Source organism: Oryctolagus cuniculus, chromosome 8 (genome assembly GCF_964237555.1).
Source record: "Oryctolagus cuniculus chromosome 8, mOryCun1.1, whole genome shotgun sequence".
NCBI classification, from domain to species: Eukaryota; Metazoa; Chordata; class Mammalia; order Lagomorpha; family Leporidae; genus Oryctolagus; species Oryctolagus cuniculus.
In genome coordinates this window covers 37,917,927-38,062,105 of record NC_091439.1, presented here as the reverse complement: position 1 = coordinate 38,062,105, position 144,179 = coordinate 37,917,927, and the positions used below count along the sequence as shown (strand labels likewise).

Below are 144,179 nucleotides of genomic sequence, written 5' to 3'. Positions count from 1 at the left end.
TGCAGCTCCAGCGGGTCCAGCGGGTCCAGCGGCTCGGCTTCCACGCGGTGGGTGACCTTGCTCTCCCCGTAGGTCCTCCGAGTCACAGCCACTTAGATCCGGAAGAGTTTCCTCTGCAATTTTTCCCTGATCCTTTTCCTGAGGCTACCGTAACTCCACTTTTATTAAACTATCTTTTTCCAGACTATCGGCGCACACCCTCACTATTCTGCCATCTTGGCTCTGCCCCAGTTTTCCAATTTATTGAGAACATGATTTTTACTTCCATACTCTAATCTCCTATATATATATATATATGTACACACACATATATATATTTGCACTATTACTGCTAACACATAATCTACCTTCATGTGACATTTTTAACAGAACATATATTAGTACATGCAATATTAGCGGTTTTAACTTCAGTAGAATCATCTTCTAAAAGTGAATGTTAGTTATATCACTTGGAAAACAAGACATTTAATTGTTAGTCTTCATTAACTGATTTTGCATTGGAAGAATTTGATACAGTTATAAAGCTGTATTTGCACATTCTTCTGTCAATGGTTTTGCAGCTCCTATACCAATTTCAGTACTTTCACAAAAAACAAAGGCTTCAAAACAGAATGAGTAAAGTTAACTTAGAAAAACAGTCATTTGCTATACACCAAAAATTATGCAGACAGAATGCTATATTTGCATGCCTTCTGCTATAGAAGCAATTCATTAAATTATTGCTGTTTTCAAAAAGCTAGTTTAATGATACTCGCTGATATTTCTTCATCAGGATCTTAATTTTTATGTTGTAAATGCAGCCTTTACATTACCTTATTTAAAAGACAAAATGTTTATTTCACTGAAAGTCAGAATGACAGAGAAAGAGAGAAAGAGAGAGAGAGAGAGAGATCATCCATCATCCATCCATTAGTTCACTCCCCAAATGGCTACAACAGCTAAGTCTAGTCTATGCCAAAGCCCAGAGCCTGGAATTCCATCCTGGTCTCCCACACGGTTGGTAGAGGTCCAACTATATGGGTAAAGTTTCTTTCCTTTCTCAGGCACATATATATGAAGCTAAATGAGAGATTGAGCAGTGAGGTCTCAAAGCAGCCCTCCAACATAGAATGCTGGTGTTGCAAGGAGTAGCTTATTTGGATGTAAAACAACTTAGACCCCAACATTAGTTGATTAATATAACATACAGGTACTTAAATTTGTATTGAAAATGGAGTTATGGGTTAAGGAATTTTTGAAATGCATAAATATTATTCTCATATTATGTAATTTCTATTAACTTTTTAAAGACCCCTTGTATTTTGTCAAGTTATACAAGTCTTAAACTTTCTTAGAAAACTGAAATCCTGCCCTTAGTTTTTTCATTAAACATGCATTTTATTTTTGTTTGGGGAACTTGATTGGTGAACTCATTCATAATAACATTTAAACTTATTAAGAAATCAAATGAAGGGACTGGCACTGTGGTGTAGTGGGTAAGACCACCACCTGCAGTGTCAGCATCCCATATGGGCACCAGTTCAAGTCCTGGCTGCTCCACTTCCAATCCAGCTCTCTGTTGTGGCCTGGGAAAGCAGTAGAAGGTGACCCAAGTCCTTGGACCCCTGTGCTCATGTGGGAGATCTGGATGAAGCTCCTGTCTTTTGGCTCCTGGTTTTGGATCCATGTAGCTCCGGCCATTGCAAACGTTTGAGGAGTGAGTCAATGGACGGAAGATTCTCTCTAATTCTGCTTTCCAATAAAATAACTATTTAAAAATATAAATTATTTAAAATACATATGTTAATATAGGTCTACTTTATACAATATTTAACTGAATGTCTATAATAGGACTGCTAAAATGACTCTTGTACGTTCTACAAAACTGCTCGACTCTTATTTATTCTGCATATTTCACACACACTTAACTTATAATTTCCCATGTTCTCCAATCATTCTGATTACCAGGGCAAGCTGACAACTCTGTGATCTCTTAGACACACCCTTGTACTCTCAGGGAAAGCCCTTAGCCTGCATTCTTTAAAAATTGAAAACTGACTGTCTTGGCAGCTCAAATCCTTTATGTTGGATCCTTGGTTACCAGAAATGTGCTGACCTCTTCCCAGGACAGAACAGGCTGTTCTCCCAGCTTGCTTTCTTCCCCTTCCCTCACAACACACACATGATCCTCAGCCTCAAGGCTACAAATTGTTTAAGTGACAATTAGGACCTCACCATGTCTTTGGCCTATGCTCAGAGGGCATAGAGAGGTGTGAGAGTGTCCAAGATTTCTCTTGCTCACCTTGAGTCACACTAGACCAAAGAGCTGCTCTGTCAGCTTCCAGCCTGGTTTCCAAACATCCTCTAACAGTACCTATCCCAAGCTGTATTCACTTGAATTGCTTCTCCTTCTCCTCAACCGACTGATGGACTTCTTAGGGCGTACATACCTCCCTCCATTCTACCAACCCAGTGGACATGGTCTGTGTGGATATTGGTCAAATCTTCCAGGATCACTCATTGTAAAGTGATGGCACCCTTTTTACATTATTCACACTTGTCCCTCCAACATCATACCTTGCTTCTTATAAATGCTCCATTATAGAAAATCCTCTCTCCCTGTATTTTTGGGGGATTCTTTTAATGGCAAGGAACTTAAGGTTCTGTGCATTTGTGTATGAAAGTACGATTTAACAATATTTCTTACTTAGGTGTCATCATACAATTCAGTTTTGACAATGGTATGCCAAAAAATTAATTTTTGATATCAAAATGGAAACAATTTACATAGCAGGTGAGTTGACTCTAATAACTGGATTTCAGTATTTTCCCCCACCAGGAGTGACAGACAGGTGCCCAATATCCTCAGTTCTTTTCCTTTTTAATAAAACTAAAACTCAATACCAAACAAAACTAGCAACAACTAAAATCCTCTCACCACCACTGGGGAGCAAAAGTAGTTAGTTTTCCATAGATATTTATCATATAAAATATAGAACATATCATTATTAGGCATTCTACATTCCCTATGAAGGATTTAGTCATCCCGAATCTCTAAGTGCATGAGAGGGAGCAGTATGGGGAACAGAGTGGCTAATATTTTATCATTTCTGATTCACTTAACTAATCTCATTTAAGAACTCTTCTTACTGCCCAGGCATCTCATGCAGGACCAGTTGAAACCATATGATTCCAAGTGCAATGTCAGAGTTACCAATTATATCCAGGATTATTTAAATACAAATTAAAATTTTCTTAAGTTATTAACCTTTGACAAATGATAAACTAAAGAATATAAGGATTGCTGGGAAGGTAGATATTACTAGGGAAAAGTCATGTTACCATACCTGTAGGGCATCTAGCATTTGCCTGGAAAAAGCACTCACTTGTAAGATGTACATTCGGCACAGAAGATGCCACTTGGGATGCCTGTATATCATCTCAGAGTTCTTGGTTCAACAGCCAACTTCCCTGCTTCTGATCCACCTTGAGGGAGACAGCAGTAACAACTAAAGTACTGGGTTCCTAATTACCATGTGGGAGATGTGGACTGTGTTTGGGGCTCTTGGATTCAGGCTGGACTGACTGTTGCAGAGACTTCTCTATGCTTTTAAATTAAACATTAACTTTTTAAAGAAGATTTGTTTATTTGGCAGGTAGAGTTATAGACAGTGAAGAGAGAGAGAAAGGTCTTCCTTCTGTTGGTTCACTCCCCAAATGGCCACAATGGCCTGAGCTGTGCCGATCTGAAGCCAGGAGCTTCTTCCTGGTGTCCCATGTGGGTGCAGAGGCCCAGGGACCTGGGCCATCCTCCACTGCTATGCCAGGCTATAGCAGAGAGCTGGATGAGAAGAGGAGCAGCTGAGACTAGTGTTGGCATCCCATATGGGTGCTGGTTCCGCAGGCAGAGGATTAACCTAGTGTGCCACAGCGCTGGCCCCAGACATTAACTTTTAAAAGTTCTCTTTCTATAGGTACATAAAATAGCACTCATTAATTACAACAAATTTTGACATCCTTATGCACCATGGGAGAATAGATCAACACACATCATAACTTATCTATAAAGAAGTTAAATGCATCTTATGGTAAATAAGAAGTAAAAACAAGCCTGAATGTCCATTTGTTTTCTAACCACTATAATGGATGGAGAGAGAAATGGATGCATGGATGGGTGATCTGAGAAGATTAGAAACTAATGATAAAGAGCTTGTTGCTCAATTTCAAATTGACCCAGATATAGAACATAAACTTTCCAGAACGATGAGGTCTATGAAGAGTAGAGGTAGAATGATATCTGGGAATTTTCAACATTAGCAAGGATCACATAACCCCCTTCTGTTGAACATAGCCATAAAGCAAAGTCTGCCATTTGCCAGAAATTACACCCGTTAAGAATATCACTTTGAATGTTCCAATGTAGCAAGGAATTGGATGTATTTAAAAAAAAAAGTTATTTTGAACTAATCCTTCAGCTGGTCTTGAGATCTGTGATGCATCAGAACTGCCCCATCACAGACAGCTCTGAGTCTTTGGCAGCAGCCTGTGTGTCTTTGCCGAAGGGGATTGTTTAAAAAGTTGCTTTCTTTATTTTTGTTGTTGTTTCTCCAAATACTCAGTTTGCAGCAGCATCTGCTATCTCAGCTCAGACGGTCCAAACAGATGTGCCATTACCTCATATGATGAGCAAGCCCCTGAGCAAAGCGTCTGCTCCTCCTTGGCAGGTAGTCCCAGACACTTTGTTCAAACCCAGATTGTAAAAATAACCCAGATCCACTAGGGGATGGGAACTAACGAGAGGCAATTTTTCTGTAAACTTGGTGAAGAGGATAATGGACTCCTCCTGGGTTCCCAGTTTTATTAGGATTTCCATTTCAGCAAAATGTGCTTTTGACACAGCTTACAAATTATCACTGAATTTATCAAGCCCATTCTACTTGATGCTGATGGTTTTGGTGAAGCAGAATAGAAAATGACTTCAATGTTCTAAATACAGAGTGAGTGTGAAACATGAATAGTGAAATTGTGGTGTCTTCAGTATTTGTGTCCTGTTGATTATGGGTAACCAGTGACCCAGATATACACTTTTTTTTTTTGACAGGCAGAGTGGACAGTGAGAGAGAGAGACAGAGATAAAGGTCTTCCTTCCATTGGTTCACTCCCCAAATGGCCACCACAGCTGGCGCTGCCCAATCCGAAGCCAGGAGCCAGGTGCTTCTCCTGGTCTCCCATGGGGTGCAGGGTCCAAGGACTTAGGCCATCCTCCACTGCACTCCCAGGCCACAGCAGAGAGCTGGCCTGGAAGAGGGGCAACCGGGACAGAATCCGGCGCCCTGACTGGGACTAGAACCTGGTGTGCCGGCGCCGCTAGGTGGAGGATTAGCCTATTGAGCCACAGCACCAGCCCCAGATATACACTCTGATCGCAAGAAGCAGCTCTGCACTGGAGATGCTATGTTATTACAGAATTCTGCTTCTTCTCCAGGCAAAGGGCACGGTAATTAGCAAGATGGTAATTACTCAAACTGATTGCTCAGAAAATAATTACCAACACTGTTGTGTATATGGCTTTACAGCTGTCTCATGATATTTCTTAATGTACAAGAATGATAAAGGCAATTTGATCTTTATTTCGGAAGTAAACTTGGAAAATATGGGGAAAATATTTAATCTGTAAAAGTATCCTACGATTTTGCCTACCTTATCTAATTCAGATTTTATGCAACATTAAGTTACATATTACTATCAATTTTATTAAGGCAGTAAGTAATGTTAGAGGGCATGTGTAAGTTCACACCAAATGGCAAACAAAATATTCAAATACATCTAAATCCTAATTAGGTTTTCTCTTTACTGTAACATCAGCCAGGCAAATGACTTTTGGTCACAAGTTTTTCTCCACAAAATGAGATAATTTAATAAAACACAAACATACATATGTACCCCCAAGTGCAAACACACATGCACACACGCACATACACACACAGGTACAAACTCATGACTATTCTCATATACCTTTTTGGCAGAATTGGATACACAGTGAATGATCAGTTTTATGGTAGCTTACTTGGTTTTTGCAGCGTTTTAAAGTATAACTATTAGCTGCTTAGCACTTCTCCCCCTAAGAATTATCTCAGCTTCAAACAGGTGGTTTATAGAGAGTGTTATTTACCTTACTAAGTAAAATTTTAGTGACAGTTATTCTGGCCAGTTGGCTATCAAGTACATAAACTCTTGAGTATAGTTTTTCCCTCTAGACACAACATCATGATGACCTTCAAACTGAGATACTACCAATAATGGCTTTCACTTTGGCACAGGACTACCATGATGGCCTTCATACGACACAGGCACGATGGCTTTCAGTGCTCAGGCTCATCCCGGACATGGTATGAGTGGTTGTTGGTATGAGTAGCATATTTTATTTTCTGCTTCATATCTCTTTAGCCTGGTGCTTTTGAACATGGCACTTCAACAATTTAGCAGCTATATAATCTTGAACATTTAACCATGCCAACTATAGCTCCTCTTTATATTAATCGCCTAAAAAGTTATGTGATACATTTTATAGAGGAAAGTAACTCAAGAACAATCAGTATTAGAGGTCTTTAAAAAGTCCAAGGGAAATGTGTATCATGAAAAAGATTGGCATAAAATTGAGATCCATGCATATAAATCTTTTAATTCCATTTTTCATGACTATTTTGAGGTGTTCATTTGATAACAAAAACTGTTGATGTTTCTACTAAGAAAACTATTTTAAATGGTATTTGGGTATTTTTTCTTATAGCTTTGAGAATTTTATAGTAGGATGAAATAATTAACTAAAATTGCCTTTAAAAGGACAAAGGGAGTGAAATTATAGACAAAAATGAGACACATTTATGTTTTAAAATTATATATCTTAATAGCAGAAGGCAGAGTCAAAGGCCTAACAGAAAAATCATGTATCACAATATTAAATGATGTAATTTTTAAGAAATTAGAATTGCTTGATGTAGGGATTTTTCCCTTCATTTATACAGTGAAAAAGTCCTAGAGGCAAAATAGGAAAAGCAAAGTAGGGAAAGGGGAATGATGAAGGAAAGAGGGAAGATGGATAATGAACCTACAAATAAACTTCGTTTGTGTTTCTTTGATGTCAGCCTGACAGTGCTTTTATGATTTGCAGCTGCATCTTCTAGAACTTCAGACATGGAAGATGTCTCGAGTGGGAGTTCAGCTTCAGGCAGTCCTTTTATGAAATAGGACAAAACTAATTGATTTACCAAAGGTTTGTATTTAGGGAAGAGGAAAGGCAAAGCACATTTGGTAGGGTGAGGAGATGGAGGGTGGGTCTAATTTGTACATTACTGTCAAGGTCATAGACTATGTTTGGGTTACCAGTATCAGAGCAAGCAATGACACATTAACAGTTTACAGTTAAACTGTCTTTAATAGACACTGCTGAGACTCATGGAGTTAAATTGAGAAAAATGCATTTTTCCCTCAGAATAAGAATATTTATTGACCCCTAATGACTCCAGTAAAGACAGTGTGTTTGAGTTTTGCTTTGGAATGTCTCTGGAGCATGTTTCTTCTATATGATAATTAGAACCATTATAAAAATTTGTGAATGACCACCAGGCAATTTTATACTTTAGTCTAAGATTTCTTTTAATTAAAAAAATAAAAAAAAAAAAACTAGATAGCATCATCCATATCAAATCCACTTATCCCTTTTTGAGACATGGTGTTATGTCAAGTTATGGACATGGAGCACAATCAATGTTTAAAAACTGACTTGGGCCAGCACCGTGGCTCATTAGACTAATCTTCTACCTGGGCCGCTGGCACTCTGGGTTCTGTCCCAGTTGCCCCTCTTCCAGGCCAGCTCACTGCTGTGGCCCAGGAAGGCAGTGGAGGATGGCCCAAGTGCTTGGGCCCTGCACCCGCATGGGAGACCAGGAGGAAGCACCTGGCTCCTGGCTTCAGATCAGCGCAGCGCGCCGGCCACAACACGCTGGCCACTTGGGGGTGAACCAACAGAAAAGGAAGACCTTTCTCTCTAACTCTGTCAAAAAAAAAAAAAAAGAAAAGAAAGAAAGAAAGAAAGAAAGAAAGAAAGAAAGAAAGAAAGAAAGAAAGAAAGAAAGAAAGAAAAGAAAACTGACATGAAGCAAATCACACAAAGTTTAGTACTTGTTTTTCATCACTGTGGTATGGAAAGGAAAACTCATCTCTACAGAATAAATGAAAGAAATAATGTACTTAGCACGGCTTTATGAAGAATCCTGAGCAAAGAAATGATCACACTAATCTGTTTCATGATGGAAAGGCTCAATTTGACTTTTGCATTTGAATTAGATCAATAATCAGGTAAACTCAGAAAGATGAGGAATTTATCTCAGAAAATAAGATATTTTGCCACTCTGATTTCAGTATGCAGGCTTGACAGCCTCTGCTTTGGCTGATCTTCAGCTTTTTTCGCTTGTAGAGTAAGAAAAACATTTACTTGATGTATGTATTCAGTGTATATGAATACGGCATTCTTCCTCTAAGGACTACAAAGAATTTCTAAACCTAAATAATTCGATCATGGAGTTCATTCCTGATGAGGTAAGCAAGCAGCAAAATAAGCAAAACTTACACTCGATTCAAAACACAACTGTAAAGCATTTAAATATTAAATGGTCTCAGTCGTCTTCTCCAAGAAATGTAGAAGGAAAATGTAGATTAAACAGAAGGACAGACAGTAGGAATGTATGAAAGAACAGGACATTGTCTAGAAAAATTCAGTTTCACAGTCAAAATTAAGAAAGGGAAGAGGCCAGGCTGATACTGCAGAGGCCACTGGGTGGGTCTGGGGCAGTTTCTACATAGGCTGTCATAGGAACGTTAACACTTGAAAGACAAGTAGTTATTGAGATTTTTTTGGTTCCTCAAGTACCCTTCTCCTTGGGGCTTGCTGTTATAGACCTGAAAGGACCTTGTTACCAGTCACCACACAAAGTATTTTCTTTGGGGGAAAAAAATAATGTGTGAGGTTTCCTAGGCCATTTATACCTGCATAGTTAAAATTTTTCCTTTCATTTGTACTCTTTTAACTCTACATGTGGTGAGACTCTGTCCCAATTCCTCTTCTCTGCCATCCATAAATGAGTGTCTTCCTCCAGTGAACAAGGACCCTTGGCTGACAGCCAATAATAAACTTAGAAATTTATCCTTTAAAGTGAGCTGTGGGACTGGCATTGTGGCAAGTGGATTAAGCCACCACTTGGAATTCCAGCATTCTATACCAGAGCGCCAGTTCGAGTACTGGCTTCTCTACTTCCAATCCAGCTTCTTGCTCAGGCACCTGGGAAAGTAGTTTCTTGTTCATACACCTGGGAAAGCAGTAGAAGAGGTCCAATTACCTAGACCCCTGCCACCCAAATGGGAGAGCAAGATGGAGTTCCTGACTCCTGGCTGCAGCCTAACCCAGATCTGGTTATTGTGGCAATTTGTGGAGTGGATCACCAGCTGGAAGACTGATTTCTCTAATTCTTAAATATTTATTTGAAAGATAAACAAAGTCAGCAAATTCCAGTTCCAGAACTAGCCATCTGGTTAAACCATCACTAGTTATATCAAAATTGTCTATAACGTAGTTTCTCAATAAGCAGTAATTGTTATTAATATTGCTGTTAAGATGAAAAAATAAACACCATTAATGAAATTTTCTTGCTCATACATAAAAGTTTATGTAACTGAAAGTATTAAATGATCTAATTTACATGATATACCTTAAGTTATTACTTGCTTGCTCAAGAAATTTTAGTTATGTCTGCTGTTAATATTGTTTCTGAAAAGAAAGCATCCTTCTCAAATGAAAACTCCATTTTGGAGTAAAGATGCAGGCAAAATTCTTTGATGCATCTTCCATCTAACATCTGATACCAGTGTCCCTTACTTGCCCTACTTCACTAAATAACTATACTCATACTTCACTATTCCACAATGACATTCACATGCATTATCACTAAGAGAACATCAACAACTTTGTGTTGTAGACAGGTGCATTATTTACTGAGACTATCTTAACAAGTTACAACAAGCTTGTTGGCATAAAACGACGGAAATTTACACTCCCAGTTGTGGAAACCAGAAATTGGACATCAAGTTTGCCAAGCCACGCTCCCTCTAGAGGTTGTAGGGAAGAATCCTCCCTTTCCTTCTTCAATTATTACTGACTTCAGGAATTCATTAGTTTGTTACTTCAATCCCTGTCTTTTTTTTTTTTAACATGAACTCCATGCCTGTGTCTTCATCTCTTATGCAAAGGAACTTCCAAAAGGTCATAGAAAAATTGGAAAAAATGAAATTAAAATTTGTAAAGATAAAATTTTGAAATCCATGCGTATGTGGTATTTTCAAAATGTTCAGGTAAAATACCTATTATGAAAAACAGCTATCCATGTATTTCAAAATCTGTACTCAAACAAGTTTAAACTTTAATTCTTCCACAAATTTCAATCACTTTTGTAAGGCCACTTGTTATTGTGATCCACCAGTGTTATTTAGGATGATCATACCTCATAATGTATAATGTAATTACATTTGAAAATTCAAAATAAGGTCACATTCACCAATTCTGGGAATTACATGTATTTGGAGAAGAAGATCACCACTGAATTCAGTATAGCAGGTCAGGTAAAACTACCCATTGTAAATAATTAAGTTGAGAGGCCAAGAGACAGGAGAGAGGCAGAGAGAACAAAATTCCATCTACTAGTTCACTCCCCAAAAGCCCACAAGCTGGGGGTCAGCCATGCTGAAGCAGGAACTCAAACCAGTTCTCCCATGTGAGGAGAAAGAACCAACCACTGGAGACATGACCCACTGCTTCCCAGGGCACACATTGTAGCAGGCTGAAATCAGGAGCAAAGCCTGGACTCAAGGGACCAACGCCATGGCTCACTTGATTGATCCTCCACCTGTGGCACCAGCATCCCATATGGGTACCGGTTCTAGTCCTGGTTGCTCCTCTTCCAGGCCAGCTCTCTGCTGTGGCCCGGGAAGGCAGTGGAGGATGGCCCAAATGCTTGGACCCTGCACCCGCATGGGAGACCAGGAGGAAGCACCTGGCTCCTGGCTTTGGATCAGCGCAGTGCTGCCCATGGCGACCATTTGGGGAGTGAACCAACGGAAGGAAGACCTTTCTTTCTGTCTAACTCTGTCAAATAAAAAAAAAGAAAGCCTGGACTCAAACTTAGACAATCTGACATTGGATGTGGGCATCTGAGGCACTTGTTTGCAGTCAGGAAGGAAAGAGACAGGGGAGAACACACCACTAGAGACAATTCAACAAATACCTATTAATCATCTTTACTAAGCAGACTGCTTCAGTCTGAAAACAATTGATATGTTCCCTGCCTTTTTATAACTTACAATGAAGTTATAAAGGAACCACTGCTGGGCACGTAACCCAGCCTAGAGTTGAGGGAATGGCATTTAAGTTGAATACTGACAGAAGGATGGGATCTAACAAGTGGAGGGAAAATTAATCCAGTCCTTAGAAGACAGAATGGGGATTGCCAAGACCAGAAAAGAAAGGCATCTAGAGTTTCTGGCAAGGCTAGGAAGATAGAATGTGTTGTTACTCTTTTGATTTGGGAAATTTTACCAAATCTCAAGATGTTATATTTAGAATTCTGTGTTATTCCAAATAGTAAATGCAAGAATGCCTGCTTCACTCCATCTGAGACATCACTCCTTCCTGACTGCTGAGCTGAAATTCACCCCACCCTTGGATTTAAGGCTGAACTTTCCCACATTCTTCAATCTTGTCTTTTCCACTCCCATTTCTCTGTTACTGAAGTGGGACAGAGTGGTTGAATATAATATTTTAAACAATAAGAATTTGTGTTGTAGTGGACACCCTAAGTTATCACAGTTTGTTGTATGCGTGATTCTTATAAGCAACAGAAAAGGCCTACTTTTCTGAGAGAACACACTTAGTACAGCAATGAGTTTTCTATTGATATACTTTCCTTGGCGGTCGCTAATTTGAAAGAATGATAGTAAGCAATAAAATACAAAAAGAAGAGGTTAAGGATTTACAAATAATTTGAAGGTTGAATTTTCTAAGAATGTCCTTATGACTCAACAATCAGTTCCATTATTAAATACTTGATTTTTAAACTCCAAAATACTCACTATGCCCTCTTTTAACATCACTTCACTGTAGTATTTCATTCTCTCATTGTAGCATTGTTTACTGTATATATTTTCTGCTCCAAGATTCATAGTTACTGCTGCTAAGCAATTTTGACTTTTCTACTTTCAGTATAAGCCAAGAATTTGACATGAATAAGAAAAACTTTGGACCAAAATATTATTCCCTAATGAAAGCGCACACACAGATGATATTTTCCAAAAGTTCTCAGCTTGGAAAACTTAGAGAAATGAGAAGTAATTTATGGAAAGCAGAATCTTTAGGACTTGACATTGAACATTTTAATTAGAAATGCATATGGAACATATGTTAAAACTGTATTTCAATGTCTATCTAGAGAAACCACAGTGTCTACCAGGATATAAGTTGAAAAGAGGGATAAGTTGTCTTTGCATCTTTTAAAAATTCTTTAGAATCTCTAGGGAGGGCATATATAGTCCAAATAGATTTGGGTTTATTTAGTTGGAATCTTACATCTATATATTATCTCAAGCTTTCATGTTGCAAGCAGGGTACTTCTATTTGTATCTCCAAGAGGTTAACAGAATATATGGAGCAAAATTCTTTCACAGATGAAGCTTTTACAGATAAGCAAAACTATCACATATCAAAATAACATTGAGAAAATGAAGAATCTGTTAATATGTTTGTCAACATAACACAGATATCATTTAAAGTGAAAATGAACCAAGTTACCAAGTTTTTTCATGAACAACATAGTACAACTTCATGAATACAGTCAGGTTATGAAAATGAATTAAGTCAAGTCAGCCTTGTATCTGTCTGACACTGTGCCAGTCAGGAAGTGGTGACAGAACGAGAATGGCTTCAGTTCTGGCAGCAACTTCAAGGTGTGAGATTTTGGTAAAGTCTTTAAACTTTAAAATTATAGTTTATCATCTTCAAAATTGTGAGCTATATAGTCTTGCCAAGGTTCCATTCTCCTAAAAATTTCAACCAGTTCATCAACATAAAAGCTGTATTACAACCCTCTAAGTGATCACTGACTAATACTTACATCAGAATTATGTAGAGCAGTTTTTTAAAAACAAGTGAAATCCCGAGTCCCGCTCCAAACCTACTAACCCAAAGTTTTAAGAAGTTTCCATTTTATAAAACCACAAGAAATTGTTCTCTATATTTAAGTTGCTTTTTAAAAATATTTAATTGAAAGGCAGATTTAGAGAGTCAGAGGCACACAGAGAGGTCTTCCATCTGCTGTTTCACTCCCCAAATGGCTGCAAAGACCAGAGCTGAGCTGATCCAAAGCCAGGAGCCAGGAGCTTCCTCTGGGTCTCCCACATGGGTGCAGGGGCCCAAGCACTTGGGCCATCTTCTACTGCTTTCTCAGGCAACAGCAGAACAACCAGGACTAGAACTGTTGGCCATATGGGATGATAGCACTGCAGGCATCAGCTTTACCAGCTACGCCTCAGTGCAGGACCCCTATATTGATGTTTGATCACTGCGGAGTGGATTATCTCGATAGCTATGTAGCATTCCATTATGGGGTTGTTTTACAAATTTAATTAACAAGAAGAGATAGCTTTCCTTTGCATAAACATTTATAAGTAAGGCTTCAAGCTTCCTCTCTTCATGTCAGGGATGTCCTACTTCACACTACAAGAGAAATTTCAAAGAGGAAACAGACTACAGATCCTCCTGGAGTCCATCAGGAATATTTGAATTAGCAAATTAGGAATGAATGTTATTTGGAAAATGGAAATCACGCGAGATTATGTTCTTATGATATGAACTTGGAAGTAGTTATTGTCAGGGAAAATAGTTTTTGCAGTTACTACAATATGCTAACTGTCTCATTCTGGTGCAAATCAATATGGTTTATGGGACAATCTAAGATACAAAAGAATAAGTGCATGTGAAGGAAGTAAATGGATCAAGAAAAAAAAACAGACATCCCACTACTTGATGGCATTTGTTGACAATCTAATAGTGAAGCAATAGCTCTCCAAATATATTTTATATTAATGATAGTATTAAATACATACTATATAAACTAATATATGATAATGCTATATTAATCTGAGATTATGCAACAGTTCCCCCTAGTGTTCCTATATCTTCTCTGAAAAAGCATGCCTATTTTGTGTCCAATAATCTTTAGGGGTATTCTAAACTATCATGAAATACTGGAGATACATAATTCAGGCATCACAGACCTTAATTTTCAAAGTCCCATAAAGTAAACACTGAACGTACAAGTTGAGGTAGAGATTACTTTATACAAAGCACAGTGGAGTCTGTAGGCATCTGGACATATTTGAGAGAAAGTGAAGAGTAGTTTGCAAAGCCAGACCATGTATGAAGCTAAAATGCCAGGAGGCATGGGGATAAGAGAGACTAGTGAGAGCAATTTGACATATTTGGGTAAACTGATGGAAGGTTGAGGCTTTAGTTGTATGAAAAATGAGCTTTAGTTGTATGAAATTTTACACAGCTTGACCCTTAAGAACAAGAAAACAGGCACAGTACACAAGCATGCATTCAATGGAGCTTGTGTGCTCTGGGAATCAAGGTGTTGAGAGAGCCATGGTGAGCAGGAAAGACTTTTGCTTAATGAGGTCCCATCATCTTTTCTATAAACCTTTCCTTTCCAAAACCTGGGACCAGGATATGAAAAGTTATTTCTTTGCTTGATGGAGAAAGGGTCAGGTATATTTCAGACTCAATTCAGAGATTCAACATCCTAAAATATATTGAAAGTGTTGTGATAGCCCAAGACCCATAAACACATATTTTATAAGGAGAAAAAGTGCTCATGAATTAATAGCAGTGAGACTTCCTATTAGAGAGGACGTGCCTGAATAATGGAAAGCATGGGATGCATGCCCAGAGTCTCCACCTCCCCACATCTCCTGCTAGGGTAATCTCCACAGTTGCATGTACCCTAGAAAAGTCCCTATTCCCAAGAGTTCCTCCCCCACAGACCAAGAGCAGAAACCCCAAATGACTACAGACCTTGGAGCAGCAGCTTTAGGGCAGCTGATTCCACCAGGAACAACCATCCTAGATCCAAAAGCTGCTAGCCATCAGGATCCCCTTGTATCTCATTGGCATAAATGTGCAGGAGCAATTCCTTTTGTAGACCTCTCTCAATCCCCTCACTACTGCAGCCCAGTCTGGAATATGGGGTAGCAGGGTACACAGAAGCAATAGTACCTGGTCAGGCACTGATAGGCTTTGCAAGGATTCAACCCTAGCAGAATCCCAAGGGCAGCCAGAGCTTCCTGTTTTTCTGGCTTTAAGAGTAGAACACACCAAATATGTGTTAGTAGTCTTCCAAGTATCCAAGTGAGAAGTGTAACTTGGCTGAGAGGGTTATCTTCCCAACTGCCTATGTCTCCAAAAGACACATCTGCTGGATAAACTACAGCCTCAGCTTCATGCTCAACACAACTCCTGCCAACCACTATCAGAAGCACATAAGGGGCCAGAAAGCTCACCAGCTCCTCTCCTTGCACCTTGAATCACAAGCTGAGTTGGACCATGGAGAAAACAGCTGGTTCTCTGGGCACAGGACAGTTTGTTGGGCATCCTGATCCTCAGGAAACTCAAATGAGAAAGGAATGCTGCCTAGTCCCTGGACCAATACTGGGTACAGCTCTCAACATAGTAGATCACCCAGGAAACCTATTGAAAGATGCAAGAGGGATCCCAGGTCCTGATAGAAATTTACAGAGAAGGGACAAAGCAATAAAGATTCTATGGGGCAATAGGAGAGACGACAGCAATACTGCCGGGGCCAGCCATGCAGCGCAGCCAGCTTTGAGTCGCCATCTTCAAGTCCAAGTAGAAAAAAAAATGCTGCATGCTTTGCTACTCAGTTTTAGCTGAGAGGGAATTCCATAGTCACCCACTGACTTTTACTTCCGCCTGGGGAGATAACTGGGGCTGAACAACTGCCAGGCTTGGAGTAGGGAAGAAGCAGTGGAGCCTTCCCCTCCCTTACCCCTGCAAGAACCAGACACAGCAGCAAAAACTCACATAGTGGGTGTCTGTTCACTCCTACCAGCACCAACCAGAGTGGCCCTGCACCCGCATGAGAGACCAGGCACCTGGCTCCTGGCTTCGGATCAGCACAGCACGCCAGCCATTTGGGGGGTGAACCAACGGAAGGAACACCTTTCTCTCTGTCTCTCCCTCTCTCACTGTCTAACTCTGCCTGTCAAAAAATAAAAATTAAAAAAAAAAATAAACTACATGCTACTAAACAGGAAAGACTCAAAGAAATGGATACATTTTAAGATATAAATAACCTACTGAGATTAAATCAAGAAGATGCAGACAATCTAAACAGACCCATAACAAGCAATGAAATTGAAGCAGTAAAGTCTTCCATTAAGAAACCTTAGAGCTTTACTACTGAATTCTACAAAACATTTAAAGAGAAAGTAACTCCATACTTTTCAATTATTACAAAATTCTGAACAGCATGAAATTGCGACAAACTTTTTTTATGAGGCCAGCATCACTTTGATAGCAAAACTGAAGCAAGACACAACAATTACAGACCTATATCCTTATTGTACCTAGATGCAAATATCCAACAAAAATACTACCAAATAAAATCCAAAAACCACATCAAAAATGTCAAACATCTTGGGCCTCACATTGTGGCACATCAGCAGCCACCTGCGGCATTGGCATTTCATCTGGATGCCAGTTCATGTCCTGGCTGCTCCACTTCCAATCCAGCTCTATGAAAATGGCCTGTGAAAAGCAATGGAAGATGGCCCAAGTGCTTGGGCCCCTGCCACCACTGGAAGGTCCTTGATGAGTTCCTGGCTACTGGCTTTAGCCTGGCCAAGCCTCAACCATCTTAGCCAGCCAGCTGTGGAATGACCCAAAAGATCTGTGGTCTCTCTTTCAGTGTCTCTTCCTCTCTGTAAATCTGATTTTCAAGTATATAAATCTTTAAAAAACTAAAAAAGATCATGCATCAAGATCAAGTGGGAAAGTGAAATATACCCCAGAAATGCAAGTTGGTTCAACATTTACAATAAATACCATAAATCACATCTCCATAGTGAAAAAACAAAGAACACATGGTCATCACAAAAGATGCAGAGAAAGAATTTGGTAAGATTCAACACCACTTCATGATAAAAACTCAAAAAATTATATAGAAGGAACATTCCTCAAAATGCTAAGGGCTGTATTTGACAAATCAACAGCCAAAATCACATTGAATGGTGAAAATCTGACAGCACCCCTCAGACCTGGAACAAGACAAAGACGACCACTTTCACCACTCTTAATATATGCATGTTGTTGTACCTGGAAAAACCTAAACCCTCTACTACCAAAAAGCTGTTAGAATTGATTAGTCAATTCCGTAAAGTTGTAGTTCAAAGTAAACAGAAAAATCAGGTTTTTTTTTTACATGATAATGATCGAACTCATTGAAAGGAAGATTAAAGAAATCTCATTTACAATAGCCACAAGAAAAATCAAATATTTAGGTATAAATTTAACCAAAGAAGTGAAAGATCTCTACAATGAAAATTGTCAAGCATTGATGAAAGAAATTAAGGAAAGAACAAAAAAAAAAATGGAATGATAGTCCTTGTTCATGGATTGTAAGAATCAATATAATTAAAATGTCTATGTTACCAAAAGCAATCTACAGATTCAATGAAATGTCTACCAAAATACCAAGGACATTCCTTGCAGAATTAAAAAACTCTAAAATTCATATGGAATCACTAAAGACCCAGAACAGCCAAGGTGATCCTGAGCAAGGGAAAAAACAAACCGAAGCCATCACAATACTGAATTCCAAGCCTATTACAAAGGTATTGTAATTACAACAGTATTGTACTGACATAAAAAACAGCACATAGATCAATGTAACAGAACAGAAAGCCCAGAAATTAATCCACCTATATATAGCCAACTGATTTTTGACAGAATTGCTCAGACCATTCAGCAGACTAATGACAATCTCTTAACAAATGGTGCCAGAAAAATTGGAGTACATATGTAGAAGAATGGCATTAGATCTATACCTCTCACGTTATACAAAAATCAACTCAAGATGGATCGAAGGCCTAATTTTGAGATGTAAGACTACAAAGTTGCTGGAAGAAAATGTAGAGGACACACTCTAAGACACTGGTGTAGGGGATGACTCCTTAGACAACACGTTCAAAGCACAGACAAGAGGAAAACCAAACAAATGAAATTACATCAAACTCAGACGCTCCTGCACAGCAAAGGAAATGATCCAGAGTGAGGAGATATCCAACAGAATGGAAAAAAATATTTATGAGTTACCTATCTGGCAAAGAATTAGTATCCAGAATATATGAGCAACTTAAACTCAACAATAAAAAACCAACAAATTCAGTTAAGAAATGGCCAACAGAACTCTATAAAAAGTTCTCAAAATAAGAAATACAAATAGCCAAAAATATATGAAAAAATGCTCATCACTAGATATTAGGGAAATGCAAGTCAAAACCACAAGATATTATCTCAACCCCATCAGTGTCTAAAATCCAAAAGGCACTGAGCAACAAATGCTAGCAAGGATGTACAGAAAAGGGGACATTTACACACTGTTAGTGGGAAGATTTATTAAAAACCAGAAATAGACTTGCCACATGACCCAACAATCCCACAACTGGATATATAGCCCAAAGACTTGAACACATTATATCAAAAATATACCTGTACCACCATGTTTATAGTAACACTGTTCATAATAGCCAAAATTTGGAATTAACCAAGCTGTCAATCCTCAGATAAAAGGATAAAGAAAATCTGTCATATATACCCAATGATATTCAGCTATATAAAATAATGAAATTCTACCCTTTTCCTTAAATGGATGCAAGTGGAGAACCTCATGTTGAGTGAAATAAACCAGACACAAATACTACTTGTCCTCCCTTATATGTGGGAACTCAAAGAAAAAAATAACCAGCAAAACGAAAAAAAAAAAAAGGAAAAAAATGCCTGAATCAGTATTATTCTAAATATAGTTTTATAAAACTATGCTTTATACCTTTGTCAAACCAATGATTTCAAAAGTTTTCTACTGGAGTTATAATGATCTGATTACTTGAAAATTTACTGTAAGTGGGTAAAATGATCATTTTTCCAGTCAGTTATTGTTTTTAGTCATTGCCTGTATGCCCACTCTCCTATGGTTCCTTAAAGGCAACACCACACATCATGTCAGGATTAAAACTGTAGATGACAATCAGTGATGACTATGGTATGTTTACCAATGACTCAGGACCTGCAGTAGATGGCTAAAGACCAGGAGGAACTGTGTTTTATTTATTTATTTATTTTTTTGGAGGTGTGGGTGGGGCTATGGTTTGCATTGCCTGTTCATTGAAATGACATATATAGGCATGGAAGGGGGGGAGGGAGCGTGAGTAAATACCTCTGCCCACTCATAAAATACTGTTGTGATGTGGGATATTCAATCATACTTATTTGAATGGATGCTCTTCAGAGCCTCCTATGATGGGGCTAGTGTTATCAGGTATACATCAGTGCTCATGTTTCTTCATAACTCAGTTTCTTTCTCCATGTGTATTAATTTCAATGCCTATCACAAGAAAGCATCTGATAATATAACTTTATCTTGGGTTTGCTTCCCAGAGATCTAAACTTGTGATATTTTGTGCCTAGAGTGGTTCAAGACAGTGAAGACTGTCTTGGAACTAGATCACTCATCATCGGCTTCCATCAGGATCACATAACATCAGATCACATAGTCTGTTAGGTAGCACAGACCATCCCTGACCCAAGTGAACTAGAATAACACACATCTGGAAGGGAAGCACAACTTTTCAGGTGCTTGAAAAATATGAAGGAAATAGTAAATTTAAGTACAATAATGAAGGCTAAACCAGGTCTACTCCCTACAAAAAGATAGCCAAAAGATGGGATCAATCAACAGGTACAGGAGAGTCAAGTGGAATCATCTGCAACTAACCATATTCACTCCATGCCAAGAGGAAAAATAAAACAGCATTGCCTGGGGAAAGGAGTATGAGGGACATTTGTGTAACCACTAAGGGTATAAAAATATGTTCAAGTGTATTTTCCTATTACATCTCAAATTCAATGGTCTATAAATGAGAAAGATGCTGCAGGATAAAAATAGACTGTCAGAAATGTAACCAAAAAGAGACTACTAGAAACGCAACCAAGTTATAGCTCCAATTATAGACACCTTATCAAGAATATTATATTTTCTAGAGTAGATTAGAGTGTTTTCTGGACACAGCCTGCAGAAAATGATTTGGTGAATGTGTTTTTTTTTTTCAATCTATGATTATCATTCAAGTAGTCTCATTAGAAGTTCACAATCACATGAAATACACAATACACTTACAGTTTTACATTAACAAAGTGCTGCAGTAACTCTCCCATGATGTGTCATGAAACAGTCTAAATGAAATCTAAACTACCTGGACATTCAACAGAACATCACAATGACCCACTCCTGTTGGACACAGAAGGCTGTGTTGAGACATGCGCGTTACAGAAGTTACAGTTCAATCCCATGAGAACCTAAAAGTCTGTTACTCCAGTATTAATAAGGGTCCAGTAGACAGAGACAGCTGGAAAAAATATTTCATTTTGCACCTTTCAGTTAAAAAAATTTATTATCTTACCATGTAAAGCAAATGTAATTCAACCCCCTTCCTCAGACTTACCAAAGACCTGTGTGATAGAGGCCTTGCCTTTCCTATTGAACAAGACCTCCTTCCTTCAGAAAATCGTGTTAGTTTTTGACTACTGTGTAACAAACTACTGAACACTCGCTACTTAAAAACATTAGTGTATTACTTCACCTTTTCTGTAGATCAGCAGCTGGGCACAGCAAAGCTGGGTTCATTGTTCAGGACTTCACAAAGCTGAAATCAAGGAGCCGGTTGGAGTTGCGTTCTCTTCTGCAGCCTGGGTCCTCTGTCTACTGCAGTCAGGTTGTCGGCCAAATGTAGACCCTGTGGAATAGGCCTTGCATCTCCATTTCTTGCTGACGGCTCTCAACATCACTCTCAATCCCCAGAAGCCACCTCCGTTCTCATCTACGTGATCGCTGCCGAGCAACTCGCAACATGGCCGCTTGCTTTCTCCTAGAGCTGTAGAAAACTCTGGAAGAACCCTCTGCTGCTTCCAATCTCGCTGGCTTCTTTAAATAGCTTACTTAATTAGGGGAGACCCTTTTAGGATAAGCTCCCTTCTGTAAGTCAATTGATGAGGCAGGGTACAGAAATACCTGGTTTAGTGTTTGACTGAATAACAGAGAAGGTGCGTGAACTCCATGAGGTGGGAGTTTACGGATGCACTTAAGAGTTCTACATTTAACAGAAACCAAGACTAAGCTCGACATCAGCACTTAAATTTCCACATTAGAGGAAGACACTCAGTCCAGCACTGGTTAAATCCTTGTCCTCCAAATCATCTAGCTCAACTCTCAGGGATTTGCCATTAGCCCTTCTACGTAGGATGGAATGTATTGTCCTCTCGTCATTCACATTCCATAGGAAGCATCATCCTCAGAGCTTATAAACTTTTTGAGAAGTGGCAGCAAAAAGGAATACCTGTAATAAATTAGTAAAGCTTGTTCATGTGTTAGAAGTTCTACAAGAAAGAAATGAAATACACTAAGGAGAATGAATGGGAATATTGTCATTCTAAGTTGTTAGAACATATCTTGTTGGGGGTCGGAGCCAAGATGGCAGAATAGTGAGGGCGCGCACCAATAGTCCGGGAAAATTTAGTTTAATAAAAGCGGAGTTACGGTAGCCTCAGAAAAAGGATCAGCAAAAAATTGCAGAGGAAACTCTTCTGGAACTATTTGCTGTGACTCAAAGGACCTACTGGGAGAGCAGGGTCGCCCACTACATGGAAGCCGAACCGAACCGCGGGAGCCACAGAGTCTGAGCGCCAGTGCGGGAAGGGGAGTCTATGTGACAAAGAAACCAGCGGGGAGAGGAGAGACGCCCAGGGCTCAAGTCCACACATCGGCGCTGGAAGCGGAGGTGAGCTTAGTAACCGGAGACATTGGCGGGGAAACAGTGGACAGAATTTTAGAGGGATGCAGGTTTTGAAGTGGGAAAGTCCAACAGACTACAGGAGAGAAGGAAAAATAAATAAATAAATAAATAAATAGGTGGGGGCATACTGGTACAGACAAGTTCCACTCTCCACCAACCTTGCAAAGGCAAGCAAGAGACAAAGAGCTGGGATATACATAATAAAAGGGAAGAGTTAAGACTACAATTCAGTAGCCTAGGCAACCCAGTGGGAGTCCACAGGACTCTTTGGGTAGAAGCCAGGGAAGCTAAATATCATCCATTCTGCTCAGCCTTGCAGTATTACTTACCTCCTGAACAAAAAATAAAATAAAATAAAATAAAATAAAATAAAATAAAATAAAATAAAATAAATAAAGAGAGATTTACCACGCATAACCTGAGGGTGTCACCTTTGCACACCTGTAACCCTGAAGAACCAAGCAGAGCTCTCAGGCCACACCCATCTCAAGCCTCCAAGGCTCCTCCATCAGCAGGCAGTACACTTAACACGGACATAGTATAACAAAAAAAAAAAAAAAAAAAAAAAAAAAAAAACCTCACAGTGAGGGAAACAGAATTAACCATGCCAAGCAATAAACACAGAAATCGAGGGAACAAGATCAACGATGACATTATGATGTCTCCAAATAAACAAAACACCCCAAGCCAAGATTATGAAGATGATGAGATAGAAGAAATGCAAGATATGGATTTCAAAAAATTTATGATAAGAACATTTAGAAGTTTTCAAAAGCAAATCCTTGAACTACAGAAATCCTTATTGGACAGGATTGAGAATCTCTCTCGTGAAAATGAAATTTTAAGGAAGAATCAAAATGAAACGCAGAAACTAGTAGAGCAGGAAAGTGTGATAGTGAAGAGAAATCAAAATGAAATGAAGAGCTCAATAGATCAAATGACAAACACATTAGAGAGCCTTAAAAACAGAATGGGTGAAGCAGAAGAGAGAATATCAGACTTAGAAGACAGAGAACAGGAAAGGATACAGTCAAACCAAAGAAAAGAAGAGGAAATTAGAAATCTAAAACATATTGTTGGGAATCTACAGGATACTATTAAAAAAAAAAAAAACAACATTCAGGTTCTAGGAGTTCCTGAAGGCATGGAGAGAGAAAGGATTAGAAGGCCTTTTTAGTGAGATACTAGCAGAGAACTTTCCAGGTTTGGAGAAGGACAGAGACATCCTAGTACAGGAAGCTCATAGAACCCCCAGTAAACTTGACCAAAAGAGATCCTCACCACGACACGTTGTAATTAAACTCTCCACAGTGAAACATAAAGAAAAGATCCTAAAATGTGCAAGAGAGAAATGTCAGATTACTCTCAGAGGATCTCCAATCAGACTCACAGCAGACTTCTCATCAGAAACACTACAGGCTAGGAGGGAATGGCGAGACATAGCACAGGTGCTAAGAGAGAAAAAATGCCAGCCCAGAATATTATATCCTGCTAAGCTCTCATTTGTGAATGAAGGTGAAATACAGACCTTTCACAACAAACAGAAATTGAAAGAATTTGTGGCCACTCGTCCGGCCCTGCAAAAGATACTTAAAGATGTGCTACACTCAGAAACACAGAAACACGGCCATCAATATGAAAGAAGGGAAAGGAAGAACACGTACCAGTAAAAGAGCATGGGAAGCTCAAAGCATATACTAGAAAATATCTCCGGGAAAATGGCAGGGCAAAGTCACTACGTATCAATAGTCACATTAAACGTGAATGGCCTGAACTGTCCAGTTAAAAGACACAGACTAGCTGACTGGCTTAAGGAACAGCACCCAACTATTTGTTGCCTACAAGAAACACATCTCTCTAACAAAGATGCATGCAGACTGAAAGTGAAAGGTTGGAAAAAGATATTCCATGCCAACAAAAACCAAAAAAAAGTAGGTGTAGCCATATTAATATCAGACAAAATAAACTTTAATACAAAATCTGTTAAGAGAGACAAAGAGGGGCACTATATAATGATTAAGGGTTCAATTCAACAGGAAGATATAACGATTATCAATGTATATGCACCTAATTACAGGGCACCGGACTATTTAAAAGATATGTTAAGGGACTTAAAGGGAGATTTAGATTCCAATACAATAGAACTGGGGGACTTCAATACTCCACTCTCAGAAATAGACAGATCATCCGGACAGAAGATCAACAAGGAAACAGCAGATTTAATTGACACTATTGCCCAAATGGATCTAACAGATATCTACAGAACTTTCAATCCTACATCTAAAGACTTTACATTCTTCTCAGCAGTGCATGGAACCTTCTCTAGGATTGACCACATACTAGGTCATAAAGCAAGTCTCAGCAAATTTAAAAGAACTAGAATCATACCATGCAGCTTCTCAGACCACAGTGGAATGAAGCTGGAAATTAGCAACTCAGGATACCCCAGAAAGTATGCAAACACATGGAGATTGAACAACATGCTCCTGAATGAACACTGGGTCATTCAAGAAATCAAAATAGAAATCAGAAACATTCTGGAAGTAAATGAGGATAACAACACAATATATCAAAACTTATGGGATATGGCAAAAGCAGTATTCAGAGGCAAGTTAATAGCAATAGGGGCCTATATCAAGAAATTGGAAAGGCACCAAATAAATGAGCTTTCAGCACATCTCAAGGACCTAGAAAATTTGCAGCAAACCAGACCCAATCTAGTAGGAGAAGAGAAATAATTAAAATCAGAGAAGAAATCAACAGGATTGAATCAAGAAAAACATTACAAAAAATCAGCCAAACGAAGAGCTGGTTTTTTGAAAAAATAAACAAAATTGACACCCCATTGGCCCAACTAACTAAAAAAAGAAGAGAAAAGACCCAAATCAATAAAATCAGAGATGAAAAAGGAAATGTAACAACAGACACCACAGAAATAAAAAGAATCATCAGAAATTACTACAAGGACTTGTATGCCAGCAAACAGGAAAACCTATCAGAAATGGATAGATTCCTGGACATATGCAACCTACCTAAATTGAACCATGAAGACATAGAAAACCTAAATAGACCCACAACTGAGACAGAAATTGAAACAGTAATAAAGGCCCTCCCAACAAAGAAAAGCCCAGGGCCAGATGGATTCACTGCTGAATTCTACCAGACATTTAAAGAAGAACTAATTCCATTTCTTCTCAAACTATTCAGAACAATCGAAAAAGATGGAATCCTCCCAAATTCTTTCTATGAAGCCAGCATCACCTTAATCCCTAAGCCAGAGAAAGATGCAGCACTGAAAGAAAATTATAGACCAATATCCCTGATGAACATAGACACAAAAATCCTCAATAAAATTCTGGCCAATAGAATACAACAACACATCAAGAAAATCATCCACCCAGACCAAGTGGGATTTATCCCTGGTATGCAGGATGGTTCAACATTTGCAAATCAATCAATGTGATTCACCACATTAACTGACTGCAGAAGAAACACCGTATGATTATCTCAATAGATGCCGAGAAAGCATTTGATAAGATTCAACACACTTTCATGATGAAAACTCTAAGCAAATTGGGTATAGAAGGAACATTCCTCAATATAATCAAAGCAATTTATGAAAAGCCCACAGCCAGCATCCTATTGAATGGGGAAAAGTTGGAAGCATTTCCACTGAGATCTGGCACCAGACAGGGATGCCCACTCTCACCACTTCTATTTAACATAGTTCTGGAAGTTTTAGCCAGAGCCATTAGACAAGAAAAAGAAATTAAAGGAATACAAATTGAGAAGGAAGGAGTCAAACTATCCCTCTTTGCAGACAATATGATTCTTTACTTAGGGGATCCAAAGAACTCTACTAAGAGAACATTGGAACTCATAGAGGAGTTTGGCAAAGTGACAGGATATAAAATCAATGCACAAAAATCAACAGCCTTTGTATACACAAGCAATGCCATGGCTGAGAAAGAACTGCTAAGATCAATCCCATTCACAATAGCTACAAAAACAATCAAATACCTTGAAATAAACTTAACCAAGGACGTTAAAGATCTCTACGATGAAAATTACAAAACCTTAAAGAAATAGAAGAGGATACCAAAAAATGGAAAAATCTTCCATGCTCATGGATTGGAAGCATCAATATCATCAAAATGTCCATTCTCCCAAAAGCAATTTATAGATTCAATGCAATACCAATCAAGATACCAAAGACATTCTTCTCGGATCTAGAAAAAATGATGCTGAAATTCATATGGAGGCACAAGAGACCTCGAATAGCTAAAGCAATCTTGTACAACAAAAACAAAGCCGGAGGCATCACAATACCAGATTTCAGGACATACTACAGGGCAGTTGTAATCAAAACAGCATGGTACTGGCACAGAAACAGATGGATAGACCAATGGAACAGAATTGAAACACCAAAAATCAACCCAAACATCTACAGCCAACTTATATTTGATCAAGGATCTAAAACCAATTCCTGGAGCAAGAACAGTCTATTCTTAAATGGTGCTGGGAAAACTGGATCTCAACGTGCAGAAGCATGAAGCAAGACCCCTACCTTATACCTTACACAAAAATCCACTCAACATGGATTACAGACCTAAATCTACGACCTGACACCATCAAGTTATTAGAGAACATTGGAGAAACCCTTCAAGATGTTGGCACAGGCAAAGAATTTCTGGAAAAGACCCTGGAGGCACAGGCAGTCAAAGCCAAAATCAACTATTGGGATTGCATCAAATTGAGAAGTTTCTGTACTACAAAAGAAACAGTAAGGAGAGTGAAGAGACAACTGACAGAATGGGAAAAAATATTTGCAAACTATGCAACAGATAAAGGGTTAATAACCAGAATCTACAAAGAAATCAAGAAACTCCACAAAAACAAAACCAACAACCCACTTAAGAGATGGGCCAAGGACCTCAATAGACATTTTTCAAAAGAGGAAATCCAAATGGCCAACAGGCACATGAAAAAATGTTCAGGGTCACTAGCAATCAGGGAAATGCAAATCAAAACCACAATGAGGTTTCACCTCACCCCGGTTAGAATGGCTCACATGCAGAAATCTACCAACAACAGATGCTGGCGAGGATGTGGGGAAAAAGGGACACTAACCCACTGTTGGTGGGAATGCAAACTGGTCAAGCCACTATGGAAGTCAGTCTGGAGATTCCTCAGAAACCTGAAGATAACCCTACCGTTCGACCAAGCCATCCCACTCCTTGGAATTTACCCAAAGGAATTTAAATTGGCAAACAAAAAAGCGGTCTGCACCCTAATGTTTATTGCAGCTCAATTCACAATAGCTAAGACCTGGAACCAACCTAAATGCCCATCAACGATAGACTGGATAAAGAAATTGTGGGATATGTACTCTTTAGAATACTATACCGCAGTAAGAAACAACGAAATCCAGTCATTTGCAACAAAATGGAGGAATCTGGAACACATCATGCTGACTGAAGTAAGCCAGTCCCAAAGGGACAAATACCATATGTTCTCCCTGATTGGTGACAACTGACTGAACACCAAAAAGGAAACCTGTTGAAGTGAAATGGACACTATGAGAAATGGTGACTTGATCAGCATAGCCCTGACTGTTAATGAACAACTTAATACATTATCCCTCTTAGTATTTTTTTCTGTCTGTTCTACTTAATATGACTGGTTTAATTCTGTAATTAATACACAGTTATTCTTAAGTGTTGAAATTTAACTGAAATGTGATCCCTGTTGAACAGAAGAGTGGGAATAAGAGAGGGAAGAGATGTACAATTTGGGACATGCTCAGGCCGACTTACCCCAAATGGTAGAGTTAGAAACATACCAGGGGACTCCAATTCAATCCCATCAAGGTGGCATGTACCAATGCCATCTCACTAGTCCAAGTGATCAATTTCAGTTCACAATTGATCATAATGACAGGACTAAGAGTCAAAGGGAGCACATAAACAAGTCTAGTACCTGCTAACACTAACCGATAGAATAAATAAAGGGGAGAGTGATCCAACATGGGAAGCGAGATACTCAGCAGACTCATAGAATGGCGGATGTCCTAAACAGCACTCTGGCCTCAGAATGAGCCCTAAAGGCATTCCAATCTGGCTGAAAAGCCCATGAGAGTATTTCAGGCATGGAAAGCCAAGACACTCTGGCAAAAAAAAAAAAAAAAAAAAAAAAAAACACATAAATGAAAGATCTCTGTGAGTGAGATCCCAGTGGAAAGAACAGGTCTTCAAAGAAGGAGTTACCTTTCTCTGAAGGGAGGAGAGAACCTCCACTTTGACTATGACCTTGTCTAAACAAGATAAGAGTCGGAGAACTCTAGGGGCTTCCATAGCCTTGGAAACTCATGACTGGTGCATAGGGAGATTACTGATGCTATAAACAGGAGTGTCAATTTGTAAAGTCAACAATAGGAGTCACTGTGCACTTACTCCTCATGTAGGATCTCTATCCTTAATGTGCTGTACATTGAGACTTAATATACTATAACGAGTACTCAAACAGTATATTTCACTCTGTGTTTCTATGGGGGTGCAAACTGTTGAAAGCTTTACTTAATGTATACTAAACTGATCTTTTGTAAAAAAAAAAAAAAAAAAGAAGAAGAAGAAATTATCAATTCCCAACTTGACTCTCACTGGGATTAAACATGACAATAGGTCTGATCTGATTTCATCATCATTTAAAAAATCATCTATTATTTTTCACTTTATGTTTCTGTGTGGGAGCAAACTGTTGAAATCTTTACTTAATGTATGCTAAACTGATCTTCTGTATATAAAGAGAATCGAAAATGAATCTTGATGTGAATGGAAAGGGAGAGGGAGTGGGAGAGTTGGAGAGGGGAGGGTTGCGGGTGGGAGGGACGTTATGGGGGGAAGCCATTGTAATCCATAAGCTGTACTTTGGAAATTTATATTCATTAAATAAAAGTTAAAAAAAAGAACATATCTTGTTGAAAATGAGAAGCTGAGCAAATATTTTGAGTCAGCATATTAGTGGATATCTCAGGGGAATATATTCATAGCAGGTGCACAAACTTAAGTTCCAATTCTTTGTAGTGGCAACATGTCTGGTATATTCAAAATGATGCAAAGAAGAAAATGAAGAAAATGCAATGAGGGTGAAGAAAATATACAACATCAGTTGTAGTATCAAAGTCCAAATACTTCTGACCGTCCAAGTAAATGTGTGTATTATGCCAAGGTTAGGGTCTTAGGAGAATGCAGGATCTTGCAATATGAAAAGGAGAGATCTGGATTCATGCACCTGGACGTCAGCTTCAGAGATCTTCCAGATGCCTCTGGGCCCCCACAGGTGGTCCACTTTTCCCTATTAATTATTGAAGCTACTACCATGCTGAAAACATTGCAGAGTGACTCACACACACATGTGCCATGCAATGGATAAATCCCTCAGAAGGTACTCTTATTAGCGTCCCATGGCTTCTTCTAGGGTTGTATCTTTACCTAAGCTGGCTTAAGAGTTTTGAAGCCTTATAAAGTAATTTCAAACACTATTCAACCAAAGAATTGTACGAATTAACAAGTTTAAAAGTAGAATCCTGACAAAAATACTTAGTGCTAGAATTTAAGGGGGAGTTTATTAAAGAAGCTAAAATGGAAGATTGGGCAAGCAAGGATTTGCTCACTAGGGGTCATTTTGCGAAGATGGGGAATTAATATCTTAGTCCTGGAAAAAGGCCCCGGGGGATAGAACAAAATCCATACTAGGGTAGTTTTTTAGCAAACTAAAAAAACAAAGGCCTGTGATCAGTGGAATACAAATGTCTGAATTTCCTTAGCAGATGGCAAAGAAAGAAATTAAAAGGCTGAGGTCAGTGAGTATATTAAAATGAACATATTATGAAAGGCAGATATTTTCACCTAAAAGCTAGTTCCAAAGGTGGGATGCAAGGGTATGCCATGCACCAAGATCATTAAGCTCTGCTGAAGAGGAACCAGTATCATTAAGAAGTTCAGCTGTAGCTGGAATCTGCAGCCCAGGGTTAAGATAGTCGCAGCTGTCATAGAGCTGAGCTAATTAACATCTCTGGGATGATTTCCCCCCACCAATAGAAGCCAGGTGGCACTGTTTAATCACCAGAAGCCAGGAGGATGCAATTATAATAATTAAGGCAAGGTCAGAGGGCCAGCTAAGGGGGCTTTATCCTCAGGGAGTTGTGGAGATGGTTAATAAAGCATTGCCTCCCTAGGGGCAAAACAGATGAACAGTTAAGAAGGTTGCTGCTCAACATCCAAAACCAAAAAAGGGGGAAAAAATAGAAGAGCAGAGGGATGGCAGCAATTGCCTTAATAAAAAGAAATGAGCTCCTGTTCATTTCCTAGATTCGAGCCAGTTTCCAAATCTGGATCCCATTGTCGAACAAAGTGACCTGGTCGCTGGAAGAAATGACCTTATAGCACCAGGCAATTATATACTATAATGAGTCCCCAATTGTTCCTTCATAGGGAGCTTGGGCCATTTACTTTGGTCACTATATACTGAAACAAAAGGAATACTGAAAAAGCTGCAGAACTCACATCTAAGCTGGCATTTTGGCATCATCCTGATTACTAGAGTCGAGGCTTATGGAACCCTATAATAAAGCCTTTGCTGAAGTGTAACACACAGTGGACAATTGCAACTTACCAAGTGTTCATTTATCTGTGCTCAAGTGTAGAACTGGATGTATTACACTGTGCAATGAGTACAATCCCCTGAATACTGGACATGGGAAAGAGGATCTACATTGGCTAAGATCAAGTGGAAACAGAAATTTGCCCTTTCCTGTGGGGAGCAACTGAGACTAGACTGTTACTGGAATTAAGACTTATTCTATGCATCTGCTCTCCCACAATATGGCGCTGGGAGAGGAGTAAACAACTTTTACACAGCTGCCTCCAGTTCGACCAATAAACTGCAGGAGCTGATCCTGATTGGAGCAGAGCAGCATGCTCAGCATGTGGGTAGCAGAGTTGGGATTGGTGGAAGAGGACTATAAAGGAGGAGAGAGACAACATGCACCAGGAACATCTAAGGGGAACATCCAGATAACATCTGAGCAGCCCCCGAGAGAGCCGGCCGGCGGTGTGCCGCTCCCCCTCGGAAGTGGGGAAAGTGGCAGGGGGAGCCGCCCCTCCACGGAGGTGGAGGCGTTGGCAGCCAACCCGGGAAGGACCAGCAGCAAACCCGGGAAGGGCAGAGCAAACAAAAAAACAGCCCAGGGTCTAGTGTCGTTCCTCCGTGAAGAGGGGGAGCGACACTTTCCTATTCAAGAGAGTAAATTTAAAAAGAAATTACATTTCTGCAGTAGAGAGGAGGTGGGGTGATGGAAATAGGCACTCCTTTTAATAATATAAAGAATTCATGGGTTGGGACCAGCATTGTGGCACTGCAGGTGAAGCCACCGCCTTTAACACTGGCATCCCATCTCTGCAACAGTTCCAGTCCTAGCTGCTCTACTTCCAATCCAGCTCCCTGCTAATGTAGCACCCATCTGGGAAGACATGGAACAAAATCCTGGCTCCTGGCTTTGGCCTGGCACAGCCGCATCCCCAGCCCTAGCCCCAGCCATTGAGGTCATTTGAGGAGTGAATAAGCAGATGGAAGATGTGTCTCTGTCTCTCTATAACTCTGCCTCTCAAATAAAAAAATTAAAAATTGAAAAGATAAATAATTCAGGAGTTATAGCCACTATCATATTCCCATTTAATTTACCAGTTGGTGTGGGGAGCAACTCGGACTAGACTGTTACTGGAATTAAGACTTATTCTATGCATCTGCTCTCCCACAATATGGCGCTGGGAGAGGAGTAAACAACTTTTACACAGCTGCCTCCAGTTCAACCAGTAACCTGCAGGAGCTGATCTTGCGCCTGATTGGAGGAGAGCAGCGTACTCGGCATGTGGGTAGTAGAGTTGGGATTGGTGGAAGAGGACTATAAAGGAGGAGAGAGACAACATGCACCAGGAACATCTATCTGAAGGAACACCTGAGCAGCCCCCGAGAGAGCCGGCCGGTGGTGTGCCGCTCCCCCTCGGAAGTGGGGAAAGTGGCAGGGGGAGCCGCCCTTCCACGGAGGTGGAAGGGACGGCAGCCAACCCAGGAAGAACCAGCAGCAAACCCGGGGAGGGCCGAGCAGACAAAAGAACAGCGCAGGGTCTTGTGTCGTTCCTCCATGAAGAGGGGGAGCGACATAATAGTGCCATGACTCGGATAGGAAACCTAGGCAGGGTTCAGTGTCGCTCCTCCATGAAGAGGGGGAGCGACAAGTTGGTGACTGGGAAACCATATATTTTTTAGAATAATTTCAGACTACTATAGGAGCAATCAAGCAGCATCTCCAATCATTGCTATCACGCTAAACAGAGCTTCCTTTCCAGAACAGATTAATAAGGACTCAGTGACATGATATAGGATCATCTATTTCAGGAATGCAAACAGCCCTGCCTTCTGGATAAGATAATTCCGTAGGCCTATTGCATAGAGATATTAAGTGATGGAGAAAAATTCAGTCTGGTCCAATGGCAAATCCTCACAGAAGCATGAGAATCACAATGCAGACCTCTGGACATGTAGATCCAGGTCACACTGTTTGTAGGAGGGAACCGCATGCCTTGTGAGAAAGAACATGCTATGGAACCCTGGCAGAAATGGAAAGCTTGAACAAGAAAAAGACTTCCTGCCAGCTAATATGGTCTGATGGCCTCAGCTGTTCATTATGAAAGGAAAATGGTACATATTTGAGCTCAACCATATTTAATAATGTATTTTTATACAGAAGATCAATTTAGTATATACTAAGTAAAGATTTCAACAGTTTGCACCCACACAGAAACACAAAGTATAAAGTACTGTTTGAAGACTAGTTTTACCATTAATTCAGATAGTACAACTCATTAAGGACAGAGATCCTACATGGGGAGTAAGTGCACAGTGACTCCTGTTGTTGATTTAACAAATTGACTTTGTTTATGGCGTCAATAATCACCCAAGGTTCTCGTCATGAGTTGCCAAGGCTATGGAAGCATTTTGAGTTCACCAACTCCAATCTTATTTAGACAAGGCCATAGTCAAAGTGGAAGTTCTCTCCTCTCTTCAGAGAAAGGTACCTCCTTCTTTGATGACCCATTCTTTCCACTGGGATCTCACTTGCAGAGATCTTTCATTTAGGTCATTTTTTGTATTGTTTTGCCAGAGTGTCTTGGCTTTCCATGCCAATAATACTCTCATGGGCTCTTCAACCAGATCGGAATGCATTAAGGGCTGATTCTGAGGCCAGAATGCTGTTTAGGACATCTGCCATTCTATGAGTCTGCTGTGTATCCTGCTTCCCCTGTTGGATCGTTCTCTCCTTCTTAATTCTATCAGTTAGTATGAGAAGACACTAGTCTTGTTTATGTGATCCATTTGACTCTTAATCATATTATTATGATCAATTGTGAACTGAAATTGATCACTTTGGCTATGAGATGGCATTGGTGCATGACATCTTGATAGGATTGAATTGGAATTCCCTGGCATGTTTCTAACTCTACCATTTGGGGTAAGTGTCGCTCCCCCTCTTCGCGGAGGAACGACACTAGACCCTGCGCTGTTCTTTCGTCTGCTCGGCCCTTCCCGGGTTTGCTGCTGGTTCTTCCCAGGTTGGCTGCCATTGCCTCCACCTCCGTGGAGGGGCGGTTCCCCCTGCCACTTTCCCCACTTCCACGGGGGAGCGGCACACCGCTGGCCAGCTCTCTCGGGGGCTGCTCAGATGTTATCCGGATGTTCCCCTTAGATGTTCCTGGTGCATGTTGTCTCTCTCCTCCTTTATAGTCCTCTTCCACCAATCCCAACTCTGCTACCCACACGCCAAGTATGCTGCTCTCCTCCAATCAGGAGCAGGATCAGCTCCTGCAGGTTATTGGTCGAACTGGAGGCAGCTGTGTAAAAGTTGTTTACTCCTCTCCCAGCGCCATATTGTGGGAGAGCAGATGCATAGAATAAGTCTTAATTCCAGTAACTTAGTCTAGTCCGAGTTGCTCCCCACAGGTAAGTCCAATTGAGCATGTGCCAAACAGTACATCCTTTTTCATTTTCTTCTACTTGGAAAAAATGTTAAAAGAAACATGCTGAGTGAAATAAGCCAATCCCAAAGGGATAAATACCACTTGCTCTCCCTGATAGGTGACAACTAACTGAGCAACAAAAAGGAAACCTGTTAAAGTGAAATGAACACTATGAGAAACAGTGACTTGATCAGCCCTCGCCCTGACTGTTGATGAACAACTTAATACGTTATCCCTCTTAGTATTTTTGTTTGTTTGTTCTACTTAATACTTTTGGTTGAATACTGTAATCAATACACAATTGTTCTTAAGTGCTGAAACTTAACTGAAAAGTGATCGCTGTTAAATATAAGAGTGGGAATAAGAGAGGGAAGAGATATGCAATTTGGGACATGCTCGAGCTGACTTACCTCTAATGGTAGAGTTAGAAACATACCAGGGGATTCCAATTCAATCCCATCAAGGTGGCATGTACCAATGCCATCTCACTAGCCCCAGTGATCAATTTCTGTTCACAATTGATCATAATGATAGGACTAAGAACCAAAGGTATCACATAAACAAGACTAGTGTCTGCAAATACTAGCTGATAGAATCAAAAAGGGAGAGAACGATCCAACATGGGAAGTGAGATACACAGCAGACCCATAGAATGGCAGATGTCCAAAACAGCACTCTGGCCTCAGAATCAGCCCTAAAGGCATTCCGATCTGGCTGAAAAGCCCATGAGAGTATTTTAGGCATGGAAAGCCAAGACACTCTGGGAAAAAAAATAAAAATAAAAATAAAAAAATAAAAAACCTAAATGAAAGATCTCCGTGAGTGAGATCCCAGTGAAAAGAACGGGTCTTCAAAGAAGGAGGTACCTTTCTCTGAAGGGAGGAGAGAACTTCCACTTTGACCATGGCCTTGTCTAAATATGATCAGAGTCGGTGATCTCAGGGGGCTTCCATAGCCTTGGCAGCTCATGACAAGAGCCTAGGGTGATTACTGATGCCATAAACAAGAGTATCAATTTGTTAAGTCAACAACAGGGGTCACTGTGCACTTACTCCTCATGTAGGATCTTTGTCCTTAGTGTGCTGTACATTGAGATATAGTGCTATAACCAGTACTCAAACAGTATTTTTCACTGTGTATTTCTATGTGGGTGCATACTGTTGAAATCTTTACTTAATGTATGCTAAACTGATCTTCTGTATATAAAGAGAATCGGAAATGAATCTTGATGTGAATGGAAGGGGAGAGGGAGTGGGAAAGGGGAGGGTTGCAGGTGGGAGGGATTTTATGGGGGGGAAGCCATTGTAATCCATAAGCTGTACTTTGGAAATTTATATTCATTAAATAAAAGTTTTTTAAAAAAGATTATTTATAATGATATATTTTAGGCGCAGGTATAAAACACAAGCATACCTCAATGAATATGTAAAATACCTTCATAACTTACCCTTATTTTATTAAACAACATCATGAATATTCTGTCATGAAGAGCTTGAAAGATTCCTTTAAGTTTTGAAAATTATTTTTTTTTATTTTTATCACTACCTGTACTTATTTTCACAATAATTTATAATCATATTCAACAAAGAATGATTCTAAATCTATAAGGCATTTGATATTATGCATTGGCAAAATACACTGGAAAATACTGCCAAAGTCTTTGCAACAATAATATGTATAACAGTTATAGTAACTATCTTGTTTTAAATTGATAGATTTATAAATTCAGTAACTTGAATAATCACATCAATTCTGTTAAACATTTATTTTCGAGAGTTATTCTCTATTAAAAAGAAATATTTATATTGAAGATAGATCATAGAATAAAATATGCAACCACTTCAAACATAATTTCAAAATAATTAAATTATATGATAATTCTAAACGGATACCATCAAATCAAAATAATATGAAATAAAACTTATTTAATCTTATTTTGTCTAATGTGTCTTTTTTTTTTTTTTTTTTGACAGGCAGAGTGGACAGTGAGAGAGAGAGACATAGAGAAAGGTCTTCCTTTGCCGTTGGTTCACCCTCCAATGGCCGCCACGGCCGGTGCGCTGGGGCCGGCGCACCGCGCTGATCCAATGGCAGGAGCCAGGTGCTTCTCCTGGTCTCCCGTGGGATGCAGGGCCCAAGCACTTGGGCCATCCTCCACTGCACTCCCTGGCCACAGCAGAGAGCTGGCCTGGAAGAGGGGCAACCGGGACAGAACCAGCGCCTCGACCAGGACTAGAACCTGGTGTGCCAGCGCCGCAAGGCAGAGGATTAGCCTAGTGAGCCACGGTACCGGCCCTAATATGTCTTTCCTATTTAAAATTTTGTTTATTTATTTTTATTTTAAAAGCAGAGAGAAAGATACAGAAATTTCCCATCCATTGTTAAATTTGCCTTGTTTGGTGCTTGATTGCTTTTATTTTCAATATTCTTGAGTTTTATTCTGGAACACAATAAGGTTACTTGGAAACAGTTTGACTCTTTCTGGTATTTAAAATGTGTTAGGTAGAACTAGAGCAGCATATATTCTATGGGCAATTATTCATATTTACTGAGGTGCTATGGGTTTAATTGAGTCTCATGCCAAAAAATATATAATATAGTTTTAACACCCAATACCTCAGAATGTGACCTTATTTGAAAAGAGAGTTTCTGGAGTTTTAACCAAGTTAAGATGAGGTCATCAGACTGGGCTGTAGATTCATTATGACTGGTGCTTTTATAGCAAGGAAAAATCTGGACACACAAGGGTACTTCAAAAATGTCATAGACATGCATTTTATAAGAACAAAACTGAAGGCCTCACAACACCAGATCTCAATACATATTACAGGACAGTGGTAATCAAGACAGCTTGGTACTAGCACAAAAACAGACTTGTAGACCAATGGAACAGAAAAGAAATTCCAGAAATCAACCCACACATCTATAACAAATTTATCTTTGCCAAAGGAGCTAAAATCAATCCCTAGAGCAAGAAAAGTCTCTTCAACAAATAGTTCTGGGAAACCTGGATCTCTGCATGCAGAGGTAATAAGTAAGACCCATACCTTACACCTTATGCAAAAATCAACTTAAAATGGATCAAAGATCCAAGTCTACAGCGCAGTATAATCAAATTACTAGAGAACATGGGGGAAACCTTACAAGATATTGGCATACGGAAAGACTTTTTGGAAAATATCCTAGAGCACAGGCAATCAAAGCCAAAATTGACAAATAGGATGACATCAAACTCAGAAGCTTCTGCACGGCAAAAGAAACACTCTGTAAAGAGAAGAGACAACTGACAGAATGGGAGAAAATATTTGCACACTATGCAGCTGATAAAGGATTAATTTCAAGAAAGTATAAAGAGCTCAAGAAACTCAACAACACCAAACCAAACAATCCAGTTAAGAAATAGTCAAAGGACTTGAATAGGTATTTTTCAGGAGAGGAAATTCAAATGGCCCACAGACACTAAAGAAAATGCGAAGGATCACTAACCATCAGGGAAATGCAAATCAAAACCCAACAGAGGTTTCACCTCACCCCAGCTAGAATGTACCTCATACAGAAATCAACAAACAAAAAATGCTGGCAAGGATGTGGGAAAAAGGGCATCCTAATACACTGTTGATGGGAATGCAAACTGGTACAACCGCTGTGGAAGACAGTATGGAGAAACCCTAGAAATCTGAATACAGACCTATCATATGATCCAGCCATCTCACACCTGGGAATTTATCCAAAGGAAATGAAATCAGCATATGAAAGATTGATCTGTACCCTCATGTTTATTGGCACTCAATTCACAATAGCTGAGTTATGGAATCAATCCAGATGTCCATCAACTGAATACTGGATAAGGCAATTATGATGCATATACACTATAGAATACTACACAGTGATAAAAAAAATGAAATCCCATCATTGTAACAAAATTGTTGCAACTGGAAACAATTATATTTAGTGAAATAAGCCAGTCCCCAAAAAGACAAATACTATGTGGTAAATAACAGAGTATTTAAAAGGTACTCTGGGCTGGCGCCATGGATCACTTGGCTAATACTCCGCCTGTGGCACTGGCACCCAGGATTCTAATTCCTGTTGGGGCGCCGGGTACTAGTCCCTGTGGTTCCTCTTCCAGTCCAGCTCTCTGCTGTGGCCCGGGAGTGCAGTGGAGGATGGCCCAGGTCCTTGGGCACTGCACCCGCATGGGAGACCAGGAGAAGCACCTGGCTCCTGCCTTCAGATCAGCGCAGTGCCAGCCACAGCGGCCATTTGAGGAGTGAACCAACGGAAGGAAGACCTTTATCTGTCTCGCTCTCACTGTCTATAACTCTACCTGTCAAATAAAAATAAAGAAAGGTACTGTGTAGGAGTGAAACTGACACTTTGTGATGTGATAATTTTGAACATCCTTTGTCTTGACTATTGAGGAACAATGTTTTTTTGTTTTTTCTTTATACTATACCTTGAACTCTCTACTTAGTGTGGGATTGCTCTTACGAGTATAAAGTTTGAAAATAAATCTTAGAAAAAATTAGAATGGGAATGGCAGAACGAAATGGAAGAAGGATGGTGGGAGTATGGGCAGGAGGGAGGTAGGGTGGGAAGAATCATTGTTTTTTAAATTTTTATATATGAAATGCATGAAATTTGTATTCAATAAATAAAATTTTAAAATAAAAGAAAAAAAGCACAGATTTCAAAAATTCTCACACCAAAATAAACTTATATGATTATAATTTCCATGAACTATTTGAAGTATCCTCTTATACACAGAATATATAAGGTGGTTTGTGGGGAGCAACTCGGAGTAGACTAAGTTACTGGAATTAAGACTTATTCTATGCATCTGCTCTCCCACAATATGGCGCTGGGAGAGGAGTAAACAACTTTTACACAGCTGCCTCCAGTTCGACCAATAACCTGCAGGAGCTGATCCTGCTCCTGATTGGAGGAGAGCAGCATACTCGGCGTGTGGGTAGCAGAGTTGGGATTGGTGGAAGAGGACTATAAAGGAGGAGAGAGACAACATGCACCAGGAACATCTAAAGGAAACATCCGGATAACATCTGAGCAGCCCCCGAGAGAGCCGGCCAGCGGTGTGCCGCTCCCCCGTGGAAGTGGGGAAAGTGGCAGGGGGAGCCGCCCTTCCACGGAGGTGGGAGGGTCGGCAGCCAACCTGGGAAGGACCAGCAGCAAACCCGGGAAGGGCCAAGCAGACGAAAGAACAGCGCAGGGTCCTGTGTCGTTCCTCTGCAAAGAGGGGGAGCGACAGTGGTTTCCTGAATATGGAGACAGAGTATTGCTATGGTGAACCAAAGACGCCGGGGGCCACCAAAAGTTAGGAGAAAAACGTGGAACTGATTCTCCCTGGTAATGGATTTTCTCTTCCTTCCTCTCTCAAAAAAAAAAACCAAAAAACAAAAAAACAAAAAAAAAACAAAAACAAAAACAAAACAAAACAATGCCAACACCTTAATCTGGGGCTTCTAGCCTTCTGTACTGTGAAACCATGAATTTCTTTTGTTTAACCCACTCAGTTCTGGTAAGGAATACACGAGACAAGACTTCCCAAACACTCTCTTCCATGCCCTGTGAACAGTGAGGTTTTCTAGTCTTAACTGTGGTAATATGTTGTATTCTTAGCTCCCTATAAAACCGACTACTGTTGGCTCAGAGCTTTTGAGGGGATCCTTCTATAGCTTGAATAATCTCTCATTGTCCTGCCAAATACTCCAGAGAATCCTTTGCAGTCCTCCAAAATTTTTTCTTTGTGTAGTCCTTTGCTGTCAAGTACTTTGTTCTGCCAACTATAGCAATCTGGGTCTGCCCACGGCAGTTTCTATCTTAACTAAAGAATCCACTGTTCTCCTCTGGACTGCATCCTGGAAATTCTCTTAAGGCTATGTGCTCAAGGTGAACAAGTATATCGCTGACCCCACTATCTATCAAGAATTACTTCTTTGTCTCACATTCAATTTCTTGAAAACCTTTGTTTCATATATTATAAAAAGTGTTTTCGTTGTTTTATTGTGAGAGTAAATCTAGTCTTTTCAACTCCAACTTAGGCAGAGTGCAGGTCTACTCTCGTAAATGTATTGTTTTTACCACAGGCGTATTTTAGTAAGTGTTGTACTCTAATTTAACACAGAGCATCCTGAATGAAAATTATATTCTTAAAGACTTACTTGCTTATTTGAAAGGCAGACTGACAAACAAGAAGACCTATCTTCCATCCACTGGTTCACTCCCGAAATGCCCATACCAGGTAGGGCCGGGGCTGGCTGAGATCAGGAACCTAGAATCCCATCCATGTCTCTCATGTGGGTTGTAGGGAGTCAAGAGCTTGCGGCAGGCTGGCACCGCGGCTCATTAGGCTAATCCTCCCCCTGCGGTGCCAGCACACCAGGTTCTAGTCCCAGTCGGGGCGCCGGATTCTGTCCCGGTTGCCCCTCTTCCAGGCCAGCTCTCTGCTGTGGCCAGGGAGTGCAGTGGAGGATGGCCCAAGTGCTTGGGCCCTGCACCCCATGGGAGACCAGGAGAAGCACCTGGCTCCTGGCTTCGGATCAGCGCAGTGCACGGGCCGCAGTGTGCTGGCCGCAGCGGCCATTGGGGGTGAAACAACGGTAAAGGAAGACCTTTCTCTCTGTCTCTCTCTCTCACTGTCCACTCTGCCTGTCAAAAAACAAAAAACAAACAAACAAAAAGAGCTTGCAGCAACATCCACTGGCTTTCCAGGATGCGTTAAAAGGAAGCTGGATCAGAAGCAATGTAGCTGGGATTTGAACCAGCAATCCAGTGTGGGATGTGGGCATCCCAACCCGTTGCTTTACCTGCTGAGGCGCAACACCCACAGCCAGAATGAAATCTTAAATATGTATGTCAGCATATACCACAGCTCTAACTGAAGGAACTCAGAATCACACGCAAAATGCACCCTATGCAATGTTAATTCTCGTCTTTGGTCCAGTCTATGCCTATTTATTTGATTGCAAATCTGCTTCAGTCACCATGCATCAGCCTTCTAATGGGCTTTTATTCCCTCTACTGCACAAGGATATTAATCCTCCAAGCATTTACACTTGCTGTTCTCTATGCATGGATGGCTTTAACCAGGGATATTCCTATGGTTGCCTGCCTTTCATAATTCACATGTCAGCCCAAAAATATCCAACCAAGAAAGTTTTTCCCATCCTATCTAAACTAACACACCTGTTCAGTTACCCTGTTTTACTTTATTTATACCATTTTGCTCTATCTGAAGTATTATACTGAATTAGATATTACTATTCATTTAGAATATATGTTCCATTGGAAATATGAATTTTACTTTCTTGTTTGTAGCTATGAATCAGTGTCTTGCACAGAGTCATTAAACACTTTGACACTGGCCAAATAAAGTTAAGAACATAATGTAGGCAGCTAAAGCATAAAACCAACTAAGTTAATCTTCTATTTCCATAAGCTATTCATAACATAGTGCTATATTGCTTTATCCCTTCTTAGTAATTTAGAGAAGTGACTTTCATGCATAAAATGCTTTTGATATTACACACTCTTACACAAACTAACAGATTACTATTATAAAAGAGCCACACTTAGATTATCTATTTTTATTACCGTAAAATGGAAATAAATTAACATGCATATTCTAAAATAACTAAAATATGGCATTTTTTCCACTGCATAAAATATGTCTTTGGTATTAAATGAAACAGTGGGATATCCATAAACTTCAGATTTATATTATAGTAAGTATTTGCTATTCCTATCATCTCTCATTTCCATAGTTGTAATTTCTACTATTGCTCTGAGGACAAATCAGTCTTCAATGTGACACTGGAAGAGGAAATATAGTTACATGCTTTTGTCCATGCTTTAAAAATTATAGTGATTGAGAAATTCCAGGAAAATACTTTATTAAATAAAATATTGGTAATATAAAATTAGCAATAGCTACACAACACCTCTATCTGTCTTAGAAAATATTATTTTTATTTTGTGGAAATAGGAAAGCAAAAAACTAAAAAATGAGAATAAGCTCTGTATGTGAATGTGGGGTTTCAGCAGAGAGTTTGAATTAAAAAATCGCTTCTCGTAGTATGGAGTCATGGTTTTTGTACTGGTGAAGTGGAGAGCCACTGTATTCTTTAATGCAGATCAGACTTCACAGTGTAGACAAATATCTTGGAATAAGTTTTCTTTTAGTCTTTCTGATAAAATATTAATGTGCTATTTTTAAAAATAATAAAATAGTCCAGGGTACAAGAAGATCTCTATTAACACCAGCCAGGCCATTCCTTGTCATCCAGCTTAGCCAATCTGAATTTAGTGTCTGGTGCATAATTCCTATATGTTGAATTTTACATATTCCGTGTTTAACAAATGTATGTGTGTCTTCACTGACAATTTTGCCATACCTATCCATATTTGATTACTTTCTGAAATGAATCTTTTACTTTTCTAGAGATGGAAATACTTCTTGTAGGCAGATAATGATACTCATACTTGATAAAATTGCTATTGGTGTTTTATAAAGGAATAATCCATATACAAACTTACTAGATGGATAAACATGCATAAACTACAAGTCACTATGTATAACCACATTAACACAAACACAAGCCCATTTACTTTTCCAGAGATGGAAATACTTCTTGTAGACAGATAATGATACTCTTGCTGTTTTTGCCTCCCTTAGCTTTTAAGCTTTCCATATTTTGCCATGGGATGACAACAAGAGGACTGTCACCAGGTAGTAGATCCCCGATCTTGGAATTTTCAGCCTTCAGGACTATGAGGAAATAAATTTCTCTTCCTTCTAAACTACCCAGTCTGGGATATTCTGCTACAGCAGTACCAAATGGAATGAAGACAATTGTCTTTATTATTATCCACATCACATTGCCTTCTGTAATTACAAATGACAATGGAAGTTTGACACGTAAAAATGCTGAGCACCATCAAGCTAACCCACTGGATTCCTAGATTCCTCAGTTAGGGACACCAATCACTGTGATAATCAGCATTGTTCTTGGTCTTACCCAGACTAACCTCCCCCTAAACAGGATTAAGAAAGGATGGCTGGGACCAGTGCTGTGGCATAGCAGGTAAAGCCACCACCTGCAGTGCCGGCGTCCCATATGGGTTACTGTCCTAGTTCTGGCTGCTCCTCTTCCAGTCCAGCTCTCTGTTATGGCCTGGGAAAGCAGTAGAGGATGGTCCAAGTCCTTGGGCTCTTGCACCTGCGTGGGAGACCCAGAAGAAGCTCCTAGCTTCTGCCAGTTGGGAAGTGAACCAGCAGATGGAAGACCTCTCTGTCTCTGCTTCTCCTTCTCTCTCTGTGTAGCTCTGACTTTAAAATAAATAAATAAATCTTTTTTTAAAGGATGGCCACTATCAATATTTATATCTGTATCTCTTTTTAATTTTCTCTGCCCAAACCAACCTCTTTTTAATTTTTATTTACTACAAGCCTTTCTTTAAATATGTTAGAAATCTCATCAGATTATGTTCTGTTCTTTCTAATATGGAAACCACTTTTTTTCAAAGTGTTTTAGAGATTCTTTTTATTCTTTCAAAATGGGTTGATCCTTTCACAGTGTCTTTTGCATATGTTAGTATCCCATTGATGTTTCCTAAAAAATGTTGTCTTACTGAATATGCAAATTATATTAAAATGTTCAACAATCAATGAAATATACTAGAGGCCTGCATTATGGAGTTTGTATTAAGCTGCCTGTGACTCTGGCATCCCATATGAATGCCAATTTGGCTTCTGATCCAGCTCCCTGGGTTTGAAAGGCAAAGTTACACAGTGAGAGGCAGAGACTGTCCACTGGTTCACCTCCTGAATGACAGCAATGGCCAGAGGTAGGCCAGGCCAAGCCAAGAGCTTCTTCCAGGTCTCCCTCATGGGTGGCATAGCCCAAGTACTTGGTCCATCTTTGGCTGCTTTCCCAGGTTATTTGTAGGGAGCTGGATCAGAAGTGGAGCAGCCAGGACCTGGACTTGCCCAAAGGGGAGGTTGGCATCACAAGAGTCAGCCTAACCCCTACAACACAATGTAGGCCTGAGGACTATTTCTTTTGAAAAGCAAAAAACAAGAAAACAAAGTCACAATAGCTTTTCCAGGAATTGCCTTGTAACATAGGTGCTCCTGTAGAATTCTGATTATATAACTGAAAGAATTAAAGAGGGGATGGGGAAAACTGGATAAAAATAAAAATTCCCAAGCACTTAAATAAAAATGATAGCACAGCTAGACAACACTGTATTATAATGCTTAATGTTTAAAATATGTCTCGAACACCGATCAAGATGACCTTGCCTCTTAGCAGCAGCAACACTCCTGAAGCAAATCCCTGTTTTTGGCACTGGGCGTGCTTTTCAAGATGTCTGAGCATGACTTCAACATTCTATCAATTGAATTTATAATATAACTCTACAAGTTTTTTGCACTTAATTTTGTAAAGCTACGTATGTCATTTTGGGGATTAAATGTATTTTCTCTGTAAACATCACACAAAACATTATATTGAGAAGTATGTATGCTCTATGAAATACGGGTGTTAAAAATAAAATCTACCAGGGAATGACATTTGGGTCAGACAGGTATTTCTCAGAGCATGGAGATAAGCATAATAATGGTAAAACCATGCTCTTTGATGTGTATCTAATTGATCTTTAATTACTAAAGACTGTAGCCTAGTATCATTTTTTTTTTTTTTTTTTTGACAGGCAGAGTGGACAGTGAGAGAGAGAGACAGAGAGAGAAAGGTCTTCCTTTTGCCGTTGGTTCACCCTCCAATGGCCGCCGCTGCAGCCGGCGCACCGCGCTGATCCTGGCAGGAGCCAGGAGCCAGGTGCTTTTCCTGGTCTCCCATGGGGTGCAGGGCCCAAGCACCTGGGCCATCCTCCACTGCACTCCCTGGCCATAGCAGAGAGCTGGCCTGGAAGAGGGGCAACCGGGACAGAATCCGGCGCCCCAACCGGGACTAGAACCCGGTGTGCCGGCGCCGCAAGGTGGAGGATTAGCCTATTGAGCCACGGCGCCGGCTGCCTAGTATCATTTTATAGTAGATATATGTAAGATTCATATTGTTTTCCTTGCTTTCATTTTCTGCTAAGATCCTGTAATATAGCACGCAATCACTATTTAAGCAGAGAACTCGGAAACACCTATTGCACTGTTTCTCATTATAAAAAGTTCTTAAATAAAATTGAATTATTCAAATGCATTTCAATACAACTGTGCTTTCAAGAGAGCATTGAGTTTATTCTTAATAATAAAGTAAGTTAAAGACATTGGAGTAAGCTCCTTATGAAATTATTAAAATAACATCTGAGTGACAGGGAATGACATTAACTGTTAGGAACTGTTTGTTTTGTTTTGAATTGTGTGTTGGAAGATCATAATACTTGTTCAATTCTCTTTGATTGCCTCTCCAGAAGAATATCATATGTTATATGAAAAATTATGCATGATTTCTACAAAATGCTCTTGAAAATACACACATTTCGAAACAATTTAAAATAGCTTTATTTATTTGGTTTTCATGCTTTTAAAAATCTAACTTTGTTCAAAAGCACTTATCTGTCCAAAAACTGGCATGCTGTGGTATAGTTAGAATCAAACCTAAAGCAGAAGTTCATCAGAAAATCAGGATAAACTCCCAAGAATACACCACAATTATACAGCTAGAGATTCCTGAACACCAATGGCAATATTGTCACTAAAGGTGACTGTGAAACCTTTATTCTAGCCTCCCTGTCTTCCCTGACTCACAACCACGATATTTTCAGAGTGAAATGGTTTGATTTGAATTGCAAATCTTATCACATATATGGTTTTATTCTTTTCCATCTGGATGAGTGACAGTGGTATATAAGAGTTAACAAACCTTATCCAGTTTTAAGTACATTTCTGGTATTGAGAGCCAGCAGAGCTGAAAGTTGAATGGGAGAACACTCGGCTCCTGTATTCATTCTTTTATTTGTGTTCTGAAAGGGCCTTATGGAAGAACCTGATAGAAATGTCATGGCATTACTAAACAGAGTGAAATCCAAGGTAGGAAAATAAAAGGTTGGCTTTGCTGCTTCTTTTGTCATTTTATAAGCAGTGGATAGTGCTTTCAAAATGAGGGCCTGAGGCTATGCATGTCCTTTAATTCCTCGGAGCCTGAGAAGAAGTGAGTCCATCCCTCAATGGTCCACTGAAAGAAGTCTTTAAAGAAAATTCGTGTTCTAAGAACACAGATCCCTTGTAAAGATGACAACAAAATGAGGGGAAAACTCTAAATGGCATATATCCCCACACACAAGAATATCCAGCATCCACATGAGAGCAGATCTGGAGAGATTATCGGCATGACTGCATTGAAGTTTATATTCAGCAGTTGCTGTGCTTGGTTTCTCGGTAATATGGACTTCAATCTTTAAACTGTGTATGAAAAGGGGCGATAATTTAGGTGCCTTGGGAGCTTAACATTGCTAACACATTCACATAAGTGAAAACACCTCATTGTCTTCTAAGAAGTTCCCAGAAAAATTAGCAATTTGTTTCTTATTTGAGGCCACAAAGTATTAAGAAAGGTCTTTGGCGTTACACAGCCTTGAGTTTATAACCTCACTCACTTTATTTCTAACTTTCCACCTTGGGCAGGTTAGTTAACTTCCGGGCTTCACTAACTCTCCTTGGACAGCGGGATGAAATATATTAAGTATTTAAATTTTAAGGAATAATTAGAATAACACAAGTAAAGGATATTAGGCTCTGTAAGACTCAGTTTCTGTTCCCCGTTGAAACTGATGTGCTCTAATTTAGATGGGTGGATTTAATTTGAGGGTTTGTTGTTTCTTAATTGATGGTGATAACTTGGTTACTGTAGTTCTGCCTCCTAAAATAATTACATATGATTAATCATTTATTTTATAGAGTATTAATTGTTAGCAATTATATAAAAATAAAGATTTGGACTATACTCCTAGGCAGAATAAATAGATGTTATGCTCCAACTCATCCTTTCTTTATGCAGTGAAGATTTATGGGTAAAATAGTACAATGTACAAGTAATATAATGTATGAAACTATAGTCTCCTTTCACCATATAATGTAATACTGCCATTGATAATGGTCATGCAATCATAAAATATTTTCTTTGTAAACAGACGTATGTCTTTAAACTAATGTTAAGAAATAAAAATGCAAATGATGAGTTAGTTCCATAGCTTAAGTGAGATAAAATCTAGATAAAAGTAACTATACGTCCTTGTTTTCCTAGGAGAGTCCAGGGTTATCTTTGAAATTCTAGTGACATTATTAACAAGGTGTTTCACTTACAAGAGAAATATTTTTTTCTCTTTTATATTTGATACTGAGCAAGCTTTTCTAAATAGGAGTCAAAATCCAGATGTAGTGTAGGGCACTGGGCCTATGGTCTATTGATTAAGATATCGGTTAAGATGCCAAAGCCACATCCAAGAGTGTCTAGGTTCAACACTGAGCTCTGGTCCTGACTCCAGCTTCCTGCTAATACACATCCTGGGAAGCAGCTGATGACAGCGCCAGTAGTTGGTTAACCACCACCCACATGGGACGCCAGGACTGAATTCTGGCTCCTGGCTTCAACCTGGCCTCTCATTCTTCTAAGTAAATGAAATGCATCTTAACAAAAAAAAAAAAAAAAAAAAAAAAAGAACTGCACAAAATTGAAAGCTTCTTTATAAACCGAAATAAACTTATCTTTTGATTGATTGATTGATTGATTTTCCACCAGCTTTTTGAAATACACTTATCACATAACCAAGAAGAGAAATGAGCTCAAGTGACATTTGGGCAGTTTTCTCACAGTAAGCACTCAGTGGGTACATATTCTAAGGCTTAAAAATACCCACAAATGAATTAGTAATTTTGTAATGTTTGTCCAAGTGTACTTAATCTAAAATTCTTCTTTGTAAAGTAGCCTAGATCACATCACAGTACATATTGATGTTGGCAAGAAGCAGAGGACTTGGTGAAGGAGTGACAAATGTGTAACTTGAAAGGCAAGTGGAAATGTTTGTAGGTGTATATGTGCACTTTCTCATTTCCCCTTCCCAAAGAGCCTAGTAACAATGATAACCCATTAGCTGTATGCATATCTAGAGCTCAGATCTGAATTTTAAAAGCACTTCCCATTAAAGAGAGCCAGGACTCCTTGAAGAAACAGTCATTTCCATCTAGTAGTTAAGTAGTCAGACTCTTTGAGCCTGAGTTTTTAATCTTAGGTCTGCATTTGAAGCTGTGCGACCTTGGCAAGTTTCATAACACACGTGTGCTACAATTCCTTTTATAGTAAAAATGAATCACTGTAATAGCCAACACATAGCCTTTCCTATCTTCCAGGCACTTTTCTAGAACAGTTTTGGTTGAGTATTGGCTTTTTACAAGAAAGCTGGCTGAAATGCAGAAATTATAAATTTTAAAATGACATGTTTCTATTTATATATTTCAATATAATATAAAAAAATAAAGAAAAATATATGGGGCCAGCACAGTGGTGCAGTAGGCTAAGCTGCCAGCTTAGCAGCAATGCTGGTATCCCATATCATCGGAGCTCTGCCTTGAGACTCAGCTGCTCCTCTTCCAATTTAGCTCTCTGCTGATGTGCCTGGGAAGACAGTGGAGGGTGGCTTAAATGCTTAGGCTCACGTCTACCATGTAGGGGGACACGGATGGAGCTATGGGCTCCTGGATTTGCCTGGTCCAGCCCCAGCCATTGCAGCCATTTGGAGAGTGAATTAGAGGTTGGAAAGTTCTCTCTCTCTCTCTCTCTCTCTCTCTGCCCTTCATCACCCTGCCTTTCAAATTAATAATCTTCTTTTAAAAGAAAAATATATAAATTGCATATCAGATATGTTCTTTTTCTGACACATTAAAGAGATTTTGCAAACCAATGAAATGATATTAGCACCACAGAGGGAAACTAGCTGAAGTGCTTGAAAGGAACTGGACATAAATGAAAGAAAAAAGCCTAATAAGAGGAGGGAAACTAAACATGAGTAAAATCAAAGACATCATTATATTCTTACAACTATAACTACAAACAACATGAAATCTGTTCTTTTTATATTAGTAACAATTTAAATAAAATATGAAAGACATACAGTTACCATGAGGTGTAACTTGTGATTTTCAACTATGTATATTAAATAAAAAGAACCAGTCAGTGTTAAAGAGAGTTCATGCTAATGTCATACTAGAGATTTAGTCAGGAACTTTAATTGGTACAAATTTCCAAGTAACTCAAATGGGAGATTCAAATATGTATTTAACTCTCACCAAGTAATTCCTTTTCTAAAAATTTATACCAAGTAAATAATTATTGTTCATGAAAAACTATGACACAATGATATTTTTCTTGGCAGTGTATTGTCAAAAGAATTGTAAAGCACCTATGATACCATGATACCATGGAATCATTTTCAGTTATTTTAAGGGAAACTTTCTTCATTGTACATTTTTACATTTTAAAACAGTACATTATTTTTTTGAAATAATTCCCTTTTTACAATATAAATATAAGAATATAAAATTAATAAAAATCATAGATCAGAAAATCAAAAGTACTTGTCCGCAGATCATTGTGTCTAGACAACTTTTATTCTCTTTTCTGGCTTATGTAGTTTTTTACATTAATTAATTGGCTAATTAATTTGAAAGGCAAAGAGAGAGACAGACAGGCAAGCAGCATATGCCCCATCCACTAGCTCACTCCCCAAATGCCCAAAACAGCTGGGGCTGGACAAGGCCTCAGCCAGGAGCCAGGAACTCAGTCTGGGCCTCACAAATGTGCAATAGGTACCCAAGCACTTGAGTCATTACCTGCTGCTTCCCAAAGCATGCATTGGTAGGAAGCTACAATCAGGAATAGAGCCATGACTTGAACGCATACACTCCAGTATGGGATGCAGGCATCCCAAGCTGCATCTTTTGCTGTGCTAAACACCCTCTACAGTTTGTACCATCTTTAATTTCACACTATTTCTTCTTCACTGTAGTGTATGTAAATTTTGTAATAAAGATTAAAAATTTCAAATTATTGCATGCTATTTTGGAAGAAAGACCAAGACATCAAACACACTGACAATTGCAATACCTTGTCTTTCTCATTATAATACAACACACTTGTTTAGTCAATGTTAAATTGTATTAAAGCTTCCTTTTAGAAAGATGCTCAATTCAGTAAAAGTAACTGAATAACTTGAAACCAACTTTCAGGTATTCTAAAGAGAATTTAAGCTAGTAAGACTATTTTGGGCCAAACACAACTGATCCTAAAGATTAAAGACACAATTCTGGAGCCTTGATGCACTAAATCCTAGAATCATAATATGTCACTATGCTTGCATCATTAGAAATTTCATCTATAATGAAAACATTATGAGCAAACAAATGATGAGTTTTAAAATAACAAGCAAATGAGCATACAAATTCAGTTCACATTAGTAGTTTTCTGAAAAACCACTCTCATGAGTTCTGAAAAACCACTCTCATGAGTATATGAAATAACCTCCACATAATGAAAGTTTACAGAACAGAATAAGGGTTAGTTTCTTTTTTGGCTAAATGTATTTATATTGCACAATCTGCTTAAGGAAATCTTCAAAAGTATTGAAGCATTGGAAAAATATTTTTAAATGTATGATAAATAGCAGTATACCAAACTGGAGGTGGAATAATTACAAGGCCATCTAATATTTTGATGCAGGATTCAATAATGTTTATAATGCCTGCAGGTTTCAAAACACTGTAATAATTAAAACCATGAGTTTCAACAGCATTTGGGGTAAGTTCAACAAATGACTAATGATGATTTTTCAAACTCTATTCATCTAGTAATATTTTTGATGATTAAAGCTAGGGTGGACCTTTACATTATCTCAGAGATACAAAATCACTTCAACTGAAAAACTGACATCTCTTGGCTGTAAGAAAATGAAAACTTCATCAACAAGCATGATGGTGCCAGCCAGAAGGTTCATCTCAGCGTCCACACATGGAGGAGCGACCTCGAGCTGGGCGCTCTGCTCAGTTCCTGCATCACCTTTAATTCACTAACTCTGCTATAGTTTGGGGTTTTAATCCCAACTGGGATATGAATAACTCAAGTGAAGTTCCTGTAATGCATTCAAACATGAAGTGGAGACAGGAATCAAATTTAGCTATGCTTCATTTCAAAGCCCTTATCCTTTTACCATCTCTTTCTGTCTCCAATAAAATGAAGAACCTTACAGGAGCAGTAGTGCTACTTTTAACTTTTTGCAAAATCCACAAAAAGAAAATCATAACTAACACTAAATTATGGAAAACCCATGTATTCAGTCAGATTGGATTCCACTGCATATTTTATGAGTCAGTTAAGAAAAGTGTTGAGTGGTAACCTTGGAAGACAAATCAGTATTCTGGTCTACTATAGGGAAAACACATACAGTTTGATTTAGAACTCTGACTTCAGGAACAACGATTAATCCTTCTCACTTCATTCACATCGTCTTCACTGACTCTTGTATCTCAGTAGTTCAGTGTATATTCCTCTAAACAATGTCTTTGTCCAAAAAATTCTTCTGTATATATCTTATAGCCTCTAATCTTGACTTCATAATAGTTTATGTAGTAAATGATCAATAATTGTAATCAATGAAAATTATATCAAAACATCTCTGTAGTGTTAATTTTACATAAATAAAAATATAGTTTTAATTAAACAGCCTATGGTGACGTATCTTAAATATATGATTTTTCTAGCTCCTTTAGCTCTTGAGTAGCACCATTTTCCAGTTCTATTACCTCCAGAGTGAACATTTCTTTTACATTGTTCTTAGTGTAAAATATCTTACCACATAAAGAATTAATTCTAACTTCATAATACATCTTACTTTTATTTTATCTTCAATGCTAATAAAAATGATAAAGGGGAAAAAGTTGCATTACAAATTTCCTGGTCATTTTATAGACATACTCTAAATTTCTAATTCTTCCAGTTTGCTCCTACTTACAAAATTTACAATAACATAGGCTTATATTTATCTGCTTTTTTTAACTGTTATTTAATGAAAATAAATTTCCAAAGTACAGCTTATGGATTACAATGGCTTCCCCCCCATAACGTCCCTCCCACCCACAACCCTCCCCTTTCCCACTCCCTCTCCCCTTCCATTCACATCAAGATTCATTTTCCATTCTCTTTATATACAGAAGATCAGTTTAGAATACATTGAGTAAAGATTTCAACAGTTTGCTCCCACACAGAAACATAAAATGAAAAATACTGTTTGAGTACTACTTATAGCATTAAATCTCAATGTACAGCACACTAAGGACAAAGATCCTACATGAGGAGTAAGTGCACAGTGACTCCTGTTGTTGACTTAACAAATTGACACTCTTGTTTATGGCCTCAGTAATCACCCGAGGCTCTTGTCATGAGCTGCCAAGGCTATGGAAGCCCCCTGAGTTCACTGACTCTGATCATATTTAGACAAGGCCATGGTCAAAGTGGAAGTTCTCTCCTCCCTTCAGAGAAAGGTACTTTTTAATATTCAAAATGATAAGCAGTTTCGTTTGCTTTGTTCATAGCATGTCTCAGTTTAAAATGATGCTCCTATTCTCCACTGGCTCCAAGGAATAGTCATATAGCAGAATATTAGGCAGCATAATAGGCAGAACAATTGCAACATTTTTAAACAATATTTAAATCCTTAGATTTAATAATAAATTGAAATTTAATAATAAATTGAAATACATCCAAAGTTTCCTTCTCCTTGATATAATTAACATTATAATTTCAATTATCCTGTTTAATTAGAGAAAATAAGAGTAGTCTCTTAGAAATATAGTTCCACAAATGGAACTAGAAAACAAGAAAATATCTTTAAGTTTATGGTAAGATAGACCTGGTAGAAAGTATTCAAAGCATAGAATACTAGCTTGTGACATATTGGAAAAATCATTCTCTTAGTTCACTGAAGTAATGATCAACAGAATTGGAATATTGATGCACAGCAAATTGCCACAAAGTTAAAAAAAGAGAGGACATTTTAATACATGACCTGGAACATAGTAGGCAATGAGTAAACTCAGACAGCTATTCACTGTGTTTTTATTAAGAGTTCTTTTTTTGTTTAGGCAATAAAGAAGTCAAAAAGTATGAGCCAGGCATATATGGTGTTTAAGTATGTAAACAGAAATGCAAGTGTGAGATAGCTTTTCTAAAATAGGAGCTGGGAATTTTTTTTTCTTTTTTCCTAAATGGTCAGATGGTGTAGTAAGCCCTACAGTCTGTTTTGGCCAAACAGTTTTAGTGAAGCTCCTTCATTCTGCTATGGTTATATCATGACAGCAATCTTGGTAAATGCATAAATGAACACAGGTGGCTGTGTTCCAATAACACTTGTTACAGAAACAGGCAGCAAAACTGACTTGTCCCTCAGGTTGTCGCTTGTCCAGCCCTGCTGTTTAAGCGGAGAAAATGGGGGAAGGTCTTCAACAGTCACTGATGTTAACTGTTCTAATCCATCTTTTTAGGAAAGACTATCCCATTGATACATCTTGAACTTCCAATCAATTATCTGAAGCACAAGGGACTTTGTACTTCATGTTTGTATTACAGATAGTTAAGAGAAATCGATTTCCAGGGATTTTCAAAAAGAACATAAGGCCTTTTCTGGCCAGAAATAAATCACTAAATTCTATGTAGGAGATTTTTTTCCTCACCTAGAAGCTTTAGATGAGAAGTTGCTTTATATATATATACATATATATATATATATATTCATTATTGTAACATTCACTGGGGCTGTTTGACATGTAGAGAAGAACACAGATTACACCCAAAGCAGTCTCAAAGCTATGCTGTCAAATTACAATCCCCTTTCCGAAAGTATTTTATGGTTCCCAGGCTACTTTTGCTGATGTGAAGAACAATTCTGTTGGTCATGAAATCTGCTTGGATGATGATGTCTACAATCAAATTCAGTAGTCCGCAATCAAGATACCGTCATCTTATTATATTATTATTTGATTTCTACTATTTAGATTTACAATTTGGTTTCATTAATTTAAAATATTTAGTATTATTTTATCTTTCTTAGTAACTAGTTCAGTAAAGGTAGAGCAGGAATATAAAAAAATGAAGTGAGCATTAAACTTAATTTTATCAGATGTGTGCAATAGTTAAATCTGTGGTTAGAGCACAGCAAAATTGTAACTAAATTCCACTCTGTTACAAATCACTGCAAACAGTGTATTAGTTTGTTATGAAACTAGCTTATTATGAAACATAACAACTGATAGGACATGAAAATCAGTATTCTCCCTTAAGTTATTTCTTTCACGTGCAGTTAATTAGGCAAAGTAAGGAGATTTTCTCCGAATTTGTAGGGGTTTATTCCATATTTAAAATTATGCATACATTGTTGAAGTGTATTTGGAATCATTTTAATCACAAACCTAGCAGATGTTTCTTTGTGTCCTTTATTCTAAAACTGTTCCTCTTACATTGTGCAGCTAGCATACTTCTCTGCAAACCATTTATGAAACAGTCTTGTACCAACCAACACAGGTCTCAAAGAAGGAAGCTGCTTGTTGGCATGGGCTCTCCAAAGCCTCTGACAAAAATGATTGTGGAGCCTAAAAAGCAACCATAGGATGAGGAAGTTGGGAGAAAAAGATCAAAAACTATGTTCACTTTACTCTTCTAGCAAACAAAACATTTTGGATACACTTACAATGGCACTATCAGCAATCAGAAAAGCAAAGAAGACCTAGTCCTGTTATTTTTGTGGTTTGTTTTGTTTTTAAAGCTACAGGCACTACAAAACTTTCTAGGTGTGTTTCTCCTACTATTTTCTCATGCATTCTCTCTAACCCTTCAGGTACATATCCAAAAATCGCTGGGGTACTTTGAAAAGCTATAGGAAGTAACCTCTACAACCCACCAACTTAAAAGGACTGTTATTTCAAAATATTTCTTTTGTTCTAAGCTAAACATAATAAAATAATGAACTGAGCACAGTTTCAAATAAAAATGAACCAGCAGGAGACTGTTGCAACTTAAACAGGAACCCTTCCAAACGTGGCCAGCATGAAGAGCTAAGAGTTCACACACCTCTGTGAGAGTGCTCACACACAACAAACGCTTCTTGTTTACATGCCTATTAAGGGTTCCCAGCAGCTGAAATTATTTCACTCAATTTGATTCCATCCCATTCTCCATGGCTCATTTACCAATTCCTATCCAAGGCTATTCATGTTCCTTGGGAGAAAGCGAAGGTGAATATTGTATTTACAAAGGCAAAACCGAGACAGAAAAAGATTCCAACAATTGCTGTTATAATTCAGATTCCACAGTTCCCTCGTAAGACTATCTTCTCTGTCTGGAACTAAGCATGTGAGTTACTTACTTCAAACTCCCACTGACCAATGTCAAAGCAGGTCAAGGGTAAAGCCTTAAGTGGGCACAAAGAAGCCAGGTTCCCAAGTCTAAGAGTCTGTTCGCAGAAGCGAGGTCTGAAGAATAAGAACAGTACTCTCGGTTATGTGCAAAATATATTTTGCACCACTTGCAACTTCTACCATTTCGTTCTTGCTTCTTTGCTACCTATTTGAAGAAATATGGGCTTTAATTAATAAAGATTTTGCTTTACCTTAAAGCACGCCTTTATTTATCATAATAAGTAAATATGCAGCAGTTAAACAAATAGCTGCTTTTGGCAAACCAGTCTTTAACATTTGAGGTCCGAATAGTTGTGGAAACTTTGGGGCACACTGTCTAGCAAGGAACAACAGGGAGGCTCCTGAGGGGCAGGTGAACAGGTCCTGCTTGGTGAACAGGTTCCTCAGTGTCACAAGTGTTCCCTCAGGAAACAGGTCATTTTGGAAATGAGGATTTGCATGCTTTCTGCATGTATGTTTTGCCTTAATAAAAAATTTTCCTAACAAATTCATACTTATTTTTGACTTCTGTCAGAATAGGTTACATGCTATGCCTGAGCATAAAAGCCATAAGTGTGTGTTCTATCACCTGCAGGCACCTGTTGAACTCTGATGGTGACAGCAGGCCTGACTGATTTCATGAGAGTCTTTCCGATGTTTTCCCTGTAAGTAAGATGCGGGCTTTTGGAGTATGGTAGACTGTTTGACTTCAGAATTACTTCTTTTTTCTTTGTTTGAAAACAGATTAGTTATAGGTTTTTATGATACACACTCCAGATGTTTTATATATAATATGTATCACATTTGTATATAACACATTTCACCACATTTGTAATTGCATATGTAGTGTTACACACACACACACAATTTTCTCAAGCATACACAAGTCCCTGTGACTCTCATTAATCCCATATAGGTACAAAGTTAACTGCATATTCTCATCTGCTCTACTTGTTGACATGATTTCTTAGAAGAAACCATGAACTGAAAAAAAAAAAAAAAAAAACTTACACTGTTCTGATGTTCTATATAAATTTGCCTAAGTTTAAGAAACCCTGCTCAATATTGTTAAAATACTTGTTCTTGATGTTACTAGTCCAGAAAGTCTACTCTTATCCAGAGGAAACAGAATAAACAATACTTAGTACATAGACTAATCATTGTTAACTATTACATTCACACTTCATATTCATATACACTTGATATATTGTGCAATGCCAAATGATGAAATGATGAAGTGTCAACATTGTTTTGTTTACTTATTTTGGATGTCTAAAAAATTTTAGTCAATATAGTACTGTTACCCCAGAGCAGACTCACAAAAGTTTATGACTGTATCTACATTAGTGATATCAACTTTATTCAGAATAAAATAACCCACCTGCCTCAAAGCCAATAAACTTCAATTTTGTTTAACTGAGTCACATAGGTTTAATTATATATTGAGGTATCAAATAAAGCAGAAACAGAATTTGAGTTTTAAATTAGTGACCTGAGGCAGTTATATATGATGGTTCCTGCACAGAATATTTTTGAAATGGATTTCTCTACAAATGGAAGGAAATATATAAAAATATATAAATTTTCTTTCAGAAAAAATGCAGAAATATGTACAAAGAACTTTTAACTCTTAGGTAACAAAAAAGTAGTCATATTGACAATTCTAGTCCTCTGTTTTCCTATTTTCTATTTAATTTCTCTAACACTTTAAATTCCATTTAAAAATGACATAAGGGAGTAGGCATTCTCTTATCAAGCATAATTCCCAAACCCCACCGTTTACTTAAATTTGCTGCTAAGGCATACCCTGGAAGGCAGTGGTGATGGCTTAGGTAACAGGGATCCTGTCACCCACGTGGGAAACTTGGATTAGCTTCCCGGCTCCAGGTTTTGGCCTTTTGTCCCAGCAGTTGCAAGCATCTGGTGAGTGAACCAGGGAAAGAGAATTATTTTTGTAGTTCTGCCTCTCCTTTTTTCTCTCAAAATAATATTTAAAAGATTACATAAATTGTTCTAACCTTAAAATGCATTCCTTTCTGTAATATAATAAATTTTGGAAAATATGCTCTTTGTAATGAAAAAAAATCTGAAAGTGTAAAAAAAACACTGTATTTAATATTAAATTCATATCATTCAATATCAGACATCAAAAGTCACTGTGACAAAAATGTTGAAAATATACTTACTAATTGAAAACATTAATTTAACATGAGATATATAATGAAATCACCATGGAAAATGTGTGAATGAAAAGTGAAATTATAGCTCCAAAGTTTTACAAATTTAATTTGGGAAAGAAAGGGAATCCACATTAATCAGCCTTTAGTTAAGAATACTGTCCTAGCTTAATAAATGTTTTAAAATTGAACTTTTCTTCTGAAATTGTCATCCATTGCTGTTACAGGAAAAATGGGTATTCTCCTAACAGTAAGCTTACATATCCTCTCAGTTCTGCCAATATTTACCTAGAAAACTCCAAGTCTATCCTAAAGAAAACAAGTGGCAGTGCTGTCTTACCTAGGAATGGAAAATCATCTCTGTTTTAGTACAGTTGGTAAAAGAATGCTTGCAGCAATGGTGTTGGAGATAGCATAAATGCTGGCTACCATTGGGTAAATAAAACTCAAAAAATCATGTCTCTAAACTGATCTTTAAAGATGGCACAAATTGCATCATAATATAACAAAAATATTGAAATACATATAAAGTAAAAACATGTTGACAGTTCACAAATTGTTCTATACTTTGTTGATTATTTTACACAGATCAAAAATTGTCCTCATGGGGCTGCCACTGTGGCGTAGCGGGTTAATGCCCTGGCCTGAAGCACCGGCATCCCATAAGGGCACCGGTTCTAGTCCTGGCTGCTCCTCTTCTGATCCAGCTCTCTGCTGTGGCCTGGGAAAGCAGTGGAAGATGGCCCAAGTCTTTGGGCCCCTGCACCCTCGTGGGAGACCCAGAAGAAGCTTCTGGCTCCTGGCTTCAGATTGGTGCAGCTCCGGCCGTTGAGGCCAATTGGAGAGTGAACCATCAGATGGAAGACCTCTCTCTCTTCCTCTCCTCTCTGTGTAACCCTGACTTTCAAATAAATAAATAAATTTTTAAAAAAATAAATAAAATAAATAGAAAAATAAATAAAAATTGTCCTCATGATAAACCATGAGTTTCACACTATTTGGCCAATAATATACCTTAGAATTCTGATGTTTAGATGATTAGATATTTTTCCAGGCTGATGAGCATAGTAATTTCTAGTGTCTGGCTAAGTTCACTTTTTTTTAAAAGAGTTATTCCTTTATTTGAAACTGAGAGTTGCAAAATGAGAGGGGGAAACAAATCTTCCATCCACTTGTTCACTCCCCAAATGGCCACAACAGCCAGGGCTGTGCCAAACAAGAAACATGTCTCCCATGTGGGTACATGGGCCCAAGCACTTAGGCCATCCTCCACTGTTTTTCCCAGGCCATTATCAGGGAGTTTAACCAGAGGTACAGCAGCTGGGGCACAAACCAGTGCCCATATGAGATGCTAATGTTTTAGGTAGTGGCTTTACCCAATACGCCATAATGCCAGCCGCTAAATTTACTTTTAAAATCATATGTGATTTATTTATCTGCGAGGCAGAGAGCCAGAGACAGAAGAGATAGCTCCCGTCCAATGGCCACTCCTTGAAAATGCTCAGCAGAAATGAGGAGTGAGCAACTCAGCACAGGTGTCCGACATGGGCGGCAGAGACCCAACTACTTGAGACATTGCCTCTGCCTTTCAGTTGTGAATTAGCAGGAAGCTGGAATCAAGAGCAGTGCTGGGATTCAAACCCAGGACTCTGAACCTGGATATGAGCACCTGAACTGCTAGGCTTTACTTACAACTCTATCTCAAGATGTACAAAGGCTTTGCTCTAAAAGAAACATCAACCATTCTTTGAAATATCTGATTTCATATAAATATTTAGCATAGAAATTCGGTGGTACAATTTGTCTAATTTTTTATATATGTATATATATACACACACACACACATTATTTATTTATTTATTTTAAAGTCAGAGTCACCGAGAGAGATGCAGAGAGTGAGAAGTCTTCCATCTGCTGATTCACTTCCCAGATGGCTGCAACAGACAGCGCTGGGCCTGGCTGAAGCCAGGAGCCAGGAGTCTTATCCAGTTCTCCCCTGAGGGTGTGCCATCTTCTACTACTTTTCCCAGGCCATTAGCAGGGAGCTGAATTGGAAGTGGAGCATGCAGGAGGTGAACAGGGGTCCTCATGAGATGTCTTGTTTTTTTTTGTTTGTTTGTTTTTGGGTTTTTTTTAAAAGATTTATTCATTTTACTTGAACGTTAGAGTTACACATAGAGAAGAGAGGCAGAGAGAGAGGTCTTCCATCTGATGGTTCACTCCCCAGTAGGCCGCAACGGCCGGAGCTGCACCAATCTGAAGGCAGGAGCCAGGAGCTTCCTCTGGGCCTCCCATGCGGGTGCAGGGGCCCAAGGACTTGGGCCATCTTCTACTGCTTCCCCAGGCCACAGCAGAGAGAGCTGGATCGGAAGTAGAGCAGGCAGGACATGAACCAATGCACACATGGGATGCCGGCGCTTCAGGCCAGAGCGTTAACCCGCTGTGCCACAGCGCCGGCCCCGAGATGTCTTGTTTCAAAGCTACATCACAGGCAGCAACTTTACTGACTTTGCCACAATGCCTGCCCCTAATTTTATATTTTTGATAAAGAAATCTAGAGATGCAGAGCAGCAGCTTCCTTGTTGAAACTGTGCAAAATAACCCAATAAAAGATTATATTTATATATCTATTTTATGTTTATGTTTGTTTGCCTTTTTTTTTTTTTTGACAGGCAGAGTGGACAGTGAGAGAAAGAGACAGAGAGAAAGGTCTTCCTTTGCCGTTAGTTCACCTTCCAATGGCCACCGCGGCCGGCGCGCTGAGGCTGGTGTGACACGCTGATCCGATGGCAGGAGCCAGGTGATTCTCCTGGTCTCCCATGGGGTGCAGGACCCAAGCACTTGGGCCATCCTCCACTGCACTCCCTGGCTACAGCAGAGAGCTGGTCTGGAAGAGGGACAACCAGGACAGAATCTGGTGCCCCAACCGGGAGTAGAACCCGGTGTGCTGTCGCCGCTAGGTGGAGGATTAGCCTAGTGAGCTGCGGCGCCGGCCTATTTTATGTTTTTACAAATAATGTCTTAGAAATGAGAAAACAATTGAATATAAATGATTTCTGATTTCTAAGGTAAATAGTTTCTTAAATCAGTAGAGAGAAATAAAGAATTTAAAGTCCATGTTTTTTTTTTTTTTTAAATACAATTCAGTGAAAACTAAATTAAGGAATTCAACAACAGATACATGGAAATGACTTCTAACAAAAGAAATAGATTGAAAAGATCTACTTAAAAGCAGTGGAAAACATCAACTAATATTTCAAACAGTGAAAACTGATGTGTTAAGAAGGGAAAAAAAATCAACAAAACTTTGGCATAATATTGATTTTCCAATTACTATCTTTCAACTACTTCTGTTTGATGCCTTATCCATGCATCTTGGATGGAATGTAAGCCAAAAAAAGGAAAACAGCAAGGTGAAGACAAAGACGTTTGAGATTTTAGCCCATTCAGCACCATTTCACCATTGTTTTGCCTCATTTGGTAAAACACATGTGCTTTTATTTACAAGCTATAGATTTTTCTGCATTTATTTTTCTATTCCAGAACAAATTCTCCCTAAACAGGCCTGATGTTTCTCCTTACATAAAACCCATAAAAACTGAATATAGTTCTGTTTCAAGCTGCAATGAACTGACTAAACAAAGTGAAATAGCAATCCTGATAACATAGATACAAGCAAGTTGAATTTGATCTAAATAAAATTCAGCATTCAGGCAATGATTTTTATTCCTTAAAACTCCCTAGCAATTTCCAACATTAAAACATTGTGAAAGGGCAAAAAATGTCTTGCTTCATAACTAAGTATAGAAGCCAGCATCTAGATCATCACCAACAGTTCCCAGATTATGTAGTTGGCATGTGGCAGGGGTGGTGGACTTAATAGTAATTGTACAATGAGATACAAAACAAGGATTTTTTTGTCATATGCTAGACACAGATGTGCCTGATTTAGTTTAATTAAAAAATAATGACTTATAAATGTTAACATATTAGAAAACTCCATGGGCAACCTCATTAACAGATAATTCTAAAAAATTGATTAATATGCTTGCCATACTTGTTACGCTCATTTTCCATTGTGTAAGGTAAAGTTAAGAACTTTTTCAAATAATTAGGCAATTTCTTACCTACTTTGGGAATACTCAAAAGTCCTATTCTACTTTACTAGGAATTATATAAAAGTTTCTCTCAGCTATTTATTGCATCCTGAGAATAATCTACAGCTGACTTATGTGACTGCTTTAATTTTCTCTACTATCTGAACAGCAGTTTCTTCTCATCTAATGCTATTTACACCTTTCCAGTTCATTCTTAAATTTTAAGAGTTTCAAGGACAAATGAAAACTTAGACAATTTATTTGAGTAGTAACAGTAAAATTTAGCTTCCACTTGTAATGCATAGACTATATAAATGCTTTTGCTTATGTCAGTCCATTATATCTTCAAATTTGAGAAATCCTTGAAAAATTCTGAAACATATTTTGTCCTTTCCAGGATTAAATAATAAAACAGTTATTCTATTCTAATCAGGAATGATTTCCACCAAGCCAGATGAAAAGTATCACAGTTATCATTACTTTTCTTGTCTTAATTGGCAAATAAATGTGAGGTTGTGGTTGTTTGATATTTTACAACCTTCTCTCCTCTGTTCTGAAATGTTCTTGGATAGAGTTGAAAGCAAATGGCAACATATGGTCCGTTAGTTTAAATGAAGTGGGGGAAGAATGGGACAGATTATTAATGATAATAATTTATACTTCCCTTTGTATCTATACGCTCTTGTCTTGATGAGAATTTGGCAGGCCTCACAGTTAAATTCAAGGTTAAGGGTTGAAATGTGACAAAGGAATTTTGGGGACAAAAAAGAAACACAAAAGAAAACTATCCTCATGGATTTTTATGGACTTCTTATCTGTACTTCTGCAGTACAATCGGGCTGCTAATAAGTAACATTTCTTGTACAACTTTACAAATGTTGAAATAAAACTATTTTTGGAATGTCTTTACTGAGCCTTATTGTAATTTGGTGGCTTCAAGTATTTTAGTAATTTAACATGGAAATCTTATTATTCTGGGTATCTGGAGGCTAATAATCTTTCAGCTGCAAAGAGAACAGTCAGAGAAGATTTGCTGTCTAGGAGTCTGTACCTTTTGGATGACTTTTTAAATTAGTGACTAATTGAGCGTGTACAGACTGCCTTGAAGAAAAGAAATCCAAATCTTATACCCTCACTTATCTGAAACACAAAATAATCTCTTCCTTGTGTGAACTCTCGGTCCTAACTTTTTCTACTATATTTTATGCCCTAGAAAAAGTTCTAAGTTTACAATGAAGCTATCACTCTTATTTTTCTCACTGTTTCCTGACATAGCACATCTCAGTATCAGCTCTTTAAAAAAGTTGTACTAAGTACTCTTTTCCTCTGCAAAAGAACTGGTGGCATTCATATGTGTGTTGTTACTGCAGCAGCAAACCCCTTCATGTGCTAATGACCAAGTGAAATCTCACAAAGAAGTCCAACTTGGGGTCAGGTAGGAGTAGAAATCCCATAATTCTGCCATTCTTTCATCAGCCACTATTCCCTTCCTGCACCCTGTGGCAACCCTGTTTCTCTTTCGAACTGCCCCAGGGAATCTGGAATATTCTATTTAACAAAGTGTGAGAATGCACCGGCCAGCGCCACGGCTCACTAGGCTAATCCTCCGCCTACGGTGCCAGCACCCCGGGTTCTAGTCCCTGTTGGGGCACCAGATTCTGTCCCGGTTGCTCCTCTTCCAGTCCAGCTCTCTGCCGTGGCCCAGGAGGGCAATGGAGGATGGCCCAGGTCCTTGGGCCCTGTACCCGCAGGGGCAACCAGGAGGAAGCACCTGGCTCCTGCCTTTGGATCGGTGTAGCGCACTGGCCTTAGTGGCCACTTGCAGGGTGAAGCAACGGAAAAAGGAAGACTTTTCTCTCTGTCTCTTTCTCTCTCACTGTCTAACTCTGCCTGTCCAAAAAAAAAAAAAAAAAAAAAAAAAAAGAGAGAGAGAATGCACCCATCCTTTAGATAAGTAAAGGTTGTTCGCAACCATAAATTTATAGTTAATGCTATAACCAGTACTCAAACAGTATTTTACACTTTATGTTCTGTGTGGGTGCAAACTGTTGAAATCTTTACTTAATATATGCTAAACTGATCTTCTGTATATAAAGATAATTGAAAATGAATCTTGATGTGAATCGAATGGGGGAGGGAGTGGGAAAGGGGAGGGTTGTGAGTGGGAGGGAAGTTATGGGGGAGAAAAAGCCACTGCAATCCATAGTTGTACTTTGGAAATTTATATTCATTAAATAAAAGTTAAAAAATATATTTTAAAATGATAAACACTACTACCAGACGTAAGGAGACTTTTTTTAATCTCATACATTTTCATTCTGAATGGAAAGAAAAGGAAATATTTTGTCAGTGCAAAAAAAAAAGATTTGGCCAACAGCCTGATAGCAGTTTATTTCATCTGTTTACAGAGCCATACAACAATCACTATTTGTGTACCCGAAAATTCAATGTATGCATTTCCTACAGCTGGGGAAACGAGTGTGTGTTCTTCAGAGGAGCTGGCAGCAGAACTGAGCATTTTGCCTATTAAAATAATTAATTTCTCTCTTCCCAGCTTTGTATTTAGGTGAGATGGAGAAGCCAAATCTATCAAAGTAAGTGAGAATGCCCAATCACTAGAAAGCCAAAGCACATGAGCCATCTTAACTAAGTGTGACATCTGGAGGATACACTACAAATTTGTCAGCTCCTTTCAAGTGGAATAGAGGAATTACCAGTTTGATAGAATTAAAGCAAAAATACAGGCCCTATTTTCTTCTTGGCTTGCAGAGTTAGTTAAGCGTTACTGTTCCTCTCAGATCAAGAACAAGCTCTCATGGAGCAGAAGATTAATTTTCTATTCAGAGTCAATTAGTAATTTAAATTTGAGTAGCACACTTTTCTGCACTTAAAAATATGAGGTAGTGTCAATTACAAAAATGGATTGTGAAGCAGCTGGGCCCTGTGGCATAATAGGCTAAGCCTCCACTTGCAGCACCAGCATCCCATAGGGGGCTGGTTAGTGTCCTGGCTGCTCCTCTTCTGATCCTGCTCTCTGCATATGTCTTGGGAAAGCAGAAGGGGTCGGCCCAAGTGCTTGGGCCCTAGCACCCATGTTGGAGACCCAGAAGAAGCTCCTGGCTCCTGGCTTTGGATCAGCTCAGCTCCAGGCATTTGGGGAGTGAACTAGCGGATCGAAAACCCTTCTCTGTCTCTTCCTATCTCTGTCTGTAACTCTGCCTCTCAAATAAGCAAATAAACCTTTTAAAAATACATTGTGAAGTTTAAAATTAAGTTAATGAAATAAGTGGGTCATGGGTCTTTCTATAATTTAACAACCTTTTCCTTATGCCATGTTGGACATCAAAAATAGCTGCCTGCTTTATTGTACATTGATAATAAATGTTGCAAACTATTACATAGCAAATACAGACACAAAATGTATATTATAGACATTTTTGAGAAAACATACACCTAGAAAATAAGCTGTAACCAAAGCAACATATACCTAGAAACTAAGCTATAATAAAGCATCACAGCCATGATTGTTACAGTGTCACATTTATAGAATATTGACTGACTTAGTGTTGCATGTTCAAATTTAAAATGAAGTGAGACTTGGGATATTCATGTGGTAATTCAGTATTCTTCAAAGTCACCCTGAATGTCATAGGTATTGGAAACAAAAATGCTGGTTAGACTTATGTTTTCCATATAATTGTTATTACTTTGTAACTGCTTAGAATTCGGAGGAGATTAAAATTTTTTATTAATATAAGGAGAACAGATTAGATTTCATAGACAAAATTCTAAGAAAATAATCATACTTTCCTCCATCCCTTCCTTCCTTCTTTATTTTCATTTTTATAGTAACATAATTTAAATTTACTTTATAATCACAGGATTAATGCAGTACTAACCATAATGTTCAACAAGTAAAAAGTAGAAAAACCACAATTACATAGGCGTATAAGCAAGTACAAAAACAGTATTCAAATCAAAAGATGTCAGTTTCATTGTTATACATTTTTTTTCAATATTAACCATCAAAAACAAGAGAAAAATATATTTGCTTTTTGGGGATTGGCTTATTTCACTAAGCATAATAATCTCCAGTTGCATCCATTTTGTTGCAAGAGAAGGTTCAATTTTTTTATGATTGAGTAGTATTATGATTGTGTGTGTGTGTGTGTGTGTATCACAATTTTTTTACCCAGTCATCAGTTGATGGACATCTGGGTGGATTCCATATCATACCTATTGTGAATTCAGCTGCTGTAAATATGGGGTACAGATAACTCTTTCATATGCTATTTCATTTCCTTTGATTAATTTCCCAGAAGTGGAATGGCTGGGTCATATTGTGGATTATTTACAGGTTTTGGAGGAATCTCTATACTATCTTCCACAATGGTTGTACTAGTTTACATTTCCATCAGCACAATATTAAGACACGTTTTTCTCCAAATTCTCACCAGCACTTGTTATTTTTATTTAGTTTTGGATGACACTCATTCTAACTGGTGTGAGGTGAATCCTCATTGTGGTTTTAACTTGCATTTCCCTGATAGTCTGTGATCCTGAATATTTTTCATGAGTCTGTTAGCCATTTGTATCTCATTTTTTGAAAAACGTCTGTTTATGTCCATTGCCATTTCTTAACTGGATTGTTTGCTATGCTGTTGTTGAGTTTCTTGAGCTCTTTATAGTACCTGGATAGTGATCCTTTATCAGTTGCAGAGTTTGCAAATATTTTCTCCCTTTCGGTCAGTTGCCTCTTCACTTTTTTGAGTGTTTCCTTTTTCAGTGCACAAACTTCTTAGCTTGACATAATCCCATTTGTCTATTTTTGCTTTTATTGCCTATGCTACTGGAGTCTTATCCAAGAGGTCTTTGCCTTTGCCAGTGCCTTGCAGACTTCTCCTGATGTAGTCCTCTTGTAATTGGAAGACATCAGGTGATTGATGTAGATCCTTGAACCATTCTGAGTTTATTTTTGTATAAGGTGTAAGATAGGAGTTTTGGGATTGGCATTATGGTCTAGCAGGTTAAGCTTCTGCCTGCAATGCCAGAATCCAATATGAGCACTTGTTCATGACCTGCTAATGTGCCTAGGAAAGCAGCAGAAGGTGGCCCAAGTTCTTAGGACCCTGCACCCATGAGGGAGACCTGGAAGAAGCTCCAGGTTCCTAGCTTTGGCATGGTGAAGCCCCAGCTATTGCAGACATTTGGGGAGTGAGCCATCAGATAGAGGATCTCTCTCTTGCTCTGTCTCTCCTTCTCTTTGTAATTCTGATTTCAAATCATTAAAAAATCTTTAAAATCTTTAAAAATAAAAATACTTTTACATGCAGAGATCCACTTTTCCCAACAGCATTAGTTGAAGAGACTGCTTTCTCCAAGGAGTGATTTCAGCTCATTTGTCAAATATTAGTGCAATTCAGCAGGAAAAACAAAAAATCATTGACCCACAGGTTGGCATGAAGAGTGTAACATTAGCAGGTGAAAGGAATAAAACTTTTAGTTCGTATTTTCATTGTGCTTTCTCAAAGAAAATGAGAGACCAATTAGGCTGCAAATTAATATAGTCAAAACTTCATTAGTGTCTGCTCAGGCAGTGTGGAATGTGGAACAGCAGTGAGAAAGCATGCAACTAAATTGTGGCTCAGCCGCTCACTGATGGAATTAGCAAGACACTGAAGTCCTTGTAAAATCAGAATGACAACTTGTGACCAATCTCTCTCAGAGAATTATGATCACCAACATTTAATAAGACAGTGATAGACATCAATAGTATGGTCCTAAAAACTGTTGGAGATCTTAAAAATCAAGGTATTATTCACTGATTATTCAAAGTGAATTACTGGAACAAGATACCAACAGAAATATATTATTATAAATGTTTCATACATTTGCCAGTTATTAATCTCTTACTTTCCTTATTTATAAATTAAAATTTATCATATGTATGCCTATATAGGAAATTGCATAGTATATGATTCCATACTATGCATGGTTTCTGGCATCCGCAGGGGTCTTGAAACAATAGATTTTTTCCCCCTGTTGATAAGAGGGGGGCTATAATTAGGTAGGTCAAAAGTTAACAGGTAAAACAAAACCAAGAACACTGGAGGCATCTGTACCTTACCATTTATACCCAGGACACACATGTTCTTTTTTTTTTTTTTTTCATTTTATCTCTTTATATACAGAAGATCAGTTTAGCATATATTAAGTAAAGATTTCAACAGTTTGCTCCCACACAGAACATAAAGTGTAAAATACTGTTTGAGTACTAGTTATAGCATTAAATCTCAATGTACAGCACACTAAGGACAAAGATCCTACATGAGGAGTAAGTGCACAGTGACTCCTGTTGTTGACTTAACAAATTGACACTCTCGTTTATGGCCTCAGTAATCACCCTAGGCTCTTGTCATGAGCTGCCAAGGCTATGGAAGCCCCCTGAGTTCACTGACTCTGATCATTTTTAGACAAGGCCATGGTCAAAGTGGAAGTTCTCACCTCCCTTCAGAGAAAGGTACCTCCTTCTTTGATGAGCCATTCTTTCCACTGGGAACTCACTCGCAGAGATCTTTCATTTAGGTTTTTTTTTTCCCCCAGAGTGTCTTGGCTTTCCATGCCTGAAATACTATCATGGGCTTTTCAGCCATATCTGCATGCCTTAAGGGCTGATTCTGAGGCCAGAGTGTTGTTTAGGACATCTGCCATTCTATGGGTCTGCTGTGTATCTCACTTCCCATGTTGGACCATTCTCTCCCTTTTTGATTCTATCAGCTAGTATTTGCAGACACTATTCTTGTTTCTGTGATCCCTTTGGTTCTTAGTCCTATCATTATGATCAATTGTGAACAGAAATTGATCACTGGGAATAGTGAGATGGCATTGGTACATGCCACCTTGATGGGATTGAGTTGGAATCCCCTGGTATGTTTCTAACTCTACCGTTTGAGGTAAGTCAGCTTGAGAATGTCCCGAATTGCACATCTGTGGCCGTGCCGCCGTGGTGCGTGCCCCGTGCCGGTTCCCAGCTTCTCTCTCGCCCGTGCGAGTGAGTGAGCAAGCGAGCGGCGGTCCCTGCTGGTCCCACCCTCCTGACACACATGTTCTAATTCCTACTCAGGGTAACATACATCCTCACAGGAAAAACCTCAGTCTTCTACATTCATTCCTATTATCCCAACAAAAAAATGCCTATATTTCAACACAATTTGTATGGTATAACAAATGCAAATAAAAATACAATCTGAGGAAACAAATAAATCATCAGAAACAGACTCAGAGAATGGCACAAATGTTGGAATTACTAAAGAGGGGATTTGAAATAACAACAATTAATGCAAGAGACCTTCAAAAAGCTTGAGGAAAATATGTATTATGAAAAAAAAATGGATTTCAAGAAGTTTTTGCTCAAAATACACATCATTTGATTCATTTTTCCACAAACTTTTGAAGGATCCTTATATGTTAAAGGCTATAATGGAAAATGTAGACAATATGAAAGAACAGATGTCTAACATTGACAGAGAAATGAAAACTAAGAAATAATTATAAAACATGGTGACAAACAACAAAGCACAGATCCAGAAATCTCAGAGAGACCTTAGTGGTATAAATACTCCCCTAGAAATCACAGCTATGAATATCACATTCAAACTTTAGAAACACAATGGCAGAATGAAAATCTAGGGAAGAACAGCCAGAGGGGGAAAATAAACAGAATGCATGAGGAATACAAATAGAAATTATTCTCATAATCATGCAAGGAAGAAGAAAGTATAATGCGATATTTAAACTTTCAAAGAAATCCTAGAATTCTATATCCATCAAAATCACCCTTCAAAATTGAAGAAGAAATATTTCCTCAATGAACAAAAACAGAGACAATCCATCATCCTCAAAACTGCCTTTCCGGGCCAACTGCCTTTCGGGGCCGGCGCTGTGGCACAGTGGGTTAACACCCTGGCCTGAAGCACCGGCATCCCATATGGGCGCCAGTTCAAGACCTGGCTGTTGGCCGGCGCCGCGCCTCACTAGGCTAATCCTCCACCTGCGGCGCCAGCACACTGAGTTCTAGTACTGGCCAGGGCGCCGGATTCTGTCCCAGTTGCTCCTCTTCCAGTCCAGCTCTCTGCTGTGGCCTGGGAGTGCAGTGGACGATGGCCCAAGTCCTTGGGCTCTGCACCCGCATGAGAGACCTGAAGAAGCACCTGGCTCCAGGCTTCAGATCAGCGCGGTGCACCACACCAGCTGCAGCGGCCATGGGGGGGGGGGGTGAACCAACCAAAAAAAGGAAGACCTTTCTCTCTGTCTCTTTCTCACTGTCCACTCTGCCTGTCAAAAAAAAAAAAAAAAAAAGAAAGAAAGAAAAAGACCCGGCTGCTCCGTGTCCTGTCCAGCTCTCTGCTATGGCCCGGGAAAGCAGTGGAGGATGGCCCAAGTCCTTGAGCCCCTGCACCCACATGGGAGACCAGGAAGAAGTTCCTGGCTCCTGGCTTCGGATCAGCACAGCTCAGGCCATCGCAGTCAATTGGGGAGTGAATCATCAGATGGAAGAACTCCCCCCAACACCTCTGTAATAAATCTTTTAAAACACTGCCCTTCAATAAGTGTGGAAAAATTGAATCATTTGGGGAGATGAAAAATGATAGAGAAACTCTGCTCTGCATAAAGAAACAGAGTATTAGAGCCGGGATAAGTATAATTCATATTATATGATATGAGTGGTCATTAAATGAATGAAATTGTATAAGATGCTCAAGTGAATCAAGGAAAGCAGATAAGTAGATAGGAGGAGGGAAACAATGTAATGAATATAAAACAATTACAGGGGCTGGTGCTGGGACAGGGCCATGGCCAGTGCTGCTGCCTTGAAACAATACAGGTCTCCTACGTGGGAGCAGAGACCCAAACACCTGGGCCATCCTCCGCTGCTTCTCAGGTGCATGTCTATGTTTGGGTCAGTACCAGGCTGTTTTGATTATAACTGCCTTGTAGTATGTCATGAAATCTGGTATGGTGCTGCCTTCAGCTTTGTTTTTGTTGTTTAAGGTTGCTTTAGCTATTTGGGGTCTCTTATGTGTTTCCATGTGAATGTTAGCATCATTTTTTCTAGATCTGGGAAGAATGTCCTTGGTATTCTGAATTGGGACTGCACTGAATCTGTAAATTTGCTTTAGATACTATGGACATTCTGATTATAATCATTATTCCAATGAATGAACATGGAAGATTCTTCCATTTTTTTGTGTGTGTCTTCTATTTCTTTCTTTAATGCTTTGTCATTTTCACTGTAGAGATCTTTGACATCCTCCATTACATTTATTCCAAAGTATTTAATTTTTGTGTAGCTATTGTGAATGGTACTGATCTTACAAGTTCTTTCTCAGTCATAGCATTGTTTGTGTATACAAATGTTATTGATTCTTGTGTGTTGATTTTATAATCTGAAACTTTACCAAACTTTTTTATGAGTTCCAACCATTTCTTAGGGGAGTCTTTTGCTTCCGCTATATATAGGATCATGCCATCTGCAAACAAGGGTATTTTGATTTCCTCCTTCTCAATGTGTATCCCATTGATTTTTTTTTTTTATTGTCTAATGGCTTTGGCTAAAACTTGTACAACTGTACTGAATGGTAATGATGAAAGTGGGCAACCTTATCTGGTTCTGGATCTTAGTGGAAATGCTCCCATCTTTTCCCCATTCAATATGATGCTGGCTTGATTGTGTTGAGGAATATTCTATATCCAATTGTGGAGGTTTTTATCATGAAAGAATGTTGTATTTCACCAAATGCTTTCTCTGCATCTATTAATTCAATCATATAGCTTCATTCTTCAGTTTGTTGATATGATATATCACATTTAATGCTTTGCATATTGAACCACTCCTGGATACCAGAGATAAATTCTACTGACAAAGCTGACTTCAAAACACAGAAAAAGGGGTACAAAGTTGAATGAATGACAAATGCATCAATTTATCAAGAAGACTTGACAACTCTATACATGCATGTATCTACCCCATATAAGTACATATTTACATATGAATATGTATTTAAACAACAACTATCAGGCAATTAATTACTTGAGTGAAAAACAGCACAAAAACTAGAAATAGGTGCATTCACTTCTGTAGTTGGAGATTTTGCCAGCTCTGTTGTAACTGATACATCAAGCAGATAGAATATATGTAAATAGAGGATCTGAACATGATAAAATTATCTTCATCACATTGCCATTTATAAGGTTATGCACCCATTTAAAGCAGAATTTGCATTCTTTTCAGGTTCACATGAAACTTTCATCAACGTTGATCACATTTTGGGCCACCAGACACATTTCAAAAATGTTTTGAAAAATGGAAATCATAAAAGTGTGTCCTCAAATCACAAAGAAAAGTAAATCGCAATCTCACAAAGTACTTCTTTCCATGAACACAAACTTTCAGAAAAATTTTACAAATTACATTTTTAAAATTTAAATCTAACCCTATATTTTCACTTTATTCCTTCTTCAATCTGCTCATTGGAGCTCTAATACTATGTCTGCTCTTCACTTTAAATACCAGCCCTCTAGGGGTAAGTGTTTGGCACAACAGTTATAACATTGTTTTATCCCATTTTGGAGTTTCTACATTTAAGTGAAGGCTTTGCCATCGATTCCAGCTTCTTATTTATGTGCTCCCTGGGATGCAACATACGACGAATCGAGCAGTTGAGTCTTTGCTATTCATTTGGGAGACCTGGAATGAGTTCCACCAGCTTATGACTTTATCACGGTCCCCAGCCTGATCTGTTATGGTCATTTATGGAGTGAACCATCAACCATCAGATTAAAAATCTCTCTCCCCCTTCCTCTCCCCTTCTTCCCTAAAAATAAATGTGCACTGATCATCGGATCATTATTTACAATTTTGTTTCAAATTTCTCAACATTTCAATTGCTTTGCATGAAGTGTCAAGCATTCTGGTAACCCCATAAAAGAGTCTAAGTGCCTAGAACATCAAGTATCTGATTGAAGTATGTTTCTAGGAAGGAAATTAATTGAACTTAAGTATCTAAAACACTCTAATTAAATAATAGAAATAATTCAAAAGAAGAGTAAAATATTAAATTTAAATTGAGTACATTTAGATAGTTTCTCAGAATTTGTGCAACAATTTTATGCTGGAGCCAAAGGAAAACATGTTTAGTTTTTATTCCCTAAGTTTCTCATGAAAACTTTTCTCAACTACATGTAGATCTCATAAAATTCCAAGATTCCATATAAACATGACACACACAGTAGTTCAGAACTTATTGCATTAAAAAATGAACTCTTAGTGAATTCAGGTTTTGCTTACATATGTGGTAAGTTTGAATATTTTGATAAAATTAGTAGACAAATAGAAAGTAGATTCTGCAAAAACAAACTATTTTTTCTGATTGATATTTTCTCTTTTCATCCTAGCCCTATTCAACCAATATGGCCTCATTAGCTATCCACAGAGATGTGTGTATTATCTCTTTTGTAGTGAACACTGCAAAGCACAGAAATGGCAGTAAGGTGTCTAGCTGTACTTTATAAACAAATCTGATGACAAAAAGGTTTTGGCTTCTTGTCCAAATCATTCTGAAATTCCAAGCATGTAAGATTTTCCCTGGTAATTTAATCATAATATCTTTGGGGAAGTTTCCAGTGAGTTTGTAGCTATTGAAATTTTCATGCAGATAAAATTCTTAAGACAACTTCAAGAAATTAAATTGTGGATTTAAATGGAATGCATTTTGTAGTACTGCAGATGAAAAAACAAAACCTAAGAACTAATAGGTATTATATTTTAAGTTATATGTTTTCTTTTAGAGTGTCATTTTTATCTGGATCATAAATAAAATTATGGAATTGTAAGAGAGCCAAATTCAAATTAACATAATAATCTGAACTGTTATGCCCGCAAGTAATTGTCATTAATATCTCTGTGTGAAAAATAAACATTTCTCTGAAACACATCTAGGTCAAGAAAAACCAAAAAAGAGGTTTTAGTTATGTAATTGAACATTTGGAGTTCTGCGAAGGTTAACCAGAATTAAGATAAAGTATCTGTGTATTTGCATTTAGGTTTCATATTGAAAGGGTATAAAATATATTTACTCTTGTTTTGTTTATCCTTTCCAAGCTTTTTTTCCAGTCATTTGGCTTGAAAAGTTTAAATGGCAGTGTCTTAGACTATTTTATGCTGCTATAACAGAGTACCACAAACTGAGTAATTTATAAAGCATAGAAATCTGTTTAGCTCATGGGTTTGGAGGCTGTGAAGTCCAAGATCAAGAAGTCACATTTGGCAAAGGCCTTCCTACCACATCATAACCAGGAAGAAGGCAGCATGTAAGCATGATAGTAGAGACTGAACTCTTCTCCTTCATGAGAGATCCTGCATTCAATAATAAACACACTCCCACGACCATGCTGTTGGTCCATCAATACTTTATCAGTGTCTCTCCCTCAACACAGTAGCGTTGGGGGTTAGGTTTCCAACACGCCAACTTTGGAGGACACAGTCAAACCATAGCAGACATAGCAGACATGTCATATCACATTGTGTGTGTGTGTGTGTGTGTGTGTGTTTGTGGTGTGACAGAGACTTAAACTGGAATCCCATTACCATAATTACACTGAGGCTCTGCACACTAAATCCATCCACTTCTCTTTAGGGTCTAACAATAGAATCACTCAAGGAAGATGCCCGATTATTGCCTATCCATTCCTATAACAGAAAGCTCAATCACAAAGCCTACTGAGAACATCCCTGAACCAGGATATTATGTCAGAAAATCTCACCATTTCTATTTGCTGTGAGTTATTATTATGTCTCTTTGCAACATACAGAATCTATGGACATTCAGATTTCACATACAGAAAATAGCACACAATACATTTAAAATTTTGGAATATCTATTTTGGTGCCACATGCACCATAATGACTGTGAACTGAATGTTGACTTAGACAACAGACATTTAATGACCTAATGTTAGGATTTTAGAAACAACATAGCTGACACATTTACATCAATCATTGGTAGGATCATTGTAAAACTGAAGCTAAGTATGGAAATCACAAAAAAATTAGGTAAGCTTACTAAATATTTAATTTTAAAACTAGAGTCACTAATTATCCATTATGAGCATGAATTCATTTCTTGAAGAAAGAATATACTATTTTTACTTATTATTTTCTTAAAGCAACTGTAGGCACAGTATACCATCTACTATTAGCAGATTGTATTTCTTCAAAGAGAAACTTGAAATAATAATAATTGAAAGAATTGCAAGGCAATTTGAATGTGGAAGGCTTCTAACATTTAATAATGCCCCACTAACAACCTTGCAAGTTCTCAATTAATTTTATTCTAGCTAACCTGTGTCTAAATCTTTCAAACTATGCCATTGTTTTCATAGATACAAGTATCCTTTTGTTTCCATTCATTTGTAGCTGATTTATGAGATATCCTAGTAAGTTTCATTAATATAACAAACACAACTAGTGCAAAGATTTGAAAAATAGACAACTGACTCATACTCAGTATATAATTAAAGTGGCAGGAGCAAAAATGCAAAGGTTTCAATGTGTTATGGGCCCTAATCAGTATGTTTGCAGAAAAAAGGGAGACCTCTGCTAATCCAGCAATTGGTTAAGGGTAAATCATTTTTGCTAATTTCTATTGCCCTTATCAAATTCATCAGTTTATGTAAAGATTTTAAAAGGGTTTAAGTTGTTTGCAACATGATCAGATCTCCTAGGGCAGAAATCGATCCATTTTTCAGCACCTGGATTAAATTAACTATTATTTTTTTGAGTTCAGAATTGAAAGAGGGACTGAAGTATACTAGTAAGGAAATTAAAACAGAAAATATATATAAAAAAATTGAAGTCCCCCTTTATCCATTACCAGCCTTGGGAATAATAAAATAAAAATAGAAATCTATTTCACAAAGTTGATGTGTAAACACAAAGATATAATATATACTGAAGCATTTTAATCTGCCAAATATAGACTTTTTAAAAATAGTAAAAATAGTATTATCCTGCAAATGTGTCTCTTACTTAACTTTCCTAGATGAATATGGTAAAAGGCTACTTTTAAATATATATTATGTCAACATAGCTAATAGAAAATTTGAAATATGATATTCTCTCCATATGAAATTATCCTGGGATAAGGCAAATTTTTGGAACCAGCTCTAAAAAAACATACTTAGTACAAACATTGCCAGAAATACTTTAATGAACATTGTTATTACAATCAAATACACTAAATAAGCAAAACTCACTATGCTATACATCAGTACAAGACTCTGACTTTTGGTTATTTGGAATTTACAATTGGATTAACCATTCCCTATTTCAGTCATAACATTTACATTATTTCTTTGCCAACACTGAATTTATGCTCATTTGCTGTAAGAGGGAACATTCATTTCCATCACATTATATATGTTGGTAAACTCCAAGACACAAAACTCAAGTTAACAGTGCTTGCATTGTAAGTCTTTTATCACATCTCTGTACATCAGATTTAAAAAACCAAGGACTTATGTTGAAATTGGCTAATAACCAAAATACTCACTGTCAAATTAACTGTTCCCATCTGAGGTGATAAATGGAGAGTTCATAACTGTAAACCATGGCGTATGAAAAATAGCTCATTGACATCTGTTCGTAACATCTGGCTTTGTAATCGATGCGCCAAAGCAAATGGGATATGCAATTCTAGTTTGCCCCTCAAAAGCTAGCCTATGTGATCATTTATGTCTGAGTTATATGCCCATGTAGCATCAACAAAATGAAAAGATTTAGTATTATATTAATAAAGGCCAGTATTCAGCTCCATGCACATTTTACACCTATCTTTTATACAGCAATAATTCACTACCAACCATATCATGAGGCAATATTATGAATACAGCCCCTCTTCCCTGGGAGAAACAATGGCCACACTTTCTATTCCCTGCACAAGTTTCCAGAAGAAATACTGCCTCATTAATTGAGAAAAGAATCAACAAAATGCATACACACACAAATATATTTCCTCAAAATGTTCTTTAAAGGAAGACTCTTTTGAAACAATTTTATATTTATTTCCAATGAGCACTTAGAAGGGACTTTTCCATAAGGTTTTTCAAACTCAATATAATATAAGCATTACATTTAGAAGTGTAGGAGATATATCTATGACTATATTTACTATAAATGCAATAATAAAGTGACACAAAGTCATATAGAAAATAAAAGCAAGCTAAAGATAGTCCTGAAAAATGACTATACTGGTGACAAATGTCCTTGTAACAGAAAACTCAATGAATGTGCAGAGAATCCTTAAAGAACTCAAAACAACACTGGCTTTATATGGCTCACAATTAATATGACTGACTCATCTGGATTGAATAATTACATAAATTTTAAAGTGATTCCATGAATCAAACAGGCTAATTTTGCACAATGGCAGCTGTATCCTCAGGAAAAGACCATGGAGCATTCAAAGCACAACTTTTGGTATAACTTTTAAGTTTATATGCATGACAAAATGGCTAAAATGGTCAAAGGCTTGCTCCTGCTTTTTCATGTAAATTGAATGAAATCATTCTTTTATCAGGAACTTGTTCTTGTATTTGTGAGACACTAAGAAAGTAACCTTAAATATAACAAATGAATGTATATGGCCTTGGTATTACTGAAATGAGTAATAAAACAATTGACTGTAGTGTGACAACTGAGATCAAGTGCCAGTGCAAGTCCTAAATAAAAATATACAAGACTACTTAACTCAGACAAAAGGGGCAGGAAAGGCTCCCTGAATGAACTGATTTCTAAGCTGAAAATGGAAGAATAAATAAAGTTAAGGGAAGAATGGAGTGATGTGGGCCTTAGGTGGAGGGAACAGTGCATGCAAAGGCACCAGGAACAGAGAGAATGCCAAGGTAGAAAAAAAGAAAAAGTGTAGTATGGTAGAGGTGAGTCATGGAAAAAACGAGGATGTGTGTTATGAAATAAAGCTGAAAAAGGATGTAGAACGCAGAATATTATGTAAGGCTTTGGATACAATATTAAGAGTTTTGGGATTTTATGCAAAGAGCTAATGAAAGAGTTTAGGGACAAATGGACAAGAAAACATTTCTGGTTTAGAATGATTACTATTGTTAATATCTGGAAACAGAATTGGAGATAAAAACTTCTAGAAAACAATGATCTTTGAGAATCAGAATATTTTAATAATATCTTTGTTACTGAGTTATATGTAATGCCAGTTACTCCCCTCTTTCAGCAATAAATTTGGCAAATCTGCTTCACCCATCACAAAGACTTCTTTGGAGGAAAAGTTGAGTTAGTCCTGTTGTAAAAGTTTGCAAACAGCAAAATGTTAGTGTTGTTTCTTAAGAGGTCCTTTAGTAAATTTATTGCAGAATTTTTTTGTATCAGTTAGCTATTGCTAAGTAACATATCATCTCAAAATTCATTAATTTGAAGAAGTAACAATGTATTACTGCAGCATACATCGTAAGACAGGAGATTGATATAGGCTGCAGTCTTACTGATGCATTTGGTTGTCTCATTCTCCAAGAGGATTACAGAGCTAACACAGGTGTGTTGCCCTCATGGCAGTGCCAGGCATGCAAGATGGAGCAAGCCCAATCTAAATAGCTTGTGTCAATTCTGTGCTTTTACACTCATGATGTTAATATATTATTGGGCAAATTAAGTAACCACAGAGCCCAGAGTCAAAGATTAGCAAAGAATGCGAGTACACAGTGCCTGGTTCTACAGTTACAGACCAAAGAGAATGATTAGAGGAACCATAATTTGCTGACAAAAATGGAACAAATGGTGTCAACTGTTAAAATGTAGTGCCAGGACAAGACATCTGTCTTGTTTATCTTCTGAATACAGTGACTACAATAACAATTTCACCTTTCCGCTTGAACCACTTAGAGGATGATGTATGTTTGTGTATCCATCATTAATAACTGTGTAAAATTTGATGATGTTGTAGTCATCACTTTGTAGCATAGGATCTCGCATAAATAAGATATTTAGTTTATTCAATGTATTTAAATGAATTTTTGTCATTCGAGCAAGATAAATATAATTTAATACATAAAACTCTAAATCACTGAAGCTTAAATAGTTAAACAGATGCAAAGAAACAATTATTGATACATTTCACTACTAATTACTTCTTTTTTTTTTTTTTTTTTTTTTTTGACAGGCAGAGTGGACAGTGAGAGAGACAGAGAAAAAGGTCTTCCTTTTGCCGTTGGTTCACCCTCCAATGGCCGCCATGGCCGGCGCGCTACAGCCGGCGCACCGCGCTGATCCGAAGCCAGGAGCCAGGTGCTTCTCCTAGTCTCCCATGGGGTGCAGGGCCCAAGCACTTGGGCCATCCTCCACTGTACTCCCAGGCCACAGCAGAGAGCTGGCCTGGAAGAGGGGCAACCAGGACAGAATCCGGCGCCCCAACCAGGACTAGAACCCGGTGTGCTGGCACCGCAAAGTGGAGGATTAGCCTAGTGAGCTGCAGCGCCGGCTACTACTAATTACTTCTAATTAGATTATCTATCACACTTAATATCTGAAACATATCTATGAGAATAAGAAAGGTTATTAGGAATATATACTTATTATCTGAAGCAATATAATATTAATATTATTTTATGATGTATTTATGTTAAAGATTACTTAATCTATTGTTGGAAGTGAAAATAAAGGACACATATCAAGAACTGTACAATTAAAGAAAGAAGGAATGGTTAACAATAATAGAATGGATATGAAAATATTCCCAATTTGGTAGCATTTACTTGAATATACAATGAAAAATATTAGGTATTAATTTATTTCATAAGTATTGTCCAGATATTAGGAATAGAAAGAAAATCTGATTATTTTATCATACAACTCAGAAAAACATTGTTTGAAATTAGTTAATATAAATAATCTCCAAACACATGAACAGAATTCAACAGGCATTTTTCCCAACTGAAGTTTTGCCACAAATTCTGTGCCTTTAAATTTTAATGCAGGCTTAATTTGGAATAAAGACCTACTATTAATTTTCCTCATTGTGCCTATTTGCGGTGAAAACATTAACACCACAGTAAAAAGCTTAAATTTTGTATTATTCTCATTTAGTGAATCAGCACAAATAGTAACTATTTCGCAAGAGGTGAAGAAGTACACATACACAATGATACACTAAGGATTAATTTCAAATAAACCTATCCACACTGGCTGGTTCCCTAACTATAAATATTGTCGCTCACTAGCTGTACTCTTGACTTCCTTGCATGAAGTGATTTTGAAAGACTGCCACATAAGAAAATGTCTACTCTATGAGGACCTCACCTGTCAGGTTAATAGAAAGTTTCAAGAACACTTCCTGGAATGTATAGGGTTACTGTACCTTCCACACTTTGGACACTGTGACTGACTTCTTGGAACATCTCTGTGTAGGGCACTTATGCAGTCTGGTCTTCTCCTGAGAATGTGGGTCTTTCTGGTTTCGACGTCCATATTCAAGTAGGACAATTACACTTGCATGATTTCTTCTTTTCCTCATGCACGTTTATGTCTAGAAATCACTTATTTTTAATGCAGGTGAATGTCTCTCTTTCAATTAATATTTTAACACTTCACTACACAACCTAAAAACAGATTTTCCTTCGTGCAAAAAATTTAGCAATATAATTAATAAAAATAGACTTAAAAGCAGATAAAGGTATAAGCAGCTCTGGCCAGATGTCTGTTGTCTGTTAGCTTCTCTTTGTTCCATAGCTATAGTGTGGTGTCTGTATTCCAGCCATCTTGCAGATGTATGCTCTTCTTCACAATGAGAATTGGATGAAAGGGTGTAGATGAATCAGTGTCAATCTATTACAATTATTGGAAAAACAAGTAAAGACACATGGCCAACTGATGGTGGGTCAATAAAATCTTCTCCATATGTGCAAGGCATCTGAATTTTAAGTTGATTTTTTCCTTTAGTAAAAATACCATCATATTCATTTTAGAACTCATCTTTACTAAATTACTAGGAAAATTTTGTATAATACAACTATTTTAAAGCTTTGTTCTAGGTACACTTGAGAACTAAAAATTATACACACTTAAAGTGTGTAAACTGATGTTTTGACATATACATGCATAGTGAAATTATTACAATCAAGCTAATTAATGTATCTGACACTTTCAGTAGTTATTGCTTTTTTATATGTGTGATGAGAACATTTAAGATCTATCCTATTAGCACACAATACTGTAATATTAACTACTGTCACTGTATTGTACATTAGATCCTCACAATTTATACATACTGTCCCCGTATTTTATTATGTCCCTATTTTCTCCCCTTTCCCAGATTTCAATCACCTCCATTCTACTCTCAGATTCTATGAGTTTGACTTTTATAGATTCCACATATAAGTACTCTTTCTGGCTTATTTTATTTTGCATAACATCCTCCAGGTTTATCAATTTTGCTTTGGAAGACTGAATAGTAATACCGTGTGTGTGTGTGTGTGTGTGTGTGTGTGTGACCGCAACTTATTTATGCTGTTATCCATCAATAGACACAGATTGATTTGATATCTTGGATAATGCGAATAATACTGTAATGAGTACAGGAACTCCTGAATATAATGATTTCCTTTCCTTTGGATATATATGGAAAAGCAGAATTGGGGGGGGGAGATCATGTTACAGTCCAAATTTTGAGGAATGTTCATGCTGCTTTTTATAATGGCTGTATCAATTTACATTCCTACCAAAGTTTCCCTTTTCTCTACATCCTTATCAGTGCTTCATATTTTTTGTCCTTTTCATATAGTCATTCCAAAAGGTGTGAAGCAGGACTGGTGTTTGGCACAGTAGTCAAGACACTGCTTGGAACACCCGCATCCCACATCATGGTACTTGGTTCCAATTCTGATTCCTAAACTTCCAATCCAGCTTTCTGCTAATACACATCCTGAGAGGTAGCAGATGATGGCTCAGGCAATTGAATCCCTGCCACCCACAAGTAAAACCCAAATGGAGTCTGGCTGTGGCAGGTATTTCAGAAGTGAACCTGTACATGGAAGTTCTCTCTTTGTTGGTGTCTTCTTGTCTCTGTCTCTTTTTCATTCAAGTAAAGTTAAATAAGAACATTTAAAAAAATAAAAGGTATGCAAAAATGTTATGTATATGAGTGAAATTTACATTTTGAGATTTGATGATTGTTTATAGCCCTTGTCTCCACTATTGAGGAACAATTTTTTCCCCTTCTTACTATTTGTTGAATTCTTTACTTAGTGTAGGGTTAAGTTTATGAGTATAAAATAGACTAAGAGTAGATAATGGTAATAATTAAAAGAAATATGAGGAAGGGTGGAAGTGTGGTGTGGGTGGGAGGGAGGGTAGGGTGGGAAGTATCTCTATGCTCCTAAATCTGTATATATGAAATACATGAAATTTGTTCACCTTAAAAAATCAAAAAAAAAAAAAAAGACAGGCAAAAAATAAAAGGTAAGAAGTGACATCATAGTTTTTATTTACATATTCTGATAAGTGACCCAGAACATTTTTCCAAATACTTCTTAGCAATTTGGCAGTATTTATGTTTTCTTTTGGGAAATGTTTATGCTGTTTTCCTTTTTTTTTTTTTTTTGGTAAATCATCATCAGAAATATGGTGTCTTATTTCCCACTGCCGTGAAAAAACATCACAACAAAAACATCATTCCTTACAGTTCTGGAGGCTAGGAGTTCCAAGTTCAAGGTGCTGTCAGATTCAGTGAGTGGTGCTTTCTCATTGTGTCTATGCACCATGGAAGGGGAAAGCAGTTCTCCAAGTGCTCTTTTATAAAGATGCCAATTCCACTTAGGAGCACTTGGTTCTCAGACTCCACAGGCAAAGATAATCACACTGATGATTAGATTTCAACTTAGGGATTCTGAGGGTACTAGAATGCTCAGGCAGCCTATGCACTGAAAGCATTTTCTCAGATTTGTTTTCATATCACTTCATTGACTGTTTCTTTTGCTATGCAGAACTATTTCAATTTCGTAAAATACCTGTTGTCTAATTTTGTTTTTGTTACCTTTGCTATAGGGTTTACAAAAAAAAAAAAAAAAAGCCTGGAAGCCAGTGCTGTGGTACAGTGGGTTAAGCTGCCAACTACGAGGCCAGCATCCTATAACAGAGTGCCAGTTCAAGACCCAGCTGCTCCACTTCTGATCTATCTCCCTTCTAGACAACAGATGATGGAACAAGTGCTTCGGCTCCTGCCACTCACAAATGAGACCAAGATGGAGCTCCTGGTTCCTGATTCAGCCTGGAACAGCCATATTTGGTGTGGCCATTTGGGGCATGCACCAGCAAATGGAAGATCAATCTCTCTCTTCCTCTCCCTCTCTCTCTGTCACTCCGCCTTTCAAATAAATAAAATAAATCTTAAAAAAAAAAGACATTGCCTGGGCCAATGTGGAGAAACATTTTGTAATACAAGTGAACTCAATTATCCAGTGGTTAGAGATGGTAAAGGCAAGGTTTCACAGATTTATTAAAGGAAAAAGAAGAACAACGTTACTGCACAGAAAGTTATAAAAATGTCTTTTTAAAGGTAAAGTAAGTTAAAAATGATATCTATGACTTTAATAGTTAAGGGAAGAGCTTTTAGACCATATGAAAATTAATCCTAAAATATATGAAAAATGGTTACTTTAAATTTCAAGTCCTGATAAATCTATGTGGCTAAAAATACCATTAAAGAGCATCATCAAAGAAATAAATGACTTATAGACTTTTTTTGACTGCATAAAACTTTAGTAGATAGAAGCCTGTTTGATTTCATAGACCAGTAAATTTAACAAGACCTTGAAACTTCAAAGATTAACTTTACAGGGCAAAATAAACTAAACATGAATTAAAAGGAAAAATAAAATATATAAAGTATTTCAAGGCTGAAAATAGTCATGAATTTTTATTCTTGGGAAAGATAAACTACATAATATAACAGATGTCATTCAAAATAAGATAATATTGATCATGTTTTACACATGTCAATAGTCACAAGTGCCAATGGATATTTTGAATGCCCTCACTACCAAAAATATAAATAAAAAGCCAAGGATAATTAACTTAATTACACTGCATAATTTTCTTCTAAGTCACATAATTGTGTTTATGTGCTTATTTACATATTTATAATAAAGTTGTATTTTTTAAAAGATCCTGAGTCAGTTTATGTGTTCTAAACACAAACTTAATACATCCAAGATGCTAAATACACTATAAATTATATGCTAAATACACTATAAATTATATTCAATTTTACATTATTATTTAGTGTTACTTAAAATATTATAAAATAGTTTACAAAATTAGTATATAATTCTGTGTTAACGATGAGCATACTAATGAAAAACAGTGAAAAACTTCCTGATAGCAATGTCCAGTATCCTGTATGGGTGCTAGTTCAAGTCCTGGCTACTCCACTTCATATCCAGTTCCCTGCTAATGTGCCTGGAAAAGCAGCAGTAGATGGCCCAATGCGTGGGCCCCTGCACCCACGTGGGTCTCCTAGATGCAGTTTGGTTCAGCCCTGGCCTTCTCCGCCATCGTGGGGAGAACCAGCAAATGTAAGACTTAACTCTCTCTGCCTCTGTCTCTCCCTTCTCCATCACTGAGACTCCATCTTTCAAATTAATAAGTAAAATCTATTCTTTAAAACTAAAAGGAATTCAGTTACTTTAATGAAAACATATTAAGCAAGTATGGCTTTGTATTACTACAGTAAAATACCTGAGACAATCTAATTATAAAGTAAACAGATATTTATTTGTCACCATTTTTGAGGTTCAAAGTCCAAGTGACTTGGCATAACCTTTGGATATGGCAAAGGGCCCATGGCTCGTGGAGAGTACTGGATCTGAACAGAAGAACATCACACAGTGAGCCTGGAAGTGGAGGGAATGGGGAGGCCCCAAATCAGGCTTTGACAACAGCCCACTTGTGAGAACTCAACAATGTGCCATTACTATCATACTGCTGTTTTAATTAAAGTTAGCAAAATATAGAAAGTGAAAAATGCAAAGAAAATTTTGTTTCCTCACACTTCCATGAGGTGTGAGGAAATAATTGCCAGCAGCTAGGACAGCTAGTTGGGTTCAGGCTGAGCAATTTTTTCTTCCTATTTTCTCAGCACCTCTTCATATTTGAGTGCTCCTTATTTTCTCTCTATCATTGTGACCTCTAAGAAGCTACATTTCTTACATATTATCTGAGTCTTGAAAACTAGTGTCCCAAAAGGCTTGAAAGAAAACCGTGAAGTTTCCTTCACAGTGATCTTTTTTTTTAATTTTTTTTTATTTTTAAGATTTTGTTTATTTATTAGAGAGGTAGAGTTACAGACAGTGAGAGGAAGAGACAGAGAGAAAGGTCTTCCTTCCGTTGGTTCACTCCCCAGATGGCTGCAGTGGCTGGAGTAAATTTCCAGGTCATTTCTGTTTCCATCTATTGATTATGCAAGTCACTACTACTGCCATCCCAGTTTCCAGGAAAGAGAAATGAAACACTACTGCATAATTAGTGCTAGAGCAACAACTGTACAACCCTATTTAATTTACTACAATGAAATGAAACTCTAGTATAATTTATTGGGCATTTTATCCAGAATATTCTCACTTCAACCAGAACATCTTCTATTATAGAATTGAAATATATTACTTTATTTTATATGATCTTCAATGTTAGGCATTGTTTCATTTTCCTTTACTATCATAATGCATGGGAACCAGGATTCATTTTAAAAATATGTATTTTGTTCAATAGATAATATTAAAGTAGCTGCCTAAGTCACAAAATTGACACTTAAATTCTTCAAAGTAAGACACTATTGACTTTCTGTTATACATAAAATGAATTTGAAACTCCTTAGCCTTTAAAAACCTTCATAGTAGTCTGGACTCATGATTTTTCCAGGCTTTGCTTCCATCCTTCTTTGCCTTATCTCCTCTATAATCTACTGACCTGTCTGAAATAACCCACACAGTCTATTTTCCATTTCCCTTTCTTGATAGATTCTGAATTATAAGCCTGAAATTCCCTGTTTCTCTTTAATAGGTAAAATCTTATTTATCTTCTAACACCAATCTCAGATGTCATATTTCTATGAATAATTCACTTAATAACTCAGCTAATCAATCCTACTTTTGTTGCAACATCTCTTACTGCTTAGTATGCCTCTGCTTTTAGTTATTTACTTAACAATTGCCTTGGAGTCATAGTCTCTGCAGGTGGCCCAAGAGATGAACTGACTTGGCTGTGAAACCTGGCAGAGGAGCTAACCTAATTATATCTGCATCTAACATTATCTAGTGTTGCACAAATGCCAGATTGCATTTCCTGTATAATATGTTTTTCCACTGGGATAGGATGCTCCTCAGGTATGATGAATATAAGAAGAGCTAATTATCTGGGAGAAGACCAGATATCTACAGTCACTTCAAAGATTGTTTCCATTACGTAAAACTCTGGTAATTCAAACCATGAAAATAACGCCAGAGATGCAATTGGACACTAATTCATTATTCAGGTGTCCATCATCCACCACCTTGACTTCCTACTGTACCTTGGTCTCATCTGGTAGTCAATCCACAACCCAAAAGCCTAGTGGAACAGTTTATAATACTTCACCTTGATCTTCTGCAGAATACTCCTTAACTGATCACAGTTCTACCCAAACAGGATTGCCTAGCAAGTGACATAAACAGGTTCCCTAGTCAATATGCTTAATTTTAAATGGGTGGGAGAGAAAGAAAGTAAGCAAAACATAAAACATAGATGTGAAGTAACCTGGAGTGGACGGACAAGATATTCTTTGAAGAGATGACAGTTGAGTTGCAACCCAGGCAAGAGAAGTTTTAGGAAATAACATCCCAGGCAGTGGTAAAAGCTAATGACAAAGAACCAGAGAGAGAGGAATGAGCTTACAGCCACAGTGAATGTCATAGTGCGTGTGTATTAGAATGGGAAGCATACATTAGCAAAGTCAGTTCTTTCAGGTCATGGGAGAGAAGTCGATTTTAGACAATACAATGAGAGTCACTGCAGGATTAGGCAAGGAAATGACATGATCTCATATGTTTAAAAGATAACTTTGGCAACTATGTGGAACATGGATCATTTAAAGAAAGATAGCAAAGCAATGAAAGAGACAAAGTCCCTGGCAGCAGAACGTCTAGCCCACTTCCAATAAACACGCTTCTATATTTTGGGGGAAACACTCAGTGAGAGGTTTTGCTTTTTAGCTAACAAGAAATCATTCAGTTGTGAGTGAAATTTGCCCAGGGTCATTAAATTCCACATTCCACTGAATTCTAGGGAATGACAATCTCTTAGGGCTCTATTTTGTAATGAATCCAACTACCAAATATCACCTCACAAAACTGCACATAACTAGACATTGAGATGATTAAATATCATCAGGTAGAGTGAGAAGAATCATTGTTTTCCTAAAGTTGTATTTATGAAATGCATGAAGTTTGTTTACCTTAAATAAATGATTTCTGGGAAAAAATAAATAAATATAATCAGACCAATTCATTCCTGTGGTGTTTTGTGGAATAGCACTCTAGTCCTGTGTACAGCCCTTGTCTACTATTTTAATAAACACACATTTTGATTTATTTTTTAAGAACAATGTTTTCTCTTTCCCCAGACATGGGACCACATGAGGTGGATATGGGATAGATATCCTTTCAAAGAGATAAAGTGATGATCTAGGCAAATGCCCCTGGTTAGTGAGCCAAGGTTCCTGAACCATTTGCATTCCATTTTCCTCCATGCCCCACTATAAATCCAGCTGACTACACTGTGGTTATACTTTGGTCTTATCTTTAAGCTCGAAAGAGACTTCTGTTTCTCTCTGGTTAGACCTAGGTTACTGGGCTCTAATTATAGAGAGTTCTTGGCAGTTAGCAACAGAAGGCAACTGCGTTTATCTTAAGCAAGAAACAGAATATCAGAAAATAACAGGTCTCACAAAAATAATAACAGCCTGGAGCATCAGCTTTGCAACACAGACAAAAAAAATGGGCATCTGAGGAGATTCAATTAAAAAATGTCAAAGGTCTTACAGACAGAAGATGTTGGCCCCTGGATAAAATACAATCTTCACCCATCGTCCAGCCCTTGTCCAAGCATGAGGCCTATCTGTTCACTCTGCATTCATGAAAATGAGGAGGAGGATCTGGTTCCCTATGCTTCCATATGGAAAGTACACATTATTTCTCACCAAGGTTACACCCACTAGTTTTCCTGAAGGGAATACACAATGCTAATGGCAAGAAAGTAAAGGCAGGATGCTGTATAGCCAAAGTATAACAAACCCATTTATTCTTTTATTTGTTAGTTTATTCTATAAATAGATATTTAATGTACCATGTGCTTAACAGTCCCATGGAATACTGAATGTTATTGGAAGAAGGGTAGGTAAGAAAACCAGATAGGGTATTATAAATCCTGGAAAGTAGTTTGCATTTTATTCTCCATGCAATAATAAGGTTTTTTTTTTTTTATCAGAACAGTTATATCAGCTAACCTTTTTGAAAGACCACTCTTGCTGCCAAGGGGATAATAGACTACAAAAGTAGAAGCTTGAAATTTACTAAGTTTCCAGCCTGCAACATCAGAAACATACTTGAAACATCAAGTAACCCACAGAATCATCCAGAAAGTGAAGGAGCAAGAAGAGAAGCCAGGCATGAATCAGGAAAGGACAGACAACAGAAATCACAGCCAAATGAAGACAAAAGGCAGGATTTGGTGATGTTTCCCTCCAAAGACACCATTTGGTGAATTGCCATTGACACTGGTCACTCAATATTCCCTGGTATATTCCCAAATTCTCTCCTGAATTTTAGATGGCTCCATGTTGACATAAATATTTCCCAATCCTTTGTACATCTGTGCATCACTCATTTCCATTTCATAATTGTGAACTGTATCAACTCAAATTCTGAATTTGCCTCACATGCCCATACAGAGCTTCTACAGGATGAAGACACACACACACACACACACACACACACACACAAAATAGAACAACAACAACAACAAAAAACTGCCTCCTTTGGTTTTTGTAATAAAAATCATGGGTGTGACCTTGATAAATTTTTGGGGAGGTGATTCAAAATATGTTTTTGGAATAAGTCTTTCTATATTAACATAAAATACAAACATTTAGAATTATAAAGTTGGATTATGGTATTATATTTGGATGATGCAATATATTAAAGAACCAACGGCATTTATTGCTGGAAAACTGGAAACTGACCCTGAGTTGCTTTAAAGAAATGTTTTCCAAATCTGAGAAGTATTGAAAAGTTAAACACAAAGGTTGCTGCACTAAGTTAAGGAGTTAGGGATGCGATCTAATCTCCTCTGGCTTTCTTTCTGTCAAACAACCCTCAGAGCTCTGGGGAGCCAGTGTGAAAGCCTCTCACTTCAAAGAGAACAAAAGATTGGGATCTCACTCGCAAAGATCTTTCATTTAGGTGTGTTTTGTGTTGTTTTTTTTTGCCAGAGTATCTTGGCTTTCCATGCCTAAACTACTCTCAGGGGCTCTTCAGCCAGATCCAAATGCCTCAAGGGCTGATTCTGAGGCCAGAGTGCTATTTAGGACATCTACCATTCTATGGGTCTGCTATGTATCCCGCTTCCCATGTTGGATCATTCTCTCCCTTTTTAATTCTATCAGTTAGTATTAGCAGACACTAGTCTTGTTTATGTGATCCCTTTGACTCTTAGACCTATCATTATGGTCTATTGTGACCTGAAACTGATCACCTGGACTAGTGAGGTGGCATTGGTACATGCAACCTTGATGGGATTGAATTGGAATCCCCTGGCACATTTCTAACTCCACCATTTGGGGCAAGTCCGATTGAGCATGTCCCAAATTGTACATCCCCTCTCTCTCTTATTCCCACTAAAAAAAGGACCTAAATGAAAGATCTCTGCGAGTGAGATCCCAGTCGAAAGAACGGGCCATCAAAGAAGGAGGTACCTTTCTCTGAAGGGAGGAGAGGACTTCCACTTTGACCATGGCCTTGTCGAAATAAGATCAAAGTTGGTGAGCTCAGAAGGCTTCCATGGCCTTGGCAACTCATGACTACAGCCTGGGGAGATTGCTGAGGCCTTAAACAAGAGTGTCAAATTGTTAAGTCAACAATAGGAGTCACTGTGCACTTATTCCCCATGTAGGATCTCTGTCCTTAATGTGTAGTTCAATGTGAATTAATGATATGAGTAATGCTCAAACAGTAGTTGGTAATTTGTGTTCCATGTGGGGGCAAACTGATGAAATCTTTACTTAATGTATGCTAAACTGATCTTCTGTATATAAAGAGAATAGAAAATGAATCTTGATGTGAATGGAATGAGAGAGGGAGCAGGAGATTGGAGGGTTATGGGTGAGTGGGAAGTTATGGGGGAGAAGCCATTGTAATCCATGAACTGTACTTTGGAAATTTACATCTACTACATAAAAGTTTAAAAAAAAAAGATTGGCCACCTGAGATCATTACCTAAAGCTGAGCAGGGATACTGAAAGGCAGTATTACCCTAGAAAAACATCCACAGAAGGAAGCTAACAGTGAGGTGTCCATGAGGCATGGGTCTTTTACTCAAAAGAGAATGTGACAATGGAATGTGGCTGTCCAATTTCAAACCCCAACTATTCCACCTGAGTAAAATGAACCAAGTTACTTAACTCTTCACATTCAGATTTTTTATATATAATTAAAAAAATAGCAGTAGTTCTAAGAATTATAAGAGCATTGTAAAAAGTAATTCATGAATGTACTTAGCACTGTGTTTGTCACTCAGTAGTAACTATAAAATAGTGATAGCAAGAGTATGGATCAACAAACAAATGAAAATATAAATGTTAGAAAAAGGATCTTATTGCAATGGCTTAATTCTTGATATCAAAGGAAGTGTTGGGAATAACTGACAACTTCAGAATGATGCTTTAAGCAAAGGTATGCATTGTAGTATATGTGTAAGACAAAACGTTTCTCCATTCTTCCAATTTACTGAGTTTGATCTACGTGCTCCCAGGAAGCCCATAACTACAATATATGAAAGTACTATAGATTTTACTCGAATTTAAGGGTACTCTTACATTTTATTCAAATTTTGAGGACAGTTTCACACCTTTCCCCATGAGAAGAGAGGGCTAAAATTTTTGATTTTATACATTTTTACTTAGTATCTATATCTATAAACTTTTTTGCTGGACTTTTAGCAACATTCTAAGAGTTTTATATTTAAATACTTGTTATCCAGCTCTTTATATCAAAACCATAATAGAGTTGTTATTGATACCTGATAAACACAGGATAATAGTGTCGATCTCAAGGCTCACATCTTTCCATTTTTTTCCCCACATAATGCAACATACTCATAGATTCTATAAATTCGATTGTGCATTTTTGGGTGGATGTTCTACCTATCATGCCTTCTAAAGAGTAATATGAATAAAGCAAAAAACATAAAAAGTCAAAACGTGCTCTAAAAGTTTACAGAATATTATTTTAGTTTCATAATAATATAATACCATACAACCTGATGCATAGTTTATCCAATTTTATCTTCAGTATTACATTTCTTCTTCATTCTGACATATAATTAGGGAGTGATAAAACTCACAAACTAAAAAGAAATTTTATAAGTTGGTTCAAAAATGTCATAATGTGAGAGAACAAAAGAGCGAAAATCCATCAGAAGAAACTTTCTTAGAAGACATGGTAGATAAATGAATATAAAGGGTCCACCCTTGTGATGCAATGAGCTAAGCCTAGTTTGAGACCAGTTACCCCATTTCCAATGGAGCTCCCTGCTAATGTACCTGATAAAGCAGAAAAAGATGGCCCAAGTACTTGGATCCCTGCCACCTACATCAAAGATTGGATTCATATTCTCTCTCTCTCTCTTGCTCTTACTCTGTCTCTTTCTCTCCCTCCCTCTCTCTCTCACTCTGCATTTCAAGTAAATTAATACATCTTTATAAAAACTCATTGCAAATATGTTCATAGAAAAAGAAAGATCACCTTTTTAAAAACTAAGCCATCAGTAAAAGTAAAAAAAAAAAAATGTTAAAGTAATATGTAGTCAACAAAAACAGCTGAGAGGGAATTATTTTTTCTTCAAGTATGTAGTCTAAACACAGATAAAATAGTATAAAACTTGTAGAACTTGGAAAAAATATGATCAACATTTTAAGAAAGCATCTTACCCTCTTTCCTTTGGCTTTTAAAAGAAGACATTCTTCAAGATGCATGGGCATCTGCCAAACAGAAACAGGAAAGGCAATGGAAATAACCCAAACTTTCCTAAGCTTCATGATAGGAAAGAGGGCTGATAAAAGTTATTACACAAACAAAACCAACCCAGAAAACCAAAACTAATCAGAACTCTCTTTTATTTCCCCAAACTACATTTTCTTTTCTGATTTAATATCTAATGCAAACTTGCATGGAACAAAATTTTGGCATCTGTTTACTTTATAAGGACATTTTGTGAAAAGTCATGTATTAAATGCTTAATTCTTTCACTGAAACAGTGAAGGAAATACTGTATCATTATTACTCATATCAAAGTGGTACATTACTCCAAAGCAGAAAAGAATGTTCTCATAAAGATGATATAAAGGCAATAAGGCAATATCAGAGAGGAAGCCAAGCTAATTATTATAGGCTTTGAAGTATAAAACTTGCAGCAAAAGAGGGTACAATGAATTTGTTGGAAACAATTTCAATTAGTAAGCCTCACTTTGAAAACCTAAAATTTTGATTGGTGTGTGTTGTGTGTGAGAGAGAGAATAAGTAGTAAGGGCATGAAAGAACAGAAAGCTCCAAACAATGAATCCAGTCATTTAATTCATGCTCTGTTACTAAGGACAAAGTTATTTCTGTGACCCCAATGCACAAATTCACTATTACTCTAGTTTCAATAAGTGAGAACCAAAGAACCTCAAATTCAATAATGAATTTGGCAACATCTGAATAGGACCCATGCTGCTGTATTTGTAGTACTTGGTTCATTGCCTCACACAAATAGGTAATCAAAAATATTTACTGAAGAATGTAAAAAAAATCACTGATCAAAATAATCTTGGATATTTTATAGCTAATTTACTACCTTCATATAGCAATGTAACTTATCTGTGCCAACAACTTACACGTTTTTCACATATACCCACGTGCTGCTATCTTACCATGTTATCCCATTCTTATGATTTTTTTAAGGCTAACTCCATAACTTTCACATAAATATGTCAAATATCTAGGACGACATGTAAGAAAACTCAAGAGTAATCAGAGGTATTTTAATTATGGAGTTAGTTAGAGTCTGAGCAGGACCAGGGGAACTGAAAATCAGTGCTAGTGACGGTGTGAATGTCACCCACATCCACCCCTAGATCTGAAAACCAGGAGGAAAGAAGCTGCCACGGGGCCCAGAGACAGCTTAGCTTAGCCTCGCTACATGAGATGGTCACATTGGCTGTTGTGGCTACACAGAGGAACACAGCTTAAGCACACCCCTAGTCCAAACCCAGCTGGAAGACAAAGAGAAAAAGAGCTTGGTTGGTATAATCTCTACTCCAGGAGAGAAAACGAAGAGTGAATTGGTCAGGGAAGGCAAACAGAACACTCTTGTATGTTCAGGGTTCCTTTTAACGCCTCTTCAACGTCATCTCCTCAGAGACACTCTACTGCTATCAATCTGAAGTAGTCACCCCAAACACTCACACTTTATCATGCCACATCATTAGAATTGACTAAAACCCCGCAGGTTTTGATGTGCTCTATGCATTACCAGAAACATCTGGCTTTTATCTTAAAACAAAATATGTAGCCTTCCTAAAAAAAAAAAAAAAAATCAGAATATTATAATCCTAACCTATAGGCAGTGCATTTTTCACATGATAAGGAATAATACTAAAACAATAAGAAACACACAAATGCAACATAGTCTTTTCTCTAAGTATATGAGCTTTAAGGCCTCAAAAGAAAACTGGCTCAGGGTAGACATTTGTTCTTAGCATAGGTAAGGACCTCAAGAAGTTATTGCCATCAGCATTCTCTACCACTGTTGGGACCGTAACTGCTCTTCTCAGCATACAAAAAGGCGAGTGAAATTTGGGGGTACACGCTTCCTTTCCCATCGAGACTCCTCTCATTTTCTTCCCAGTGCATCAATATCCAGGCCTCTATATATCCAGTGATGCCTGCATTGATCAATGACTATGGAGCCACCAACCACTCTGGGACATTCTAAAGGATTGTTCTTGCAGATGCAGGCTCTCTGGGTTCTGGTACTATTGAAAAACCTTCCCTTAAGAGATGGCAACAAAGAAATGCCTAAAACAGAGTTCATCAGACAGGGCTGCTCTGGAAGCCAGCAGTTGTCCATATGGGCAACAAAGAGAATATAAGCGTTCCCTACCCAATAACAGATAAATAAGATAATGGACTTCGATTTTGAATATAACCTAAAAATCATGAAGAAATTTGTCATGGAAGGTAAAAAAAAATCCAGACTTCTCGTGGGAAAAGAGTTTTGGGAATTGCAGAAATTTGCAATAGAAAGCATAATGAGTGGTCTGCCTAGTTTTTGATGCTTGACTGCTGACAGCTTTGAAACCATACCTCTCCTTCTTCCCCTTTGCCTCACATCTGTCAGGTGAGGAAGAAAGCCTGGCTGCTCCCACCCTAGCACCTGAGGGAGAGTCTGACCATGTAGGCACCTGCCCAAGCACTGGGATTTCACTCGGGCCCTACCCTCATCCAATTAAGACCCATGACACTCTCTTTTCCAGGATCCTTCAAACAATTTAGCTTGTGCTTGAGAATCTGCCATATTTCCAGAGATGTCAATTATACAAATGAAAAAAATTCATAATCATGGTGTGCACAGGTGTTGTGATCAGTCACAAACCAAATGTTGGCTGGGGTCTATCCTGCTTTTACAGAGTAAGCAAAACAAAGGACACCTTCCAATTTTTCTATTTCCAACTATTGTAGAAGTCATACTGGTTGTCTACAAACCTCTCTTGTCTCATTTTCCTAACACGTCTAACTAAACTTCTTCCCACTCAAATTCCTAATCCAGCCTGCTTTCCATTCCTATCTAGTTCTTCACATCCCTTTAATTAGTGTGAGATACACAAGGTAGAACTGTCCTACTGTCTGCAGAGTGGTCACAAAATAAAACTTTAAAAAATAGTGAAGCGATGAGGTGTGCAAATTAAATGGCTTTGTTACAAAGCATAGTAGCAGTATCCAGATGTGAGGTTTTAACAGATGGGTTTGCAAACTCTCATACAATTACTTCTAAGAACTCAGTCCTCCCCATCTATCCAATCTAATGTCTCATATCAATGCCTATGATTATCTTAATCAGACAATGCTTAAAACTTTATTTAATACACTCTATTTTCCTACATAAGTCCCATTTTAGTACCAGTTTAGATATGAAAAGCTTAATGTGAAATTGAATATTAAGAATGTTATATTTTGTCAAATAATATGATAACCTATTTCAGTGATTTACATTATTGGATTTATTGAAAAAACTTCCTTTTCTTTTGTATTAATATTAAGGAACAGATTTCCTGTATTTAATATGTACAGTTATAAGATAACCATACTTCCCTCCCCCTTCTCATAATCCCTCCTCCTTCTAAACTTCCTGTTTAACTTCAGTTTATTTCAAAGTGCTGTGGAGAATCAACTGGTTTTTAAAAAAAAATATGAAGTTGGGGGCCAGAATTGTGGAATAGCATGTTAAGGCACTGCCTGAGATTCTAACATCCCATATGCATGCTGGTTTGAGTCCCAAGCTGCTCGGCTTCCAACTCAGCTCTCTGCTAGTGCACCTGGGAAAGCAGCAGAAGATAGCCTAAATGCTTGAGCCCCTGTCACTCATGTAGGAGACTTGGATGGAGTTCTGGGCTTGTGTCTCTGGCCTGACCCAGCTCTGGCTGTTGTGGCCATTTGGGGAGTGAACCAACAGATGGAAGATCTCCCCCTATCTCTTTGTGTTTCTCTCTATCTCTCTCTGTCTCTCTCTCCAAATCTGCCTTTCAAATAAATAAATATATTTTAAATAAATAAATTTAAAGCAGCAACTTAAAGAAATTATGGTCATCATGTCAAAAAGTTTTGGTTTATTTTTTTCTTTCTTTCAGATATTTTGCAAATATACAAGTAAAAATCTACCACATGGATAAAGAAATAATTTGGGGCCAGCCAATGTACTGGGAGAAGGATATAAAATGGAGGGGAATGGAGGGGAAAAGAAGCATTGTGGTATGATATAATTCATTCCTTTTAAGTGAAAACTGGGCTTTTATTTTTAAAGGATGCCTTTGTCAAACAGCAACTACAGTAAGCTACACACAAACCTCACTGGTTTCTCACCTCATCAGTCTCTCCATTATAAGCCTTCATTGCAGAGTTCTTTTAGATACAAACATTTCCAGTTAGTTTGGCTCTACACCATGCCCCTTATCTGACCCCCCAAAAATATGATTCAAAGGCAGTATACGTTTCTGCAGAAAGCCAGACCAGCCTAGAACTAGTAATAGGTTGTTAAGATTTAACGAGAAAAAATAAGGGACCCATTAGAAGGTTAAAATGGCTTGGCTGGGAGGAGAGAGGGAGGAGACGGAATCCAAAGTTTATAAAGAGATTGGAAGTAGCCATGTTAATCATTTTAACAATCAGGTTTAAAAAATAGCCTTTATTAAAATGCTCAATAGAATGTATTGTTAAAGAAAACATAAAAATCACAAATCATTAATTGCATACTGTAAAAGTAGAACTGCTAGAAGATAATTTTACCCTGCAGTCCCCTCTATTTAGGTGTCTAAGGGGAAGTATATGTACATGTACAGAAAACAATTGTTCGTATCAGTGAAATAAAATATGTAAATAAAATGTATAAAAGTGTTCAAGGTGACAATTGCCAGTGTTATCTCATCTGCCTCTTTTTAAAAGGGAGGATGAATCCCATATTTTGTAGGAGCATGAAGAATAAAATTGAAAAAAGTTAAAATGTTCCATTTGTATTCCATTATATATTAATGCATGGTATAGCTATATATCAATGTGACTTGATTAAAGATGTCCTAGATCTTAGCATTAATTGCCACATATTTCTCACGATGTTAAAAGAATTATAAAAGTAGTGATTTAGTGAGTTAACTGCTGAAATGGCCAGACCAATGTATCATTCTCAGTACTATACAAATACATACACATATTATACTACATGAGACATATATATATATATATATAACATTTTATGAGAGTTTAATTTACTAGAGAAATATTTGACAATTTTTAGAGTATAACTCTGTAAGTTTTGACAAATAATGACTGCTACCACAATGGAGATGTGGAACCGTTCCATCACTCCCACATGCCCCCTATGTATAACAAGTTAATAACAGTTTCTTACTAAAGCTCAGTCTACAGAAAAAATTCAGTATCTTGCTTGATGTACAGTAGCTCTGAATAGCAGGGGACACTCCATTACAGATTTAGTAGTTATAAAATCAAATACAATTATTAGATTCTTCAATGCTCTTGTTCTTCATAATAAGGAACATGTCTCTCTCTCTCTCTCTCTCTCTCTCTCTCTCTCTCTCTCTCTCTCTCTCTCTCTCTCCCCTCTCTGCCCCCATGTGTTTTTAACCTCTCCTCAACACAAATACCTTTCCTGCTTTTTTCCAACATGAACCAGGATATATCATTTTATTTTTGCTTTTCTTTTCTTTCTGCAGACAGGCACTCTTCTGATTTGTATTAATAGGAAAGAAAATCTCTAAAAAGGACATTACCTCACAAGCAAGAATGCAGCACATTAGTTTTTTGAGATTGAATAAAGCATGTTTAGGCTAAATTTGGACATCAGCAGTTTTAAATCTCATATCTGATGCATCTGGCACTCTTTATTGTCTTAGAGATTCCATCAGTGGATGCTTACCCTCTTTCTCCTGGCAGCAGAAGTCTCCAGTGAGGTTTTTATGTGATTTGCTAAGAAATGCCTGGTTTCAGAAGTCATTCCTTTCACTCCCCAGGGAAGCCTCTCTGTTAAGTAACACTGCCCTCATATTACCTGCTAGATGCCTTGGGAAAATTTTTATACAGAAGGAATATTGGAATTAAAAAAGACAGTTTGAAAATCTGTTTTCACTTTGCACATGATAAGAGTTCAGACTCCCTCAGTTTTGTTAGCTGGTAGTTTTGATAACTGATTCTGCTTTATGGTTTGTGTTTTTGCAATCTTTCTAAACTACGTTTTTAATTATGATGGAGAAAGTAAACAATGGGTCCATTTTGCAAGTTATAAAGCATTTCCTTTATTGTAATTATTCTTGGTGTGGCCAATCCCTCAGTGAAAGATGTTACTCATCATTTAATGAAGCTGAATTCAGAGAACTTTACCGTGAATGAAACACAGAATAGGAGCTGCCTGAGACTGCACTGTTCCTTATGATGGGTGACTTTTGAAGAGCACCATAGAACTGAACTTGCCATTCACTTGGTTTGATATATATCAATGTTCCATGCCTTGTCTATTTTTACATGAAATGTGTTGGGTCAACACTGTGGCACAGTAGGTTAAACTGCCACCTGCAACAGCAGCGTCCCATATGAGGATCACTTGCAATCCTGGATGCTCCAGTTCCCATCTAGCTCTTTGCTAATGTGCCTCAGAAAGCAGTTAAAGATGGCCCGAGTGTTTGGGTTGCTACCACCAATGTAGGAGATCCAGATGGAGTTTTTGGTTCCAGATTCCTGGTTTCAGCCAAGCTCAGCCCCAGCTGTTGCAGTCGTTTTGGGAAATGAGCCAGATGATAGAAGAGTTCTTGGAACTGGTGCTGTGGCCCAGCGAGTTAACGCCCTGGCCTGAAGAACTGGCATCCCATATGGGTGCCGGTTCCAGACCTGGCTGCTCCACTTCCGATCCAGCTCTCTACTGGGAAAGCAGTAGATGGCCCAGGTACTTGGGCCCCTGTGCCTCTGTGGGAGACCCAGAGGAAGCTCCTGGCTCCTAGCTTCAGATTGGCGCAGCTCTGACCATTGCAGCCGACTGGGGAGTGAACCATCGGATGGAGGACCTCTCTCTCTCTCTGCTTCTCCTCTCTCTGTGAACTCTGACTTTCAAATAAATAAATAAATCTTTAAGGGCAAAAAAAAAAAAAAAAGATTTCTCTCTCTCTCTCTCCCTCTCACTATAACTATGCTTTCTGAATAAATATTTTTAAAAACATGAAATATGTATAGAAAAATTATAATCTAATTTATATTAGGGTTTTATATCTTTGTTGTGACTGCCAGCTCATTTTGTACTTCTCCCAGTCTTCCTACCCTTATACTAATGCTCTACAAAATGCAAAGTTCTGCTGGCTCGTTTCTTTTGTGTCTCTCAGCCCTTTCTTAGATATTCTTGGACAGAATCTCCATTAAGGGCTTTTAAAGCTTCAAGCCTTCTTACATTTCCTAGAATCAAAACAATATTATGGGCCGGCACCGTGGCTCACTAGGCTAATCTTCCTTTTGCGGCGCTGGCACACCGGGTTCTAGTCCCTGTCGGGGCGCCAGATTCTGTCCCGGTTGCCCCTCTTCCAGGCCAGCTCTCTGCTGTGGCCCGGGAGTGCAGTGCAGGATGGCCCAAGTGCTTGGACCCTGCACCCCATGGGAGACCAGGAGAAGCACCTGGCTCCTGCTATCGGATCAGCGCGGTGCGCCGGCCGCAGCATGCCAGCCCTGGCGGCCATTGGAGGGTGAACCAATGGCAAAGGAAGACCTTTCTCTCTGTCTCTCTCTCTCTCTCTCTCTCTCACTGTCCACTCTGCCTGTCAAAAACAAACAAACAAACAAACAATATTATGGAATACTCTTTTCAAAAACTTTATATCAGTGACTCTCAGAATTTATTGTGCATCACAATTATCTGGATAGCGTATTAAAGCTAATTTGTAGCTCCAGAGATTTTAATTCAGTTTGGTAGAACCTGGAGCAGCCCAAAATTTTGCATTGTTAAAAAAAAAAATCCCAGGGCCAGTGCTGTGGCTCACTTGGCTTATCCTCTGTCTGCGGTGCCAGCATCCCATATGGGCGCCAGATTCTAGTCTCGGTTGCTCCTCTTTCAGCCCAGTTCTCTGCTGTGGCCCGGGAAGGCAGTGGAGGATGGCCCAAGTGCTTGGATCCTGCACCTGCATGGGAGACCAGGAGGAAGCACCTGGCTCCTGGCTTCGGTTTGGCACAGTTCCGGTCGTAGCGGCCATTTTGGGGGGTGAACCAATGGAAGGAAGACCTTTCGCCCTCTCTCTCTCTCTCTCTCTCTCTTTCTCTCTCACTATCTCTATCTGTCAAAAAAAAAAATTCCCAGGTGATGTCCCTGCTGCTGAGCCAAGAGCATATTAAGAGCCACTGATATTCTGATACTCACTGATAACTTATGCACCAATTAGAGGCATAGGGAACATCTTACTTATAATATTTAAATCAATTAATTTATGCATTAATTTAAGCATCAAAGCTAACAAAGGAATATTTATGAGAAAATGGCAGGCCAAGTCATCACTGATCAATAGTAACCTTGAGTGTAAATGGCCTAAAATCTTCAATTAAAAGATACGGTCTGGCCGAACGGATGAAAAAACCAGAGGCATCTATTTGCTGCTGAGAAGAAATTCACCTCAGCAACAAAGACTCAAACAGACTTGAAAGTGAACAGATGAAAAAAGATAATCCGTGCGAATGGAAACCAAACACGAGCAGGTATATTCATCCTAATACCTGTCAAGATACACTTTAATGTAAAGACTCTTTCTAAATGAAAGATCTCCGCGAGTGAGATTCCAGTGGGAAGAACGGGTCATCAAAGAAGGAGGTACCTTTCTCTGAAGGGAGGAGAGAACTTCCACCTTGACCATGGCCTTGTCTAAAAATGATCAGAGTCAGTGAACTCAGGGGGCTTCCATAGCCTAGGAAGCTCATGACAAGAGCCTAGGGTGATTACTGAGGCCATATACAAGAGTGTCAATTTGTTAAGTCAACAACAGGAGTCACTGTGCACTTACTCCTCATGTAGGATCTCTGTCCTTAGTGTGCTGTACATTGAGATTTAATGCTATAACTAGTACTCAAACAGTATTTTTCACTTTATGTTTCTGTGTGGGAGCAAACTGTTGAAATCTTTACTTAATGTATGCTAAACTGATCTTCTGTATATAAAGAGAAACGAAAATGAATCTTGATGTGAATGGAAGGGGAGAGGGAGTGGGAGAGGGGAGGGTTGCGGGTGGGAGGGACATTATGTGGGGGAAGCCATTGTAATCCATAAGCTGTACTTTGGAAATTTATATTCATTAAATAAAAACTTTTAAAAAATTTTAAAAATTAAAAAAAGAGACAAAGAGGGGCCGGCACTGTGGCATAGTGGGTTAAAGCCCTGGCCTGAAGCTCCAGGATCCCATATGGGCACTGGTTCTAGTCCAAGCTGCTCCACTTCCCATCCAGCTCTCTGCTATGGCCTGGGAAAGCAGTAAAAGATGGTCCAAGTCCTTGGGCCCCTGCACCCATGTGGAAGACCTGGAAGAGGCTCCTGGCTTTGGATCGGCACAGCTGCAGCCATTGTGGCCTTCTGGGGAGTGAACCGTAAGATGGAAGACCTCTTTCTCTCTCTTTCTCTACCTCTCTCTGTACCTCTGCCTTTCAAATAAATAAAATAAATCTTGAAAAAAAGATAAAAAATAAAAGAGACACAGAAAGGCATTATGTAATGATTAAGGGATCAATTTAACAGGAAAATGTGACTATAATAAATGTATATGCAAGAAATCCTAGGGCACTTGTCTATTTAAATCAAATGTTAATGGATCTAGAGGGAGATATAGACTCCAATACAATGATGATGGGAGAACTTCAAAACTCCACTTTCAGCATTGGACAGATCACCGAGACAGAAAATCAACAAAGAAGCCACAGAGCTAATTTATATAATGGACCAAAGGACCTAACTTATATCTACAGAACCTTTCATCCCACAGTTGAAGATGGAACTTTCTCCAGGATACTCCATATCTAGGCCATTAATCAATTCAACAAATTCAAAAACTTGAAATAAAAGCTATACATATTTTCCAACCATAGCAGAATGAAGCTGGGAACGTGTCAGGGGATTCCAATTCAATCCCATCATGGTGGCATGTACCAATGCCATCTCACTAGTCAAAATGATCAGTTTCAGTTCACAATTGATCATAATGATAGAATTAAGGGTCCCTGCACCCCATGGGAGACCAGGAGAAGCACCTGGCTCCTGCCTTCGGATCAGCGCGGTGCGCTGGCCGCAACGTGCCAGCTGGGGCGGCCATTGAAGTGTGAACCAACAGCAAAAGGAAGACCTTTCTCTCTGTCTCTCTCTCTCACTATCTACTCTGCCTGTCAAAAAAAAAAAAAAAAAGGATTAAGGGTCAAAGGGATCACAAAAACAAGAGTAGTGTCTGCTAATAATAACTGACAGAATTAAAAAGCAGAAAACAATCCAACACAGGAAGTGGGATATACAGCAGAATCACAGAATGGCAGAGGTCATAAACAACACTCTGGTTTCAGAAGCAGATCTGAAAAAAGCCCATGAGAGTATTTCAGACATGGAAAGCCAAGACACTCTGGCAAAAAAAAGGACCTAAATGAAAGATCTCTGAGTGAGAGCCCAGAAGAAAGTATGGGCCATCAAAGAAGGAGGTACCTTTCTCTGAAGAGAGGAGAGAACTTCCACTTTGACTAAGGCCTTGTCTAAATAAGATTGGAGTTGGCAAACTCAAGAGGCTTCCATAGCCTTGGCATCTCATGACAAGAGCCTCGGGTGATTACTGACATCATAAATAAGAATAGCAATTGTTAAATCAACAACAGGAGTCACTGTGCACTTACTCCCCATGTAGGATCTCTGTCCTTAATGTGTTGTACTATGTGAACTAACGGTATAACTAGTACTCAAACAGTACTTTACACTTTGTGTTTCTGTGTGGGTGCAAACTGTTGAAATCTTAGTATAAACTAAATTGATCTACTGTATATAAAGATAATTGAAAATGAATCTTTATGTGTTTGGGATGGGAGAGGGAATGGGAGATGGGATGGTTGCATGTGGGAGGAAGTTTATGGGGGAAAAAAGCTGTTATAATCCAAAAGCTGTACTTTGGAAATTTATAGTTATTAAATAAAAGTTAACAAATAAAAAATTATAATGAAAGTAAAATAAAATAAATAAAAAGTAAAAAAAAAGAATCTCTTAAAAATATGTAAACACATGAAGACTGAACAACATGCTTCTGAATGAATAGTTGGTCCCAGAAGAAATCAAAAAGGAGATAAAAATGTCTGGAAATGAATGAGGATGACAATATAACATATCAAAACTTATGGGATACAACAAAAGCAGTGTTAAAAAAATAAGTTTATAGCAATAGTGCTAATATCAGGAAATTGGAAAGGCATCAAATCAATGGACTATGGCATCTCAAGGTCATAGAAAAATAATAACAAACAAAATTAAAAATTAGTGGTAAGAAAGAGGGAGGGAAAGCCATTGTAATTCATAAGCTGTACTTTGGAAATTTATATTCATTAAATAAAAGTTAAAAAATGGTGAAGAAATAAACAGAATTGAAACCAAAGAAACAATACAAAATATCAGTGAAATGAAGAGCTGGTTTTTTTTATAAACAAAATTTATATAGCATTGGCCCAACTAGCCAAATATAAAAAGGAAGAAGACGCAGATCAGTAAAATTAGAGATGAAAAGGGATATGTAATAATGGATACCACAGGAAAAAATCATTAATTGCTACAACGGCTCTATGGCAAAAATTTGGAAAATCTAGAAGAAATAGATAGATTCCTGGACAAATACAATCTATCAAAAATGAGTCGAGAGAACATACAAAACCTAAATATACCAATAACCAAGACAGGGGTTTAATAATTAATAAAGACCCTTCCAACAAAGAAAAGTCCAGGAATGGATGACTTTACTGCTGAATTCTACAGATATTTAAAGAATAATTAATTACAATTCTTCTCAAACTATTCAAAACAAATGAAAGGGAGTGGATACTCCAAAACTTCTTCAGTGAGGCTAGTATCACCTTAATTCCCAAACCAGAAAAATATACAACAAAGAAAGAGATTATAGATTGATATCCCTGATGAAGATAGATGCAAAATCCTCATACAAACCAATTGAATCCAAAAACACATCAAAAGGTCATTCAGCTGGACCAAGTGGGAATTATTTCTGGTAGGCCAGGATGGTTCAATACACACAAATTAATAAATGTGATAAATCACATTAAAAAATGAAGAATAAAAACCACATGATTATCTCAATAGATAAAAAGAAAGCATATGATAAAACACAACATCTTTTCATGATAGAAACTTTAAGCAAATTTGGTATAGAAGGAACATTCTTCAAAACAATCAAGGCAATACACTATGAATCTATAGCCAGAATCCTATTGACTGGGGAAAAGATGGAATCATTTCTGCTATGATCCAGAAACAGACAAGGATGCCCCTTTACCACTGCTATTCAATACAATTATGTAATTTTTAGCCAAAGACATTAGACAAGGAAAAAAAATAAAAAGCTTACAAATTGGATAGGAAGAAGACAAATTATCCCTGTTTGCAGATGATATGATCCTATATATAGTAGAAACAAAAGACTCCACTAAGAGATTATTGGAACTTAGTTTGGTAAAGTTACAGGACATAAAATTAACAAATGAAAATCAATAGCCATTGTATACTCAGAAAATAGCCATTGTATACAAGAAAGAACTTGTAAGGTCAGTAGATTCATAATAGTTATAAAAATTTCAAATATCTTGGAAGAAATTTAACTAAGGATGTAAAAGATCTCTGTAATGAAAATTATAAAACACTATAGAAAACAATATTAGAAATCACAAAAAATGAAAAAGCTTCCATATTCTTGGATTAGAAAAATTAATATCAGTAAGATGTCCATAGTACAGAAATCAATTTATAGATTCAATGCAATTCCTATCAAAATACCAATGACATTATTCTCAGATCTAGAAAAAAAAGATGCTAAAATTGACTAGGAAATACAAGAGACCCTGAGTACCTAAAGCAAGATTAAACATCAAAAACAAAGCCAGAGGCATCACAATTCCAGATTTCAGATACACTACAGTGCAGTTATAATAAAAATAGCCTGGCACAGGCACACAAACAGAAATGTAGGATATTGGAACAAAATAGAAACCCCAGGAATCAATCCACACATCTTACAACCAACTTATCTTTGACAAAGGAGCAAAAATCAATCTCTGGAGGAAGGATGGTCTCTTCAACAAATGGTGCTGTGAGAACTGGATCTCCACATGCAGAAGTATGAAACAAGATCCCTAACTCACACTTTATACAAAAATCAACTCCAAATATATCAAAGATCTATACCTATGATCTGAGACCATCAAATTACTGGAGAAGAACATTTGGGAAACTCTGCAAGGCAATGGAATAGACACAGACATTTGAGAGAAGATCCCAGAAGCACTGGCAATAAAAGCAAAAATAGACAAATGAGTTACATCAAGCTAAGTAGCATCTGCACTGCAAAGGAAACACTCAACAAAGTGTAAAGGCAATTGCCAGAATAGAAGAAAATATTTGCAAGCTATGAAACTGATAAAGGATTAATATTCAGAATCTATAAATAACTCATGAAACTCAGCAGCAACAAACAAATAATACAGTTAAGAAATAGGTTCGGGGCTGGCGCTGTGGCTTAACAGGTGGAGCCACCACCTGTAGTGCCGACATCCCATATGGCTGCCAGTTCTAGTAGTGGCTGTTACACTTCCAATCCAGCTCTCTGCTATAGCCTGGGAAAGCAGAAGAAGATGGTCGAAATCCTTGGGCCCCTGCACCCACGTGAGAGACCCAGAAGAAGCTCCTAGCTCCTGCCACTGGCTTCAATCGGTGCAGGTCTGGTCATTGTGGCCAGTTGGGGAGTGAACCAGTGGATGGAAGACCTCTCTCTCTCTCTCTCTCTCTCTCTCTCTCACTCTCTGCCTCTCCTTCTCTCTCTGTGTGACTCTGACTTTCAAATAAATAAATAAATCTTTTTTTAAAGAAACGGGCTCAATATTAAACAGGCATTTTTCAATAGAGGAAATTCAAATAGCCAAAGGACACATAAAAACAAATGCTCATGATTACTAGCCAAAAGGAGAATGCAAATAAAAACCACAATGAGGTTTCACCTCACCTGAAATTAAAAAAAAAAAAAAAACATTAATGCTGGTGAGGATATGGGGGAAAAGGTACCCTAACACACTGTTGATGCGAATGCAAACTAGTACAGCCATTGTGGAAGACAGTATGGAAAGTCCTCAGAAATTTACCATGTTACCTAGCAATCCAACTCTTGAGAATTTAGCCAAAGGAAATGAAATCAGCATATGAAAGAGGTATCTGGACCTTCAAGTTTATTGCAGCTCATTTCACAATAGCTAAGATGCGGAATCATCCCAGATGCCCATCATCTGATGACTGGCTAAAGAAAATGTGGTATGTATGCACTAAGAAATACTACTTAGCCATAAAAAAGAAATGAAATTCTGTCTTTTGCAACAAAATGGATGGAACTGGACACAATTGTGTTTAGTGAAATAAGCCACTCCCAAAAAGACAAACACCATATATTTTCCCTGATTATTGGTAACTAATAGACTAATACAAATGTAATGTATATGAACAAAACTCACATTTTGAAATTGATTATTTTTACTGACCTTCTCTCAACTGTTGAGGAACAGTGTTCTCCTTTTCCTCCTGCTCCTCTTCCTCCTCCTCCTTCTCCTCCATTTCCTCCTCCCTCTCCTTTTTTGTATTTGTTGAATTATTTACTTAGGAGAGAGTTAATCTTATGACTATAAAGTAAAATGTGCCATTGTAAAAATTAAAAGCAAGAATAAGAAAAGAGGGACAGAGGTGGGAGAGGGAATGGGTGGGAGGGAGGGAAGGGTGGGAATTATCACTTTGCTCCTGAATCTGTACATATGAGCTATATGAGATTTGTTCACTTTATAAAAAATTTTAAATTTTTTTTAAAAAGTCTAAAAATGTTATTCAGGGATCAGTCATTGTGACATAGAGGGTAAAGTTGCTACTGGTGACGCCAACATTCCGTATGGGTGCACATTCATGCCCTTGCTGCTCCACCTCTGCTCCAGCTCCCTGCTAAGGCCTGCGAAAAGCAACAGAAGATGGTCCAAGTGTTTGGGTCACTACCACCCATGATAGTCCCATATGAAGCAGCTGACTTCTGGCTTCAGCCTGGCCCAGCACTGGCCTGTTGAATCCATTTGGGGATTAAAGCAACAGATGGAAGATCTCTGTCTCTCCCTCTCTCTCTGTAACCCTGTTTTTCCAAATAAATAATATTTTTTCAAAGCAGTTATTCTGTACTATATTAGATAGAATTCTCCAGTAGAAAATAGGGTAGAGAAAGATGACTACAAGAGTTTTGATTTATTACAAGGAATTGGGTCATACAATTTTGGAGGCAAAGAATACCAACATCTGCAAAGACCTACAGCAGGCAAGCTGGATATTCAAGAGAGTCAGTAAGTTTTCCCTTGTTTGAGTTCTCTCTATTTTTTAAAGATTTATTTGAAAGAGAGAAAGAGACATGAACAGAGAAAGAGAAGATAGTCCATCTGATGATTTACTCCCCAGTTGGCCAAACTCAGAGACCAGAAGCTTCTCCCATGTCTCCTATGTGAGTGGTAGGGGTCCCAACATTCGGCCATTTCTCACTGCTGTTCCAAGGTGCATAAGCAGGAGCTGGATAAGAAGGATTCAGATGCCACTGTTGCAGGCAGTGGCTTTACCCACTACCCGGCAATGCCAGCTCCCTTTGTACCAGTTCTACACCTTAGAATCAGGAAAGCTGATCGTGAATGTTCAGTCTAAACGCTGACAGCCTTCAGACCCTAGAAGTACTCTTTTCAATCCAAGCCGTCAGAGTTGGAATTCCCTCTTCCTCGCCCATTTTCCTTCACTGTTGCTGATCTTCCCTTCATTGGCTGGTTGAGGCCCACCCACACTGGGGTTGCAGACCCCCTGCTTTCCTTATTCTATTTATTCAAATATTAACTGCATCCAGAAACACTCTCACAGGCACACCCAGGGTAATACTTGGTTAAATATCTGTGTATCCCATAGACTAGTGAAGCTGGCACATAAAATTAACCCTCCCAGGTACCTATTCTGCAGCATTTACACAGCTCAGACACTGGAAAAATTCTTTTCTCTAACACATATTAACATTTCTCAGACACATTACTACTCAAGAAAGCCTTCCTGTGGAATGTTTTTGTTCTTAAAAATAAAAATATTGCTATGAATGGGAAAGTTGGGTAATAAAAGACCCTCATTAAATCAACAGAAATTACGAATAAATAGTCTTTGTTATACTCAACAATATAAACAGTATATTCAAGTGAAAAAAAATTAGTGCTCAGTCCTGTTTATTGATACATCTTAGTAAGTATGATGAATACGTTTTATGAATATACTTGAATTTTTATTATTTAACACGTGATATTTCCCCCAGGATAAATTATTAGAATATGTACAAAAGGTTATATGGTTATTTTATGATAAGTGGTATGAAGATAACACACAGCGAGTAAGGGAGGAGAAACTGCAAAACTTCAAAGGAAAATAACCAGTATTTTGGGCAGGCATTTTGGCACAGTGAATTAAACCACCCACCACTTGACACAGCAGCATCCCATATCAGACTGCCTGGTTCAAGTCTCAGCTACTTTATGCTTCCAACCAACCTCCTAATAACACAGCTGGGAGGCAGCAGTGATGGCTCAAGCGCTTGGGTTCCTGAAACTCACATGGGAGACATAGACGGAGTTCCTGACTCTGGCTCCTATCTGGTACAGCCCCAGCTATTTCAGGTATATGGGGAGTAATCATGTGGGCACAAGATTTCTATCTCCTTTCTCTCTGTTATTCTGCCCTTCTAATAAATATATAAATAAATCCTCAAAAAGAAAAGAACTTGCATTTTCCATGGAAAGTAGAAAGTTCAATCTTGAAGACAAAATAAGGAAATGAAGGATACAGTGAAAATGAGAAAATAAAAGCAACCTCAAGCTTTTATATGAGAAAGGACAGCTGAATTTTCTAGCACCCCCTTATTTTGCTTTTAATGCCATGTGGCTCCTCCAGGATTTTTCCACAGCCCATCTTCCCATATTTCCCCTGCTGGAAATTTTACTGAACTATAATAGTGATCAACAATGACCATGAGTCAAGTAAACGCGTAATTACTAGATTTTAATCTACAGCTCAGAATGGTCTTTTATTTATTTATTTAATTTTTGGATTGGATAATTTTTTGAACTTTTATTTAATGAATATAAATTTCCAAAGTACAGCTTATGGATTACAATGATTTCGCACCATAACGTCCCTCCCACCCGCAACCCTCCCCTCTCCCACTCCCTCTCCCCTTCCATTCACATCAAGATTCATTTTCAAGTCTCTTTATATACAGAAGATCAGTTTAGCATACATTAAGTGAAGATTTCAACAGTTTGCTCCCACACAGAAACATAAAGTGAAAAATACTGTTTGAGTACTAGTTGTAGCATTAAATCTCAATGTACAGCACACTAAGGACAGAGATCCTACATGAGGAGTAAGTGCACAGTGACTCCTGTTGTTGACTTAACAAATTGACACTCTTGTTTATGGCCTCAGTAATCACCCTAGGCTCTTGTCATGAGCTGCCAAGGCTATGGAAGCCCCCTGAGTTCACTGACTCTGATCATATTTAGACAAGGCCATGGTCAAGGTGAAAGTTCTCTCCTCCCTTCAGAGAAAGGTACCTCCTTCTTTGATGACCCATTCTTTCCACTGGGATCTCACTCGTGGAGATCTTTCATTTACGTTTTTTTTTTTTTTTTTTTTTTTTTTTTTTCCCAGAGTGTCTTGGCTTTCCATGCCTGAAATACTCTCATGGGCTTTTCAGCCAGATCCGCTTGCTTTAAGGGCTGATTCTGAGGCCAGAGAGCTGTTTAGGACATCTGCCATTCTATGGGTCTGCTGTGTATCTCACTTCCCATGTTGGATCGTTCTCTCCCTTTTTATTCTATCGGTTAGTATTTGCAAACACTATTCTTGTTTATGTGATCCCTTTGGTTCTTAGTCCTATCATTATGATCAATTGTGAACAGAAATTGACCACTGGGACTAGTGAAATGGCGTTGGTACATGCCACCTTGATGGGATTGAATTGGAATCCCCTGGTATGTTTCTAACTCTACCGTTTGAGGTAAGTCATCCTGAGCATGTCCCGAATTGCACATCTCTTCCTTTCAACTTTTATTTAATAAATATAAATATCCAGCTGGCGCCGTGGCCCAATAAACTAATCCTCTGCCTGCGACACCGGCACCCTGGGTTTTAGTGCCGGTCGGGGCGCTGGATTCTGTCCCAGTTGCTCCTCTTCCAGACCATCTCTCTGCTGTGGCCTGGGACTGCAGTGGAGGATGGCCCAAGTCCTTGGGCCCTGCACCTGATGGGAGACCAGGAGAAGCACCTGGCTCCTGGCTTCGCATCAGCGCAGTGCACCGGCTGTAGTGGCCACTGAGGGGTGAACCAACAAAAAAGGAAAACCTTTCTCTCTGTCTCTCTCTCTCACTGTCCACTCTTCCTGTCAAAAAAAAAAAAAAAAGATAAAGAGATAAATATAAATTTCCAAAGTACAACTTTTGGATTATAGCGGCTTTTCCCCCCATAACCTCCTTCCCACCTGAAACCCTCCCATCTCCTGCTCCCTTTCCCATTCCATTCTTCATCAAGATTAATTTTCAATTATCTTTATATACAGAAGATCAACTTAGCATACACTAAGTAAAAATTTCAACAGACTGCACGCACACAGACACACAAAGTATAGAGTACTGTTTGAGTAGCCAAGACACTGTGGGAAAAAAAAATGATCTCTGTGAGATCCCAGTGGAAAGAATGGGCCATCAAAGAAGGAGGTATCTTTCTCTGAAGGGAGGAGACAACTTTCACTTCAACTGTGACGTTGTCTAAATAAGATCGGAGTTTGTGAACTCGTGAGTTTGTGAACTCATGCCATAGCCTTGGCAGCTCATGACAAGAGCCTTGGGTGATTACTGATGTCATAAATAAGAGTGTCCATTGTTAAATTTTTATCTTAAGATAATTTCAAAAGAATATATTTTAAAAGTCAAAAATCATAATACAAATCCCTCTTAATTAAATCTCCTAAACTGAACTTCATTTCTTATAGCCCATCAATAATTGTTTGTATAGATTATAGAGATTGAGAATAAATTTGCAATTTAATCCTGCAAACATTTTGCCAACAGTTCAAATTGAGACAACATTTTAAAAATCAAATAGGAAATCCACAGTTACTTCATGAACGATCTGGTTGATGTTATATGACGAAAGATACATAACAACAGAGCTGCTGCTTGCAGTAAATTTAGAGGATCAAACCAAAGGAAATGGGTGGTCTACAAAGGGGTTGGAACCTAGATGCAACAGTTTTATTAGCAATTCTTAAAATCGAGATGCCTCCTGTTACAGAGCCAGGCCTCCTTGGGGCTAATTAAATTCAGGGGTTAAAAGTAAAATGCAAGAAAACGTTAAGCGTTTAACAAACAGTTGGTCAATTGCTCTAATACTGAGACCCAAGTAACCACAAAATCATTGTCATAAGCTAGAAACAAATTATGTGCTAAGTATGAAGCAAAGTTTATGGCAAAAATATCAAGATCACATAAACACTGCTCATCTAATTATTATTTTGTCAGTGAGGATTCATTAGATGCCTACTTTGAATGCAAGACTAGTAGCAGCTCTGTGCATTGCTCAAGTTCACGAGACAAATGTTTAGAACCACTTGATGATTATTTACATTTTTGCAATTTTTTCCCAAGGACCTTAGGCCATGTTCCACCCCAACTGCCAAGAACTCCCACATTGCAGGAGTCTTTTTGTGTCACATGCCCCAGAGTTGTTGTGTCTCCAGCTCAAAACACTCTGTCAGTTATAACTGTCTGTGTCTTCCAGTCATCTGTTTAATAAGCATTTACTAAGAACCCATCATACTCTGGATGCCAAGTAAATAATAATAATGATAGCAGTAAAGTCATCATCTTTGCCATCAATAAGAGGAAAGTTAAAGAAACAACTGTAACATAATGTGATAAGTATTCAGCAAAGAAGCACGCATATATTGGTGAAAGAATGAGTAACAGCAGGGAGAGTTTCTGGAAGAGATATTTCTTGAGCTGTCTCTTGAAATAGGCAGCATTCACAGGAAAAAAGAATTTGGTTAAAGAACATTAAGAAAATGCTGTGGGAGTTCAAGGTAAATGGCATAAAAGATCAAGAGGCTCCCTTTAAGTAGCAGTACACTCTAAAATAACAATAAAAGAAGGTAAATACATAGATAAGTAGCATGCTCTTTTATTATTGTCAAGTACTCTGTGCTGTATGTGATTGGATTCACTTTACTATGACAATTGGCAGCACAGTAGGTTTGCTTAATACCAGTGCCATCCAAACCTGCAAAAAATGTGTTACATTAAATAGAACATTACAACAGGTACAGTGTTACCAGACACCAAGAATGTTTAGTTTCACCACAATAGTACATGAATGCTCTGTTAGATGCTGCTTATATTGATTAAAACATTGTCTGTGGCACATGACTATATATGACTGCATTATTCCAATTGTAACTACTGCAGAGCATAGAATTTCTAGTCAAATCTATATTATCCCATGATAAAATTTTGAAAGTCAAGAGTAATGTATCCCATTTAAAAAAAATTAGCTGATTCTAAGCATAGAAAACAATGCAACATTTTATAGGTTTCTAATATATAACATTTCTTAGTTAAAACAAGAAGCTGAAATCAGATAAATTTGCTTTTGCATGGCAAGTAGCAAAAGCTATTCACCAACCCCTTTTGAATTATAAAAATACCTTGAAAATAAAGGGTTTTTTAAACTCATAAACTGACCAATTATTAAGGAACTGTGAGACTTATACCATTGATATTTTCTTAAATATGTGTTTTATATGCCAATATTGATCCTAAGTGTTTTAGTTTTTTTAACAACTATGGAGAAATATTTTCAATCTAGAATTTCATGCTTTAAAATAACTGTCTTAAAAATGAAAAGTCTGCTAAATTTCCATTATAAATCATTCTTCCAATATTGAGCCGAGGTGTAATTTAAAATAATTTACAACTTTTGAAACTCACCATAGATTTATTACTTTCCATATAAAGTGTATATAAAATTTTCTCATTTAATCTTACTTTTCTACTTTAATGTGTCTACTCATTTTATAATTTTACTGGTATCTATAGAAAAATCTGTCTGCATTAATTTAATTGATGTCTTTCATAATTCTGAAAACTTCAGCAGCTTATCTTTTCCAAGAATAATATTTTACCCACCATGATAGTTAATTATGACTCAGCTATTATTTACTAATGTCAGTTGGCTTGCCTCATTAGAATGATTTTTTTTGTACACGAAATCCTCTTTGGAGCAGGAGGTAGAAATGATCCTACTGTCACTGACCTGTTCTATCACCTGGGCACTCAACAGTAAACACATGCATCTGTGGAGTCTTCATCCACCGGCTTTGTTTCAGCAAGTGTTGCTAGAGAGTGAAGTCTGTGCTGTCCCAGCCCCAGCCTCTTGTGCCAGTTATAAACAAGAACCTCACGTCAAATATCCCAACATTCTCTTCCCTTGAGTGAGATGATTCCAAGACATATTCTACACTCTATCCCAATAGTCCCCAACCACTCTAACTCTCATTTACAAATAGGGAAGACATCTCATTAATGCAACCTATTATTATCGATCATTTTCCTCTCAGTCTCATTCCCTTCTCACCTGCTGGAGGTCCAGGGTTCACTGTCAGAATAAATTACTTGTACTCACATTGCTGAAGAGAATAAATGAAGTTTAAGAAACAAAAACTAAGGTTTTCCCTGTGTATCTCTGATGGAGAAATGTGTGTAAACACATTCTAGAACATTGATAAGATATTTAAAATTTTCTAATTAAAATTATATTCAAACAATTTTTGTTGATTGTTTAATAACTTTCATGGTGATTTACTTTTTTGTAGAAAAATTTAATAGTAAGAATTCACCCTAAATTTCAATATGTCATAATCATTGGTTTTCTATTTCTAGTTTTTTATCTTAAATTATACATGTATTAAAAGTAAAAAAAAAGTTATTTAAATTTAATTTATATATGGCTTTTTCTTTTTAGTATTTAAAATATTTTAAATTTTCACTAACTCCAACAATTAGTATATAACTGTATTCTACACTAATACAATATTAGATTTTCTTTAATTAAAAAACTTTTTAGAAATATATTTATTTATTTGAAAAATAAAAGAGACAAAGATAACACCCACTTGCTGGTTCACTCATCAAATGCCTGCAGCTAAGGTGCTAAGCCATGTTAAAGCAAGGAGCCAGAACTCAAGCCATGTCTCCCTATTGGTGGGAAGGGTACAATTACTTGAACCATTGCCGTTGCATTCCAAGATCTGACTTAGCTGGAAGCTGGAATCAAAAGCAAGAGCTTGTTATGGAATTCAGATACCAGAGTGTGGTACATAGGCACCTTAACCAATATCTTAACAGCAAAGCTAAACTCCCATCCCTAAAAATTTTTTAAATACAGTTTTCATTGTCTGTCACAAAATTTATTAAACTTGATGAATATACATTTAGCCTGTCCTTACTCAAGGCTGTATAACACTAAGTGCTTTCAAGTTTTCATAAAATTTGTGAAGAAATGTATGTAATTTCATCCAAATATTTGTTTAAATTTTTTGGATTATGTTTAATAAAAACCAAATAATTTTTTCTCCACTTTGTTTTTTCTTCTTCATCTCTCTGTGTCTTTTTTTTTCCATTCTAAAGTTCTCTTTTGTTTATCTTTTGCACTCTTATTTTCTTGGTTGCAATTATTTACATTCATCAGAAATCAATATCATTCTGTTTCCTCCTACTGGATACCTTTTGTTTTTCACCAGTCATTGTAATCATTTTCTAATACAGCTTGCTTTTTCTACTCTAATTCTGGCTGCTTCAAATCATTTTCTGTTTTTGAGCAATTACTGCAGAAATATTATTTGAATACTATTTTTTCTTATACGTTATAGATTTACAAATGTATTTATGTTCCTTTTCATGCATATGTTTCTTCATATATATACATATAAAGATACAAAATCTGAGTTTCCCTAAAACAATATATCATATATATAAAACCGTGTGTGTATATATAGATACCTTTTGCCACATTACTGAAGATATGGTTTTATAACTTTCACAAGCAATGCTCTTTAATTCCTTGAATTATTATAAAATTTATTTCTTGTAGTAGACATAATTTTCCAGTTCACCCATTACCAATTATCTTCATTCATTCTAATTAGTTGTAAACACTGACTGCTTTGAATTGCTCATCTTATGTGTTTATGCTTAAAGTTTGTTAAGTCATCATCTACAGCACTTTAAAAAATGTGTCTGATCCATTTGTCCTATATTTTGGGAAGTAATTACTATTTGTAGGTTGGAAAGATGCGGTGTGTCTTTAGTGCTTGCTTTCTACTTGTTGGTTATTTTATTCATAATAATTGAATTTTTGTATCACTTCCCCACATTAATTTCCCCTCTCTAATTCAGTTTCATGTGGAATCAAATCTGCCTTTAACCATTCTGGGTAAAGCTTTAGTTCTGGGTTTTCTTTGTTCATGCTGTTGTTCTTTCTCTTATTATCTTATCCGTTGCCATCCTCATATGCTTTATTTTTAATTGAGAAAAATCATATTTATGAACATAATATACTTCTATGCAGAAACAAATACTTACTAAAAATTTCTTGTGTTTTAAAGTGCAATACCTCATTTCTAAGGCCCTTATATATTATTTTCATAAATCCTATTGCACATTTTTCTATTTACTATTTTTTTAAAACAATTGTATCTTCTTTCACTGTCATTTCAATGTTCTGTCTCCTCCAATGCTTCCATATTTATCAGAAGGGTGAGGAGAAGGGGAGGGAAGATAACATTTTACCCTAATTTTTGATCTCCTTGAGTCCTGGCAGATAGTCCTTCCCCAGTCTTGATGAAATCTTAAATGGCATAAGCACCCAGCCTCAGCTCCTGCTGGCATTTAATAAATGATAAATCTACATTCAACAAATGCCAAATCAGTTGTGATCAGGTTTCTCAGCATTTGACAAGAGATTCAGAACTTAGCAAGTTCAAAGTTCAAAAACCAGAGTGAGTTATTAAGAGAAGATCTACATGACTGAAGTTTGACAAAAAATATAGGAGAATTAGATTAGAAACAAATATAGGCTTTTTAATTAAATTGTGTATTGAAAAAATCAACATGACGTTAACCCCAAGAATGTTAAGGAAAACTTATCAATTATGACCATATATAAATTTATAGTAATTTCTGAGATATACAACTGAAAGACACTAGGTACTAGGAGTCCAGATAAGTAGACATAAATCTCTGTGATATTTTATCAGAATATAATTTCTGCCATATTTCCTTTATATTCAAGTTACACTAAAGACACCACCTCTTTCTTTATGTACAGAATTTTTTCTCTCTTCCATAGATTCAGAAAGTTGAGTGTCATACATATGAAACCATATAAATTAGAAATCATTGTAAATGAGAAAGAAGAAAGTGGTTATCAGTCTCTCAGATTATTGGTTTTTCTAAAAGATAAGATATGAAAGGCAAATGGAAATTAAAACGAAACAAAAGAACCAAATGTGTTTATATGACAGATCAGACTTATAAGCAAAACATTTTGAAAAGGAAAATTATTTTTGGAAATTAGTGTTCATATGTTGTCTTTGTCTTTGGGTTTGTCTAGTCTTAAAACCTTCAGTTATGCTTTTAATATTTCCTATTTATGGTTCACATGAAATGCAGTCACAGGGAGCAAGAACATGTTTTCCATTATCTAGCTGTTGTATGTTGATATATAAAACCAAAACCATCTTGAATTCTGTAAGCTTAGATAGCCATGTAAGACTGATCATGAAGCCTTGTTTTGACTACTAGTGATGTCACAAAATTAATAAATTATTAGTATTTAATAAATATCAAAAACAGTTTTACTCCAAATACACTTAGCCTTATAATAAATACAGCTTGCAATATATTATCTTTTGAAAGTAAAATATTTTCACATGGAACAATTCAACTTGAAAAGTATTCTAAGTATAAATGAATAAAGAGGTAAAAATTGAAAAAAGATGGTCAGCTAAGAGTAACTTATAATTGAGCTTCTATTGCATATGCAGACAGCAGTTAATTCAGCCCAGATTAGCTAGTGCTTAAAGAAAGTGAAAGCATGCTTTTGTTGTTGATGTCTTGGTATGGGCAACATAAGTTCTTTTTGCCTCTAACTGAAGATACTTTGGGCTATCTGCCATGCCAGTACTGCTACTTTCACACTATTTCACAAAACTATTGAATGGGATACCTTCTAAATGTGATTTCCACATAGTATCTTTTTCTTCAAGTTAAAGTCTGGAAGTCCAAGATTGAATGGGTGTTAAGAAAACAAAAACAAAAACAAAAACAAAAACAAAAAGCATCCTGCACATCATTATGTCACACCAACAATATGAAAGATAATTTTCTTTCTTCCACTCAACCAGTCCCACTGTTGCAACATTGAGACACAGAGAATTATTACTTGTACAGTGATCTGTTCAGATATAGAAACCATGCACACAGGAACAATGATGCAAACATAAAAATAATACAAATATAATTTTTCAAATTAAGTCTTAGGGGGCAGGCGCCTTGCCTCAGTGGGTTAATCCTCTGCCTGCCGTGCTGGCATCCCATACGGGTGCCAGTTCTAGTCCCAGTTTCTCCTCTTCCAGACCAGCTCTCTGCTACGGCTTGGAAAGCAGTGGAGGATGGCCCAAGTGCTGGGCCCCTGAACCTGTATGGGAGACCAGGAGGAAGCTCCTGGCTCCTGGCTTCAGATTGATGCAGCTCCAGCCTTTGTGTCTATTTGGGGAGTAAACCAACAGAAGGAAGACCTTTCTCTCTGTCTCTTCTGCTCACTGTTTGTAATTCTACCTCTCAAATAAATAAATAAAATCTTAAAAAATGTAAGTCTTAAGTTAAAAATAAAAAACAATAGAGAGATCTCAAAAACTTAGTAGGGAAATCATTGTACTATTCACCAACCTAAAATTAAATGCCTTGGTCATGAATTTTTGAAACAATATAGTTTATAGCATATATAGGTTATGGCATATAGATTTATTAGTATTTTAGAGTTGGAAGGGTGGTGATAACCCATATTAAGCTATCTACTCTGACTAACCAGCACAATTTAAGAATATGTGCTGCCAACATAGAAATCTATAGTAATCCAGTTTCCTTCGTAAGATCATAAAAAACTGTCTCAATTCTATAATTCATGGTGATAATTCATCCAGAGATTATAACTGCTATTGTCATCTGGCATCATTTCATAAATGGCTAAAGGGCACAAATTCTAGGAAAATGAATAAATCAATAAGTTATAGTAAAAGGATTTTTTGCAATATTTCACTGCAAAATTCATTTTTAACTTCAAAACACTGTGCACTTCTTGATCTATAGTGATCATTTCAATTTGGCTTTCATGCTGAGCATTGTAAATTCAGAGTAAACAATAGTTGAAAAAATAATGAAGTTCAGATTAAAAGTCCACAAACAATAGCACAATTAACTATCTTAATAGAATCTTGGAAATAAACACTGACTCAGATGCCAAGGAGTATAAGGGAAATCTAATGAAGACCTGGGGAAAATCAGGCATCAGCTCATGGGAAATGCAAAACTAACTTTCCTCTCTTTTTCTATTGTCCTTGTTTTATCTTCTTTAGAATCAGGTCCCTAGGGTAATTTCAAGTATGTACTCTAAAGTTAATTGCTTCTTTACATTGTTTTTACTTTTAGACTTAATGACTGGAGAGTAGTGGGAAAAATAGTACCAACATTTAAAAATGCAGGGAAAGTATTCAAATTATTCACATTTAAAGGTTGTTTTCATGGACATTTAATGGTTTCAGTAAAACCACATTTGAATGACTAAACTAATCTATTGAATTCAGCTCTACTTGCAGAGCCATTAGCGAATGCAGTGATAACATTAGTTATAGTATGTGCTTCATTTTATAGAGTTCTCTAAATTAATGCTTAATTTACTCATGTTAATACTGCAAACTACACAAAGTCTTCTGCAGTATAATGTGTATGGCAAATACCACAGTTTCATTTGAATGAATAAATAATTAAACTGGACAACACACAATAATTTTATAGAACAAATTTAATAGCATGAAATAACATCTAAAATCATGAACATGAAATCTGTATTTTGGTGAATTATATGTTCCTTTGCAAAAATTCATATCCAATTAGCACTGAATTATTTGAACAAAAGTTTAAGTTAGAAACAGTACATTAGATAAATAAGAATGCTTATTACAGCATATTTTGATGGGAACAGTATGGGTTAGGAGTCAATTACTGTGTTCTAAAGCTTTGGGAAAAATCCTTAAAAGCCCTAAAATGAATTTTCCTCTTCAAAATTAAGACTTATTTATTTATTATTATTATTATTGCTTATCTGAGAGACAAAGAGAATGACAGAACACTCATGTGCTGATTCATTCCATAAATCCCCACACAGACCTGGATGGGCCAGAGCCAATGCTGGGGACCAGGAACACAATCCAGGTGTGTCACCTTGGAGGTAACTACTTGCTGCCTCCCAGTGTCTATACTAGCAGGAAGCTGCAGTCAGGAACTAGCTGTAGGTATCAAATCCTGGTACTAAGACTTTATTTTTAAGTGCTTTTTGTTTGTTTGTTGTGAAGCAGAGAGATAGAGAAAGAGAAGGAGAGCCCCTACTTGTTGATTCCTTCCCCAAGTGCCACATGGCTAGAATAGCATCATAGCCAAAATAAGGAGCCAGGAATTCCATCCTGGTCTCCCTTGTGACTGGCAGGGTCCCAATTATTTGAGCCATTAGCACAGCACCCCAAGATCTGTATTAGCAGCAAGCTGGAGTCAGGAGGCAGAGCCAGGGATTTGAACCCAGGTATTCAAAGATGAGTTGCAGATACCCTACCTGGTGGCTTAACTGCTAGGCCAAACACTCACCCCAGAAACTGGGATTATAAAGGCCTTTTCTAGCATTAAAAATATGTAGGTACTCAAGCAAAATTCTTGTCCCAGACCTGCCAGATTAAAGATAACAAAAATGTTGCCAAGTGTTTGAGTATTTTAGGAATAAATACCATAGACTGCTTAAAAAATACATGTAGAGTATGTTGGAAACAATTTTTTAATATCAATGTACCTATATTATATGTGTATTTTATTGTATATACATACATATATAACTGAATAAATTGTAAAATACACTAAATAGAACAAATTCCTCATTAGAACCATATCATCTAAAATAGTAGAATTTACTGTCAACAATGAGACACTCTTCCCCAAATTCAAAAGCACTTTCAGTTATCTATTTCTCTATGCCTTAGATTCCTTATACGTAAAAATATAAAGTGCCTAGCAAACTAGGCTCTGTCTAAAGCAGGAGGACAGGACATCCAGCACATGTCAGTCAAATCACTGGATTTGGCCCTGCCAAGGCTCCCACAACTGCAGGCAGGACACAGAAGTCAATAAATCTATTGCAAGCTAGTTTTTAATGTTGATAGTTTTGTGGGGTCCACAAATGATGTTATAACTATCCAGATGGCTCTTGGAGTTAAAACAGGTTCCCCTACCCCTGATAAAGAGAAGCAGCAACTAGTTGAGGTGGGGGGTTTGGGAGAAAAAGTCATTTAATGGAAAAATATAAGGTGTTAGAACCACATATATTTCTTAGCAAAGACCTTGAGCCACTTATCCTGCATAAGTCTATCTTTAAAGACTTTTCTTTACCTAGATTCTTATCTTTTTCCTTTATCTTTCACTACAAGATGTTTTTTATTCTTACCTTCAAGGAAGGAAACCATGGTTCCTTTCCCCAAAACATACCTCCTCAGCTCAACCGACCCCTCAGCACTAAGTCTAAGCTCACGGCTCAGCCAGCTTACTCAAACACAGTGTAGGAAGTGGCCATTGTGATTGGCCAATGCGGAGACCTAGCAACTCTTAAGTATTTAGACAGTTCAAAAATCGTCTGTTACTCATCAATACTGGTGTGAGGTTTGTTTTTTTTTTTTTTTTTTTTTTTTTAATTAACTTTGAGGAGATTAACTGGAGTATGAGTAAATCAGGTAAAAGAAAACTAATCATGCACATGAATGTACATCAAAATTTCTGCAGTTCTGTGAAAACATCCACACATGAAAAGGACTTCATACGGTGGCGTACATAATCAGACATATTCCAATATTAAAATGATCATCTCCTTGCCAGATAACTGTGGTCTGCAAGCAGTCCTCCCACCCTTCTCTGCCAACAACACCTACTGAGAAACAGAGCAGTTAACTGCTTTGTAGAGAGCATGAAGGAGAGCCCACCAGACAGAGAGCCCATTAGGAAAGGAGGAGAAACAAGAGGGGGCAGCCTACATCTTTGGGTGCTGCTCTAGCTAATTTGTAACTTACTCTAAGAATTGCTTGTAAAACAGCATCTCCAATAAAGTGAGAAAATTCATCATGGAACAAAGAACAGCACAAACTTTTTACTCAGAAATTCAAAAGTACGTTGCAAAGGGAAAAATGTGAACATGAATACTCAGATCACACAACTTTTACTCAGAGTCAGCCATTAATATTTTATCCCATTCACTTATGTACTCTTTGCCTATCTGCTTATGTAGCTATATGTCTACATATGCATACATAAGTAAGTGTTCAACTACACACACATATAAGCTTTTTCCAGATAATTTATGAGACATTTCCATATGCCAAGTCCTTTATTCCTAAGTATTTAATTGTGAATATTCTAAGAATAAGGACAATCTCTTACATAACCAAAGCACCAAGCTGTTTTTATTTTTTACAGTTAAAATTTCATTTAACATCCCTCATGGAACAATCCAGTCTAGGCACCACTGGAAGCCTGGTTTCACTAATTACTGAGTGCATCGTGGTGTACAAATACTCAACTCTGCACCTCAGTTTGCTTATATGTTCACTCAGGATAATAATAGTACCTACTTCAACTGGTACCTAGAACAGAGTAAGCATTATGTCAGTTGTTGTTAAACACAATTAAGAATAAATATAGTTTTTACTATGCTTGCAATTAACAGCTATTTGAGGTTTTCTATGACCTCCCTCGCCTTTCCAGATTCTCATCTCCTCCTTACTCATATTTCAAGTCAGCAAGCAATGCTGGAGAAAATATCAAATACAGTGTTCCAAGACTATCTCATTGCACTATTCCCCCACTTCTAAATTCTGACAGCTGATTTGTACTTTCTTTTGGCATTCATGTCACTGTTTGATAATGGCATGCAATGAATCACAAATTCCTTTTAGAGTGACTTTGGCACAAGAATGCATACATTCACTCAATGTATATGTTACTCATAAATAGAGACTGAAATTTGAAGGCAGTAGGATAGGAAAATTGACAAAGACATCCTAAACTTTATTTTTTAATCTTGAACTTTTCTCAAAATACTACTTATTTCATTCAACATTTTTATCATTACTGTTTGTATTGTCATTATTATTGCACATGACCTGTATGCCCCAGTAGTTATCAAATATCTAGAAGAGAAGAAAAGGCTGTCTGGTTTATCAATGCATGTCGTATATTCAAAGTACCCCTGTTCACCATTGTGTCATACAAAGATGAAAAAGGGATAAACAGCCTGAGTAAGGAACCCAGACTGAGGGTGACCTTCAAACAAAGGGACAGGCTTGAATTTGTTAATGCATGGGATCACCTGAGGAGTAAGAGATAGAATGAAAGACACCCGTGTTATCTAGATCGGGTTGCTGGTGACACCATCCATCTGGAATATGAGTCAACATGACATTGTTTGAATAGCCATTGGCTTCCAAGTGGTCAAGTCCAGCAAGGAGTTTGATGGAAATGGAGAAGCCAACGATGGACTTATAGACTTAGAAATCTTCAACATTCAAGATTAAAATGGATCCAGGAAGAACATAAGTATATCAAGGCAAGATTGAAAGAAAAGTATCAAACAAAGATATTTACATAAGCATAAGACAGTTAAGAAGAAGAACTGTTGGAGAAAGGAAATGAGAAAAAAGGACAGACAGAAAAGGGACAGAGGTGAGGACAATGATCCGTGGTCATAAGAAAGGTCAGACAGGAAAACAAGCCAGAGCTCACAGAGATGAGGCTGTGAGGAACGGACCTACGCAGACACTACTGCTCCTATGAAACAGAAATGCCACACACGAAACGTGTTTGTGTTTGTATAGTTTAGAATGTCTGTAAAATAGTTCTCATTACATTAATTTCCAGTGGAAAAAGTAATATACCTTTCAAAACACTAGATTTGTAAATGCCCGGGAATGTCTAATTTCTGCCATCCTCATAATGTCCCGTAATAAAAGATGAAAAAGAGGCCTTTACAAGATGTTTAGAAATAGAATAAGCAGTAAGGAGAAAATTTCCTTTTCCTTTTAAACAAATTTGAAAATAGGCATGCTTCCAAGTAATAAAAGAACATGCACTTCACCAGGCCTGTCCAGAAGTCTATGGTTTTAGTCTTTGGCAATCTTACCAAGCAAGCACTTGTCCCAGGAGTATTCCATGTCAATAAGTGCCATTGATAAGGTAGACAGGAAAACACACATGCAGATAAGCACACAACACTCCAAAACATTACCAAGCATAGGTATGTCTCCTTTATCCTCAGAAGAGCCACTTCTACTTAAGTAAATTAATCAAAAGCAGCCTGATTAGTATCAGGGATTCATCCACAAATGAGATCAAGGGTTGCCATCAAAGAAAAGAGTCTGGGTTTGGTTTTAGTTCATGCACCGTATTATCTTTAGCCATCAATTTAGAAAATTGAGATCAATGATTAAGAAAGTAATAAATGATCTTCAGTCTGCTGTCTTGCTCCCTAACACATTTTGTTAATTAAAAACTAATACCTATGGTCATTAACTGTATTTGTGTACAGTGGAGTTTAAATGACATGTGGCTAGAAGATAAGCCACCCAGGTTCTAGACCAAGTCCTACCTCTAATCTGTGTGTAATCCTCAGGTTTTTAATGGCAAAATGAGAAGAATTTGCACAGTACCCTTCTTTTAAAAACACATTTTTCCAAGGGATGCTGATTGAGAGCCCTCATTTCTGAGACAATGACTGTCCTCCTGAGGTGGCGAGAAAGAGGCCCAGCCCTTGTCTGCCTCTCATTAATCTCCTCCACCCACCTTGCTGACCTCAAAACTCCTCCATGGAATGTAAGTCTGCTCAACATTCTTTCACGTGCTCATTTATTCAATAAATCCTTGTAAGCATTTATTTACTAATCACAGGGAATGCAGTTGTTGTAAAAACGTTCACCCTGACCTTAAAAACCACTGGGTCACACTGTCTCTGCATTCTGACCGGTTGCTGCCTTTTCTGTGGTACTCAAGCAGCAGAACAGTTAGAGGCTGACAAGTGGGAGGCTCGGAACTCCAGGGCTTTCTTCAATTGCTTGGCAGGCAAGCAAGCTTGGCTTCTGTAAACTATAATTCTAAAGTCCATTCCATCGCTGCGAACACCAACGTATTGTGCAGATAGTTGTAACTGTGTCAAACCCATGTGGATTAAATTTGTACATAGAACCAGTGTGCAATTAGCACTTTCAAGATGCAAGATTTTTCTTCAATTCCTCCTCAACAAGTTTTCATGCAGGAAGCGAGTGCTTTCCACTTGAAGTGCTAGTGTTACTCCCCACCCAAGCCCACCTCTCTGAAGTCCCCAAATTTCCTAAACCGGTTTCTACCACATAAAACATATGAGGCATCTGCAAAAAACTCACTTTGAGCATGAATTTCATAATTTTTTGAGCCAAAATAAAGTTGCCTTTTAATTGTTTTTTTTTTGTTTTTTTATTTTCACAGACATATATAAAGAGTACATACTAATGGAGAACTCATGTGGTGCTTTGGTACATGTTTATACTGTGTAATATGTAACTCTGTTGTTCCATGAACTTCTTGAAATTCCCTGGCAGGATCTGATCTTATATCCCCTCAATCTTGTTGTCTCTTGGACAACAGTCAGGCCAGGATAATTTATTCACATACAATTTTCACAGAAATGTGAAAGCACTTCAGAATGACCTTCATATGTCTGAGCCAACTCAGAGTTGAGTACAAAACTGAAAATTCCAGCAGTCATGGAAACCCAGTAATGTACTTGCTTTGAACCATGAAGGACTTCGGGACTTCTTTTAAGTTCTGACAATATTCAATCATCTCTTCTCTATAAGATTATTATAGGGGTTATTAACAGGTGATTAATATTTATAATATGAATTTTTCTTGATAATGTTTTTCTTGGGGAATTTGAATTTGCCACGATTAGTTTTCCTATTTTTTTAACTTTTATTTAATGAACATAAATTTCCAAAGTACAGAATATGGATTACAATGGCTTCCCCGCCCATAACGTCCCTCCCACCCGCATCCCTCCCCTTTCCCACTCCCTCTCCCCTTCCATTCACATCAAGATTCATTTTCGTTTCTCTTTATATACAGAAGATCAGTTTAGCATACATTAAGTAAAGATTTCAACAGTTTGCTCCCACACAGAAACATAAAGTGAAAAAGACTGTTTGAGTACTAGTTATAGCATTAAATCTCAATGTACAGCACACTAAGGACAAGATCCTACATGAGGATTAAGTGCACAGTGACTCCTGTTGTTGACTTAACAAATTGACACTCTTGTTTATGGCATCAGTAATCACCCTAGGCTCTTGTCATGAGTTGCCAAGGCTATGGAAGCCCCCTGAGTTCACTGACTCTGATCATATTTAGACAAGGCCATGGCCAAAGTAATGGTAATAAAAGATAATATGACCTTTCCATGGACTTTTTGAAGCTCATGCCTGCACTTCTTCCTATAATCCTGTATATGTACATGGCCTCAAAAATGTTTGCACTCAAATAAACTTTTCATTTTTTCAACAAACTTTTTGACTTACTCTCATGCATATATATATAATATATGTATACAGTATATATCCATACACATATGTATCCATATATACATTAAATGCATGTGTAATGAATGTAGACATAAAGCATTTATGTATTTATATATTCACGTGAATAATTTATATATATGTAGCACATGTATTGTATATATATGTAATGCATATATACAGATGCTGATGAATGAGGAGAAATGCCAACTTCTTATCCTAGGTTTTAGAAAAGTTTGGTTTATTTTGATTATGATTCTAGGCTTTTTGCTTTATAGCTAACAGTATAACTAGAGCAAAATGAAACTATAAAATAGTCTTGGATTTTTTTTTTATGTGGAAAAAGTTTTAATTAAAAAACACAACTTGATGTATAATCTGGGACATGCTCAGGCTGACTTGCCCCAAGTGGTGGAGTTGGAAGCATACCAGGGGATTCCAATTCAATCCCATCGAGGTGGCATGTACCAATGCCATCTCACTGTTCCAGGTGATCAGTTTCAGTTCACAGTTGGTCATGGTGAAGGGACTGGGAGTCGAAGGGAACACATAGACAAGTCTAGTACCTGCTAACGCTAACCGATGGAGTAAATAAAGGGGAGAGTGATCCAACATGGGAAGTGAGATACTCAGCAGACTCATAGAATGGCAGATGTCCTAAATAGCACTCTGGCCTCAGAATCAGCCCTAAAGGCATTCGGAGCTGGCTGAAAAGCTCATGAGAGTATTTCAGGCATGGAAAGCCAAGACACTCTGGCAAAAGATCTCTGCGAGTGAGATCCCAGTGGAAAGAACAGGTCATCAAAGAAGGAGGTACCTTTCTCTGAAGGGAGGAGAGAACCTCCACTTTGACTATGACCTTGTCTAAACAAGATAAGAGTCGGAGAACTCAGAGGGCTTCCATAGCCTTGGAAACTCATGACTGGAGCATAGGGAGATTACTGATGCCATAGACAGGAGTGTCAATTGGTACAGTCAACAACAGGAGTCACTGTGCACTTACTCCTCATGTAGGATCTCTATCCTTAATGTGCTGTACATTGAGATTTAATGCTATAACGAGTACTCAAACAATATATTTCACTTTGTGTTTCTATGGGGGTGCAAACTGTTGAAATCCTTACTTAATACATACTAAACTGATCCTCTGTTAAAAAAAAAAAAAAAAAAGAAAAAAAAAAGAAATTATCAATTCCCAACTTGACTCTCACTGGGATTAAACATGACAATAGGTCTGATCTGATTTCATCATCATTTAAAAAAATCATCTATTATTTTTCACTTTATGTTTCTGTGTGGGAGCAAACTGTTGAAATCCATACTTAATGTATACTAAGCTGATCTTCTGTATATTAAGACAATCGAAAATGAATCATGATGTGAATGGAAGGGGAGAGGGAGTGGGAAAGGGGAGGGTTGTGGGTGGGAGGGACGGTATGGGGGGGAAGCCATTGTAATCCATAAGTCGTACTTTGGAAAATTATATGCATTAAATAAAAGTTTAAAAAAAAAAAAAAAAAAAAAAAAAAAAACACAACTTGCCTCAATGGAAATACAATGTTGTTTAAGTTTGTCCCCATGATATACTTTAAATTAAAAATTAGTATGCATGCATCCTTTCTAAGTAGACCCTCATAAGCTAGGAAAGAGATGACACAGCAACTCCTTCTGGGGAGAGAAGAAAATAAACAACAGCTTACTCAAATTACCTGAGTTTTGAGCCTTCATGAAGTAGCTGGAGAAAAAGCCACTGCTTGCAATGCCTGCATAGTGAAGGCTCCCATCGTGCTACATTGTTTCTGCATGTAGATCACTAGATCGCAAGAGAGCCAGCTCTGGAAATTACTCATCAGTGCCAAAAAAGCACTGTTCCAAAATTAATACAAAATCGCCTTAATATTTCTCCTTTCTATAAATTTCCATTCTTGCTGTAGGTTTGGACCTATTTTTGAAATACTTTTGCAAAGGAAAGTTACCAGCCCTACAAACTGTTTGTGAGAGTATTAGAAGTGCCAACTGAAACAAGAATGTAATAACATTGTGAAATCGCATTATCTGTCAAGTTTCTAAAGCTTATTCAGGTGCTTATTTAAACCCTGGGAGCCTGCAAGAAAATGAACATGGGATGACTTTTCATCTAGGTTGCCATCACATTTCAGTAGTTGAAACTCCAGAGTGGTTTACCAGACACCGAAAATAAGGTTTCTGCAGTGAAACAAGTGTCAACAGATCTCATGCTTTAGCATAGAAATAGCAGCTACTAATAAGGTAACATCAATACATGGTAAATAATCCCTGGGACAGTCTCAGAAGGGGTCTACAATATCAAACATATTCAACAGAAATCCAGTAAAGCCACCTTTCGGGGCCATCCAGAAATGGCAAACAGGGTAGTTTATAGCTTAAGCTGTGTGAAATACGCCCGTCAGGCCCAGATGCCAACATCCACACTTTGAGGAAATCACCAGACCTTTCATTATTCTATGGAACAAGCAGACAACAGAAATGTTTCAGTGTCAGTGCTCTGAGTAAAAGAAATTAATATTCATCAACACATCTTAACTCAGTTGACAGTTTAGAAGTTGGAATGAAGCATGTCATTCAAGCTAGGAGGTCCTTGGTCCAAGTTAAACAAACTCAGAAAGAATGTCTGGTTATAAGAATACTTGTTCTATATCCTATAGGACTATGCTTTCAACTTTAGAAATACCCAGGTGCTAAATTAACCTTGTGATTTTATTTTGAATAACATAGTTAAGAGATCAATATATTCACATTGGAAAAATACAGCATCAACATGAAATAGCAAATATTTATAACTGCTCATACTATTTAGAGGTATAAGTGCACCACCCGATTTTGAGTTAGCTAATTGTATAACCTTTATGTGGTAAAACATATGTATCAGATAGAGTGTGCAGGCATACTAAACAAAGAGATAGATATTAGACATACACATTTACAAATATTACCACTTGAATGGCTACTGCAATATATTGTTAAAAACAAAATTTGGAAACTAAATTATCAATTTGTTGACCACTAAAATGGTAAGTACTTTCTGTAGTAAAACTTTACTGCAAAGATGGACATTTGGACTAATAGTTAAGATGCTGCTCGGGATGCTACATCACAGTGCCTGGACTTGAGTCCTAGCCCGGGCCCCAATTCCAATGTGCTGCTCACGTGCCCCTCAGGAGGCGCCGTGATGGCCCACGTGGTTGGCTTTCTGCCACCCATGTTGGAGCTCTGCAGTGACTCGCCTCTTTTTTTTTTAAAGCCTGTTACTATCTCCAGGGAGAATTTATCAAACATATTTTCAGGTTGCTGCCCCCTTGGGTGTTAGATAATGTTGGTGGCAAATATTATTACAACCAAAAAAGCATGAGAAAAAAGGCTGGGCAATGAGATAACACGAAAAGCTTTGAAAAGCTCCACCATGTTCCAGGGAATCTAGAAAGTCCTACACATGTTCAGGGTTATGCACAGGCTTGGGAAAAATCCAAAAAAACCCTGAGTTCTCACTTCTTATGACCTTGATGCTGTATATAATTAGGAAGTACTGACGGGTGAGGGTTGAAGATGCCCTCCTACACCCACCCACACACACACAGCTGCTTGACAACAAATAGAAGTTTGGAATTCAAAGCAGTTAAGGAAATCTCTGTACAAATATTAGGTGTCCACTAAGCTATTTAATGGAGATTCAAGGGCTATACAAAGAGTGCAGACTTCAAAGAACTGGTTCAGAAAGTAATTTAACAAACAATAGTAATTGCAATTAGCATAAAGAACAGCAAGTACTGGAAAAAATAATTTAATTTCAGATTTGCCACCTTATAGCATTCAAAATATGCAGGCTGCAACAAACAATTGCAAAAAATGCAAAAAGCAATAAAATGTAGCCTATACATAAGAAAAAAAGAAATCAATAAAATTACTACTGAGGAAACACGGAGACTAGACTTTCTAAACAAAGGCTTTAAATCAGCTTAGTTTAAATATGTTCAATTAGCATCAGGAAAACTTATTTAAATAATTAAAGGGGGTCTGGGCATTTTGTGAAGTGGTTAGGACACACATATCCCATATCAGAGACTATGGGTTTAAGTCTCATGTCTGTTCCTCCCCACCCCCCCCCCAAAAAAAAAATCCCACCTTCCTGTTAATGCACACCTGGAGAGGCAGCAGGTAATGGCTGAAGTAGTTGGATCCCTGTCACCCTTATGGAAGACCCAGTTTGAGTTTCTCACTTCTGGCTTTTGGTATGCATAGTCCTGGCTTTTATGGGCCTTTGCAAAGTCTTGCTTGCTTTCCCACTCTCTCTTTCTCTTCAGACATAAAATATAATTCAAGAAAGGTGTGATAATGATGTCTCACCAAACTGAAAATACCAATGAAGAAATAGAAGCTACAAAAGGGATCCCAACAAAAACTTTGGAATTGAAAATAAACAATTGAATAAAAATTTCACTGGTAAGATACAGGAGCAGATTTGAATGGTCAAAATAAACTATCAGTAAACTTAAGGATAAATCAGTGGAGATTATCCAGTCTGAGGAAAAGAAACAAAAAGAGTCAAGAAAAGAGAGAGCGAGGGAGAGAACCTGAGTCCCGTGAACATCAATCATGCTCACTATGTATAATGGGAATCTCAGCAGGAGGAAAGAAAGAAAAGAGGCTAAACGAGGAGTCAAATAAATAACAGTCAAAACTCCCCTATTTGTTGAAAACCATAAATAAGTAAGTTTATAAAGTTCTAAAAACTCCTTGTAGGATAAATTCAGAGAAATTCATAGTAAGATTTATCATAATCAAACTGTCAAAACTTTAACATCAAGTCAGAAGCTTAAAAGTAAAACGAGAGGGGCTGGTGCTGTGGTGTAGCATGCTAAGCCTCTTCCAGCAGCACCAGCATCCTATATGGGCAAAGTGTTTGTGTCCCGGCTGCTCCACTTCTGATCCAGCTCTCTGCTATGGCCTGGGAAAGCAGTAGAAGATAGACCAAGGGCTTGAGCCACTGTACCCACATAGGGGACCTGGAAGAAGCTCCTGGCTCCTGGTTTTGGCCTGACCTGGTCCCAGCTGTTGCAGACAACTGGGATGTGAACCAGCAGATGGAAGACCTTCCTCTCTCGTTCTCCCTCTCTATATCTGTAAATATACCTCTCAAATAAATAAATGATTTTTTTTTAAAAAGCAGAAATTGAAAAGCAACTCAACATACAACATACAATTACATTAATAATTTCTCATCAGAAAACATAAACTTCAAAATGAAGTCAGAGGCCGGAGCTGTGGCATAGCAGGTAAAGCCGCCACCTGCAGTGCCGGCATCCCATATGGGCACCAGTTCGAGTCCCAGCTACTCCACTTCTGATCCAACTCTTTGCTATGGCCTGGGAAAGCGGTAGAAGACGGCCCAAGTCCTTAGGTCCCTGCACCTGCGTGGGAGACCCAGAAGAAGCTCCTGGCTCCTGGCTTTGGATCAGTGCAGCTTTGACCATTACTGCCAACTGGGGAGTAAACCAGTGGATGGAAGATGTCTCTCTCTGCCTTTCCATTTCTCTCTGTGTAACTCTGACTTTCAAATAAATAAATAAATCTTTTAAAAAAATGAAGTGGAACAACATATTTAAAGTATTGCGAGGAAAGCAAAGCTTCCCACAAAGTATCCAATTCTATTGCTAAAACCGTATTTTCTTTTTCTCAAAAATGAAGGATGAATTAAGGTTTCAAACTGAGACAGTTAGTTGCCGAAATATATTTCCAAAAAGAAATGCTAGAAAGTCCACCAGACTTAAATGAATGAACAGTTGACAGTAATTCAGCTCTCCATGAAGAAATAAAAAACACCAATAAAGACAGTATAATTGTATATTTGTTTGTAACGACATTTTTTCTGCCTAATTGAAAGGACATCATGAGGCAACATTTATAAATCAGTTTTGTTGACCCCACAATTTACAAAGATATAATCTGTGATAATAACAATTTATGGGTCAGGGGTATAAAAGAGCCAGCCATTTTATACAATTCAAATTAAATTTGTATCTATACAAATTAGGTTATACATTTATATCTTAATTTTATTCTCCAAGTGATAATAACTTCAAAAGTCTGGTAAAGAAATTACATAATACAATATACCTATTTAATACAAAATGAGACATTAATAGAGGAATTAAAGAACAAAAATTAAAGTTATATAACATATAGAAAAAAGAAAAGGCAGAGTATACATATTTTAAGCAATGATTATATTAAACATAAAAATATTAAACTTTGCCACTAAAACGGGGGACTGGATGAACATATAAAACATATGAAACATATAAACACAGAAACATATAAACATATAAAAACAAAAATATTCCTATGTCACTTTAGATTCAAAAACACAATGATGTAGAAAGTATAATAATGGGAAAATATATTCCATATAGCAGTACTCAGAAGAGAGCTGAGGTGGCACAATAACATCAAACAAAACAGACTGACAAAAAGTGTTATTAGGATAAAGAAAGCTATAATTACAAAAACAAAAAAATCCATCCACAAGATGCAACAATTACAAACATATATACACCTAACAACAGAGTTTCAAGACATATTTATATGAACCAAATACTAAGAGAATCAAAAGAAAATTTACAATTCATGTATATTACCTAGATATTTTAATAACCTACATTCAAAATGTGTTAATGAACAACTTAATACATTATCCCTCTTAGTAGTTTTTTTGTCTGTTCTACTTAATATGACTGGTTTAATTCTGTAATTAATACACAGTTATTCTTAAGTGTTAAAATTTAACTGAAATGTGATCCCTGTTAAACATAAGAGTGGGGATAAGAGAGGGAAGAGATGTATAATTTGGGACATGCTCAAGCTGACTTGCCCCAAATGGTAGAGTTAAAAACATACCAGGGGATTCCAATTCAATCCCATCAAGGTGGCATGTACCAATGCCATCTCACTATTCCAAGTGATCAATTTCAGTTCGCAATTGATCATAATGAAAGGACTAAGAGTCAAAGGGAGCACATAAACAAGTCTAGTACCTGCTAACACTAACCGATGGAATAAATAAAGGGGAGAGTGATCCAACATGGGAAGTGAGATACTCAGCAGACTCATAGAATGGCAGATGTCCTAAATAGCACTCTGGCCTCAGAATCAGCCCTAAAGGCATTCGGATCTGGCTGAAAAGCCCATGAGAGTATTTCAGGCATGGAAAGCCAAGACACTCTGGCAAAAGATCTCTGCGAGTGAGATCCCAGTGGAAAGAACAGGTCTTCAAAGAAGGAGGTACCTTTCTCTGAAGGGAGGAGAGAACCTCCACTTTGACTATGACCTTGTCTAAACAAGATAAGAATCGGAGAACTCAGAGGGCTTCCATAGCCTTGGAAACTCATGACCGGAGCATAGGGAGAATACTGATGCCATAGACAGGAGTGTCAATTGGTAAAGTCAACAACAGGAGTCACTGTGCACTTACTCCTCATGTAGGATCTCTGTCCTTAATGTGCTGTGTATTGAGATTTAATGCTATAACGAGTACTCAAACAATATATTTCACTTTGTGTTTCTATGGGGGTGCAAACTGTTGAAATCTTTACTTAATGTATACTAAACTGATCCTCTGTAAAAAAAAAAAAAAAAAGAAAGAAAGAAAGAAATTATCAACTCCCAACTTGACTCTCACTGGGATTAAACATGACAATAGGTCTGATCTGATTTCATCATCATTTAAAAAAAATCATCTATTATTTTTCACTTTATGTTTCTGTGTGGGAGCAAACTGTTGAAATCCTTACTTAATGTATACTAAGCTGATCTTCTGTATATTAAGATAATCGAAAATGAATCTTGATGTGAATGGAAGGGGAGAGGGAGTGGGAAAGGGGAGGGTAGTGGGTGGGAGGGACGGTATGTGGGGGAAGCCATTGTAATCCATAAATCGTACTTTGGAAATTTACATTCATTAAATAAAAGTTTAAAAAAAATGTGTAGTACAACTAGATACAATGCCAGCAAGGAAATAAATGACTCACCAAAAATGTATAAAACCATACCTAGTAGACATTTATACAATACACACCACAACAGCAGATACATGTTCATATTCTTCTCAATATTGTATATAATGGTCTCTAAAATAGAATATATTACCCATAAAAAAGCCTCAGTAAATGTAAAAAGATTTAAATCATACAAACTATGTTCTGTGAACATAAAGGAAGTAAATGAAAAGTTAAAGCAGAATGAAATTTGGAAAATTCACAAACATGTGGATATTAAGCAACTACTTCTAAAGAGCCAGAAACAAATCAAAAAGGAAATTAGAAAATACCTCCAAGAGAATGAAAATGAAACAAATTATGCAAAATTTTATGGCATGCTATGAAAACAGTATCTAGAAGGAACGTTAAAACTGACTGCTCATCTTAGCTGAAATGAATAGCTCAAACTTCCAGCCTAAGAAACACAGAATAAGAAACTATCTCCAAAGTGATAAGAATGGACATTTAACAAGATTAGCATAGTAACGAATACACAATAGACAAATGAAACAAAAATACCACCTAAAATGTTTCTCTGAAACTAAAAAAAGACATACAAACTGAGAAACACAAACTTATCCAAACCAATCAAGAGAAAAGAGAGCTGGCTCAAATTACTAAAATCAGAGATGAAAGGGGGAGTTAAAGAAATCAACGTGATTCAAAAGAACTACTAAGAACAGAATTTTTGCCAGTAATTATCTAACATTGATGAAAACTTCCTAGAAACATACACATAAACTAACAAATATGACAATTAGAAATAAAAAGTCTTTATTGGCCTATAACAAGTAGAGTGATGGAATTAAAATTGGAAAAACAAACAAACAAAAAACTTCCAACAAAGCAAAACCCTGGGCCAGATGATTCACTGGTGAATTTGACCAACTGTTTAAAGAATTAACATGAACCCTTTTAAAACTCTTCTGAGCAGTAGAAAAGGAAGTAACACTCTTGAACACATTCTATAAAGCCAGTATTACACTGATACTAAAGCCAGACAAAGATGATGCAATAAATACAGACGCCAAAATTTTTTTAAAATACTGACACCCCAAGTCCAGCAGCACATAAAAATGATTATAAATCAAACAAGTAGGATTTATCCAAGGAATGCAAAGTTGACCAAACATACAATAGCAAATCAATACAGACTTTACTTACAGAAGAACAGACCACACGATCATTTCGATTGGTATAGAAAAAGCATTTGACAGAATCTAACATCCCTTCATTACATAAACACCAACACGCTATGACTAGAAGGGAATTTTCTGAGTTTGATAAAGAACATCTATGAAAAATTCACAGCTGACATCAAACTGAGTGGTGAAAAACTAAAATCTAACACTCAACATGGTATTGAATGCTCTATTAAACAAAATTAGGCAAAGAAATAAAAGTGACCAGATTGAAAAGACAAGAAATAAAACTAGTTGTATATTTAGAAGGTAGGTGTATCCATCATATGTCTCTCCCATCTTTGCTAGAAACAGAACTAAAATATACTTCTATATACGTAAACACTTGCACATACTCTATGTATATATGTATATGTAAGTCAGTATCTGTATATCCATAACGAATCTACCAAGGGGCTGGCGCTGTGGCATAGTAACCCAAGCCTCCACCTGCAGCACAAGTATTCCCTCTGGGTGTGGTTTTTGTTCTGGATGCTCCTCTTCTGATCCAGCTCTCTGCTATGGCCTGGGAAAACAGTGGAAGATGACCCAAGTGCTTGGGTCCCTGCATCTATGTGGGAGACCTGGAAGAAGCCCCTGGTTCCTGGCTTCGGATCAGCCCAGCTCTGGCTATTGCATCCAATTGAGGAGTGAACCAGAGGATGGAATACCTTTCTCTCTGTCTCCCTCTCTCTCTAATTCTGCGTCTCAAATAAATAAAATCTTTAAAAAAAAGGAATCTACAAAATATTACAGAAAATAAAACAAGTTTAACAAATTAGCAGGATACACAATAAATATAAAGAAAATAACGTGCATTTATGTATACTAGCAATAAATAATCTAAAAGAGAAATTAAGAAATCAGGGCTGGTATTACAGTATAGAGGTTAATCTACAGCCTGTGACAATAACATTCCATATCAGAGTGCCAGTTCGAGTCCTAGCCACTCCATTTCCTATCCAGCTCCCTGCTAATATACCTAGGAAAGCAGCAGAAGATGGCCCAAGTAGTTGAGTAACTAACATCTGCCCAGATGCGGCTCTGGGCTCCTAGAGTCAATCTGTCCCAGCCTCAGTCATTACAGACATATGAGCAGACACTGAACCAGCAGATGGAAGATCTCTGTCTCTCTCTCTCTCTCTCTTCCTCTCTCTCTCTCTCTCTCTCTCTCTCTCTCTCTCCCCCTCCCTCCTTTCTCCCTGTCCCTTTCCTCTGTCACTCTTCCTTTAAAATAAAATCTGCCATTAATAATAGTATCATAAATAATTAAAATAGTTGGAAATAAAAGAGCCTATGATGTGCAAGACATTGTTGAAGAATTGAAGAAGCAAATGAAAGGAAACTGATTACAAATACATGGAACACCTAACGCTGTCAAGGCAGAAGTACTCAAATTGATATGAACATCTACGGAAATCCAAATCAATACTCCAGCTGCATTTTATTCATACATAAATGGGCAAGCTGACCTGAAAATTCATATGGAAACAGACACAAAATAGTCAAAACAATTTTAATAAGAAAAACAAAATAACCAGTTCATGCTTCTCACTTTCAAAACTTACTACAAAGCAATGGTAATTTATACAGTTCAGAATTTGCCTGGAGTTAAATATTTACAACAGTAGACCAGAAATGAATGTCTAGAAACAGGCATATACATTTATTGTCAACTGATGTTTGACAATGTTGCAAAGACAATTCAAAGAGGGGGAAAAAACAGTATCCAACACAACCTTCTGAGAAAACTGTACTCACCTGTAAAGAAACGAATTTGAATCCCTACTTTATAACATATGTATAAAAATTAACTGAAAATGAATCAAATACCTAAGTATAAGAAATAAAGCTGTAAAACTCTTAAAAGGAAATATAGACAAAAATAAAGGCTTTTCCTTATACTAGGAAACATTTTCTTTTTAGATGTAACACTAAAAGCAAAGTCATTAAAGACAAGTAAATAAATAGGCCTTCATGAAAATTATAAACTCTTGAGTGTCAAAAGTCTCATCTGCATGTATCAGTATTGATGCAAATATAGTTTCGTATTTCATAGCTTTGTCAAATCAGTGGTTAAGAGTGTTTTACTACTATAGGATTAAATGATCTGTTATTACTGTAATTTACATTGGTAAAATGGCCATTTTTCAATTATTGTTTATAACCATTGTCTAATTCCCACTAAACTGCAGTCTTTTTTGCTTTTTACTTGTTAAACTTCTTATTCTGTGAAGTATGAACCATTTTTACTACAATATAAATTTAAAATGTTATATCAAAAACTGTAGAAAGAAAGAAAGGGAGAACAAAGAAGGGTCGGAAGGAGAGAGGGGAGGGAGGAGGGGTTATCATTATGTTCTTAGAATTCATCTATTAACCACATTGAATCTGTTAAAAATCTGATGAAAAATTAAAATTAAAAAAGAGAAAAAGTGCAAAGAAAACCCAAACTCTGGAATAAGATATTTGCAAATCACATCTCTAGCATGGGCCTAGTAGCCATGAAACATAAATAATTGTTATAACTCAACACTAATGAGGCAAATAACCCAATTTTAAAATGAACCAAGGATTTGAAAAAGACTTTTCTGAATTATACATACAAATGACCATGAAGTACATGAAAGATGCCCCATATTTGGGATTATGAATGGAATGCAAATCAAATCACACTGACTTCACCATTTTATACCCAGTAAGATGGCTATAAAAAAAAAAAAAAGACAGGAACAAGTGTTGGTGGAGAAATTAGAACTCTCAAATTTTTGTAGTTTTTACATACAAAATGACATGCATATACTAGCTTAGTAAGCCCTCAGGAACTAAACACAACTACCATACCCCAGGGTATTAACTACCTTTTTGTTTGTTTTTTACTGTCACTAAAATACCTGAGGGGAGCTTCTTAGAAAGGAAACGGTGTATTTCCGCTGACAGTGTGGAGGTTCAGAATCCAAGACTGGGCAGTCCCAATGGTTCAGGCATCTGCTGAACTCAGAGGAGGGCAGAAGGATGAGTGCAGAAACACTGACATGGGAAGCAAGCTCTTCCTTTACCCTCTATGTGGTATCTCTTTATGAAGTCATCAGGATTCAATCATGGGGTTGCACCTTAGTAACCTAATCCAGTCTCAAAGGTATTGGGCACTGGGAAACTCATATGGGAAATACATCATATTTTTGTCTGAAATCCCATTTTCTGCAATGCCCACCACCTCCATTCATCTCTTCTCCATCCCTACTAGATTTAGTTTTACACAAACAGAAGATGTTTTTGAAGGGAAATTTGGGTGACTTTTTATTACTACAAAAATTTTGTTGGGACTTTGGAAAGTAAGTACTAGGTGAACAGTCTAGTAATAATATCACAAATTGCTTTCTATAATAAAAGAACAAAGGAAATAGAGCTACAACATAAGAGAAAACCAAAAAAGATTATTGTATTTTTAATATTCAGAAGTTATCCCAAATTATAGCAAATTAAAATCTACTTAAAAAGAAAACTATTTTCCAGTGAATTCTTGGTTCCTGGATAGAAATTCTGAAAAGAATGAATTTACTTTCCCAAAGTTAATTCCAATAATCAGTGATAATAGTTACAATTATTATGGAGTGTTCAAATACACATTGTATTAATTTTTAAAATAAATATTTCACTCTTCATTGAAAACTTTGTAAACAATTGTTGCTGTTTTAAAACATCTGGTGAATGAAGTCAAGTGTTCTATAGATTTCAAATGAGTTGCACATTTTGGATAACCTTAAATGGCAAAGGCAGTTTTTTGTGTGTCTTTTTTTTTTTTTTCTCAAAATGTGACTGTGAACAATGGTTGTAATGTAGAGTTTAATTATTAATCAATACACCAGAGATTTCCAAAGCATGTGTTGATTTACAATGTTTCATTGCCTACTGTCCAGATCATAGGTCTATAAGTCTTGGAGTCAAGTTTCCCAGCCAGTCCAGGCTGGAAGACTTCTGCTTTAGCTTCAGTCAGCGAGAAGAACATGGGAAAGATTTGGAAAGTGGAGTGGAAGCCCGAGTTATTTCTTCCTCTTGTTCTGCCTGTTGCACAGCTAACATTCTCCTGGTAACTAGAACAACAGAGGCAGCACGGAGGACCTCCTGGGGTTCCCCTTGAGTTAGGTTTGACTTCAGGGAGCTGACAGCAGCAGGCAGCTGTCAGCTGTCAGCTGCAATAGATTGGGCTGGCACTAAACACTTTGCTGATTACCTGAACTCTGAGCAAATTCGCAAGCTACCTGTTGTCTTTCCTTATGATTGATACTCCAGCCTCCCTCCACCCCCGCCAACAGTTTAGAAACATCAAATTCCTTGTATTAAATCCCTTCCTTCTTGAAATACCTATAGTATTCTGTTTTTATGGCTGAATCCTGAGTAATAAAAATAGTAACAAGTTCTAACGAGCATCGATCTTGGGAAATTTGTCCCTTTATTCAAAAGAGATAGTATTGCTGAAGAAAATATATATATATATATGTATAATTTATTTTATTTATTGAAAGTTACAGTCTGAGCAAGCATGCCTATCTGTGAATAACCTTGATTGTGTTGTCAAAATTCTACCACTTGAAGGTGGGTAATATTATTTTGAAACAGCTAGGGACTGCTGCTTCACCTGAAAGTGTTAAGTCATTATTGTGGGCTGACCTCAAATTTTCATATGTTCAAGTTCTACTGCCAATACTTGACAATATGAATGTATTAGAGATAGGCTCATGAAAGCGATGTTTGGGTTAAAATAAGGTCAATGTATCGGACCCTACTCCAACGTGACTACTCCCTTTATCAAAGGAGATACAGAAATACACACAGAGGGAAGACACTGGGATGGGAGGAGGAAGCAATCATCTTCGAGCCCAGGAGAGAAGCCAGCCCTTGAGAAACCTGGATTTTGGACTTTTAGTCTCCAGAACTATGAGGAAAAAGGTTTCCTATTTAAGTCACACAGTCTGTGCTACTTTGCTATGGAAGCCCTAGAAAATTAAAAGAGCCATTGTTGAATTATTCTATTTGGAATGTGAAAATATATGGGACCATAAGATTTTAAACTTCATTCTTTTTTTTTCTTTTTTTTTTTAACTTTTATTTAATGAATATAAATTTCCAAAGTACGGCTTATGGATTGCAATGGCTTCCCCCCCATATCGTCTCTCCCACCCGCATCCCTCCCCTTTGCCACTCCCTCTCCCCTTCCATTCACATGAGGATTTTAAACTTCATTCTTAAGAAGTTCTCCAAAAGTCTTTAAAGACAATTCTAAGAGACAAGTACAGGTACGTATTATGCAAACAACCGAATACATATGTAATCCACCTACAGTGGACAAATTGGCAGGAATCACATTAATTTAAATGCAATACACAATGTTTACTTTTAAAGTCCTATTACATCATTTTAAATTCATATGAAGAATACATTCATGTAAACAAAGTTTGCATACATATCAATATTCATACAATATATTTTATAATACTGTCACCCATGGAACTCAGGGATGAAAATTAAAGCAATGTGTTAAAATTAGCCAATCACATTAGGAAATTGGAACAAAGACTGGCTGGCATTAGTTACAGCTGGATCCATAATTGTAAAAATGTAATTTTTAGAGTCATTGCCTATCTTTGCTTTATCATGTCGTGTTTCAAAAAGTGTTTTAGGATTTTTTTTTTTTTCAGAGTGAACAGTGAGAGAGAGACAGAGAGAAAGGTCTTCCTTTGCCGTTGGTTCACCCTCCAATGGCCACCGCCAGCGCGCTGCGGCCAGTGCACTGCGCTGATCCGATGGCAGGAGCCAGGTGCTTCTCCTGGTCTCCCATGGGGAGCAGGGCCCAAGGACTTGGGCAATCCTCCTCTGCACTCCCTGGCCACAGCAGAGAGCTGGCCTGGAAGAGGGGCAACCGGGACAGAATCCGGCACCCCTACCGGGACTAGAACGCGGTGTGCCAGTGCCGCAAGGTGGAGGATTAGCCTAGTGAGCCGCGGCACCGGATCTCTTCTAACACAGCATTTGGCAACATGCTAAGAACTGAAAATGTGTAAAGGGTGCTCTAATCATGTTTGGTCTCATGTATTTTATTTATAATTTTTTCAATAGAAGATTTTATATTTGCAAGGCCTGAGATTCTATCAGCATTGTTTGCTATGAGATATGATCAGTTCAAAAAATCTTTAGACATGATAAATAATCCACCAAAATATCAAATAATATAGTTTGAAAAAGACTTGCCATACTCTGAAACAACTCAAAAGTGTTCCAAGTGTTGGTGTGGGATTTCTTATTCATAAATTATAATAGGCTTCACTCTGTAACAGTAATTTAGATCTCATTTTTGGAATAAGTGCTACATTTTATGATAAAAAGATAATAAATATATGCAAAGTCTCTTCCCCATCCCTATACCTTATTTTCCCTGGCTCTTTTTCCCAAGTCTGTGGGGAGCCACTATGCATGGATACACACCAGCTACATGATATATATGGGAGTATATGACAACATTTTATGATACTTACTTTTAAGTACTTAAAAATATCTTCTTTAATAGAAATGCCCTATAGATTTGCCATAACCATTCAACAAATTAACTACTGATGGTCATTTGAACTTTTCCTAATCTTTTTCTACTATCAATAAAGTTTCAGTGAGTAACCTTTCATAATTATTATTTGGAGAGTAGAAAATAATATCTGTATGTTAAATTCCAAAAGCTGAAAATGATGTATCAATGAGCAGGTTGGTATAAATATAAATATTGTATAATTGTATATATATCCCATTTTGTTTTAATAAATACAATGAATTCTTGTAGCACCATAATCAGCATCTAACAATGAAAATTGTGAAATATAATCATAATGCTGTGTGTTTGCAAGCTAATAAAACCAGTATTATTCATTCAATGTTTCAGTTAGTATAAGTAAAAAAAAAAGCAAGAAAAAAAATTTCCTTATAGTTGTTTTCTACATGTGGGAAAAAGAACAACTGCTGTGTACACTTATTCTTTACTCTGATGGGCCCAAGTGATCATCTGGCTTTCAATCCCCATTCCTCACCACACCCTATTTGCTCAGGCAGAAGATTAAATTTAGTCCATTCTCACTTGAGAACAGAGCCAGTGGTCAATAGTATCGTGTTTCATACTATTTTTCTCCCAGGTCATGGAGGTAGGTTATTTCATTGCCAAATTGCCATAAATTAGGTTGCACAACTTTCTTCTTCAATCAGCAAAATCTGAAAGTTCATGTTTCCTCGGTTTTGTCAAGCAACTTGTGGACAACATTGAAACACTGAGTGTTAAACCATAAGGAGGAGAGATATTTGGGATTTATTTGTACCTAATTTTTATTTTGATATTTCTTAGAGATTTATTCATTTTAAAGGCAGAGTGACAGAGAAATGGAGAGAGAGAGAGAGAGAGAGAGAGAGAAAGAAAGAGAGATCTTAACCTGCTGTATTTGTACCTAACTTTTATTGTAGCGGGTTTTCTTAGAGGTACACAGTGATTAGCCTCTATTTAGATCATTGTTGGCCTACGTGCAATTCCCCTCCACCTCCCTTTTATAAATCACTACTTGATGAAGTAACCAGGGGACCTTAAACTTCACCAGACACAAAGATTTCCAGTGAGGACAGTTTATATCTCTGCTCCAATGCAGTTAATCTATAAGTCCCTCAAGTCTTAGGCGTTAGTGATGGCAAAGCCCCACATGAGGTCATCCAGACCATCCCTTGGAAGGCTTGTCTCTGCAGTGTTTGATGTTTGCTTTTCTTTGTTTAGCCCAGTCCTATTCACCGACTTAAACATATTAAAATTTAAAAGGTATACTGGGAATCTCAGGAGTTTCTTCTCAAAGAAAATCAGCAGATAATAAAACCGTGGAAAACCTGAGAACCTTATTTTTCTGAGTCTCATAAGAGGCAACAATTTTCAGTTTTAAGAATGCTTATTTATATTTAACCTAAAGACCCCAATCTAATATGTTTAATAGTTGAATGTTTTTGGCCTTAATTATTGCATGCATTAATTGAATGCAGTGCTCTGAGAATTACCGCCTAAAAGATTTATTGGAAATAGACCTCTGGATGTCACAGAGAGAAGATGGTCAGTACAGAGAGGCATGGAAAACTAAGACCACAGTGCTTGCATGTAAGGCAAAGCGAACCACTGCCAACACACAACAGCAGTCACACTCTCAGGGCTCACAGATCTATCAGGTGGATGTTATAAAATAATCACACTGGAGGTGGGCATTTGGCATAGTGGTTAAGACTTCACTTTGTATGCAGACATTCCAAATTGGAGCCGCTGGTTCAAGCCTCCACTCTTCTTTTAATCCAACTTCCTGCTAATGCACAATCTGGGAAGCAGCAGACAACTTCCCGAGTTCTTTGGTCCACACCACCC

General features: G+C 37.5%; 1 long non-coding RNA gene across 3 annotated transcripts; it reads right to left on the bottom strand.

The window, feature by feature from the left end:
- Positions 1 to 52,483: 52,483 nt before the first annotated feature.
- LOC103350845 (uncharacterized) lies at positions 52,484 to 138,802 on the bottom strand. 3 transcript variants are annotated; one of them, XR_011378040.1, is made up of 4 exons: positions 138,649 to 138,802; positions 57,571 to 57,684; positions 55,734 to 55,930; positions 52,484 to 54,960 (listed from the first exon to the last, which is right to left on the bottom strand). It is a non-coding gene; the product is annotated as an uncharacterized lncRNA (long non-coding RNA). The 3 variants fall into 3 exon arrangements; XR_007909509.2 differs by having other exon boundaries at positions 52,484 to 55,930; XR_007909510.2 differs by lacking the exon at positions 55,734 to 55,930.
- Between the last annotated feature and the right edge of the window lie 5,377 nt (positions 138,803 to 144,179).